The sequence below is a fragment of the Mustela nivalis genome (assembly GCF_964662115.1).
Source record: "Mustela nivalis genome assembly, chromosome: 6".
Lineage (NCBI taxonomy): Eukaryota > Metazoa > Chordata > Mammalia > Carnivora > Mustelidae > Mustela > Mustela nivalis.
The window spans coordinates 40481404-40613607 of NC_139025.1; the positions used below are offsets into that span (position 1 = coordinate 40481404).

The window sequence follows — 132204 nt, forward strand, 5'->3', positions numbered from 1 at the left end:
CGATCTGATTTTAGCTTTGCCATCTGCAAACTTAAAAGAAGAGGGTTAAGCCATCTTTGCTGATTTCTCGCCGGCCAGAGGAAAGAGGAACTGATCGTTGGCCTCAGTCTGAGCCTGGCACTGGGCCGAATTTTGGAGATGCAGAGAAAAATAAAGAATATCCCTGCCTCCAAGAGCTCACGGTTGGTTAAGAAGGAGGAAAACCACTGATTCCAGGTAAAACGTGCAAATGATAGACTAGATACAAGGAAAGTTCTAGAAGAGTACTGAGATGGGTTTGGCAGCAGAGTGGAAAGATCGATACGGACTCCACTTTAAATCCAAAATTATGCCCTGGGACCGTGGGCCGATCACTTAGTCATCCCTCCCAGTTTCCCAGTCTGGGAAAGCGGAGCTGGCAGAACCGGCCTCACAAAGCCGCTGTGAAATCACAGCTCCTCCTGGAGGACCTGGCACAGAGATGCGTTCCCAAGTGATCCTTATTATGATTCCAGGGCTCCAGACAAACGTCCAGGACCCGAACCAAGATCTGCAAACGCAAGGAGGAAAGGACGGCTGGAGAGCGGCCCCGCCCTCCGGCATCGGTTAATTACCGCGGCTGAAGTTAAAAGAACCTGGGAGGCCCCCACCCCGGGAGTCGCGCAGGGCCTCGGCGTCCCTGTCGCCCGTGGCAACCGGCCGTCCTGGCTTCAGGCCCGAGAGGCTCGGCGCAAAGCAGCAAGATGGCCCTGAGCTCCTGGTCCCCAGAGCTGGGGTTCAGCGAGAAGACGCTGCGGGCGGCGGCCGTCTCCACCGGCCCCTCCCTGGAGTTATGCACCTTCCCCTCCACCCTGGGCTCCTCGGTCGCGACGGCGGCGCTGGAGCAGCTCTTTGTCGTGGGTGAGAAGCCAGCGGGCACCTCGGAGGTGGCCCCTAGCCGGCACCTGGGGGGGGGGGGTCCTCAGCGGCGACCTCCCCGCGGGAACTCGGGGTGTCCCAGGCTAAGGCAGAGCCCTCTCAGACTCCTTGGGGGAGAGAGAGAAGCAGCGCGGTGGGACCCAGGGCTCAGCTCTCTTGTTCTAGCCACGGGAGCGACTTGGCCCAGTTCACTCTAGCAACTGGTGGCAAACTCCAGGCAAAGCCTGGTCATGGCGGCCACTGCCGTTTGCCTGCGACTGGGATGCCCACCTGCATTTAGATTATACATCTTAATTTCCGCTTCTCCCTTCTTTTCTTGGTAAGTTAACTTCCTCCAAAAGTTTGTCATGATAAAGTGGAGAGTTTAATAGGCAAACAAGAAAGGGAGTGTTTAAGAAGCTCCTGTTGTATTAGACAAGGAAAATTAAACAAGGATGTTTGGGAGATGCAAACATAGTAACTCTGCCTGGGGACAGGTTGAAATGCTTCTTTAGTTAGAAAGCCGAACCTGTAATCAAGGCACCTAAGTTTAAGGTAAGACAGGGTCCAAGAAAGGGCATTTCTTGTTGAGCTCATAAACCATTTTGGCCCAACAACAAGAGCTAGGGTCTTGAACTCTTCTTCGCACTTGATCAGCAGGTGCATTTCATCCCAGTACTTCTGTGCAAATATTTTACTGCTAATAATTTCTGAACTCTCAGAAAGTTTTTTGTAGGAGGAAACTTCATTAAGCCTCTGGTGGGAATTAGAGGATATGCAGCTCTCCAGCCAGTTTGCAAGTGGGAACAACTTGTGCTCATTCATTCCATTAGAAGTAGGGGAAGGCGAAAACAGACGAGACCTGTCTCTTCCTAACACCTGCTTGCTTGCAAACTCAGTAACTGACTTTCTCCTGGTTTGAGAGCTTAGTTCATTAAGAGGATCTGAGTTTCCTGGAACTGAGGCCAGAAGTTGTTCTTTAGGGGCGCCTGGGTGGTTCTGGCCATGATCTCAGGGTCCTGGGATCGAGCTCCACATCAGCTCTCTGCTGGCGGGGAGCCTGCTTCTTCCTCTCTCTCTGCCTGCCCTCTTTGCCTACTTGAGATCCCTCTTTCTCTGTCAAATAAATAAATAAAATCTTTAAAAAAATTTTTTTTCCTTTACTCTTCTGAGGGGAGAGTATGGCCATTAAGACTAAGGGCTTTGGAGTCAAACTTGAGTTTGCATCTAGACTCTCAGTGATGGGCTCTGTGACCTTGAACATATGATACACTCTCAAAAGTCAGATTTCTCCACTGTGAAATGGAAGTCATCATAAGATTACAGTAATCAACTTAGATAATGAATGTAAAGCATTAATCTCATCAAACTTATCCCACACATAAAGATGCAGGCCTGGAAGTCATTGGACAAAGTCTGGATAACTTCCTGGCACTAGAGCCAAGGTAAGTATAGCTCTCTCTGTTCTCTGCCTTATATTCATTTTTCCCCTTCCTCCTTTCCATTTGGTACATATCTGGTCTTCATTACCATTACTAACATTTCATAAACCTCTCTTCTTATGTGCTTCCTACCTAGAGTGTGTGAAGGAAGAGAGACACCTTTCGTATGTCTGTCTACCTCATGCCTACCAGTTTTACAAATCTTTACTCTCATCCCAGGATTTAAATATTGGCACAGAAGTAAAAATGACATAAGGGACTTTGAAACCGTTAATTAAATGAGTGGATTTTTTGCAAAATATTTATATATGTACAAGTGTATGTTCTATGAAAACATTCTCAAACCTACATTATAGGCCTGTTATATTTATTCCTTTCATAAAAATTTATTGAATTTTTTGTCCTGTTCTATATAAATTCCTTCTTTCTCTCATGAGAGAGGCAAAGATGGAATATCAAGAGGAGTTTGTCCTCAAGAAGCAATAAATGTATACCTAAGTGAGAATACTATCAATTCAGAAGAGATTCATATAAGTACTATAGGAATTCAGGTATCATTTTTAGCTGTGCGGGCATTTGTGCAGGCTGGACCAAAAAATAAGAGATCTTCATTTTCTAATCTTTTTTCTTTTTTTAGAACAATCATTGCAAAGTGACTATTTTAAATGCAACGAAGAAGCTAGGACCTTTCTTAAGGACATTGCTATCGCCGTTAAGAAATTGGTATGGTATTATCTATAAGAACTATTATTTTTTCAATCTTTCACTTATTTCTTCATCAACTTTTAATTTAGCACCAAGTCTATTCAAGATACTTGAGTAGCTGAATAGGGAAAATATCCCAAGTGAAGAAAATGTTTATCTCAATTCACAAGCATTTGCACAGGTGTTGATCAGCTGGGGAGTGCTGCCTGATTTTCCATGAAGAACCCCGAGTTAAGGACCTATGCTGTGCATGGGGGGGGGGTGTTTGCATTGCAACCTGCTTAGGAGAGCAATACTGGTGATGGCATTGCTCCATGAAGGGGCGGGCCACATGGGCAAATGCTTGACCCCAATATAGAAACCATGTATGGTCCCTACTCACTCAGTTCTCCATAAGCAATTTCTTACATAACTGCTGAGAGATGTCTTGGTACCTGTTCCACTGAGGTACAGTACTGGTCAGTGAAAACAAACCAACTCTTTGTTATGCTCACTGGGCCCCATCAAAGAAATAGTTAAAGAATTTCTTTTTGAAGCATCAGGTGTGTCTATATGGTCCTGGGTGATATTTACAATGCTTCCCCAGCGGGGTCAGGAGGGTGACGTCTCTTCATCTGATTTAAAAATATTGAAGAATCAACTGCATATCAAGTATCTAAAAATGTAGACACGTGCCTCTAAAGGAGTTTGAGTCTAAAGGCTGCTGAGAAAAGTTCATCTCCTTGATATTTTTCCTGTGATTATATGTACATGAGTATGTAGACTACAGCGTTACGCTTTATAGTCCAGGTAAAGCCTGGGAGCTGCTGTGTGTGATGCCACTGTGGCCCCGTGGAAACCTGCCTCTGCTTTGTTCTTTGAGTTTTATTTTCCTCCTGGGTTTGAAGGGGTCAAGATATTTAGTGTGGCTTACTGAAGTATCTAGTATGTCTCCATGTAATATATGAGCTGTGAAATCTCTTAGCGATAAATCCCTCCATCTTATAAAGCAATTAATTTTCACCATTCTGAAAGCACAGCATATTTACCCTGGGGGAAAAAAGTTTTTTAAATAGACAAGTCAAAGGTGGAAAGTAAAAACCACCATACTCTCAGCACCCTAAAATAATCATAATTAACTCTTTAATGAATGTCTTTTCTACTTCCAGGAAATAGGCAATGCCTGTATTGAAATCTTTTTTTTTTTTTTAAAGATTTATTTATTTACTTGACAGAGAGAGATTACAAGTAGGCAGAGAGGCAGGCAGAGAGAGAGAAGAGGAAGCAGGCTCCCCGCCAAGCAGAGAGCCCGATGCGGGACTCGATCCCAGGACCCTGAGATCATGACCTGAGCCGAAGGCAGCGCCTTAACCCACTGAGCCACCCAGGCGCCCTGTATTGAAATCTTTTTAATATAAAAGTGATCATGTTATGTATACAATGAAGTAATCTGCTTTTTATGACTCATAAAATATAATCACAACCAATTATTTAAGAGAAGATTACCTTTTTTTGTTTAAGATTTATTTAGTTATTTATTTGATAGGCAGAGATTACAAGTAGGTAGAGAGGCAGGCAGGGGGCAGGGGGGTGGGGAGCGGGGAAGAAGGCTCCCCACTGAGCAGAGAGCCTGCTGCGGGGGCTCGATCCCAGGACCCTAGGATCATGACCCGAGCTGAAGGCAGAGGCTTTAACCCACTGAGCCACCCAGGTGCCCCATGTACCTATTTTTTTTTCCACTAACAGATTTTTTGGATGGATTTCCTTTTTTAAAATAAGCCTCACCAAAAAAACAAAGCATAAAAATCCCCACCAGACTATTTGTTTGGATTTATGGTTATGTATAAAAAAAATATTGTTCTTTTTATCCCTAAACATTTTTATAGGCATTTTCCATCTTTTAATTAATCAGCTTTTTTCCTCAGCATTACCCTTGTTTTTGGAGTCTCTCCTTTTAAGTTGAAATTGCATACAAGAAACAGAAGAAAAGATAATTTCTGAGAGGAAATCAGCAGAGATTAAAAGATGTCTTATTTTAACAACTGATTATAGAAGAGTGATTTTTCACACTTTCTATTCCAAATAAAAATACGAGCAGAAGGTGTTGAACAGAAATCAAAGCTTGATCTCTAAAAATATTTATAATAGGGCATTGCTTAGGAAATCAATTTTATTAGTTTACTGCCTTAACTTTTTAAATATATAATTCAAATTTTCAGGAAGAAATGAGAAAAGCCACAATCGATCTCCTGGAAATTGAAAGCATGGAACTCAGCAGACTATACTTTCTACTGGAAACTCTTCCTACTAGCATTGGCCGAGAATTGGAAGGTACTTTTAAGGTTATCAACCATAGAAATTTAGTTTATTTTACAAGAAAATAGAGCCTACTACTTGTAGGAAGGCACATTTAATAGTTAGGTCATGTCAAAATATAGCTAGAAAGCGTGCATGCACAACACAGAGATCCATATTAATTTCCCCTTACATTTTAAGTGGAAATGATATATATAAAACTTGAATTTATGTAATTTAGTATCTAGATAGACTAACGATATATAGATCAGCCCATTCCAAATTGGTATTTATTCAATTAAATTAGGCAGCTTGACTCACCTAAACCATTATTCTACTTTCTCTTTATAAATTTCAGAACTATAAGTGCCTCATATAAGTGAGGTGTCATATGATACTTATCCCTTTGTGACTGGCTAATTCCACTTGGCAGGTCTTCAAGATTCATCCATGTTATAGCATGTGTCAGAATTTTCCTTCATTTTAAGGCTGAACCATATTCCATTGTATGTGTATATGGTTTTTGGTGTATCTCTTCATCCACTGACAGACCCCTGGGTTGTTTTCACCTTTCAACTATTGTGAACAAAGCTGTTATAAACATGGTGATGCAAATATATGCTTGAGCCCCAGCTCCCCATCCTTTTGGGCATATATACAGAAGGAAATTGCTGGATCATATGATCATATCGTACTTTTACTTTAAGTGTTGAGAAACTGCCATACTGCTTTCCCTGGTGGCTGCAGTAATTTACATTCCCACTGCAATGCCCAGGGATCCCAGTTTCTTCACATTCTTGTCAACCTTTGTTCTTTTCTGTTCCTTTTGTTTTTTTAGATACAGCCATTCCAATGGGTATGAATTGGTATCATGGTTTTGATTTGCATTTCCCTAATGACTAGTGATATTAAGCATTTTTTCATGTGCTTATTTTGAAATCGGCTTATCTTCTTTGGAGAAATACCTATTCAGGTCCTTTGTTCATCTTTTAAGTAGGTTATTTGGTTGTTATTGAGTTGTGGGGATTCTTCCTCATGGACTCTAATGTTAATCCTGTATCAGATGATTTGCAAATATTTTGACCCATTCCATGGTTTGCCTTTTCACCTGATATTGACTATCAATGTACAAAAGTTTTAAATTTTTAAAAAGATGTTGTTTATTCATTTAAGAGGAGAGGGAGAAACAGACCTCCCTGCTGAACAGAGAGCCCAAAGTGAGGCTCAATCCCAGGACCCTGAGAACATGACCTGAGCTGAAGGCAGACACTCAATCCATTGAGCCACCCCTTCACTCCCAAAAGTTTTAAATTTATGAAGTCTTTAAGTTTTAAATTTAAATTGATGTAGTCCATTTTATCTATATTTTCTTTTATTGCCTATGCTTTTGGTGTCCTATCCAAGAAATCATTGCTAAATCCAGTGTCTTTAAGATTTCCTCCTATGTTTTCTTCTAAGAGTTTTATAGTTTTAGCTCTGGCATTTAGGTTTTTGATTTGTTTCTGATTACATTTGGTATTTGGTGTAGGGTAAGAGTTCAGTTTCATTTCCCCTGCTGTCCGGAGTGTTGGCTGAGGCTCACAGCTCAGGTCCTCTACAGGAAAGCCTACAAAAGCTTGACACTGCCCTTGGTCCCTTATCTCCTCAGGTGCATCCCACGTTCAGGGAACAGTCACGGTGAAGAATAGAAAGGGTTGCCTCCCTTGCTCAATGGAGAACAACTCCCAAGTGTCCACACAGCTCCAAAGCTTACTGCCATTTAACCTCCCCCTCCCCCACCCAGGGGTCTAAATTAAAAACAAACAAAAGCAACAACAACAAATCACTTTTTAAGTCAATGTTTCACTTGTCCATTTATTGCCTTGCAGCTCCAAATCTACCTTCCTTTACTGTTAGGAGAGCTGGGCCTGTCCTTACCCCCTTTACCAGCCAGCACCATGTCGAGCTTTGTCAAGAGAGGGCACTGGAAGGGTACTGGAGGGAAAAGGGGGTCTCCTTCTGGCCCCAGAGTGCTCAGCTTGGCCAGTGCTTGCGGTGCACACAGCTGCTGCTTGTCAGGCTCCCATAAAGCCTGGCAGCTCTCCTCTACCACCACCACCCCACCCCCACCAAGGCAGGTTCCGCCATTCCCCACCCCAGGGCAGCTTCCTCCAGGACTTCCCACCTCCCCCCACACCTTAACCTGCAACTTCCTCCAGGCCCCCTGGGGCAGCTTCATGGTGGATTGCTACCTGTGAGCAGCTTTCCTAGCACTCTTCAGATGGCCTTGCAGTGAGATCTGAAGTGTGGCAACTCCCTGTGGACAGGACCCCTTGATTCCCCCAGAAGGCAGATTTCCATAAGTTTGGCTAGCTCAGCATCTCATGAATTTATTTGCCATCCTGTGAGCCACAGCCCTCTCCAATGAGGCCTGGATCTCAGGGCTGGAGGGGCTGTTTCCTCAAACTCTTCTCAGCCCTGAATCCCTTAGAGTTCTCTTCTCTCTCTTACTGTCCAATCCCTCATTACTCTAGTCGTCTCTTAGGCTTACTAATTCTCTATATTAAACTTTTCCTGTTCAATTTATAAGATTTCTATCTCCCAATTAGACATGGAATGATGGTCAGTTATAAAACAAGATGCATGGTGTTAGTGTGGTGTGCCAGGGAAAATACATAAACTCTATATACAGGAAAAAAAAAAGACTTAGAAGAATCTGTGCTGAAGGCAGAATTAAAACTCTATGTCTTAGTTTTATCATCAGGAAAAATATTTAGAAGGAAAAGCGCATACTAGCATACTAGCTAAAGCGGTTCTTGATACCTACTGAATACCTAACCACATAAATTAAACTGGTCTTGCATTAAAAAACTTTGCTACTCAAAGTGTGATTCTTGGGTCAGAAGCCTTAGCAGCACCTAAAGGCTTTTTATAAAATGCAGAGTCTCTAGATTCTACTATATCAGAACTACTATATCAGAATTTGTATTTTGTATTTTGGGGCACCTGGGTGGCTCAGTCAGTTAAGCATCTAACTCTTGGTTTCAGCTCAGGTCATGATCTTGGGGTCATGGGTTCGAGCCCCATGTCGGGCTCCATGTGGAGTCTGCTGCTCCCTACCCCTCCGCTTCTCCCCTCGCTCATGCACACTCTTGTACGCTCTCTCTAAAATAGATAAATGAATTCTTGAAAAGGATCTGTATTTCAATAATATCCCCAGGTGATATTTATGCATATTTGAGACATCAAAGTTTGGAAAGTACAGCTACAACAAGTGAACTTAACAAGTAGCCTTGGAGAAATCACTTAGCTCTGTCAGGTGGCACTACCAGCTCGTTTCTAGAGAATTTTTGGTGTAGAAATGGGTAGTCAGTACCTTCTAAACATTGGTGTGAAAAAATACATTTCTCCATCTATCGCGCACTGTGGTAGACCTTTGCAGGCTTACGTGATTACACTGATGTGTTATTTGTTGAGGAATAGTTAGTTCTTTAACATGCCAAGTTCCCCAGAAAACAGAGCGGGGGGCTTTTGCACTGTCATTTGGGAGCACAACCCAAGGGGGAGGCGGGCAGCATAAGGAGACCAAAGCAGGAGGAGGGAGAGCAGATATGGGGTGTAACCGGGTACTGAATGACGCTGAAAGCAAGTCCCTAAGCACGGGAACACGCTCCAAGACACACTGTTCCGTCTTCTCCTGTCCCTCATGGGTCCACTGTTTGCCCACCTCCCACACTTTGGGTTACACGTATACCGGTGTGTGTGTTTAAAGAAGTCCCATGGCAGAGGGGACAAGGAGGTCCTGGACAGCAGGTGAGAAGTGCGAAGAAAAAGCAGGAATGACGTGCTGCCAGGCCACACCAATGTGATGTCATTGAGAGCCCATCAAAACCTGGTCCCCACAGCAGCAGCGGGAGTAGGAGAAAGAACTGATCAGTGAGATTGAAGCGGTCCAAAGGGGTAAGAGGCCCCTGCTGCAAGGACATAGTTAAAAGAGTATTTCAAAGAAAGACCTGTCTTTTTTCATGATTTGGAAATTCAGTATCAAGTGTGCCATTTCTCAAATAATTTTCTGCTTCCTTTTAAGAATGTGTCAGAGACGCACGCAGATTAAATCTTTTTGAGATAAATCAAATAAAGACGGACATTAACAGGATGGGTGATGACATACAGTCTCTGAAGATGAGAATACTTGATCTGAAAAGAATTAATGATGCTTTAGGGTATGTTTTTTTGTTTGTTTGTTTTGCTTTGTTTTTTTAATTCAGTACTGGCGGGAGTTGGGATCTGTGGCTGGAGTCTGAACATTGTCTTAAGGGGCCTGTCCTCTGGTCTGAGCCAAGTAGGAGGTAGATATCACCTAGAGCAGATGACTCTGGCTGATGAGGGGGGCGTGATGGCCACACAGAGCTGGGAGGAGAGCATAAACTCTTCAAGCCCTGCAGTCCGAAGACCTGTAAAGTTTCAGAGGCCAACCAGCTCCTCAGCAGCTCCTACTATGTGTGAATCACATGCCCCCTCCAAAGGGAGAGGCACACAGTGGTTTCGGTTTCCACTTTACTAAAGTTAAGTTTACAAACCTCTGCCACTAAAGCAAGAGATCTGGCTGGGTGTAGTAAATACAGTATCAAACCAGACACATTGTAGCTAGTTTAGTTTCTTAAAGATATTTAGCCATAAACTGCTGGAGATCTGAGGATGGGTTTGGTTCCCAGCAGAGAATTAATTACAGACTTGATCCGTAATTGAACGAGATGATATATAACCGCTTGTAGCTCAGATTCTGAGACCTGTTAGTTTCTTTCCTTTATTCCTGAGCTGTGTCACCAGGACTTTACCCCCTGCGCCTCCTTTCCTCCATCTGTAAAATGAGGATTGCAAGCTTGAATTTATGCAGCTCCCGGAGGAAGAGACATATTTTGAAAGGAAAACCAACAAAACCTGAAGAAGGACTTGCATTGTGTGCAAATCTGTAAGGCTAACACATAGATATCAGAATGTCAGTTTGTCAGAGGAAGAAATGTTGAAAGAGCCCCCATGAAAGAAAGAAATCTTCTTGGGAAGCTGAAGTGATCAGGAGGTTGCTGGGTGCCCGTGCTATCAACGGGTCAGGTATTAGGTGGAGACCTTGAGGCCCAGGGATACCTTTCCCCAGTTAGGGCCTCAGAACCCCCATTCTGGGGGATGCTCCTTAAAAAAGAAAGTTCTTGATCACCTAAGCTTGAGAACTCTAACCCCTCATAGGGATTCACAATGTGGATTCACTAGCCACAATTGTCAGAGACAGCTGGGTGAACTAGCTTTTGATTCCTAAACTGATAAAAGGAAGATAATATGCAGGCTGGCCAGCACCAGCACCCCTGTACAGACCAGCGGTTCTCAAACTTGAGGATACATCAGAATCACTTGGAATGCTTCTTAAAACCCAAACTACTAGAGCTTTCCCTGGCACCCCAAATTTCCAATTGAGTAGGTGTAGGATGTGGGAGTAAGAATGTGCATTTCTGATGAGTGGCCAGGTGATACTAACACCGCTTGTCCTGACCACACTTGGAGAGTCCCTGTTCTAGAGAAATCTTTATGGAAAGGTGAATGCCAGGCATAAGGTGGGCTGTTTGATGAGCTACTGTCACCCAGCTACAATGTCATTGCATCCATTTTTCAAAGAAAACTTTCCGCCAAGACGCAAACACTCTCTGACAGGTTGTCCTCTCCTGGACAGTCCCCCCGAAAAGGCAAGTTCTTTGCATAGGTTTTCCTTAGGTCCTGTGTTCAATGTCTGAGTTCTCTCTTCTCCACCCATCTCAATACACCTAGTCAGGTTTTTTTGTTTTGTGGGTGTTTTTTTTTTAACTAGTTTTGCTTAGTTGCACTGAGGCTGCTCAATCCTTAGGTTGACTCATTCTTAGAAGGCTTCCTCTACTAGACCGACAAGGCACCCATTACCCAGCCTCTCTAGCCTGGACTTTTTTTTTTTTAATATTTTATTTATTTATTTGACAGAGAGAGATCACAAGTAGGCAGAGAGGCAGGCAGAGAGAGAGAGAGAGGAAAGCAGGCTCTCTGCTCAGCAGAGAGCCCTATGCGGGACTCGATCCCAGGACCCTGGGATCATGACCTGAGCCGAAGGCAGCGGCTTAACCCACTGAGCCACCCAGGCACCCCTAGCCTGGGCTTTTAACTGCATTTCCGTGGTACAGCTGACTTCTAGAAAATAAACTTAACCAACAGCCTGTTTCCATTTTCCTGAGGCTTCACACACAATCCCCCTGAACAACTGAAGTCTTTAGAGAAAGGAAAAAAGGTCTTAATGTTGTAGAAGTTTTTAAAAAAGGAAAAATCTAGAAATGGTGCCAGTTGTCTGTCCTTCCCATCTTGCATTGTTAGCCCTGGGTAGATGTTTCTCTCCATCGTAAGGTCTTAGATGGATGTGGCTAGCAACAGAGAGGTGAAGTTAATGTCTTGTCTTGAACTCAGATTTGGCTGCAGCTGGGAGAGGATAAGAGAGTTCAGGTTAGGTTTCAAGCATCTTCTGAACAGTGAAGACAGATTCTACACACTCCTCCCTTGACTCCTGTCCACCAGAGGAGGGCTAGAGCACTGGCAGGGATGGATCAATTGCATGTTTCAGGATAAGGTAGTTAGAGCAATGCAACCCATCAGTCCATTTGTTTGGTCACATTCCACTCAACTTCTTGAAACTGTTTTTGAATCCTTGCATACTTTAGACCAATACATCCCATAGTTACTATCAAGAATGGGCTGGGTGGGGTAAGGCAGGACCACATAAAACTTTTGTAGCAATGAACAGTTGCAAGAGTGACATTCATCTTGTGTTTCCTTCTCAACCGAGTTTAAGAGATCACAGAAACCTCTGAAGTAAGTATTTCTTACAGTTTCCCTCTTTATGGTGTTCATCTCCACAAACAGACTTTAAATTCCCTTTCCTAAAAACCAAACTTTACATTCCATGAGCCATCCTTTTCTCCTAGTAAAGAGCAAGTGTTGCTGGTAAAGAAGCATGAAGAGCTAGTGATGACGCTCAACCACACGATGGAAGAAAAAGCCTCTACGACTGTTTACATCAATGAGACCTACACTCAAATACACTTGAAGAGAAAAGAAATTGAATTGCAAAAACAACATCTCAAACAAATAGAGGAACAATTGGAAAAAGAGAAGGAGGAATTTTTGAAAAGAAAACAAAAATTGAATGAAGAGGTAAGTGGCATGATTCATTTAAAAAAAAAAAAAAACAGAATTGTATAGAATCTCAGGCAGGAAATTCTCAAGGCTAACAAGCGTTCCATGCAGTACTTCCTATGACCAGTGGGATGGGAATAGGTCAGAGACACAAGCACCCTGGAGCCTCTTAGAGTACACACTGGTCATGTCTTAGCATCTCAGGTCATGGGAAAGAATATGAGTGATGGGATTTGTAATATTGGGGTAGCCCTTTGCTCATAGGCAGCCTTACAGTGACAATGACCTTGTGTTTGTGGTATCTCCTTGCCTCTGACTATTCTGAGACCATGTCTCTATGGACAAGACCAGGGAGTTCTGCCCTGCCAAGCCTTCAGCTCCAACTAAATGCACTGGAACAGAGCAACCTGCAGAAGGCATAGGCAGAGCCAAGGGCTGCAACATAAAAGACTATTTCGAGACTAGCAATTTGGGGAAAGTGGATGGGAATGACTACCACATCTTGGTGTCTGCTAGGATATGTTAATCAAAATTCACCGTCAGAGTGGCTTGTGATGGTTCCTCTTTGCTGTGCTTCTGTTACCCCAGGAGAGGCAGGGCTGTCTGCATGGGAGGTGTTCCCAGCCGACTTCCTTCTTCCCCATGTGTGGCAGTCTAGCTCATGATGAGAACTGCAGCTGGGTCCCTGCTGCTGTCCACTCTGAGATGGGCATGACCATCATGCAGGAAAATTGGCTAGGGCTCACAACCTGGGTAGCGCCCACCAATGTTCCCTGAAGGCACGTGATAGGCTAGGGTAACAGCCTGTTAATTTCCTTTACTTCCTATGAGAAAGGAAAAATCTATTACAGCTATCTGAGTCTTCAAATTTGTAAGCTCTCCCCTAATACAAAATAATTTGCCAATACGATGTCTATGACCGCAAGACCTTGGGAGAAGTCTTTGGCTGAAGAATGAACACAGAATTCTGATTTTCAACAAAATGTATTAATCCCCAAATTCCATTCCTATGCAACAGTGCCCTGGTGCTGAGCTAATTGGCCATGATCATGTTCATTCTTAAGACACTTTGGGTGCAACAGCTTTGACAGCAAGCCACCCAAATGTATGCTTTCATAATTCTTGGGTACAGAGCTGAATATGCTTTCTCAGGCTTTATTACTCATTTAGTTACGTTGTTCTTGATCATTTTACCAGACAAATGCATTGATGTGTTTGATTTGGGTCTGACAAGTAATCACAATATGTTTGATCTTGGTAGAATGGTAAGAAGTTGTCCAAGACTGTGAGCTGCCCAGTCTTCAGTGATTTTTACTCTGTTTTTAGTCTGCTTTTCTTTCCCATTAAAAAAGGGGGGGGGGAGTTTAGATTTCCAGATCATTCATCATTTTTTTTCTTTGATTTTCCTGATCTTATTAGCACACTAAATCTGGTGGCCGTTGCTATGATGTTTTACTAGTAGATTGCTACCATGGCCGTTTGCTTTTAGAATTTGCTATTAAAGATCATTGTTTTATTGCTCTTATGAATTTACTATTTCAACATTTATAATTATAGTTTATTCCTTGTAGTTCACTATTTTTCCTGTGATGTTGCAAAACAAGCAAACCCTTTTTGGGGAGATGGGGTGTGTTTCTGTTGTTGTTGACGGATGAATAATGGTATACTTAGACTGAGTCTGAATTAGATTAACAAAATGAAAACATTCCCTAAACTTTGTTCTCAAGTGTTTTGAATGGTTTATCATTTTTATCACTACAGATCGAGAGATGCAGAAAATCCTGTGAATTTAAGAGAGTGGAGACTTATAAAAAGAGGAAAGAATTGGATACATTAAAACTTCAAGAGTCAAAAATGAAAGAAAGAGTTACGACCAGCACAGTGGTAAGAAATAATAAGCTATGTTTTTTTCAAGCCTGTCCAGGGCACCTAGATATACACTGTGTTAAATATAACCAATAGCAGGTACTTTTTTTAAGGGAGTTAATTTTAACTCATCTTCACGCCATTCCAAGAGGATGTTTTTGACATGTTAACATTTTCTGACATTTTCTTTAAAGTGTTGTAATGCAACTGTGCTTTCTTCTTCGGGATTATGGTCCGAGGAAGGAAGTTTGGAATGCCTTAGGTTCAAATTGCATTTGACGGACCAAAATATTTTAAAAATGAATTTTTAAAAAGATTTTATTTATTTATTTGAGAGAGAGGAGAGAGAGAGGACAAGTGGGGGTGAGGGACAAAGACAGAGGCAGAAGCAGACTCCCCACTGAGCAGGAAGCCTGATGTGGGACTCAATCCCAGGACCCTGGGATCATGACCTGAGCTGAGGGCAGACACTTAACTGACTGAGCCACCCAGGCGTCCTAAAAATGAATTTTTTAAAATGCACTCAGAACTGACCAAATACATACAGAACCATATGTCACATCTCTGTGAAATTGCTTTATTGTACATCCCCAAATGAATAACTACAGGCAAATTCCTCACTTCTGCATGTACGATAATAAAACAGTTTAGTCTCTTCATATACATTGGCCACAGAAGCATTGATATGAAAAGGAGACTATTTGAGTTAGAACATTCTTCGGTGTTTTGCTCTTCTATTTTTTCAAATTGATAGCATTCATTGAAAGCCAGCACTCCTAAATATTTCATGGCCATTATCCTTATTTTAAAGAAAATGGAAGCTTATGAAGGTGATTTAATGGGGGGAAGTAAGTGATAATATCCCTTCTGTGTTAATTAAAACAGAACCGCCTACCAATCCTCTATCACAGTGAGTTGAATTAATGAGTCTTTGGCGTATTCTGTCTGTACTGAGAGCTACTGGTAAAACTATATGGGGCCACAGCCATCACATTTCTTACCAGAAACACCATACTTCTTATCAGAATACTCAGTTAATTCCATTATACTTTTTATAGGGTGGTTCTGATTGTCTTAGTTACAGTGTGTCTATTATGATATCCAATTTATAGAACATAAATAGAATAAAAATTTCTCCCCAATATCTGCCTTTGAAAATATTTTTATTTGTTTTTTAATAGTAGATAGAGAAGCATGAGCGAGGCGAGGCTCAAAGAAAGCAGGGGTTACACCACATAGACTTCATCTGCAGGCCCAAGCTCCTGTCTCTAGTTTGGGCCTCATAAATCTTAAGGAACTCCACCCACCCAGCTTGGGAAGACACAGTATATATTCCTTAACCTGTACTCCAAAGATCTCTAGGACCATTCTGTAAGGCTGGAAGGTGACAAGGATAAACTCAGCTCCAGTGTCCTCTCCACCTCCCCCAAGCTAACCTGCCCACCCCAACCGACCTTACCAATGGAGAACAGCATTTCAAACACAAACTTGACTATCACAGAGACCTGGGGTTTAAATCTGTAATTTTACCAACCTGAAGTTTCCTCACATGTAAAATGGGGTAATAACATTGCCTACTTCAAAGGGCTGGAGCTCAAATGAGGTCCTGCCAATAAGGCTATTAGCTGAGTGTTTTATATTTGGTCAGGGTGGGTGTTCGGGTTGTTACCCACTGAGATCAGAAAACCCATTTTGGCTCTGGATTGAGACAGCAAGGAGCCTCAGGTTAACCTTCATGGGCTGCCCGTGGTTTCAACAACTCTGTAGCTCAGTCACGCTGAGGTGATGTTGCCAGAAAAGGCCAATCGTGTGTGATTCTCAAGATGGCTCCCACGTCCAGGGCAGGGAGGACAGAGGGCAAGGTGGGCCCGATGTGGGACTTCACGGGTCCTCAGCATACAGCCCCTAATCCTTTAAACATTGTGCTCATGTTGAGAGCGGTTATAGGATGACAGACCCTTGTCGACTCTGAAACTAGTTATGACCCAGTAGTGGAGGCATGTGGATACGTTAGAGGAAGAAATGATGAAGTCCCAGAACCTAAGTCAGGTTCGGTGGGGTGAGGAGGTTCGGAGCCGACGACTAAAGAAAGAATTCTTAAGACGTCGTTGGTGCAAAATGGTGGTTTATTAAAGCACGGGGACAGAACCCGTGGGCAGGAAGAGCTGCTGCCCCGGGTTGTGAGGAGTGGTTGGTTATATACACAGGAGTTGGGTAGGTGAGGACAAAGGGGTGTCCAGAAGGGCTATTGGGGCAAAGAATACTATCAGGATATTGAAGGCTTAGTTGCTATCAAGTAAAGACAATTGGAAGTCTGGTGGAAGGTTACATTCCTGCTATCAAGCATCCTTGTTAATGAGATTTAGGTTTAGAAGAAAGTTAACTTTATTTACTTTTCCTTCTACTTCCACCTCCTTCGGTTTTTTTTTATGGAGGGGAGGGTGACATTAGGCTTGAGGAACTGAGTTCTGTGTCTTTGGAAATTGGGCTATTGATAAGGTAACTTCTTTGTTGTAATCTCAAGGACATTTGCAAACCAAGGGAGACTCCTGTCTTGCAGGATTGCGATCTCAGCAAGTTAACTATTTATCATTTTATGGCAGTCAGGGGTGCCTGAGGAATGCTACACATATGGAGGGGAGTGGATGAGGGGGGGGGGTGCAAGGCGCCAGCTCTTGCTTTGTCCTCAGCCAGCCTCCTGCTCCCTCATCAGAAACAGCTGGTGGGGAGCTTTCGGCCACCTGTCTCACCTGGTAAGAATGGGAGCCCCTCTGTGCTCCCCCGCAGGTGTTTCTGAGTCCACACTGATGGTCAGGGTGAGATGGCATTACCCAATCGGCCTGTGGACACTGCACACTGGGGAGTAGGGGAACTTGTCTGATCAGCTCTCTCTCCCCTCCATTCTCCTCTACAGCTGAAATGCAGACCAAGGCTCTATAGATGTTTGCCTCCCCTTTTTCATTTTCCTTTTTTTTTTTTTTTTTTTGAGTAGGGTCCACACTGGCCTTGGAGCCCAACACAGGGCTTGAACTCCTCACCCTGAGATCAATGCTTGAGCTGAAATTAAGAGTTAGATGCTTAACTGACTGAGCTACGCATGTGCCCCTGCCTTCCCTTTTCTTTATTCCAAAACTGCATTGTAAAAATGTTTCATTATGAATTTTCTCTGTTCATACTTCATCCTTTTAAATCATGCTGACATTTTATCACAGTACCCAACTGTAGCATTTCTGAAATACTGATTAAATATTAGGAAAAATTCTCTTCAGTATAAGCATATTTCTCAAAGTAATTTGTTTTTACTTTTTTTGTAATCCTCATTCTAATATCATAGAATATTTTGACGATGATTATGAAAATGGAGATTTGTTTGGATTTTTTTAAAGGTAGTCAAAATGAATTCATTATTTTGAAAGTTGTTTTTATAATTTTCACATTCTCACTGCTGTATTGGTTGGGCTCTCTCCAAAATGTTGGTTTTTTCCTGATGACTTCAGGATTATTTCTGCCCAGGTTTGTTTTATGAAGAAACTATTTTAATAATTGTTTTTTATTTTAGCTAAAGGATACCCCCAGTGTAAAAGTTGAATGGGTGTTACATGAGTATTTAGTGAATCAAACACTGTCATGAATCATTTGGTAAAAATTGAGTGCCATCATTTTATTGAATTTTCAATAGGTTCTTAGTGATCACAATTTAGAGATAGCACGACTACAAGAATCAATAAGACATTGGGAACACGAGGTCGAAGAAATGAAGAAATCCTGTAAGATACTGGAGGATAAAATGTAAGTTTGATACTTTATTTTTTAGCGAAGCATTTCTTTCATTTTTTAAAAAAAATTCTTTTGTATTAGATGAAAACTATATTCTCTTAATTTACTGAATTTTGTGATAGCTTTATAAAACCACCTCTTCATTTGGAAATTAACCAGTCTTTCAGATGAACAAGAGGAAAAAAAAAAGTTGGGGGATGAGGCAGTCATTAGGGAAAAGGCAGGGACTCTTTGGAATGAATTATTCTCACTTCAGTTCCTGACTCCCTACAAACAAATATGCTCCCAGGGGAAGGCATTGGCGGGACCTCCTGTAAGACTCACCTACCCTGGCTATGACAGTTGTTCTTAGTCAGGGGGGACTTACAGAGCTTACTGAGAAAATACAAGGAAGTTTCAGGGCAAAAACTTTGACCCATGCTACTGGGACCATGAACTTGAGGAAATCTGTTCACCCCAATGTGCATAGTCCCTGCTTCCGTGTTTTATTCTGTCTTTACCTACATGCAGTGTCCTGTCATTGGTGAGCCTACGGCTCAGCATGGCCATTTGAAACCCTCTGAGTTTACCTGTCACAGGTCCACCTGTCTTTGGAGATGGACCTGCAGACTTCTCCCAGGAGAATGCTCAGATTTCTCCTCAGAAGGTGTTTGGCCCAGCTCTGATGAGGAAGGTGGGGTCTTATAGTATAAATGTGCCTTCCAGGCCTACCCCTGGGTTCTCCTGATGGTTTAAAAGACAGATTTTGGACTTGGGTAGATTCCCCAGAAGGCAAGTACATGGATCCCATGTGGAATCTGATTATAGTATGGCTTATTCCCACTAGGATCACATGTATTATAATTAAAATTATATCTTCTAAAACAGCAATGGCACAAAAAATGCTGTTTTAGCAACATCTAGCCATAAAATAAGCAATAATCCTTATACTCAGTACCAGATTAATAAGTATAAAAGCTCAAGTAATACTACAATTAAACTCAGAATAAAAAAAATCTCTTTCTCTGAAAGTGATTCAATCGTTTTAGTTCATACGTATTTTAAAGAAAAACTAGCAAATAATCATGGAGGAAGATACAGACTAGCTCTTATTTCTAAGAGTTATGATTAAAAACCTTGTTACACTGATGAAGTTTTATTTATAAGCAGTCTTCATGTTAGCTAATTTGTTTTAAATATATTTAAGAAAGAAATGAGGATTCGTTGATCCATGTTTTTTAAGATTTTATTTATTTGAGAGAGAGAGCATAGGCAGGGGAGCAGCAGCGGGAGAAGGAGAAGCAGACTTCCTGCTGAGCAGGGTGCCTGATGTGGCTTGATCCCAGGACTCATGACCTGGTCATGTCCTGAGCCAAAGGCAGACACTCAACTGACTGAGCTGCCCCTCAGTGATCTATTTTTAATGGCGCATCATATATTTTTTTTCAATTCCAAGAGTTTTCATTCATATGGAATCTCCCTAAAGAAAACTACACTTGATTAATTTGGTGACTGAAGTTTTAGGTTATTAATAAAACTATACTTTTCCCTCTTTACTACCAAGCAAATTAAAAGAAAATTCTTGCATTCATTTTGTTTTTCTCCTTTAGTTCATTTTCTCTGTCTATGGAGGTGGGAAAAGGCACATAAATCTTGCTTGGTAGATTCGAAGAGTCAAACCAGTATTGTTTTGTAATAGTCTATAATATTCTTTTAAGAGCAAATTATACAAGAAACTAAAATAATTTGCACAAATTCGTCTTCCTATTAATCTACAAGCTTTAATTTTTCCTCCATGAAATCTTTAATTTGCAAACTTGTTACATATTTTGAGGTCCAAATATTGAAGGAAAAACAAAAGTCACTCAGCCGTCTGTATGGGGACAGTTAAGAGTAACCCAAGTTAACCACAAGTCCACAGGAGACATCGATAGTCTAAATGTTGTTCATTATTATTGATGTCCAACATGATGTGTTGGCAGCATAAAGGCAAATCCAGTGCCTACCTTTCTAAATGGGTATGGTCTTTCTTTGCCATTCAGCTGGTTTTCAGCACTTAGGAAGTGGGGGATTGGAAGCTAAATCTTGTCTATAAGTGACACGTCATCTGTGACCCAGAGTACATACTTGCCTTTGCAGTGCAAGAGGCTGTGAAAAATAGAGATACTCTCTTTAAAGTGTTGGAATTATTTCAGATGTCGTGATTGCCAGTGACTTCCATCCTGCCAAACTGTAATGATCTAGACTCTTCCTTAAAGCTCTTGAATTCTTAATGGAATTTGACACACTTCTACCTTCTTCTTCTTCTTCTTCTTCTTCTTCTTCTTCTTCTTCTTCTTCTTCTTCTTCTTCTTCTTCTTCTTCTTCTTCTTCTTTAAGGTGTTATTTATTTATTTGAGAGACAGCAAGCGAGTACAGCGAGAGAGGGAGAAGCAGATTTCCTGCTGAGCAGGGAGCCCAATTTGGGGCTTGATCCCAGGACCCCAGGACCATAACCTGAGCCGAAGGCAGAGGCTTAACTGACTGAGCCACCCACACCCCCCACACTTCCACCTTCTTGAAATATTTCCTTCTTGTGGCCTCCCAAACATTATAGTCCTTTATGTCACTCACTACACTGCTCCTTCTCAGGATCCTTAACGGTTCTAATTCTTCTTTCTGGCTCTGAATTTTGGAGTTCTTGGCCCTTTTCTATTCTCACCCTCCATACATCCAGTCTTATGGCTTTATATACCCTCTGTATCCCAGTAACTCCCAAATTTATATATCCAGCACTGAGGAGCAAATGCATAGACTCTACAGCTTAATTGACCTCTCCAGTAGGAGGATATTTGTTAGATATCACAAACATAACATGCCCTAAACAGAACTCTTAATTTCCCACCTCACTGAAACAGCTCTTCCTTCAGCCTTCCATCCATTTACCTAGTTACTCCAGGGAAAACCTAGGAATCATCCACCATTCCTGTTTTCCTCACTACCTAACCCTAACCCAACTAACCAGCTAACCTAACCCAACTCAGATGCCAGCCAAATCCCAAGGTATGTTGTTGCCTTTAACTTCAGAATATATCCTGAATCCAACAGTTTCTTACTGCCTCCACCACTATAATGTTAGTCTGAGCTACGATTCTCCCTTGTGGACCATTGTTATAGCCTTCTGCATTGTCTGTCTTCCTGTACTGTTGTCTTTCTCCACTAAAGTAGCCATAGTCATCTTTACAAGATGGAAATCAGTTCAAGTCTCTCCTCTGCTTAAAAAAAAAATAATCCTTCCCTGGTTTTCTCTGAACTTGTACTTTGTCCTCAAGCCCCTACGTGATCTAGTCTCTGTCTACCTCTCTATCCTTCTCATAATCCTCTCCTCGTCAAATATGCAAAACTTGCTCCTGCCTCAGAATATTATCTCTGGCTGTACCTTCTACGTGAAAAACTCTCTTCAGATTTCACCAATCTGGCCCCTTCTCATCATTCAGGTCCTTCACAAGTCATCTCAAGAGGCCCTCCCTTACCACCTGTCTGAAAGCATTCTGATTCTCAGGATTTCTCTGTCCTTCACTCTACTTTGTATTCTTTAAAGCACTTAACACTATCTGAAATTTATTATTATTATTGCTTTGATAAGTTGCTTATATTCTCAATACTTCACTAGAGTGTAATTTCCATGAGGGTAACAACTTTGAACTATAATACTTATAACACCTGCAGAGTACAAGTGTCTGATAATTGTTTCTTAATAAAGACAGAACATATTACTTCATCAAAAGTAAAATATTTTGCTTATTTTAATGAACATATCAATAATTGTGTTGTATAGGAAGATGGGGGCTGTAAGTTTCTGGTATCATAAATAATTGTGGCTTTGCTGGAAAACATGCCCTAATATGAATCTGTTTGGCTTCCTTTGATCATAGACAATTTTTTGTGAATACAAAAGAAACACTGGAAGGTTCATCTGGTATTGAAAAAGAGGAATTCTTGCAGAAGATAAAACAGGTAGGAAGATGGAAATTAGGACTTTTAGGTTGTAATTCTTTTTTTTTTTTTTTTTAATGATATTGAGGTATGTACCCTCTATCCCTACACTGTGAAGAATTTTGATCAGGAAGGGATGCTATACTTTGTCAAATGCTTTTCCAGCATCTATTGAGAGTATAATATGGTTCTTGTTCTTTTATTGATGTATTGTATCACATTGATTTGTGGATGTTGAACCAACCTTGCAGCCCTGGAATAAATCCCACCTTGTCGTGGTGAATAATCCTTTTAATGTACTGTTGGATCCTATTGGCTAGTATTTTGGTGAGAATTTTCACATCTGTGTTCATCAAGGATATTGGTCTATAATTCTCTTTTTTGATGGGATCCTTGTCTGGTTTTGGGATCAAGGTGATGCTGGCCTCATAAAATGAGATTGGAAGTTTTCCTTCCATTTCTATTTTTTGGAACAGTTTCAGGAGAATAGGAATTAATTCTTCTTTAATTGTTTGGTAGAATTCCCCTGGGAAGCTGTCTGGCCCTGGGCTCTTGTTTCTTGGGAGATTTTTGATGACTGCTTCAATCTCCTTACTGGTTATGGGTCTGTTCAGGTTTTCTATTTCTTCCTGGTTCAGTTGTGGTAGTTTATATGTCTCTAGGAATGCATCCATTTTTTCCAGATTGTCAAATTTTCTGGCGTATAGTTCTTAATGTTCTTATATTTGTTTGCATTTCTTTAGTGTTGGTTGTGATCTCTCCTCTTTCATTCATGATTTTATTTATTTGGGTCCTTTCTCTTTTCTTTTTGATAAGTTTGGCCAGGGAGTAATCAACCTTATTAATTAACCAATCTTATTAATTGGTTCTTTCAAAGAACCAGCTCCTAGTTTCATTGATTTGTTCTATTTGTTTTTTTGGTTTCTATTTCATTGATTTCTGCTCTGATCTTTATTATTTCTCTTCTCCTGCTGGGTTTAGGCTTTTTTTGTTGTTCTTTCTCCAGATCCTTTAGGTGTAGAGTTAGGTTGTGTATTTGAGACCTTTCTTATTTCTTGAGAAAGGCTTGTATCACTTATATATTTTCCTCTCAGGACTGCCTTTGCTCTGTCCTACAGATTTTGAACCACTGTGTTTTCATTATCAGTTGTTTCCATGGATTTTTTTCAATTCTTCTTTAATTTCCTGGTTGACCCATTCATTCTTTAGAAGGATGCTCTTTAATCTCCATGTATTTAGTCTCCATATATTTGAGTTCTTTCCAACTTTCCTCTTGTGATTGAGTTCTGGAGAATGTTCCATGAATGTTCCAGATAGGAAGATGGAAATTAGGACTTTTAGGTTGTAATTCATTTTTGTTTAATATTTTAAACATATTTGAAAAATGTGTAATTTTCTCAAAGTAGATTTTTCATGAATTAATAATAGTCCTGGTCATTGACAGTAATTGATTTAAATATTTCTATCCCCTCCCAAAACTACTTTATCCCAAAGTATTTTAAATATATGAAAGAGCAAATGCTATCTGTGCGAAAATGAATCATTTGGTAACTTGTCATGTGGTTGTGGTTATTTTACATTAGAAATATCCAGACCAATGGATATTTTCATGTGAATTATTAAAAAAAAAAAAAAAAGGAACCTCCTTACTGTTGTGTGGTACCTATAAAGTCTAGCAACCTATACTACACTTAATAATGTCATGAAGTGTTTGAATCAGATTAGGCCCTGAGAGAAATCTCTGGACACTTTAAATCTTAGGTTAAAAGAAATATCCTAAGTACATAATCATGGGTGTAAACCAAATTTTATCCACAAGGTTCTTAGTAGAGCATTCATTGTGATAGTTGAAAAATTAGGGGGAAGATACAGTTAAAGTCCAACAAAAGGGACTTTTGGCTAATTAAGTAATATCTCATAATATGTTACTATATGACAAATAGAACATAAAACATTGTAGGCAGATCTCTTCCAGAATGATTTGAGCTAATTAAATTCTTTCCACTTTTGGTTATGAGTTAGTAGCATTAGGGATGGCTTTTCTCCAGGTTAGACCTACTCTGATTCTTTTAGTTGTGAAGATGCTGAAAGACAGAAACTAGACAAGGTTGGTTGGTTGGTTGGTTGGTTTTTAAAGTTGTCTTTCATTCTCTGGGCAAAGGATTTCTTTTTCCTTTCTATTTATTTCCTATTGGAGGAGCTACAAGGCAGGTTTCAGATAATAGCTCCATAGTTTGTAGCCCCCCAGCTGTCTGGAAACCTGGGATCCCTGTACTGGCATGGCTTACTTGCTCATAGGGGCAAATGAAGAAGGGTTTCCCCTTAATCCATAGCCTTCAGCCAAACTCCATGAGTACAAGTTAGTCACTGCTTCAAAGGAATCGGGGCTCTGACCCATTCATTATTTCCACTGGACTCTTGGTGGCAGACAGTCTTAATTCTCATGAGGTGTAATAAGCAAGCTCAGTGAAGACCTGAAATTCTATGCTAACTTTATTTTTAATTTTCTTATTATAAAATTTCACACAGATACCAAAAAGTATATATACTGTAAATGTACAGACTTTATGTACAGATCTATCTTTTGATGGATGTAATTTATTAGTTATAATGAAGTCCAGTTTATCAACCTACTCCTTTTTGTTTTTTAAGTCCTATGTCATGAAGAAATTCTTCTCCCATGATCTTCTAGAAGCTTTATTGTTTGACTTTTCACATTTAGGATTGACTACAAGGCATCTGGAGTCTGTGTGTGTGCATGTGTACACTGTGAGAGGATGGTCAAGATTTATGTTTTTCCATAAGGTTGTCCAGTTAATTAGCACCATTTAATGAAAATAAGTCTTTGCCTGTTACTATATTGTAATGGCATGTTTGTCATAAATTATATGTAGATCACAAATACATCATAAATATGTATGTAGATCTGTAGACTCTCTATTATGTTCCTTTGGACTTGTCTCTCCTCACATTAAAACCAGACTTTCTTAATTAGCAGCTTTAACATAAGCCTTTATAGTTACTAGTATAAATCCAACTTTGTTTTTCAAGATTGCATCTATTCTTGGCCCTTTGAATTTCTATCAGTCTGTCAAGTTCTGCCAAAGAACCTGTTTACATTTTGACTGGAGTTGCATTATATCTATAGATCAGGTTGGGTCATATTTGTTAATATATTTTTTTAAGATTTTATTTATTTGTCATAGAGAGAGAAGCGAGAGCGAGCACAGGCAGACAGAGTGGCAGGCAGAGGCAGAGGGAGAAGCAGGCTCCCCGCCAAGCAAGGATCCCGATGTGGGACTCGATCCCAGGATGCTGGGATCATGACCCGAGCTGAAGGCAGCCATTTAACCAACTGAGCCACCCAAGCATCCCATGTTTGTTAATATTTTAAACCAATATTAATGTAATGTGACATAACATTACATTTTTACAATATCGAGTCTTCTGACCCATGAACTTGGTGTGCCTCATTTACCTGAGGTGGTCTTTGTTTCCTTTGACATAGTTTGGTTTCACTATGAGATGTCCACGTATTCTTTTTTTATTTCTCCTGTGTGGGATTCATTGGGCTTCTTAAAGTCATGAATTACTGTATTTTATAAGTTCTGCAAAATTCTTAGTCATTATCTGTTCACATATTTCATTCTTTTTCCACTTCTTCTGAGACTCTGATCATATGTAGGTATGTACATTGTGTGTGTACAGTTATTTGTACTAATATATGTTTTTCTCTCTGTATTTTTACCCTTTCCTGTATTTTCTGCCTTTTGTCTCCCCCTGCTGTATTCTGGGCAGAATGGCCTTATTTTGGCTCTTATTTTTGGCTATTGCATTTTTTCATTGGTAATTTTCAAATCTGCTTTGTCATTCTTCACCATGTCTAATTCCTTGCTGTAACTTTCAAGTATTTCTAATATTTCTTTGATTATAGTAAGCACAGTACTTATATAGTTCAGTGTCTAATTCCATTCAGTAGCGGATGTTTTTGTAGATTTGTTTTCTGCAGTCTGTTGTTTCTGCCAATCTTTGTTCATGCCGTCTTACTTCCTTCTGTTCCTGGTGGAAAACTGTACACCAGACATTGTATTCGAATAAAAGAAATGTAGAAACAATCTGAAGTTTAGGATGATCGTATCTTCCTCAGAAACAGACTTCCATTTATTCCCATCCAGCCACTTTAATGCAACTTGACATGTCCTGGTGAACAAAATCAGGCTGGACCATGTCTTACTAGCTTCCAACTTCCCCTTCTTCAGGATGTGAAGCTTTTTGGGATCCCAGACTGAAGTGGTGGAAGGTTTCTCAGACTCAACACCTGGGGGAGCTGTACCTGTTGATTTTTGCCCCTCTTGTCAAGTAAGAAAGTGAAATTCCCCCAAGTGTCTTCTTCCATGTCAGTAAATGTCCTCAGAGTGAAAGGAGTTTTCAGTGCTAGATTGACTACTCTGGATTCTCAGTTTCTTGTAGAATTCCTCATTATCTTGTTTGTTCTCCAGCACTTCTAATATTTTTTTTTTCATGCAGCTATTTTAGTAGTCCTCAGCCAGAAGGTTATTTTGAACTACTCAGCCCAGGACTCTTACTAAACCTGACTTTCTTACCTCATTTGAAGTAATTCAATAGAAACATCTTAAGTACAAAGTTAAGTACAAAGTTCACTAATGAGCACTATTTTTGTCCTTGAATAGAAGTATTTAACAAGAGGCAGCCATAGTTTCTCATCCAAGAGGTTTTGAGGCAGAGCTAGTGTTGATGTTATATTTTCTTTTCCCAAGTGTAGGATGTACAGATCCTGCCAGATGATCTCAGTTTATTAATCCGGGTTCTTATTTCAATATGAATTATGATTCCATGGTTTTTCCATCGTGTTTACTACCTTTCTACATTTTTGTCATAATTTATAGGAGAGGCCCCAAGGTGTGTAATTGCATATTGGTTATAGAATTACATCACTCAGTAAATGTATGGCATACTTACTGTGTGCAAGGTAATTTGCCTAGTGCTGTGGAGTTGCCCGCATGACTGATGCCCCTCCAAGGAAATGTGAAGCACGTCCTCTACTTCAATTGCTTTGTTGTGTTTTTTTTTTTCCCCTAGATCGCTGAGCAACTACACAAAAATCGTTTACAGAACAAGGATCTACGGGAGAAATTTCAGACTCTTATCAGACAATATAAGATTGTCTTAAGCGAGGAGGATAAACTTTATATGCAGAAACAGAAAATTTACGAAGAGTATGTTTCTATCCATGATCCGTAAATGAATCAGCATGCCATAGTTATGGGGTGCCCTCCCTGGCCACAGAATGGTGACTCTCCACTTCAGCTTCTCCTAGTTTTCAAATCTGTTGACAACCGTGAAATATTATTTACCCCAAACACATAAGCACACTCCTAATCTGCCTCTCTATGCACTGTGTAATGCTTTCCTCCTTTGGGTCAGATCAGATCCCTAAGTACCGTGTGCATTATATTTACTTCTAAATCAGCTCCCCCCCCCCCAAAAAAAATCCTGCTGATCCTATGAGACTGTCTAGAGAAACTGTGAGATCCACCTTCATCAGAAACTGGCTCTGTACCTCTATTCCCTATCTCAGAGAAAGCTTTGGTCACTGAGACTGGGAAATTATTCAAGGAAATTCCTATCTTTTACTACCTGTTGGACTCCATTCAAGCACCAAGGTTAGTCAATGCCACCTCCCCGAAGTGTCTCAGATATACCCCATTTTCTTCTCCAACTCCATTCTCTAGTTTGTCCCTCCAAAGCTCTCCCCACTTGCAGCTTTTCCCCCTTCTCTCGTTGTCCTCCCTTCCACCAGAATGATCCTTCTGAAACCTATATCCCCTTAAACATGGCTCAGTAGATAGTGGGCATTCACCAATAGTTTCTTAATGAATACAGAACAACATCTTGCAAGCATGAATTCTTTGAGCAATAATCCATCACCACAGGTGACGTGAGATTACTGGGGAGCGTAATTACAGTGTCCGGGAGCACTGACGTGAAAACCGTGGGGTATTGGAGCTGCAGGCAGTTTTGCGATCATTATATCTCATCCAATTTGAACTGGTACTGAGAATCTGTTGTTAGGAGTTCTTTAGGCAAAAATTTCCCCCAGAGCAATACTGTTATCAGTTTTAATCATAAATTGTGCTGGTGAGAAACAATTGTTAACACTTAAACATTTACTGTCATTCCTGGTTTTTGTCTTCAACTGGGGCTGCCCTAACTGAACCCCACACTCTGGGTGGTTTCAACAACAGAAATTGATTTCTCCATTCCAGAGGCTGGGTGTCCAAGATCAGGGTGCCTGCATGGTCAGGTTCTGATAAGAGCCCTTTTTCCTGGCTTGCACATGGCTGCCTTCTCACTGCGTTTTTACACAGTAGAGAGAGGATGAGGACAAGCTCTCTGGCGTCTCTTCCTATGAGGGCCTCCACCCCATCATGACCTCATCTAATCAGGTGACCTGATCTCTTCGCAAAAGCCCCATCTTCAAATACCATCACCCTGGGTGTTAGGCCTTCACCATATGAATCTGTGGGGGACATAGTTGCATCCATAGCAGTTTTGAAGATGAGACACAGAAACAGAACAATTTCTGTTACAGGAATGCCCCTATCAATGTCTGGAAAAAACTGACATTGAACAAAACTGTATGCTTCCCATTATTCTCTCTGCAAATGGGAGACAAAATATAACCACTTTGTATAGAATGCCTCGTGGGTGCCATGCTACACACTGGCTTGCGCCCTTTTCATCGCATTTAATCCTGACACATGGTGAGCATTTGTAGGCCCTATTTTATGAAGGGGGAAACTGAGGCTCATCCACAGGCAGAGTTTCTTCCTGAGGTCACACTGCTAGAAAAAGGTAAACCCAAAATTTAAAGTTGTTATGACTGGTTCCTTCACTCTTCACAAAAGAACATGGTAGAATTGATAAATGCATTACAAGGGACATCCCCACTCAGGGATGGAGTCTATAGTATCCTTCTTGTGGTTTATTAATTAATAATTAATTAATGCTTGGGGATTTTTAGAAGTTTAGATTTAGCCACGACTAGCAAAAAGATTCTGTTTCTATTTTTACTCATTTGTTCAGTTAATAGTTTATGAGCTGAACTTCCCAGCTTACTTTCTTACATTCTTATTTGTGACTCTGTATCCTCCCTTGCTGAGGAGTGAAGATGATGATTTCACCCTTCCACATAGGATAACTCTGGGTTTTTTTTTTTCATGGTAGGAATCAGAAACAACTGGTATTCATTTCTCAGAAAGAAAACTTCCTATCACAAAGAAAAGTAGACATCAAAAATATGGAAGAAGGACTTGTCACGCTCCATGATCTTCATCGGTAGGCCTTTGAAACTTTTCGTCTTCGTCTTCTCTGCATTTATTTTTTAACATACGATAACAACAGAGCTGACAACCTCTGATATCTTATAGAAAAGGAGACTTATAATTCACTGTCTCTGTTTTACACTCTAGAAGTGTCATTATCATCGAACCTATCATTGAAAGGTTAGGCAGGTCCTAAGTTCCATAAAAGCTACATGTCCATACAAGGACATGAGAAATGGACCCATTAACACTCCAGTAACAAGAATGTGCCTGAACATTGTCACAACACTGGCCCCCCTATGGTATTCATTTCTGCCACTCTAAATACCTTTAATTTTTCTGGTTGAAAAAATAATGCTTGCACCTGATTTTAAAATTCAAATATAGAAATGTTTAGCTTAGAGGAGTAAAAGTTACCCTAATCTCCCTACCCTTCCCCCAAGATCTCACTGTTAACAGTTTGCTATATATGCTTTCCATATAGGAGTATGTTTGTACATCTAGAAATGGGATTGTCCTTTTCTGAAACTAGAATTTTTCCACTTACATTTGGGTAACTTACACAATGTTATGCTTCAGTTGTAGCCCAATAAAAATCTGAAAAAAATTTATCTGGGAGAAACGATAAATATGGTAAATGATAACGTTTGGAGAACTTGGTAAAGGGTATAGGGGAATGTTTGTATTAGTTTTTACACTTTTCTGATTTTAAAACTATTTCAGAAGAATACAAAATTCTCTATATGTGACCTCATTCCTCATTCTTTCTTCAACTATATAATCATTCTTTTACAGATTATGTTGTGTTATTTAACCAGTCCCCTCCTGATGGACTTTGTTTTTGTGTTTTCTTTGTGTATATGTGTGTGTATGTGTGTTTTCTATATTACAAGCACTATTCAAAGTTCATATCACATAAAGATATACTTTAACATGTATATCTCTGCCCACCTGTACAACTATTTCTTTATAATAAAGTCCTTTAAAGTTGAATTACTGGATCAAAGGGGTTATATATTTTTTCATTTTTATAATTTGAATACATTTTGTTATTTGAATACAGGGCAGTGGAGCAACTAGCTTATAGTACTAAGATAGCGGTGATTGAATTTGACCTGTACCAACAGAAATCTAGAACATGCAGGATGTGTGGATTGCTTGTCCTTATGCTGTTAAACAACATACTTAAACATCTGTTTCATGTGTTGGTTTCAGACGGGAAACTATGAACTCTTCACTGTGAAAGAGCAGGAAAACAGAATTAGTTTGAGTAGGGCTCCTATTTTCCACATGATTAATAGAGATTCCATAACTGGTTGTTGTGCCATCATTGCTCTGGGCACCAGGAAGCTCAGAGCCAAATTTGTGACCCAATAACTTCTTCCACTTAGGACTTTGTGTATTACTATTGTGTTATTTTAAACTAGTTCAACTTCTCAGTGAATTAAACCAAATATATAAGTAAATAAAATCACTGAGGTTGGGGTACATTGTGAAGAAACTTGCAGTTCCAGGGAGGATAATAAATTTATTGAGGTAGGAAATCAAGAGCCCAGACTATGATTCAAATGGAGAAAAAGGACGGAACACAGTTGTTTCTAGTTTCACAGCATTACCTATTCTGTTTCAGTTATGAATATTTCTATTTTTCAAAAGACAAAGTCATATTTTATTTTTCTATGTCTGAAGCACTCAATAGGAAAAAAGGGAATAAAAATAATCGAGTCTTCTAAAACTTGTGTTAGACTCTTCATTCATCTTCTATCATCTCAGATTCACAAGAAAATCTTCCATCCTCAATTGTTACTTACCCCTAGTACAAAAATCAATATAGGCTTTCTCAATTATATGTTGCATCAAATTAGGACTCAGTCTAGAATCCAAAGTTCCTCACCAGTTTGTTGACCTTCACCTGTCCCATGTCACCATTATTACTTCCCTCAATGTCCTCTGTCTGCAGCAAGTCCATGTTGGTCAGAAGAGTCCTGACTTGCTTCTCCTTTTCCGTGTCTTTGCAAAAGATGATATCCTTTCCATCATGGGATTTCACCTCCATTCTGTGAATCTGTCTTCCTCCCTCTGTTAAATATTAAACTCCAATAAGCTTTCCTCGATTGTCTCCCTAGACTCTTTCTTCCCTCCCTTGGGTGTCCACCACAATACTTGCACTTGTATGAAATCATAATTTTCTCTGAGTCTACCACTACCTTTAGTTGTTTCACTATGTTTGGTTTGTCTCCCAATTAGATGGTAATCTTCTTGTGCACAAGAATGATATGTCAAGTCTTTTATAAATTCTGCTGGCTTCCACAAATGCAAAACCCAACGTATGTTTTCTTGTTTTTAGAGCAACAAAGTCACTTTTTCGGAAACAAATAGAAATCCTGAGTGATAACCTGGGAAGAGAAAATCAGAGATGGTAAAAAAAAAAAATTCATTTGTGTTATGAGTAGTATATGTTTATCTTAATGAATAGTGCCCCAGCTTAGGGAGGAAGTCAGAGTACTTGTTGCTGCCTGGAGTCCAAGGAAATTAGTTTCCTAAATTAAATTTTGGGTTCTCTCAGGTCTAGATGTGTTTGTTATTTTGATGTTGGGACATTGAACAGAACCAGAGTTTCTCATTTCAATCAAGTGAACTCACCAAAGAGTGAAATTGCTGACACTGGTGCAGTACCTCTTGCTTACCAGGCTTTGGTGTGGACCAGTAGAGGAGCGCTGATAAATGTACGGGCTCTGAAGATGGGCTGCTTTGCTGCTCTGTCTTCTACCAGCTCTGTGCCCAAGGCCACATTATTTAGCAATCTCTCGTCTCCCGTTCCTACAAAGTGGCCAATGATGGTCGCACTCACCCTGTGAGGTCACCATGAATGGTAGATGATCTGTATCAAATATTGAGATGACTCCCTGGCACCTAGGAAGTATTTGCAAAAAATTAACTGTATTTTATTGTTGTTGTCATTGCTATTCATATCATGTACAAGACTTCAATTGCAGAGTTTTACGCTCCTCCAGTGTAGCATTTTTATGCGGCCATGGAGGGAAAAGTTTGGAGAACCCAGAAGATGAAATCCCTTATTAGCACTCTGGGTAATTTAGGGAATTTCACTACTATTCCTGCCTGGGTCTCTTCTCTTAGCCATCTGCTCCTGAACCTTTCCCATTTCTATCCTTTACCTAAAGGAGGGGAGCTGCCACATGTGGTCTGTCCACTGTCCTATTGGATGTATAATCATATTAAGATTGAATTCTTTTATCCAATTCTTTCATTCTAAGCATTGAATTCTTTCATCTTTTCAGTACACCATTATGTCAATTTAACATTGACTCTTTGTGTTCGAATTTCTAGTGTTATAACTCAGTGGAGAGTAGCTTGTTTGAGGAAAAAACACGCCCGTTGGAGAAAGCAGATAAAAATTGAAATAGGAGAAATTTTAGATAAAACTCAGAGTTTGGAGCTCAGACGCGCTGAATTATTGCAAGAGGTAAAGGAAGTCTAAGAACTTAATTGGATTACTCCGAGTTAGTACAGCCTTAGAATTACTACCTCGTTATCAGTGATTCTCCTTCAACACCTGATTCAACCTTAACTTGTTAAAAGATGTTTTCCTTTCTGGCAATGTTTAGAGTGCATTGTTTAACTTTCTTAAGGAGTGTATCTATTTGTGGTGTATTAAGTGTAGGAATTTAGCAAACAAAGCAGCACTTCTCTCTAGAAGATGCTTTTGAAACAGGCCACCAGAAACTTATTTGATGTTAACTTTTAGGGAAGCTCTCTCTAAAAAAAAAAAAAGATATTAAACATAACTTTAGCTCTAGTATTGGCCCTCTGACCGCTGTCCCCACTCCATATTTCCTCCTACTGTAGCTTATAGATTTTGTCTGGTGAATAAATTAACCTCTGTAGGGAAAATGAAGTGTTCCTCTCAGTGGTAACCGTGAAATAATATAAGCTAACACTGGAGCCACGTCTCATGCAAAGAGATATTCACTCTTGGCTGTTTGAAAATGTGAGGCTGAGGGCTACACAGGCAAATGGCAAATCTTAAGGTTTAGGTTATTTTTTTTTCCCCCTTGTTAGACCACTGTACGTGAAAAAGAGATCACTGAATTTTTGGCAGAGATCGAAAAAGTTACATTAGAATTAAAACAAGCAGAGAAGAAATTTATTGTCAAAGAAAAAAAGTTAATTCAAGAGTTGAGCAAGTATGAGGTAAGTTTTGTTTTACATCTAAGAATGATTTTAGATGGCTCTGGGGGGAGGTGTATATTTCATGCTATTCTAATGAGGTCGACATAAAATCTTCCAGTGTGAGCAAGGCTACAATTTCAGTATGATCCTTTTTTTTTTTTTTCCAGAAAAAAAGAGCAAAAAAGCATTTTTTTTTCTTTTTTTTTTTCAGTTAGAACAGAAAATTAGACACTTCAGGTTGGGTAGAAGTGCTGGCAAAGTCCATGGGGACAGGTGGAGGACACCAAGGAGCCACGGTGATCCGGCCCGGGGTTGGCTAGGGAAAGCAGCAAAGGGCTGGGGAGGCCAGTCAGGCCAAAGGCAGAAATCCTCATTAAAGAGAGGGCATCCCACTGAGTTGGGGCTGCGAGGAGCCAGTCTGGGGTGAGCATGGATGCTCAGCAAGGTAGAGAAAAAAGGCACGGAGTGTACCCAGGGGGCCCAGAGATGGCAGATCTCTGGAAAGACCATGGAAGACACAGCTTTTCAAGGTGATAGGGTTACCTTGAAAAGTGAGGAGGTGTTTCTGAGAGACCTACCTTGGTACACTGGAAGGAGGAGAAAAGAGATGGTGGGAGAAACCCTTCTGAACTTGATTCGTTTTGAAGAGGAACAGAGGTCTGGCTGCATGAAAGAAGGGCTTTCTTTGAAGACCACTGTCCCTTGCCAGAGCGGGGGAGCAGGGGGTCCTGACATTTCAAAGTATAGTTCTTGCCAAGCCTACACCTCCCTGCACAACCCCCACCAAATCCTGCAGAAATTGTCTGCAGATAACCGGTGCAAGAAAAGCCAGCTCCTTCTAACAGGAATGACAGAGAAGGAGCAGCTATGTCCTCCACACAAAAATAGGAAAAAAACAAGTGAAAGAGGGAACAATAGTTTCCAACAGGAGAAGAACACTCAGAAAGATGGGGTTGGAATGCATAACATCTGTGATCAAATGCTCCTACATAAATTAAAAAAAAAAAAACACTGTAATTTCATAGAAGTGCCAAGGAAAGTCAGCAACGTAGAAGCCTAGGAACTCAGGGAAGAGGGATCTGAAGGGGATGGTTGGAAATAAGACGAGTGAGATGGAAACTGGCACAACTTAGGGAACAAAGAAAGGAGAGAAAGCATTGCACGCATTCAGATAAATTAGAAAAAATGGAAGGGAATCAGGGTGGGAAGTATTTCTCCATCAGTTGCCATCTGTCTGGGTGCCTAGTATTCTCGATGCACAAAACTCTACACTTATGGTGCTCACATCCCAGTGGAGGGAGATTGAAAATAAACAAGATAAACAAGTGGAACATTTAGTATATTCAGTGGTGAGAAATGCTATAGAGGAAAATAAAGCAGGAAGCGGGGGTAGGGTGAGCGTGTGATGCAGCCCATGTGCGGAGGGAAGAAGGACCATCAGAGAAGGAAGGGGAAGTCCTGGAGGCCGTGAGGACGTGGGCTGTGTAGCTACGTGCAGAAGCGGGCTCCAGGCAGAGGGCATGCCCAACACAAAAGATTGAGGCAGGACTGTCTGCTCTGGGGAATAGCATGGAGGTGGTGTGGCTGGAGCAGATAGGAAGGAGAGGGAGCCATCTTCCAGAAGGAGATGTTGAGCTGGAACGAGGAGTGCAGAGGTTTATTAGGGAGGAACACCTGTGAAAGGACTGGGCAGGGGAAGCCATCGGACATTATGGAACCCGCAAACTCTCTGTGGGGTGCTCCTGAGCAAGGAGCACCTTGTCCGTTAGCAGAGCCCTGCCTGGGGCAGGAATGACCCCACCCATGCACCACCTCCTTGCTCAATTGGTCGATTGGGGGCCACCCCTCAAAGAGCATGATCTTCACTAGATGACCACGGAGACTCTGAAGGAGCCGACCACTGGAGGCTGGCAGTTGACCACACTCCTTGCCACAAGGCAGTGAGTCCTTCCTTGAGGGGCAATCCAAGAGGGAGGGTCATTCCCAGGTCTGCCACTTTATAGGCCATTGTGAGGACTTTGTCTTTTCTCTGCGTGGGCTGGAAAGCCAGTAGAGGGTTCCGAGGGAAGGGCTGAAACAATCTGATTTTCATTTAAATAGGAGCTCTCTAGCTGCTATGTTGGGTAAAATTTAGGAAGGTAGTGGTGGAGGCAGGAAGACCAGTGAGGAAGCCAGAACAATATTCCAAATGGTTCAAGTAGCTCGAACCAGAATGGTGACTAAGGAAGTGATTAAAAGTAGGCAGTCAGCATGTCGGGTATTTCCTGAGACAGAGCTGGCAGAGTTTACCATCATGCTTAATGGTGAACCAGTGGAGGCAGTCCCCATCAAGCCAGCAGTGAGGTAAGGACACTAGGTAACATGGCATTGAGGCTTAAACAGTGCGATTAGATGAGGTCAGTAGGCCGTCTTCCAGCGTCCATCTCACTTGCCGGGCTGTGCGCCTGCCGCAGGGCTGTGTCCACCTGTGTCTAATTCACACAAAGGCAGCTCACATGCCACTATTAAAAAGCAACAACCTTGGGGCGCCTGGGTGGCTCAGGGGGTTGGGCCGCTGCCTTCGGCTCAGGTCATGATCTCAGGGTCCTGGGATCGAGTCCCGCATCGGGCTCTCTGCTCAGCAGGGAGCCTGCTTCCTCCCCTCTCTCTCTCTCTCTGCCTGCCTCTCTGCCTACTTGTGATCTCTCTCCGTCAAATAAATAAATAAAATCTTAAAAAAAAAAAAAAAAGCAACAACCTTGATAGATAATCCTCGTTAGTAACCCAGAGCAAACTGGAAATTGGAGTCTTATTTCTGCCTTTGGTTCGGGACGTGAGGAGCCACAGGTTTCTACACTATTCTGATCTAGTGCTGACACATTGATCATGAGTGGGATCGCTGGATCCTACAGCCTTGTGTCTGGCAGGGTTCGGTCAGAAAAGCAGAGTCCCCAGGACAAGGGTCTGTTAGAGGATGTGTCCTTCTGCCGTGGTGGGAGCTGCTTACACAGTCCAGTGAGGCTGTCAGCGTCCCGTCTGGAGCGGGGGCCTGAAGGCTGCAGGGCAGGCAGGTGGCAAGGGAAGGTGGACAGGAAGTCACAGGACAAGCTGGAACGCATCCCGATGAGCAGGGACTGGGACCCGCATCAGTCTCTCTCTTTCCAAGGCTCCAATTCCAAGGGGGTTGCCGCAAAGTCCAGAGCCCACCATCACTGAAGTAACCGTGCACGTGGCTCAGGAATCAGGGAACCTTGAAGGAACTGAAGAAGCTGCGGGTCTGACTGAGTCAGGAGACAAATGCTAGCTTGCCTGAGAGGCAGCAGCATGTGGTACCAAAACCCTCCCCGAGAGCATGAAACAAGAGTGTGGTTTCTTGTCAGGGAAGTGCTGGCAGCTAAGTCGGTATAGATAATGGGGATGAAGTCATGCATTCACATACCTCCTGAGACCCCCAAGCTCTCCTTAGAGAACAGAGTCTAGATAAGACACAATCGAGTTTCATAACACTGCAGTGGGGAAAAATGCACTCCTGATTCTTCATTGTAATAGATTTAAATTGTGGTGGTGTGCTTTTTTGTAAAGATTTAATTTATTTGACACAGAGAAATCTCACACAGGCAGAGAGGCAGGCAAAGAGTCCCTGCCGAGCAGAGAGCCTGATGCAGGGCTCGAGCCCAGAAGCCTGGGATCATGACCTGAGCTGAAGGCAGACACTTAACCAACTGAACCACCCAGGCGCCCCTAAGGTGGTGTTTTGTTTAAAGATCTTACTCATTTATTTTAGAGAGAGAACATGCAAGCAGGAAGAAGGACAGAAGGGGGAAAGAGAGGGACAAGCAGACGCCACACTGTGTGGAGCCTGGCAAGGGGCTCAGTCCCACAACCCTGAGATCATGACCTGAGCCGAAACCAAGTCAGCCCCCTAACTGATTGAGCCACCCAGGGAGCCCATTAAATTACAGTGCTTTTTTTTTTTTTTTTAATTTATTTGACAGAAATCGTAAGTAGGCAGAGGGGTAGGCAGAGAGAGAGGAGGAAGCAGGATCCCTGCTGAGCAGAGAGCCCGACGCAGGGCTTGATCCCAGGACCCTGGGACCATGACCTGAGCCAAAAGCAGAGGCCTTAACCCACTGAGCCACCCAGGCGCCCAAATTACAGTGTTTTTATCTATGTTTTTGTCTTTCTATATTTATTCCTAAGGATCTAATGGCAGTTCAGGAGGGGACGTAAGGCTGGCATGTCACTGTATTAATTAGGGCACAGATAAGCTGCTTTATCAAAGAGTTGCCAAATACAGTGAACATAAACAAGACATGTGTAGTTAAGTGTTAGCAACCCTCTCTCCTTTATTGGGAAATTGATCTTGGCTTAACTTTCTGGGTCATTCCTGTAGAGCCTGGTAAAGTTAGACAACCAAAGTTGTATTATCGAGCAACATTGCTTGTATGGAATGACCCGTGATTGGTATGCTGCATCTAGATGGGAAGAGTAACTGGTGAGAAACTAGAACATTGGATTTCCTTGGGCTTTTGGTGCCTCTTCTGAGTGGACGTGTCCCTTTCTGGGACCTAGAAGTTATACCCAAACTATGCTGACTCCTATTGGAGCATGAGACTTCAAAACCAGAGGGGCTATCACATCCGCTCATGTGGTGTCTTCCTCTTCCATCTGAGTTATCACTTTGGTGGGGTCAAAGGACACTACTAGCCTCTGGTCAGCTGTGTTGTGAGGGTACCTCCTTGGGGAAGCATGCCAAGCATTGCCCTGTGGCACCCAGGGGTTCCCTTGGATTATGTGTGTGTGCAACTTGGATAAAAATAAAAAGTAAAAGAAAAAAAATTTTTTTAATAAACTGGGTCAAGTATGGCCTATTCAAATCTTAAGAATCTGAGTATCTAGTTGAGAAGATCCCCTGATGTGATCATTCCAGAAGAGGAATGTTTATGTCTCTTTCCCATAACAGGCCAAAGGGAAGGGGTCCAAGCTTGGTAGGGAAGCTCTGCCACCCTCAGCATGAGGCTGACATAGGCAGATCCAAGTGGCAGCTTCCCTTCTCATTCTTTTCCAGCCAGGCGAAGGAGGGAAGGACCAAGGGGGTATATGCTGCTCTCTGTGGAGGGGCGTGTGGGGACCCAGAAGTGGCACATATCACTTCTGCTCACAGACTCATTAATCACACCTACTTGCAAGGAAAGCTGAGAAATCATTGTAGTTGGCAGCCGTGCACTGAGCTAGAACGCAGAAGTCCTGATATTGAAGGACAGATTGGTTAGTAAATGTCAGCTGGCTGTCTCCACTCTAGTCCCCATGACAAACCCACTCTGACTTTCCAAGGTCCCATCTGGACCTTTCTAAGGTCCAACTATTATTTCCTTTGAAACTAAATAAGACCTGAACAATTAAGCAGGCATTTTCATATTTTGTTTGGGACACTTTTTGCCCATGTAGTGTAGAAATATATATAATTATTTCTGCCTTTTCCCCATTTCTTACTTATACCCACACTTCTTAGGACTTTTGTGTATTCTGTTTTATTCCCTATTCTCCCACACACACAAAATATGATCAACTAAGGGAGATTTTCTTAAATAGATGTTTAGGGTAACATTAATAGGATCTTAGCAGTAGAGCCAGAGAAACCAATGGATCTTTAGAAAGCCCATTGAACCTAATCTCCTTACTTTGTAGATTGTCAGAGAGTGAGTCAATCAGCCAAAATATATTGTTTAAATACCTAGTATGTGCCAAATGCCTTTCTGTGTATCTCAGGATAAGAGGACACTAAGAGAAAACTCTCCCTCTTGAAGAACTTACATTCTGCTTTGGAGTGTAAATTGTGTAAATTCTGCTCACAATTAGCTTTATTTTCTTTAAAGAAAAAATATGTTAAGGCAACACAAAGTAATAAAGAAAAGGCAGAGGAACTAGTCGAGTGTCTTCCACAACTTCAAGTGGCAGAAGAAGAGTACAAAAGCAAAAGTGGAAAATTTGAAGAGCTCAGTAATATTATTACAGGTAGGTATGAAGCTCTTAGTAATTGACCTTAAGCCCAGGTAAGGATTTCACTGTTCTCTTTTAACACAGGGAGGGTCATCAGTCACAAGCCAGTGGTGAAATTGTCTAAACTTTTGCTATCACCTTTAATTCCCTCTTCTCTAATTTTTGCCTCATCTACTAATTTCTTCTCCTTTACATCACAGTCTTATTGTTGCTCTTGTTAAAATTTTCCTTTTCTCTTTTAAAGACTTTAAAATTAAGAATTAGTAGCAACTGTATTATGTGGTTTCTCTCTGTACTTTGTAAAGGTAGAAAGAACTCCTTTAACCTTTACCATATGGAGTGGGTTTTTTTTTTTTAAGATTTATTTATTTTAGAAAGAACACAAGGAGGGAGAAGGGCATAGGGAGAGAGAGAGAATCTTAAATAGACTACCCGCTGAATGTGGAGATAGAAATCAAAACAGTCTATGTCAAAAAGATACAATCATATGGAAACACAGTATGTTGAAATGTAAAACAAATATTTTGAAGTGAATAGTGGTAATTGCCAAGCAAAGTGAATTTAAGAATGTAAAATGATAAGCCCCAAATCGCCAAAGTAATATTGAAAAAGAAAACCAAGGTTGGAGGCATCACAATTCTGGACATCAAGCTGTATTACAAATCTATAATCACCACAACATAATGGTATTGGCACAAAAACAGACACATAGATCAATGGAACAGAATAGAAAACCCAGAAATGTACCCACAACTCTAGGGTCAATTAACTAGGGTCAAAGCAGGAAAGAATATCCAATGGAAAAAGACAGTCTCTTCAACAAATGGTATTAGGAAAAGTGGACAGCCACAAGCAGGAGAATAAAAGTGGACCACTTTCTTACACCATATAAAAAAACAGACTCAGAATGCATTAAAGACCTAAATGTGAGACAGGAATCCTTCAAAATCCTAGAGAACAACACAGGTGGCAAACTCTGTGACCTCAGCCACAGCACCTTCTTGCTAGACATGTCTTCAAAGGCAAGAAGCAAAAGCAAAAATGAACTATTGGGACTTTATCAAGATAAAAAGCTTCTGCACAGCAAAGGAAACAGTCAAAAAAACTAAAAGGCAACTTATGGAATGGGACAAGATATTTGCGAATGTCTTATCAGATAAAGGGCTAGTATCCAAAATCTATAATGTATCAAACTCAACAGTCCAAAAAAACAAAAAATCCAGTCAGGAAATGGGCAGAAGACATGAACAGACATTTCTCCAAAGAAGACATACAGATCGCCAAGAGACTCATGAAAAAAATGTTCACTATCACTCAGCATCAGGGAATTAAAACCACAATGAGAGACCACCTCACACCAGTCAGAATGGCTAAAATTAACAACTAAGGAGACAATGGATGGTGGTGAGGATGCAGAAGAAGAGGAACTCTTACACTGTTGGTGGGAAAGCCTCTATGGAAAACAGTATGGAGGTTCCTCAAAAAGTTAAAAATAGAACTACCCTATGACCTAGCAATTGCACTATTAGATATCTATCCAAAGAATACAAACTTAGTGATCTGAAGGGGCACCTGCACCCCAATATTTATAGCAGCAATATTCACAATAGTCAAATTATGGAAAGAGCATAGATGTCCATCAACAGATGAATGAATAAAGAAGATGTGATATGATGTGTGTGTGTGTGTGTGTGTGTGTGTGTGTGTGTGTGTATCAGACACACAATGGAATATTCAGTCATCAAAAGAGATGAAATCTTGCCATTTGCAGTGATGTGGATGGAACTAGAGGCTATTGTGCTAAGTGAAAGTAAGTCAGAGAAAGACATATACCGTATGTTTTCACTCATATTTGGAATTTAAGAAATAAAACAGTTGAACATAGGACAAGGGAAGGAAAAATAAAATAAGACAAAGCAGTGAGGGAGACAAGCCGTAAGAGATTCTTAATTATAGGAAACAAACTGAGAGTTACAGGAGAGGAGGTGGAAGGGGTAACTGGGTGATGGGCATTAAGGAGGGCACTTGAAGTAATGAGTACTGGCTGTGGTCTGCAACTGATGAATCACTAAATTCTATCTCTGAAATGAATGATATGGTATATGTTAATTAAATTGAATTTAAATAAAATTTTATTAAAAAGAATAAGATTATAAGAATAAGTACTTTGGATAATTGGTCTGGTTGCCATTCCTCCATTGATTTTCCACTTCTTGCCAGATTTTCATTTAGTTAACTCAGGTAGGTTTTGGGGGGATTTTGCTACTTCTACCAAGAGTCATGATACACATGTACTCCATCCCCAACTTTCTGTTCTCCCAACCTTTCCTCCCATCCCTTCTTGTGCTAAGATGGAGGATGTAAGAAACAGGATGAGTATGAAAATAAGCAATGTTTTATCATGTAATACAAGTTCTGATTCTCTTGAGGCAAAGAAAAGAGAGAACTACTAAAGAAAGTAGAGGAAATATAGGAAGGCAAGAGACAGGTAGAAAAGGGAACATAAGAGCAATGTGTTCCAGAGAGTAGAAAAATATGCTTTACCTGTAAGCGGTAAGACTTACAGAGGATAGAATAGGCTCAGTACATATAGAAAACAATGTAATGACTTTTGGCTAAATCTGATGGGTAAAACATGCATCTATCTTTGCTCCCTAATGAAACTTCATAACAAATATGTGTAAAAGATTTTTTTTTAGGGAAAAATGTTATAAACTCATAGAGACTGGCGGAGAAGATATCCACAGGTAATAAACATCAACACATTTTTGGAAGGTGTGATTGAATAGAGGTATTAACAGGAAGGGGAATATGAAAAGCAAGTGCCTGCAAAAAAGCACACCATGAAAGCAAGACGTTTTATCCACAAGACCCGGCAAGTCTTGGGCATTGGAGGACCCTGATACCGTGAAGCTGAGATGAGTCATGGAGCTGAAGATTGGTTGAATATCTTTATAAAAAGCAGTGAGACTGGCAGGTCAGATGCTGTCTTCTGTGCAGCTGAGTGATATTCCTCCGAATGCTAGCAGAGAAGTTGTTGCCCCAACAGATTCTAAACTGCAGGATATCAAATATGACTGAGAGTAGAAGACAGATGCTGTAGAGAGACCCCCCCTGCCATGGGTCGGCTTGATGAAGGCTGCCAGCTGTGTGTAACTATTCTCTAATCCCTCCCCCACCCCACTCTGAAGAAGGAGGTGGTTGGATTCTTCTTGAAGGAAACCAAACCATCTCAGAGAAAAGCCCGACATAATCTAGCATTTCAGAATCCCCCAACAAAATGGCTGGTCCCTTCCTTATCACTGTACGATGAAGCCCACCCAGGAAACTGAAATTTTAGTGCCTCATGCTTAAATAGGAGTGGACAATCAAAGATCACCAGACACCTCAGGAAAAATTTCAAAATGAAATGTAGAAACTAAAGCAGACAGAATAACAGAAGTTGATGGAAACATAGATGACCCAAAGAATGTAAGAATACTTTTAAAGATAGATTCTTGGAGAATATATAGTCTCTCTGTATTATATATAATGTGTATTCATAGTCTCTACATATTATAGAAAATATACATTCTATATATTACAGAAGATATATCTTTAACTTATATTTGTACAAAAATACTGCATTTATGAAAAAAGATGCTTAAAGAAAGAATAGAAAACAAGAAAGAGCTCTGAGAAATGAAAAAAATAACAACCAAAATTTTAAAATTCAGTAGGAGGATTCTATGAAAAGTTGAGGAAGACTCTCCAAAAACAGAAGAAGAAGGAAAAAAAAAAAAAGCTGAGGAACAGGATAAAATTTGAGTAAGAAAATTAGAAGACTATTCTGAGAGGTTGGATATCTAATTAACAAGAAGGTCAGAGAAGAGAAAATGGGAAAAATGCAAAGATCAAGTTATCCAAGAAATAATACAAAAATATTTCTTAGAATTGGAGAATATGAGTTTCCTACTTGAAAAAGCCCATCAATCTCCAGTGCAATTTCTGAAAGAAAAGATACTAAGTAACATCACTTTGGGATTGCAGGAGAAAAAAAATATCCCAAAGGCTTCTAGAGAGAAAAAGCAGACCTTACACAAAAGATTAGTAATCCGAATGGTTTTAGACTTCTTAACTGTAGTATTCTACTAAACGTTAGAAGACATTGCCTTCAAAAATCTAAGAGAAAATAGTTTCCAACATTAGCTGCCCGTTGAAACTATTAGTCAACTACAAATATAAAATAGAGATTCATTCAGATATGAAAGATGTCAAAATATCTCATTTACTCTCTCAGGAAGTTAGTACGAAACTTGCTTCAACAAAGAAGGAACAAATCAAGAAAAAGAGGAGGATGTGAACTGCAGGAAACAGGAGTCCAACCCAAGGGGGCTGCAAAAGTCCCAGGTGTTCAGCTCTCCAGGAGACCTAAAGAAAAATGGAAACAGAAGGCAGTGGGGGAGGGAAGACGAAGGGAGCTGGTAGATCACCTAAGGTGTTTGACCATGCTGGGAAGTAATATTTGGAAGATTTTAATTCTATTTTAGATTTTGATGAATTAATGTGTACATGGAAAACTAAGCAAGTAAAAAAAAGTGAGGCTATTTTTATCTCCTAGAAAAACAAAAAATTATACAGGTGAGGAGGTATAATTTTACCACACTCCTCTGTGTCTCCTCTGTGAATAGTATTTACGTCGTCATAATCGAATGAGATTCATAAAAATATGAATATACTTTGATATATAAACAATTATATAAAAAAATATGGCTTTAGGGGCACCTGGGTGGCTCAGTGGGTTAAGCCACTGCCTTCAGCTCAGGTCATGATCTCAGGGTCCTGGGATTGAGTCCCACATCGGGCTCTCTGCTCTGCAGAAAGCCTGCTTCCTCCTCTCTCTCTCTCTGACTGCCTCTCTGCCTACTTGTGATCTTTCTCTGTCAAATAATTAAAAAAAATATATATGGCTTTATGGCGATGTTGGAAGGGGGGAAACAAAGAGGTTGTAAGTGGGGGGGGGGGGACATGGGGTTGGGAGTAAGCATTTCTATGTTGGGAAGAAAGTAGAAAATGTCTTAAAATAGCAAATCAAGAAATAGCCATAGAAGCATTTATTAAGAAAATAGAAGTAAAAGTCTAAATGAGTTTAAAAATAGTTAATTCTGTGGAGTTAAACATAAGGGTGGGTACTGTGTTGGAAAGGAACTGATTTGTTTTTTGTTATGAGCCTTATAATAGTATATGACTTTTAAAATTAAGCACATGCCTTATTTTCGTTTTTAAAAACCAAATGTGGGTATTTATTTTTTCTCTTATAGCACAAAAGCAGGAGCAGAATTTACTAAATGATTACATTTCTCAAATGTCAAAAGATTTTTCAAGATATTTTAACAACACGGTAAAGAGTCAATGCATTCATTCTTTCTTTTATTAGAATACTGATATATACAAACTGTAGTTGTGTGGGTATACATATGTATACACAGAGACTCTGATGCAACTAACATGTAATCACAGGAAACTCACTGGGCGGCCCCCGTTTTCTTATTTAAAGTAGAAATTGGAAGATACGTTCTAATGTTCTTTTCAGATATATTATTCTATCAATGTCCTGTGAAGATTAGGATAAGTGCACAGAGGTTGCAGAGGTGGGAGGGAGTGGATAAAATGAGAGCAGGTGAAGAGACATTTACTACCTTCTTAAAATGTATAATCAGTTGTCAGTGATAAATGTGTGTATAGAGTTGGCCAATTTAAAATAGAAACATTCTATTTTTTGAGATGCACTGATATCAAAAGTAACTTTTATCACGTGGGTATAGAAAAAGATAAAAGGGAAGAGTACTATAGTAAGTATATTATATAAGCAATTGTATTTTCTTAGTACAATTCTGCTAAGCGGTGATCATACAATGACTAAAGACTATGTGATTTATAACAGTATAATGACTGCGAACCAAATACAACATTCAGTAGAAAATTCTGAAAAATCCATAAAGTATTATTCTTTTCTCAAGAAATATTAAATCCTCCCTTAAAAAAGCCTCAATAGGGACGCCTGGGTGGCTCAGTTGGTTGAGCAGCTGCCTTCAGCTCAGGTCAGGATCCCAGCGTCCTGGGATCGAGTCCCGCATCGGGCTCCTTGCTCCGTGGGGAGCCTGCTTCTCCCTCTGACTCTGCCTTCCACTCTGTCTGCCTGTGCTCGCTCTCGCTTGCTCTCTGACAAAAAAAAAAAAAAAAAAATCTAAAAAAGCCTCAATAAATTCTACTTCCTTCTCCCCTATTTTTGTCATATAATTGTTTATATATCAAAGTATATTCATATTTTTATGAAGTTGTTTCATCAACTTGTTTTAACTTGCTTCTCAAAGTTTATGAAAAATTTCTACAAATCAGCTTTGGAGTTTTATTTATTGTTTATTCAATATATATTAATTGTATAATTAATATGTAGTGTTATATTAGTTTCAGGTGTTGAATCATTCAACAGTACTATACATTACTCAGTGCTCATCACGATAAGTGTGTATTTTAATTCTCTTCATTACCCATCCTGGCACCCACCTATCCTCTGGCAACCACAACTTTGTTCTCTGTATTTAAGAGTCTTTTTGTCTGTTTGTTTGTGTCCTTTTTTCTGTTTGTTTTGTTTCTTAAATGCCATGTCAGAGTGAAATCAGTATGGTTGTTGTCCTTTCTTGGCTGACTTATTTTACTCAGCATTATATATTCTAGGTCCGCCCATGTTATTCCAAATGGCAAAATCTCATTTTATTTTTATGGCAGAGGAATATTCCATTGTATATATGTACCGTATGTGCTTTTTCTATTCATTTATCCATGGACCCTTAGGTTGCTTCCCATTTTTAATTTTTTGAGGAAGCTCTGTAGTGTTTTCCGCAATGGCTATACCAATTTGCATTCTCACCAAAAGAGCCCGAGGGTTCCTTTTTCTCCACATTCTGTTGTTTTTTTAGTTTTTCATTTTAGCCATTCTGGCAGTGTGATTTTGCTTTGCATTTTCCTGCTGATGGGTGATGCTGAGCATATTTTCATGTGTCTATGGGCCATCTATCTGAATGTCTTCTTTAGATAAATGTCTGTTCATGTATTTTGCCCATCCTTAAATTGGATTAGTTGGTTTTTTAGTGTTGAGTTGTGTACATTTTTTGTATTTTTGGATACTAATATGTGTATGTCAGATATGTAATTTACAAATATCTTCTCCCCATCATCTACCCAAGATCTACTCATCTTCTACCCATCATCTTCTTTGATCTTCTACCCACCAAAAGACACCTATGGTTGTCTTTTAGTTTTGTTGATTGTTTCCTTTGCTGTGCAGAAGTTTTTGTTTTGACATAGTCCAAATGGTTTATTTTGCTTTTGTTTCCCTTCTTTCAGGAGATGTATCTAGAAAACGTTTGCTGTGGCTGATGTTGGAGAAATTATTGTCTGTGATCTCTTCTAGAATTTTTATAGTATCAGGTCTTCCATTTAGGTCTTGAGTCCATTTTGAATTTATTTCTGTGTATGTTGTAAGAAGATGGTTTAGTTTCATTCTTTTGCATGTAGATGTCTGGTTTCCCCACCACTGTCTGTTGAAGAGACTGTCTTTACTGCATATTCTTGCCTCCCTTGTTGAAGATTAATTGACCATATATTTGTGGGGGTTTTTTTCTAGGCTCTCTATTCTGTTCCATTGGTCTATATGTCTATTTTTGTGCCAGTACCATACTGCTTTCATTACTACTGCTTTGTAGAACATCTTGAAATCTGGGGGTTTAATACCTCCAGTTTTGTTCCTTTTAAGCTTGCTTTGGCTATTCAGGGTCTTTTGATGTTCCATACAAATTTTAGTATTATTTTTTCTAGTTCTATGAGAAATACTGTTGGTATTTTGATAAGGATCACATTAAATCTATAGATTACTTTGGGTAGTACAAATATTTTAACAATAATTATTCTCCCATTCTATGAGTATGGTCTATCTTTCCATTTGTTTGTGTCATATTCTATTTCTTTAATCAGTGTTTTATAGTCATAGTACAAGTCTTTCACCTCCTTGATTAAGTTTATTCCTAGGTATTTTATTATTTTTGGTGTAATTGTAAATGGGACTGTTTCCTTAATTTCTCTTTCTGCTACCTCATTATTGGTGTATAGATATGTGATAGGTTTCTATATATTGATTTTGTCTCCTGCTAACCTAATGATTCCATTTATAAGTTTTAGTAGTTTTCTGGTAGAGTCTCCAGGGTTTTTTATATAGAGTATCATGTCATCTGCAAACAGTGAAATTTTTACTTACCAATTTGGATACCTTTTATTTCTTTTGCTTGTCTAATTGCAGTGGCTCCAACTTCCAGTACTATGTTGGACAAAAAAAAAAAAAAAAAAAAAAAAAAAAAAAAAAAAACTTGTGAGAGTGGAGATCCTTGTCTTTTTTCTGATCTTAGGGAGAAAGCTATCAGATTTCAACACTGAGTATGATGTTTGCTGTGGAATTTTCATTATGTTGAAGTATGTTTCCTCTAAAACTACTTTGTTGAGGGCTTTTTTTTGATGTCATATTTTGTCAAATGGTTTTTCTGCATCTATTGAAATAATCATATGGTTTGTCTCTATTCTTTTGTTGACATGATGTATTATGCTGATTGATTTGCAAATATTTAACCACACTTGTATCCTAGGAATAAATTCCACTTGAATCCTGGTGAATAATTTTTTAATGTATTGTTGAATTGCTAATATTTTGGTGAGAATTTTTGCATCTATGTTTATCAGAGATATTGACCTAAATTCCCTTTTTTTGTAGTGTCTTTACATGGTTACAGGGTAATGCTGAATTCAAAGAATGAATTGGGAAGCTTTCCTTCATCTTCTGTTTTTTGGAATAGTTTGAAAAGGATAGGTATTAACTCTTCTTTAAATGTTTGGTAGAACTTACCTGTAAATTTACCTGGACTTTTGTTTGTTAAGACTTTTTTGGTTGCTTATTCAATTTCTTTGCTGGTAATCAGTCTGTTTAAATTTTCTATTTCTTGATATAGTTTTTGCTGGTAATCAGTCTGTTTAAATTTTCTATTTCTTGATATAGTTTTGAGGGCTTCTATGTTTCTAAGAATATTTCCGTTTCTTCTATGTTGTCTAATTTGTTGGCATATAATTTTTCATGATATTCTCTATCCTTTATATTTCTGTGGTGTTGGGTGTGATTTCTACTCTTTCATTTCTGATTTTCAGTTCTCTCTATTTTATGATGAGTCTGGCTAACAATTGATCAGTTTTGTTAAACTTTTCAAAGAACAGTTCCCAACTTCATCCATCTGTTCTATTGTTTTTTGGTTTGTTTTTAGTTTCTATTTCATTTATTTTTGCTCTAATCTTTATTATTTCCTTCATTCTACTGACTTTGGGCTTTGCTCTTCTTTTTCTATCTCCTTTAGGTAGAAAGTTAGGTTGTTTGTTTGAGATTTTTCTATCTTCTTAGGGTAGGCCTGTATTGTTATAAACTTCCCTTTCAGAACAGCTTTTGTTGTACCCCAAAGATTTTTTTATTTATTTATTTTTTTATTTGTCAGAGAGAGAGCGAGCGAGAGCGAGCACAGGCAGACAGAGTGGAAGGCAGAGTCAGAGGGAGAAGCAGGCTCCCCACGGAGCAAGGAGCCCGATGCGGGACTCGATCCCAGGACGCTGGGATCCTGACCTGAGCCGAAGGCAGCTGCTCAACCAACTGAGCCACCCAGGCGTCCCGTACCCCAAAGATTTTAGACTATTATGTTTTCATTTTTATTTATCTCTGTGTATTTTTTTAATTTCCTCTTTGATTTTTTTATATGACCCTTCATTGTTTAGTAGTATATTACTTAAGTTCCATGAATGTGCTCTTTCCAGATTTTCCTTGTGGCTGATTTCTAGATTTACAGCATTGTGGTTGGAAAGGATGCATGGTAAAATTTCAGGGTTTTGCATTTTCTGAAATTTGTTTTGTGGCCTAATATGTGATATGTTCTGGAGAAGGTTCATGTGCACTTGAAAAGAATATGTATCCAGTGTTTCAGGATGGAATATTCTGAATATATTTGTTAAATCTGTTGGTCCAATGTGTCCTTCAAAAATCACTGTTTCCTTGTTGATTTTATGTTTGGATGATCTGTCCATCGATGTAAGTGGCATGTTAAAGTCTCCTACTACTATTGTATTACTATTGTTTACTTTCGTTTTTGTCATTGTTTGCTGTGTATTTGGGTGCTCCATGTTGGGGGCATAAATACTTACACATATCTTCATGGTGGATTGTTATGATTATGATTCCCTTTATGATTCTATGTCTTTTGTTACAGTGTTTGTTTTAAAGTGTATTTTGTCTGATATAAATAATACTACCCTTTCTTTTCACTTCCCTTTGCATGATAAATGTTTTTCCATCCCTTCGACTGAAAAGAGTATCTTGTAGGTAGCAAGATGGGTCTTGTTTTCTTGTCCATTCCATTACCATGTCTTTTGTTTGGAGTGTTTAGTCCATTATTAGTAGGTGTATGTACTTCGTGCCATTTTTAACTTGTTTTATGGTTGTTTTTGTAGTACTTCTCTCTTTTTTTGTTTTTTGTTTTTTTCTCTTGCTTGCTTCTCTCACAGTTTGCTGGAATTTTTAGTGACATACTCAGATTCGTTTCTCTTTATTTTTTGCATATCTATTAATGTTTTTTATTTGTAGTTTCCATTAGATTTACCTAACTTCTTATATACACAGCAGATTATATTAGGTTGATAGTCACTTAAGTTTGAACCTATGATAAAAGCACTAAAATTTTATTCTTCCTCTCACCCCCAACATTTTAGGTATGTGATATCATACTTCATACCTTTTTATTTTGTGAACCCATGAATGATTTTTTAAAAAGATTTTTATTTATTATTTGACAGAGATTACAAGTCAGCAGAGAGGCAGGCAGAGAGAGGGAGGAGGAAGCAGGCTCCCCACTGAGCAGAGAGCCCGATGCGGGGCTCGATCCCAGGACCCTGGGATCATGACCTGAGCCGAAGGCAGCAGCTTAACCCACTGAGCCACCCAGGCGCCCCTCATTGAATGATTTTTATAGATATACTTTTGTGCTTCCTACTTTCTTAGTCCTGATTATGGTCTTTCCTGTCCACTCAAAGAATCCCCCTTAACATCTCTTGTAAGGCTGGCTGAATGGTCATACCTTTAACTTTTGGTTGTCTGGGAAACTCTTTTTCTCCTTCTATTCTGAATTGTAGACTTGCTGAGTAAAGTATTGTTGGATGCAGGAATTTTCCTTTTAGACTTTGAGTATATCATGCCACTCCTGTCTCTCTGTGATATTTCTGCTGAAAAAAATCAGCTGATAGGCTAATGGGGTTTTCCTAGTATGTAAATTTCTTTTCTCTTGCTGCTTTAAACATTCTCTTTTTTGCTACACTTTGCCATTTTAATTACCACATGTCTTGGTGTGGATCTCTGTGGGTTGTTTTGTTGGGGGTTCTCTGTGCATCTTGGATTAGGGATGTTTTCAGCTTCCCCAGATTAGGGATGTTTTCAGCTATTTTATCTTCAAATAAATTTTCTTCTCCCTTATCTCTCCCTTCTCCTGGGATCCCTATAATGTGAATGTTATAACACTTGATGGTATTATTGAGTTCTCTTAATCTGTTTTCATTTTTATTAGTCATTTTTCCTACTCAGCTTGATTGCTTTCTATTACTTTATCCTCTGGGTCACTGATACATTTTCCTGCTTCCTCCAGTTTACTATTTATTCCCTCTAGTGTATTTTTAATTTCAGTTATTGACTCCTTCATGTCTGATTGATTCTCTTTATGTTTCTATCTCTTTGTTGAGGTCCTCTACTCTTAACTCCAGTGAGTATCTTTATGATTATTACTTTAAATTATATTACCGGGGGCACCTGAGTGGCTCAGTGGGTTAAAGCCTCTGCCTTCGGCTCAGGTCATGATCCCGTGGTCCTGGAATCAAGCCCTGCATCAGGCTCTCTGCTCAGTGGGGAGCCTGCTTTCTCCTCTCTCTCTGCCTGCCTCTCTGCCTACTTGTGATCTGTCTGTCAAATAAATAAATAAAAATCTTTTTAATAAATAAATAAATAAATAATATTGCCCAGCCTATTACTTATTTCCATTTCATTTAGATCTCTTGCTGTGATTTTGTCCTGTACTTTCATTTGGGACATATTCTTCTGTCTCCTCATTTTGACTAGCTCTGTGTCTGTTCCCATGTGGCAGGAATATCAGTTGGGTCTCCTGCTCTTGAAAGCAATGGACTTAGGAAGAAGGGATCCTGTAATGCTCTGCAGTGCAGTGTCTCTTGTGCACCAGAAATTGGTGCCTCAGGAGGATCTCGTGTGTATTGCGTGCTCCCTATTTCTGTGGTAGAGCCATGTTTGCCTTCAGTCCAGCTGTCTGCAGTGGCTCTCTCTGAATATCTCAGGACTTCATCCCTGTGCTGTTAGCTATGTTTGGGGTCATGTTGGGCTTGAGCTGAGTCAGGCTAAGCATTTGCCGGAGCTGTGGTAGCACTGAACTGTAAGGTGCTCTCACTGTGTTTGTCCTCTAAGAAGCTTTCATTGGTGAGTGGGGCCTGCAGTCAGACCAGATGTCTGCCCCCAGCCCACTGCAGGGGTCTGAATCAGACAAATGTGTATGGTTATCTTCCCCTCTCCCTGGGACAGGCGTCACTTTGGAATGGTGCTGGCCTCGATCAGGGATGATTGCACAGTGTGAGGCTAGTGGCACTGCGTTGGAGGGACTCCTGCTAAGGGTGGGTCTACAAGAGAATGTGGGTGGGTAAACATTGTTATAAAATTGTGTGCTGGTCTGCTGCAAGAGGGCACCTATGGCCTGGAGAACTGCCAAGGGTAGGTCTGTGGAAGAATACAGGGGTGGGGCATGAGGTGCCAGCAAGGTCATGGCTGCTCTGCTGTGGGAGGGGAGCTGGAGCCACTTTAGAAAACTGCCTCACCAGAATGGAGGGGGGAGGTTTGAGGAACAGTGTAAGGGCAGGGTGTGCTGTTAGTAAGCTAGGCAGGAGTGTCCAGGCTGCACTGGTTCCTGAAGGTGTCTATGTATTTAGTCTGGGGGTCTGGGAAGAGAAATGGTGCCTGCCAGCTCTTTTGTTCTGGAAGTCACCCAAAGATCCCTGCCCCTACAGTACATGCTCTGAGATTGGTAAATAAAACCTCCTTCCTGTGTACACCAGCCATTTCGCAAACTGCTGCTTCCATACTGTATATTGGTGGGGCTCTTCATTGTGATTTATCTTTAAGGGTGGGAACTATGTTTTCTGTTGCTCTCCATCCATTGCAAAGTCCAAACCACTATTCCAGGTGTTGAGCCCCATTTAACTGCAAGAACTCAAAGTTAGGCCCATCTGGTTTTCAAAGCCAGTGTTGTGGGGATTCATCTTCCCAGTGCGGCTCCCCCTTGCCTGGGATGGCTGATGAGGGGTCTTTTCTTTTCCCTCTCTGTGCCTGTGGTGTCTCTCTCTCCTACGGATCAGTTTGGCTCCTGGCCATGTCTCTGCACCTCCTATCCTTTTCAATGTGGCCTCTTCTCAACAGTTAGCTGTGGAGAGTCCATTCTGCCAGTTTTCAGATTGCTTACTGGGTTATTTGCCCTGATGTGGGTGATTTCTGTGGGACAAAGTGTGCTTAGGAGTCTCCTATTCTGCCATCTCTCATTGTGGTTTTGATTTGCATTCCCTGATCATTAGTGATGTTGAGGATTTTTTCGTATGTGTGTTGGCCATCTGTATGTTGTCTTTGGAAAAATGTCTTTTCATGTCCTCTGTGCATTTTTTAACTGGATTGTTTGGGCTTTTGGTGTTGAGTTGTATAAGTTCTTTATATATATTTTTGATATTAAGCACTTATCAAATATATCATTTGCAAATATCTTCTCCCATTCAGTAGGTTGCCTTTTGTTTTGTTAATGATTTCCACCACTGTGCAAAACTATTTATTTTGATGTAGTCCCAATAGTTTATTCTTGCTTTTTTCCTCTTTGTTTAAGGAAACATATCTAGGAAAATGTTTTTATGGCTGGTATCAAAGAAATTACTGCCTATGTTTTCATCTAAGAATTTTATGGTTTCCAGTCTCACATTTAGGTCTTTAGCCCATTTTGAGTTTATCTCTGTGTATAGGGTCATAAAATTGTCCAGTTTCATTCTTTTGCATGTAGATGTGCAGTTTTCCAAGCACTATTTTTATTTTTTAAGGGAGGTGCAGGGACAGAAGAAGAGGGAGAGAGAGAATCTCAAGCAGACTCCATGTCCAACATGGAGCCCAACTTCGGGCTTGATCCTGCAGCCCTGAGATCATGACCTGAGCTCTGAAATCAAGAGTCAGATGTTTAATTGACAGAGCCACCCAGACACCCCTAAAAGCACTAAGTTTTTACCAACCCCCCACATTTATGTATATTATGTCATACTTTACATTTTTAAAAAAATGTATCCTTTGGCTTATTTTTATAGATATAATTGATTTTATTCCTTTTGTGCTTTACCTCTATATTGGTTTTATAAGTGATTAATCTACTTTTACTAAATGTTTGCATTTATGTGTGAAATTTTTTTCCTTTTATAATTTTCTTACTCCTGATTATGGCAGTTTTTTTTTTCCCCCACTTAAAGGATGCCCATTAACATTTCTTACTAAGTCTGATTTGCTGAATAGAATATTCTCAGTTGTAGGTTCTTTTTTCTTTCAGCACTTTGAATATGTTATGCCACTTTCTTCTGGCCCATAAAGTTTCTGCTGAAAAATCAGCTAATAGGTTTATAGGGTTTTCCTTGTATATATTATTTTCTTTTGTTGTTTTTAAAATTCTCTATCACTACGTTTTGTCATTTTAATTATTATGTGTGGACTGCCTTGCATAAATTTTGTTGGGTGCTCTCTCTGCTTCCTGGGCCGGGACGTCTCTTTCTTTTCTCAAATTAGGACAGTTTTCAGCTATTATTTTTTCAAATAAATTTTCTGCCTCCTCTGTCTCTTCTGAGATCCTTATAATGCTTATGTTACTACACTTGGTGACATCACTGAGTACCCTTAACCTATTCTCATTTTTTTTTAAAGATTTTATTTATTTATTTGAAAGAGATCACAAGTAGGCAGAGAGGCAGGCAGAGAGAGAGAGAGAGAGAGAGAGAGAGAGAAGGAAGCAGGCTTCCTGCGGAGCAGGGAGCCCGATGCGGGGCTCGATCCCAGGACCCTGAGATCATGACCCGAGCCGAAGGCAGCAGCCCAAACCACTGAGCCACCCAGGCGCCCCCTATTCTCATTTTCTATTATATTTTTTTTCTCTTTGCTTTTCAGCTTGGTTGCTTTCCATTACATCTGTCTTCCAGATCACTGATCTGTTCTTCTGCCTCCTCTAATCTGCTATGGATTTCCTTTAATGTATTTTTCACTGCAATTATTGAGTTCATCTCTGCCTCGGTTTTATGTTCTGTATCTCTCTATGGAATGTCTAACTGAGATCTTCCACTCATTTCTCAAGTCCAGTAAGTATCCTTATGACCATAAATTTGAGTTGCCTAACAAGCATATTGCTTATTTCTATTTCATGTAGCTCTTTTGCTGTGGTTTTATCATGTTTTTTCCTTTGGCACTTACTCCTCTGTCTCCTCATTTTGTCTAACTCTGCTTTTCCCCCCTATGTATTATAGAAGTTAGTTACAAATCTTGATCTTGAAAGTAAGTAGTGGCCTTTTGAAGAGGAGGTCTGGTAGTACCCAATTATGCAATGCTCCCTGTTCATCAGAGTCAAGCATTTCAATTGGCATCTCTTTTCTGGGTTGTGTGAACCCCACTATTGTGGCTGAAACATGTTTCCCTATAGTCAGATCCACTGCAATGGTCCCCTTTGCCTGTGTTATGTGCACCAGACAGTGTTTGGTCCCTGTGCTGTTAAAGGGACAGTCTGCTGAGGGCTTGTAGTTAGGTGATGTCAGCATTCAAACCAGAAGCTTCCATCAGCCCATCTGCTGGGGTTGTAGTTGCACAGAGCCATAGGGCATTCTCCTTTCTTTGTCCCTGAGAGGCTTTGTTGGTTGGTGGAGCTTGCACTTAGATCAGATGCCTGCCCCCAGTCTGCTGGGGCTGCCATCTCACTGATCAGCAGGGCACTCTCACTGTGCTGCCAGCCATAAGGTTCAGCTGTTGGGACTGTGGGCACACTGGCATGTGTGGATGTCTTCTTCTTTCTCCAGGGCAGGAGTCACTTTGGAGGGATGCCTTTGGAGTATGGCCAGTTGGATTGGGCATCTCTGCAGGGGAATGCAGGGGCAGGGTACTAGTTAACAAGATAGGTGGAGAGCATTCATCCTGCTTCCTGCAAGTGTCTGGCCAGCAAGGTTGATGGGAAGCAGGGAGGAAGAGAAATGGCACCCATCACCACATTTGTTCTATAATGATCTCCTTAAGATCATTGCCCCTCCAACATACAATCTGAGATTAGTAAATAAATTTTCCTAACTACCACAGGCAATTTCAAACAGCTGCTTCTATGCTGTGTCTCGGCAGGATTATTTGTTTTGTTGGCTCCTTAAAGGTGAAGACTCAGTTTCTTATTGTCCTCCAGTTCTCCAGCTTTCCCAGAGCAAAACCTATTGATTTTTGAAGTACCAGAGTTAAGCCTTGCTGATTGTAAAGACTCATGAATTTAAGTCCCACTAGTTTTCGAAGTTAAAATATTACAGAGACTTCTCTTTCCAGTGTGGGTCCTTCATGCCTGGGGTACCTGGCATGAGGCCTGATCTTCTGGCTTCCTGTAGTATCTTTCCTGTTTGTGGTTAGTTTTCTGGGATTTGGGTTCCTAAACTTGTCTCTGCCACTCCTACACATTTCAACGTGGCCCTCTCTCTATGCAAGTCCATTCTGCTAGTCTTTGGATCACTTTCAAAGATAGTTGCACAGATATAGCTGTTATCTCAGTGTGTCCATGGTTGAGATGAGCTCAGGACCCTCTTACTCCACCATCTTCCCAGAATTGAATCAACTCTGGAGTTTTAAATATCAAGTTTTTCTAAGGGAAGGTATACATAGCCTCTGCTGATGATTCAGGAATTAATTATAACCCCTCTCTGAATGTGGTTCAGGCAATCTAAAACACCGGTGCCCTGCTTATTTAACTCTGAGATAATTGTGGGTTTTATGTTTGAGCAGGAAAAAGTGAAGCAAGAACTCAAATACTTACGAGATCAAGAAAGCCATAAGATTAAAAATCATTTTGAAACTCTAAAGAACTTAGAGAATGAAATCTATGTGCATGACTTAAAAGTAGATGCTTTGCTCCTGGAAAATGAAAAATTGAGAAAAGTAAGTTCAAGAACACTTCACTTTGCATGATGGTTTTGGTTAGTTGCCTAGACCTATAATACAGTTACATGAGAAAGGGAGACTTAAAACATTTGAAATAAAGACTAAGTACATATAAAATAGTGCACAAATCATAAGTGAAACACTAAGTGAATACACACAGGTAACCAGCATCCAGATCTAGAAACAAAGCATTAACAGTATCCAGATATCATCTATGTTCTTTCCTGCCACTAACCTCCCCACAAAGTAAAGTAACAGTATACTGGCTTCTAACACCAAAGACTAGTTTTGTCTGTTTCTGAACATCATATGTATGGAATATTACAGTATGTACTCTTGCTCAATACTGTGTTTGCAAAGTACATCTTTATTATATTGAATGCAGTTATAGTTTGTTCAGCCTTGGTTCCATACATAGTATTCAAGTGTATAACTATACTACAATTTACATACTCTTGGAGGGGGGTTACAGAATTTCTAGCTGGGGCTATTATGAATAGAGTTGTCATGAACATTCTAGTACATGTGTTTTCAGGAACATATGTACATAATTCTGTGGGGTATACCCCTCAAGTGGAATCACAGAGCCATAGAAATGTGGACAATCCACTCTTGTGCACAGTGCCATCTCCCAGAGAAATTTCAGATCACTCCTAGCAGGGTATGTGAGAACACCACTGGTTCCACATTATTGCCAAACTTTGGTTATTTTTTTTTTTTTTTCCTACTTGACCATCTGGAGAGTTTGTAGTGGTATCCCATTGTGGTTTTAGTTTGCATTTTCCTGATGATCAAATGAAGCATCTATTCATGTGTTGGTGGCCATTTGTATACATCTTTGTTTAGTACCTGTTCAAGTATTTTGCCCATTTAAAAATTTAAGTTGTATGTCGGTTTTGCATTGATTGTATCATTCTTTCTTTCTTTCTTTTTTTTTTTTTTTAAGTAAACCACAGTGACCTCAAAGTATCAGTGTATCCCAAGTGTTTTGCATAATGGCTCACATGGAAAAGGGACTCAGGCCCATGTTACCCTCACAGTAACCTTTAATGTGGATAATATATATTATGTCCCTTTTATAGATGAGGAAATCAAGGCTCTACATTTTTAATAACTTTTAACAGCTAGAAAAAGAAGAAGTCCCTTGGCAATAAGACTCTAAGGGAAAAATCCTTTTACCTGTCTGGGTACTCTTTTTCATCAGGTCAATTGCAACAGTTATACACCAATATCATGTGTTTCTGGTAGAATTAAAATGGCATAAGTGGTACTAATGTACTTTGAAAAAGTAAATGTGCTCCAGAGTCTGGAGCATCACTAACCTGCACATGTGTAATACATCTTCTTTCTTCTAGCCCTTGCAGCAGTCTTATAAGGCATTTCGTCTACCCATGGAAATATTCCACAAGATTATCTTCCTGTCAAGATGACATAGATAATTTATTAAAATACTTGGAATTTTTATTGCTACTTTGGTAATGGATAAGCAAATGGATGACTTTGTGAAAGACTGATTCTATAAGTTCTGTTTTCTAGTTTATTGTCCATCTGCTAGGTCCTGAATAATGCTGTTTATCTTATTCACTCCCCACTCTGTTCTACTGGTTACATCCCTTCTCTCAGCAGACATTTTAAGCACCCACCGAGTCTCTAGCCTTGGGGAAGTCTCAGTGAATACAGAGATGGGTAAGATACCACCCCAAGTCCTTAGGAAGCTCATCATCTAGCTAAGGAAATGAGCAAATAAATGGATAAATTAAAATTCAGTATGTTTACACATTTGAGAGTTATGGGAAACCAGACAAGTCTACAAACTGTAATTCACATTCAAAGAGAGGGCAAGAATGTCATCTTCGATGTGGCCTGCAGCGGTTTTCATGCTGGTTTACTACAAAACTAGCCAACAAGTCACACAGACTGACACAAGATCAAGGGCCCATAAGTAGACCCTATAACATGCTTATAAACAATTCTATGTCTTCTGTGGTAGTAGATGCAATTTCTTTTTTTAAAAAAAAAAACATTTTACAGCATTTCAAAAAATGAATTTATTTATTTGACAGAGAGAGAGAGAGAGAGAAGGAGGGAGAGATATCACAAGTAGGCAGAGAGGCAGGCAGAGAGAAAGGGGGAACCAGGCTCGGCACTGAGCAGAGAGCCCGATGAGGGGCTCGATCCCAGGACCCTGGGACCATGACCTGAGCTGAAGGCAGAGGCTTAACCCACTGAGCCACCCAGGCGCTCCCTAGGTACAATTTCTAAGATTTTTTTTTTAATCAGTAATTTCTAGTATTTGACTATTTCCCTCTTGAAACAGAATCAATGCCATTTTTATATCCAAAGCCCATGCTTTCAAAGTTCCCAGAGACTTTAGCGTTTAGTATTCCTGAGCACTGGGTGGTCAGAACAGAAAATGATGAATTTAATACCCAAACCACTACTACCACCATCACTCAACCCAGTGAAACATCCAAATGGAGTGAGCAATTCTGTGGGGTCTCCAGACTTGATAACTCCTCTCTCTGAGGTCTTATGCTGAACCCCTCTAGTCTAGAAGCATGGCTGCCTTGGTACTTTTCCTGCACACACATTTCACAACACAGAACACTTTTTTGTTTGTGGGCACATTGCATTTAGGCAGAATACCTTTTAATATCTTTTTGTGGCAAATTATGTTCAGAATGCCATGTTTTGTCAGGTGCTTAAATGCTTATTGAGAAGCCAGATCCTTTCTCTCCTTCACCAGAATATAGCCTGGACAAGGGCTCTTCTCGCCACTGTTACCTTTGTACTGAGAGCAGTCAGTGGCATGAAGAATCAATAGATGTGTGCCAAATGACTGCATGGATAATTTACGGTAACTAAACTGCTTAAAGCAATCATATGTCTTTCATTTCCAGTATATTGCATATATGAAGAACAAGATAGAACAGTACAGAAAAGGAGAAGATGATCTCAAGTCCACATCAAGTGAACTGTCTTGTCAATTGACAGCTCATCAGAGTAAGTAATATATCATGGGTGATCTGAACATATAAAAAATAAGATTTTTGTTTTATTTAAATAAATTTTACTGACTTGCATACAATAAATAAGTCCATCTACAGTTCATGAGTTTTAATGAGTTTTAATAAATGTACATGCCACTGTAACCACTGCTACTTCAAGCAAGATGGAGAACATATTATCCCTGCAAAACTTCTCACATCCCTTTGTTGTTGGTTTCCCACTCTGCAGTGCCTGGAAACCATCTTCCCTTCCCTCATTCCCTCCCTCTCCCATTTCCTCTCCCCTTCCCTTTCCTTTTCTCTCCCCTTCCTTCCTTTCCTCCCTCCCTCTTTCTCTTTCCTTCATTTTTTTCTTTCCTTCTTCCTTCCCTTCCCTTTCCTTCCTCCTTATTCTTTCTGTCCCCTTTTCTCCTCTTTCCCTCTCTCTCTCCTTCCTTCCTCCCTCCCTTCCTTCTTTCATCTTCTTCCCTTTCTTTCTTTCCTATTTTATTTTTATTTTGAGGGATAAAAAGTGAAAGATAGCATGAGAATAGGGGGAGGAGCAGAGGGGAAGGGGGGGGGGGAAGAACCTCAAGCAGACTCCACGTTGAGAATGGAGCCTGATGTGGGGCTCAATCTCACACCCTGAGATCATGACCTTAGCCAAAACCAAGAGTTGAAGCTTAACCATCTAATCTACCCAGGTGCCCTGATCTGCTTTTTTATTTCTTTTTTTTTTTCAATTTATTTATTTTCAGAAAAACAGTATTCATTATTTTTTCACCACACCCAGTGCCCGATCTGCTTTTTGCCAATAAGGATTAGAAACAAATGGAATGATGAAATACACTTATGTACCTGGATTCTTGCACTCAGCAAATTTTTAAAAATAATTTTTAAAAATTATTTTTTATTATGTTGTTAGTCACCATACAGTATATCATTAGTTTTTGATGTCATCTTCTAAGATTTATTGTTTACATATAAAACCCAGTGCTCCATGCAAGAAGTACCCTCCTTAATACCCATCACCCAGCCAACCCATCCCCCTAAGCCCCTCCCCTCTAAAACCCTCAGTTTGTTTCTTGAGTCCACAGTCTCTCATGGTTTGTCTCCCCCTCCAATTTCCCCCTTTCATTTTTCCCTTCATCCTCCTAATGTCCTCCATGCTAGTCCTTATGTTCCACAAATGAAACCATGATAATTGACTTTCTCTGCTTGACTTATTTCACTCAGCATATTCTCCTCCAGTTCTGTCCATGTTGATAGAAAAGTTGGGTATTCATCCTTTCTGATGGTTGGGTAATATTCCACTGTGTATATGGACCACATCTTTATCTATTTGTCTCAGCAAACTTTTTTTTTTAGATCCATTCATCTATCATTGCCTTGCTCCTTTTTATAGCTCTGTAGTTGTATTCCATTATGTAGATGTACTATATTTTGTTTATTCATTCACCATTTGAAGGACATTTGGATTGTTTCCAGTACTTGGTTACTACTTGGTTACATGTATTTTTGTGAATATTTGTTTTCATTTCTCTTGGGTAAATACTGAGGTGTGGAATTGCTAGAGTCTCATCCCACTAGCAACAGGGATACTCCACTCCTCACCAACATTTAAAATTGTCAAAACACTTAACATTTAAGCCATTTTAGTAGGTATATAATGGTATTTTGTTGTGATTTTTATTTGCATTTCTCTGATGGCCGATGCTATTGAGTATTTTTTCATGTGCTATTTGACCACTCGTATATCATCCTTTATGAAATGTCTTGAATCAATTATCTATTGCAGCATAACAAATTATTACAAATCACTTACTTTGCTCCTCAATTGGTCATTTGGTGGTAGAAATCACTCATGTCTTCTCTACATGACATGAGCTGGGGCAACTTGATGGCTGGGTGTAATTCAGCAGCTGGGTCTGGAGTCATCTTCAGATACATCTACTCACTCAGTGTGACTGGTGTTGCTGCTGACTCACAGCCAGAATTTCCATGTAGTGGCTTGGCCTGCTGCGTTTCAAAAGATCAGATCCCAGGTACAAGGGAAGGGGACACAGATGCCACCACTAATGGGAGAGGTGTCAATGTGATGTTGTGGGAAGAGCATGTGGGAGAGAATATATTGTGGGGCCATCTCTGGAAAAGTCTGCCCCATATTTGTCCGTATCTTTTGCTCATTACCTTGTGTTGTGTTGTTGAGTTAAAAATCTTTGTGTATTCTAGAAATGAGTCCTTTTTCAGTATGAGGCTTCTCATTTTCTTTATATTGTCCTGAAAGAGCAAAAGTTCTTCCTGTGAGTAAAGTCTAGTTTATTTATTTCATCTTTTAAGGGTAGTACGTTTTGTGTTCTAAGATATTTTCACCTAAGCCAGGTTCTCCAAGATTTTCTCCTATGTTTTCTTTTGTAAGTTTTTAGTTTCAGCTCTTATGTCTAGATCTCCAATTCGAGTTCAAATTTTTGTACAGTGTAAGAGTTGAATTTCATGTTTCCTCTCATGTATATCCAATTGTTCTAGCACCATTTTGAAAAGCTTATCTTCTTAGCATTGTACTACTCCAATGACGTTTTCAAAAATCAATGTTATAAGTCTGTTTCTTATTCTGACTTTATACCAATACCACACTGTCCTGATTACTTTCATGCTCAATCTGGACGTCAGGTAGTGTAAGTTCTCCGTGTTTCTGGTTCTCTTTTACAATGATTTTGGCTATTATAGGTCCTTTGATTTTCTTGTAAGCTTTCAAAGACAGCTTATTTGTCTATAAGTACACGCCTGCTGGGATCTTAATTGGGTTTCTATTGAATCCATAAATCAATTTGAGGAGAACTGACATCTTAACAAAATAAAATCTTCCAATCCAAGAACATAGTATATATCTCCATTTACTTGGAACTTATTTTTCACAGCAAGATTTTATAGCTTTTAGGTGTTATATTAGTGGTCCTCAAGACCGTCCTTAGGCTCAATGATCAGCTAGGATTCACCAGGCTCAAGTTGTTACACTTCTTGTCCATTATAGTGAAGGATATGGAGTAAAACTAGCAAAGGGCAAAGGCATATGAGGCAAGTGTGGAGGAAACTAGATGCAAAATTGCAAATTGCCACCTGGTGTAGTTGCACAGATGCATTTAATTTCCCCAGTAATGGTACGTGACAGCACCTGCAAAGTGGTGCCACGAAGGGGCCCCTGGACTTGGGCATCCAAGGTACTTATTAGAGGCCGTTGGTCATGAAGATGTGCAGTGCCTGTGAAAACTCAGCTACTCAAGGTGTTCATGTGTTTCTTTTATGCTATTAGGATGGTAAATTGCACCAACTCATTTTTGAATGTTAAACCAATCTCCTGAGATAAAACCTGCTTGTTCAAAAGCTATTATTGTGGGGGCGCCTGAGTGGCTCAGTGGGTTAAAGCCTCTGCTTTCGGCTCAGGTCCTGAACCCAGGTTTCTGGGATGGAGCCCCTGCATCGGGCTCTCTGCTCAGCAGGGAGCCTGCTTTCCTTCCTCTCTCTCTGCCTGCCTCTCTGCCTACTTGTGATCTCTGTCAAATAAATTTAAAAAAAAAAAAGAAAGAAAGAAAGAAAAAAGCTATTATTGTATTTATATATTGCTGGGTCCAATTTGCTAATCTTTGTACAGATTTTTGTGTCTGTGTGCAAACCTGCTTTGTTCTGCGTGCACTTAGGTCTGGAAAGTACCCTCCAGCAGAAAGCCAGGTGATCGTTAAGGCTTGCCTCATTTGTCACCCCTCCTTCAAGTGTCCCATTTCTGTGCTGCCCATTCTCCAGTACCTGAAAACTGGATATTAAAACAGATATATTCAGGGTACCTCTTTGGCTTAGTCAATAGAGCATGTGACTCTTGATCTCAAGAATGTGAGTTCAAGTCCCATACCAGGCATGAAGCCTACTAAATTTAACATATTTCCTCCTTGTTTACAGTGAGTGGGCAAGTCTAATTCAGTTATTCTGTCATTTTGGGAGTGGAAATTTTTAGATAAGCAATTTTTGAAAAACAAATAGCACTACTTTCATAAAAATTTTCACATTTCTGTAACCCTTGTATTTCAAAAATCTTTTATTTTAGCGGAGTATTTGGATTTGTGGGATGACTTTCATGCTACAGTTAAGGTGAGCTTTTTTTTGCCTCCATAAATATAATATTCCTAATAATAATCACCTACCTAATGTTTGTGTGTATGTGTGTACCTGTGTGCCTCCATAAGGTAGGGGGCCAGGATTGGGGGGGTCGACAGTGTTAGTACACTCATCATATCTTAACATGAGTGCTCTGTATTGTTTAAAAAAAAAACAAACAAATTCACTGAGTAAATTTTAAACATCTTATTGGCTCTGTTCAATGATTCATGAATCAGGCAACATCCCAGCTAGCAGATTAAAAGGTGCTCTGAGGAGCTATACAAGAGGCTGAAGGGAGCTGGAACCTGGTAGTTATACTAAGCACAAAAAGCAGGTTGATTATTGCAAGATTAGTTTCCTTTAGGGAGTGGCAGGGATTATTAGGCAGATGACCTAACTGGTGCTGATGAGGTGGTTCCTGATAGACTGGTGTAAGATTCCATTTCTGAGAGAGCCAAAACTGTAATTAAATCGATTCTGTTTGGTGACGTGAGGCTTTGCCTAGGTGACTCCATTCGGAGCTGTTGTCTTTTTAGCGGGGCCAAATGTCACTAAAATCTTAATCTTTTGGGACACTGTCTTCCTCCTCTACCAATCTGGAGGATTGGTAGAGGAATCTACACCCCACCTCCACCTGCAAACACAAATCGCACACACACTATTTTAGGACAGATTTGTCAGGTCTGAAGTCCATCTGTCCTCCATGTTTTACCTGCCCTGCTCCTCTCACCGCCCCCCCACCCCCAAAGGCTGCTAGGTGGAGTTTAAATCCTGGCTTTGCCACTCTCTTGAGTATTTAAAGTTTACATATGATTCTGGCTCAGACTTTAACCTTTTCCAGATGAGGCTACTGAGGTTCACAGTTTAAATAACTTTGCCCAAGACCAAACAGTTAATGAACCTATGGGGATTTAAAGCTCAGATCTAGCCTGGTTCCAAAGTTTTTTCTCTTCAGCTGTAAGCCATGCCGATTATGCCCTGAAGTTCCATGCAGCTCTGAAGGTGAGCAGGCTTCTTATTCAGCCCCCATCCCTGCCAAGGTTAGAGGTAGTGAGCATTCCATTCAATTGTCTCATTTGCTAATCTGTTTTCTTCTGAGATCTTCTACAGAACTTTGTAAATGCGATATGGACATTTATTTTGCATGAATAATACCAATTTTACATACATATTTTTGTCTTAGATATGATTCACTCAATGTTTTTATTTATTTGGTTGGAATTTATATTCACACATCCCAAAATATTATTTTTTTAAAGGAACTGGTAAGCAGTGGTGATGAGATTTTGCAAGAAATAAAAAACCTAACAACGAAGCTGAAGGAAAGAGATGAAAACATTGAACATATCAGCATTTGGCTAGAAGGGAATCTTGACGAGTTGCGTGATCTTATGGAACAGGAATCGGAAACAGACCTCCATAGTAAGTAACTTCTCAAAGCTTTGGGTAACAAAGAACCTCTTGTTATTTTACTGTAGCCAGTACTATCAAAAAGGCATTTAAAAAACTAACCAAATAACATCATTATCCCTAACAATCCTTCCCCCATTTATGTCACATTCACCTAAACATTTCTCATTTGTGGGGTCAAATGTGGCAATGCAGCAGTGTTGGAGAAATGTCCAAAAGAACTATGAGAGAACCTAACTGGGGAAGAGACTTGACCCTAGTTAAGGAATGGGGAGAGGGCTCTGAAGGACCAGAAATTGAGCTAAAAGCACAAGGAAGTTTTCTGGCTTCCTTAACTCCTCTTATTTCTGTTCCTGGAGCACTGGCACTGTGTGGGCTTTGAAGGTAGGTGGGCCTAGGCTCAGATATTGGCTCTGCTTATTACGTGTTATTTAATCTCTACTCCCCAGTTTCCCTGGTTGTAAAATATGGATAGTTAACTGCAAGTTATAGAGCATCAGACCCAAATTAGGCACTCATCAGATCTCTTGAAATCTAGCACCCTCTTGTGGGAGATGATAGTCAACCACAGCTCCTTGGATTACCTGACCATCTCTGAGCCACCTGTAATCTAGCTTTTGGATTTTCCCTGTTGAATGGCTGTGCTCAAGGATGGAACTTCTAGGGGCGCCTGAGTGGCTCGGTGGGTTAAAGCCTCTGCCTTTGGCTCAGGTCATGATTCCAGGGTCCTGGGATCGAGTCCTGTATCGGGCTCTCTGCTCCTCAAGGAGGAGAGCCTGCTTCCTCCTCTCCCTCTGCCTGCCTCTCTGCCTACTTGTGATCTTTGTCAAATAAATAAATAAAAATCTTTTAAAGGATGGAACTTCTAGAGAAGGCCTGATCTCTTCCAGCTCAACAGCTCTTGCTTGTCCTCTTCTGGACACCATCTGTCACTGCAGCTGTGCAGATCCTGGCCCTCTCCTTCCGGAATGCTGCACCAAGCTCCAGAAGCAGATGGAGCACCTTTGAGCCTGGCAAGAGAGCAAATGCTGCAGTCACTAAGCTGAATAAGACCCGGTCCCTGAACCTCGATGTGCATACACTGAGAGAACAAACAAGGAAAGAGCATATATAAGGGATTCCTTCTAGTGAGTGGCTGTGAGAGGATAAAGAGAGGAACCTCCAAGCTTTTTTTTAGGTGTTGGGAATACATAGGGATGTCTTCCTGAGAGGGCAATAGATGTGCTCTGGCCGAGGACTGCGATAGCATGGCTGAGTGGGTATGTGCTGGGGATTCCGACTGGCACATGTGGAGGACAGGCTTATCAGAACTTAAAATGCCAGATTTATCTTGAAAATGAAGATCGTTAACTTTTTGCCTTAACATTCCTTCTTGCAAATAAAAGGTAAACAAGCTAACTCTCAGTGTGTATTCCTAAATCAAATAGTAACTGAGTATAGATTATTTTTTAAGAAGTATTAAAAATAAGTGTTTTAAAATTCTAGAAGTCCCCAAGTCTTATATAACAAGTTACAGATAAATAACTTGTGTATTAACCAAATATTTTCACTTGATATGTGCAGTACAGAAAACTTTTTTTAAGGTCAAGGGATATTTTAAAAGAAATACCAAATTTGTCTACATTGTCATCACCTTTTTACTATGGTGATGAGGACCTGAGAGTTGTATTTTGATCATTTAATTCTGGAAAAGAAACATTAAGGCAGAATCAAAATTTCAGTAAGGTAATTTTAAAAGTTTGCTGAAAAATTGTCAAAAGGTCTCTTGGAAAAATTAAGCATCTGAACTAAGAAGAGTTTTCTCTAGAACTAAGAAGAGTTTTCTCTAAACTCTAAGAAGAGTTTACCATACTCTCAAGCATTAGAATCACCTGTAAGAGGTTTAAAAAAATCCTTCTGCTCAGCCTGTACCCTAGGCCAATTCTAAATCTCTCGGAGTGGGACCCAGGCATGTTTTAGACCTCTCTCCAGTGGGCTCCAATGGGTCGCCAAATCTTGCAAACGAACAGTTTTAGACAAATAAATAACCATGTAATTGTTAAATTTATCAGTTGACCCAAATCAAAATATTTTGACCTTTAAATTACCTATCCAGCACTGGTTAGCAAAATAATTACCATGCACTATAGCAGTGAGAGTTGTAATGCCCTATAAAGACATAAGTTAAAACTGAACAAAGCTGAGCCAGGACAAAGGTGATTTGTTTATATGTTTAATAACCACGTTTTAACAGATCATTTAGTAACATTAGCAACCACAGTTGCTATGATTTGTTCTGGTCTTGTTCTTAAAGCAAATGAAAAATGTACATACCTATTTAAGTATTCCTGAGAATCTTTGCATTTGAAGAATTATAATTACTTGCATGGTTTTTCCTCTTGCACACACATTTTTCTGCTAGAATAGGAAATCAGAAAAGAGAATTGTTAAAATGGCTCCATTTTAACAATTGTCCCTCCATGTGGAGGGACAGATATGGTCCTGGTAATCAGATACATGGCTCCCTACACCTCCCTCCCCTGCCACACCACGTCCCAGATTACACAATTGTCCAGTTGAGGATTCTTTGGGAAATTTAGAATTTTAATGCACACTAATAACCACCCAAACTTGTGTGACATACACAGAATTTTTGCATTTTATTTTTACTCTTACAGAAAAGAAGAAACAAATCCGTATCAAAAAAGTCCATCCCCCGGTGGTTGAATGTACTATGAAAAACATTAACAAAGAAAAGCTAACAAAATAACTTGAAGGTTACAATTGCTGTGAATTTAAAAGGCACAAACAAAACTATAAAACAAGTGAGTGCACTTTCTTTCATATTTTGCAATGGTCAATGGATGTCCTAAGTTTAACAAACCTGCATAATCCCCACTAAATAGAATCTGTAAATAACCTTCTCAACAATACAAATGGAGAAAATGGCCAGATTATTAGGTTAAGTGCCCAAAAAAACCTTATTTTGCTCCCACATGGATCTCTTAAAGCGTTCCGAGCATAAAATCCACAGCACACCCATTAATAACTGACCACAGAAAAACTGTATCTTGTATATATTCTGTATTTAGTTTTAGAAGGTATCAATTTTAAGATGCATCCTAATTCAGAGATGTCACAATGTGAAAAAAGTTTCAGGATCAACATGGCATTGTCTATATATCCTTCAAAAATGAGATCAAAGAGGAAGGGACTATGTGAATACATGTATTTATTCATTTGGACTACTTAAGTCTGAATTACTTCCACAAGTAGTGTGGCAAAATACAATTAAATGTCAACATCTGAGATTTTTTGTAGTTAAGCATTTTATTGTTTTTCTTAACAGAAACAATCATCAGAAGATGTCTTCAACCAAACTACCCATAAAAAGAAAACTTGTTATATAAATTATCCTCTATTTTTATAATCAAAATACTGTATTGGTAAAAATAAATAACAATAAACAACATACATCATTTTCATATTTGCTATCAGACCACAAGGTATGTTTGTCCTTATAATTCATTATATTTGAAAAACAAATTGAAATACAACAGACATGCACAATTAGGCCAATGCTTAGGATTTCAGATTATACTTGCCAAGATATAGAGAAACATGATTTTGCTCTAAAGAATAAATTGTTGAGGAGGCAAGGGCTTCCTAACATGCTCCTAGTGTCATAGAATGCTAAAGTATATATTTAATGTAACAGGCTACTACAGCATTTTGTATTTTCCAACTCTAACCATAAAGTCTGTTAAGTCAAAAACAGAAAAAAAAAGTCCAAAAACCCCTAATCTTTCTTCCAGGTACAACAGAAGAGTATTAATGCATTTTATATATATATATATTTTTTTTTTACTAAGAACACTTTTTAGGTTTTTTTGGTATTTTACATTCAGTGTCCGTTGGCTCCTTCGGAGAGTATCCGTGAAGGCTCAGTAAATTTTGCCGTGAACAAGTAAAAAAGAGCTGGTGTGGGTACCAAAGCCAAAAGGGGTAAATCCTGCTCGAGTTTATCCACTCTGGAAATGGATATTATTCCATAGGCGTGAAGTAACCAGTGGCTGAAGAGAACAATAAGTCTTTTCTTTCTCACCAGAAGATCATAGCAGTTCTATATAATTTTGTAAAAGAAAAGACAAATACAAGTTATTGGACTGAATAAGCTAGATAATTTATTACGTTATAATTTAACATGTATTACTTATTGGGAAGATGGCAGAATAGGAAGATTCTAAGCTCTCCTCATCCCACGGATACAAGGAGATAACACACATCAATGCAACTCACTCTGAAAATGACCCAAAGACTGGCAGCAGAAGACCTTTCACAGTTAGTTGTAGAGAGGAAGCCACATCAAAAAGGGTAAGAGGGGTGGAGTGACGGTTAGGAACCATGTGCTGAGAGAGACTAACCACAAGAAGCCCAAGGATCAGACCCTACACCAGCAGCCCTAGGCATGGGGGTCCAGCACTGCGAGGAGTCCCCCAGTGGGCCTTATTAAGAGGTTTTTGTTTTTGTTGTTTTACAATCAGGGGCCTTTAGCTCCAGGAGATCCAGAAAATAACAGAGAAACTGAGTACTCCCAGCCATTAAAGAGCCATCATAATAGGTAAGTGATAAATCACTAAATTCTACTCCTGAAACCAGTATTACACTAGAGGTTAACTAACTAGAATTAAAAAAAAAAAAAAAAAAAAGAGCCAGCATAACAACCTAACAGAAATACAGCTAGAAGCAGCAGTTTGAAAAGCACCAGGGGTGTATGAGAAGGAGATTTACTAATTTCAGAACGTTCACTGTAGGGGCAGGGATCTTTAGGAAACTTATCCAAGAACAAAAGAGCTAGCACATTCCCCGACCTCAATACCCAGACATTTGCAGGAACCAGCAGAACACTCTTCACCTAGCTTGCTACCACCACACCCAGCCCATGTTCTCTTGCAGATTCACTCAGCAGGTGTCCCTCCTGCCCCCACACACTCTGCACGCAACCCCAGGAGAGATGGCAGCATTCCAAAGTGGCTCCTGCCCTTATAACCAAAAGTGCAGAGGAAGTACCCTGCTGATCAGTGCCATGGTAGCTGCAAGAGACAGATGGGAACAAGCATCTGGTGTGATTGCTAGGCCCACCGACCTACGAAAATCTCTCGGGGACAGGGAAGGGAGAGGTTAACCCTGGAGAGTGATTTAGCTGCAGCCCCAACACACAGAAGGGGGACAGGCATCTGGTCTGACTGCCAATCCTGCCCAACTACAGGCCCTCGGGGGCCCCAGACTGACACTTTAACAGCTCAGGCCCCAAACCCTGCCTGGTATGCCCTGAGCAGATGAAGGAAGCCACTGCAGCTGACTGGACTGACACAGCCCCAACAGCAAGGCCCATATACCCCACAGAGGAGGTACCCTTGCAGTGCCTGGTTCTGGTGAATGGCAGCGCTGTGCCACAGGACCCCTTCTTCATAAGGCCACTACTTTCCAGATCAGGAGATGTAGCTGACTTTTCTAATACAAAGGAAAAAAACAGAGTTAGACAAAATGAGGAGACCAAGGAATAATCCCCAAAGGAAAGATAAGCAACATGCCTGATAAAGTAATGGTCATAATTGAGCAGAGGATCTCAGTGAGACCTTCAATAAAGACATACAAAATATAAAACACAACTAGTTGGAAATGAAGAACTAATAACTGAAATGAAAATTACACTCGAGGAAATCAATAGAGAAGGGAGAAGAACAGATCAGTATCTGGAAGACTGGTGTAATGGAAAGCAGCCAACCTGAACAGCAAACAAAAAAAAAATGTACTAAAAAAGGAGAACAGGTTAAGTGACACCATCAAGCATAACAATAGTCACATAATAGGGATCCCAGAAGGAAAAGAAAGAAAAGGTGCAGAAAATTTATTTGAAGAAATAAAAGCTGAAACTTCCCTAATCTGGGGAAGAAAACAGACATCCAGATGCAGGGAGCACAGACAGCACCTAACAAAACCCAAGACACAATAATTAAAATGGCAAAAGTAGTGATAGAGATTGTATAAGCAGCAAGAGAAGAGAAAGCAATTACACATAAAAGAAACTCCTTAAGACCGTATCAGGTGATTTTTCAGCAAAAATTCTGCAGGCCTGAAGGGAATGGCACAATATTTTCAAAATGGTTAAAGAAAAAAACCTGTAACCAAGAATACTCTATTCAGCAAGACTGTTATTGCAGCGCTAAAGGAGACAGGAGTTTTCCCAACCACTAAACCAGCCTTACAGGAGATGTTAAAGGGAATTCTGAGTGAAACAAACAAACAAACAAACAAAAAAACCCATAATAAGGAGTAAGAAAGCTATAAAAGGAAAAAATGTCACTGGTAAATGCAAACATGTAATAAAAGATTAACCACATATAAAACCATTATGGAGAGTAAAATGTAAAAACAGTAAAATCAATTATATCTATAAAAAGCAGTCAAGGGTCTGACAAAAGGATGTAGAGTATGACGACATATATGTAAAACATGGCAGGAATGGAGGGTAAAAATTTAGTGCTTTTAGAATGGGTTCAAACGAAAGTGACCCACAACTTAATTTAGACTGCTATACATGTAAGAAGTTATAAATGAATGTAATGGTAACCATAAATCAAAAACCTATAAAATGCACACAAAAAGGAATCCAAGCATAACACTGAAGGCATCAAACCACAGGAAAGAGAAAAAAGAGGAGCAGAGAACTACAAAAATAACAGTGAAACAAGTAACAATGGCAATAAGTACATACCTATCAATAATTACTTTGAGTATAAATGGACTGAATGCTACAATCCAAAGACATAGGGTACAGAATGGATAAAAAAACAAAAGCAAAATCCATCTAAGTGCTGCCTTTAACAGACTTTTCTTCAGACCTAAACACACATGTAAGATTGAAAGTGAAGGGACAGAAAAACACATCACGCAAACAGAAGTTAGAAGATAGTTGGGTTAGCAATACTTATATGGGACAAAATAGAATTTAAAACAAGGAGTGTACCGAGAGATAACTATATAATTATAAAGGGAACGATTCAACAAGAGGATAGAACAATTATAAATATCTATGCACCCAAAAAGGGAGCACCTAATACATAAAGCAACTATTAACAGATAGGAAGAAACTAACAGTAATAGAATAATTGTTGGGGACTTCAATATTCCACTTTCATCAATGGATACATTATTCAGACAAATCAAAAAGGACACAATGGCTATGAATGACATGAGACCAGATGGACCTAAATGATATATTCAAACATTCCATCCAAAAACAGTGGATTACACATTCTTTTCAAGTGTGCATGGGATCTTTTCCAAAATAAATCACGTGTTAGGCCACAAAAAAAGTCTCAACAAACTTAAAAAGATCAAAATCATATCATGCATCTTTTCCAATCACAAAGGGATGAAACTAGGAATCATAAGAAAAAGTCTAGAAAGAACACAAATACATGGAGGCTAAATAACATGTTACTAAACGATTAATGGGTCAACCAAGATACCAAAGAGGAAATAAATAAGTACATGAGACAAATGAAAACTACAATGGTTCAGTATCTTTCAGATGCAGAAAAAACTGTTCTAAGAGGAAAGATTATAGCAACAGAGGCCTACCTCAAGAAATAAACATCTCAAACAAAGTAACCTTACCGCTAAAGGACCTAGAGAAAGAACAAATCCCAAAGCGAGAAGGAAGAAAATAATAAAGATTAGAGCAGACGTAAATGAAATAGAGGCAAAAGGAAGGAAGGAAGGAAGGAAAAGAAAAGGAAAGAAAGAGAAAATTGAACAGATCAGTGAAACACGAGCTGGCTCTTTGATGATCAACAAAATTGATAAACCTTTAGCCAGACTCAGCAAGAAAAAAGGTCTCAAATAAAACCAGAAAAGGAGAAGAAATGACTGACACCACAGAAATAAAAAGGATGTTAAAGGAATATTATTATGAAAAATTACATGCCAATAAATTGGACAACTTTAAAGAAATGGATACATTCCTAGAAGCATATAATCTCTCAAAAGTGAATCAGGAGGAAATAGAAAACTTGAACAGACCAATTATTATTAATGGAATGGAATCAGTAATCGAAACGCTCCCAAGAAAATAAAGTCCAAGACCAGATGGCATGACAGGTGAATTTTATCAGACATTTAAAAAAGAATTAATACCCATTCTTCTCAATCTATTCCAAAAAATAGAAAAGGAAGGAAAGCTTCCAAATTTATTCTACAAGGCCAGCATTACCCTGGTAACAAAATCAGATAAGGACACCACAAAAAAAGGGGGAAACTACAGGCCAGTACCTCTGATGAACATAGATGCAAAAAGCCTAAACAAAATATTGGTAAACCAAATGGAACAATACACTAAAAAAATTATTCTCTACAATCAAGTGGGTTTTATTCCAGGTTGCAAGGGTGGTTCAGTATTGGCAAAATCAATATGATAATCACGTTAATGAGAGAAAGGATAAAAATCATAGCATCATTTAAACAGATGCAGAAAAAGCTTCTGACAAAGCACAACCATCTGTTTGTGATAAAAAACCTCTCAACAAAGTAGGTCTAGAGGAAAGGAACCTCAACATAGTAAAGGCTGTATATAAAAACCTCACAGCTAATATCTTACTAAATGGTGAAAAACCAAGGGCTCTTCCTCTAAGATCAGGAACAAGGAAAGGACGTTCACTCTCACCACTTCAACAGAATACTAGAAGTTTTAGCCACAGAAACAAGAAAAAACAACAAAACAAAAGACATTCAAATTAGTAAAGAAGAAGTAAAACTTCCACAATTTGCAGATTACATGATACTATATATAGAAAACTCTAAAGACTCCACCAAAAAACTACCAGAACTGATAAATGAATTCAATGAAGTCACAGGATACAAAATTAATGAACAAAAATCTGTTGAATTTCTATACACTAATAACAAAGTAGCAGAATGAGAAATTAAACAATCTTATTTACATTGTATGAGAATAATAAAACATCTAGGAATAAACTATACCAAGGAAGCGAGAGGCACCTGGGTAGTTCAGTCTTTAAGTGTCTGCCCTTGGCTCAGGTCATGATCCCAGGGTACCAGGACCAAACCCTGCATTGGGCTCTCTGCTCGGCGGGGAGCCTGCTTCTCCCTCTCTCACTCCCCCTACTTAAGTTCCCTCTCACTGTCTCTCTATCAAATAAATGAATAAAATCTTTAAAAAACAACAACAACAAAACAAACAAAAATACACCAAGGAAACGGAAGACCTGTACTCTGAAAATTATAAAACACTGATGAGAGAAACGGAAGGTGACACAAACAAATGGAAACTCCATGCTCATGAACTGGAAGACCCACGTTAAAATGTTTATACCACCCAAAGAAATCTACAGATGTAATGCAATCCCTATCGAAATAGCAACAACATTTTCTACAGAAGTAGAATAATTGTAAAATTTGTTTGGAACCACAAAAAAATCCTAAATGGCCAAAGCAATCTTAAGAAAGAAAAAGCTGGAGTTATGACAATCCCAGATTTCAAGACACACTACAAAGCTGCAGTAATCAAAGCAGGAAGGTACTGGCACAGAAAGAGACACATAGATCAATGGAACAGAATAGAAAGCCCTGAGATAAACCCATGCATATAGTAATAATCTAGGACAAGGGAGGCAAGAGTATACAAAGGGAAAAAGACAGTCTCTTCAATAAATGGCGCTATGAAAACTGTGCACCTACATGCAAAGGAATGAAGCCGGACCACTTTCTTACCCATACACAAAAATAAACTCAAAATAGATTAAAGGCCTAAATATAAGAACTGAAACCACAAAATTCCTAGAACAAAATAGGCAGTAATTTGACAATGGCTACCTAGGTCTCCTCAGGCAAGGGAAAAAGAAGCAAAAGCAAAGCATTGGGACTACACCAAAATAAAAAGCTGTTACATAGTGAAAGAAACCATCAACAAAACAAAAAGGCAATCTAATGAAGGGGAGAAGGTATTTGCAAGTTATATATTTGATAAGGGGTTAATATGGATGTATATTTTATATATATGTGTGTGTATGTGTATATATATATATATATATATATATATAAATTAATACAGATATGCATATATCTGTATATCCTATAACTTCTACAACTCAACACCCAACACTCAACATCTGTATATCCTGTAACTTCTACAACTCAACTTAATTTGATATGATTTAAAAAAATGGGCAGAGGACTTGGACAGTTTTCCCAAGAAAGACTTAGAGATGGCCAAAGACATAGGAAAAGATGGTCAACATCACTAATCACCAGGGAAATTCAAAATCAAAACTACAATGAGATATCACCTTAGACTTGTCAGAGTAGCTAAAATCAAGAACACAAGATACACACGTTGGCCAAGATGTGGAGAAAAAGGACCCTTGTGCACCGGGAATGCCAATTGGTGCAGTCATTGTGGAAAATAGTATGGAGGGTCCTCAAAAAATTAAAAATAGATTACCCAAATCCACTCCTGGGTATTTACCCAAAGAAAATGAAAACACTAATCTGAAAAGATATGTGCACTTCATTATTTACATAGCCAAGATGATGGAAGCAACCCAAGTGTCCATAGACAGATGAATGGATAAAGGTGTGGTACACATAAACAATGGGATATTACTTAGCCATAAGAAAGGATGAGATCTTGCCATTTGCAACAATATGGAGAGACCTAGAAGGTATATTGCTAAGTCAAGTCTTTCAATCAGAGAAAGACAAATACCATATGATTTTACTCATAATGTGGAATTTAAGAAACAAAGGATAAAAAGGGGAAAAAAACAAAATTAAATAAGAAAGACTCAAATACAGAGAACAAACTGGTGATTACGAGAGGGGAGGTAGGTGAAAAAAGGGGGTTGAGTACACAAATCATGAGCATAGAGTAATGTACAGACTTGCTGATTATACTGTACACTTGAAACTAACATAACACTGATGTTAATACTTCAATAAAAATAAAATGTACTGTTTCCACACAATAATCTCAGAATCACACAATGTTTGACCTAAAAAGGACCCAAGAAATTATTCAGTCTAATCACTACACTTTACAGATGAGGAAACTGAGGCTTCCAACAGTCATAATAAACAATCAGGGACAGCACCAAAACAGGAGCCCATGTCTCTCAATTCTAGTCCACACCACCATTTAACCCTGGAAACACTACAGTTTCTTCTGAGAGATATGAACCAGAAGGGAACTCCACATGATGTGCCTTTTTCCTGCCCTGATCCACTGTAACTGAGTCTTATAGGCAGGAAGGAGGAGGTATATACACCCAGCTTCCTCACTCTTAGTATTCTTGGAGTCTGCTGCCTGGATAATTAAAAAGGAGCACAAATGACAGCCTGATTTCCTTTAATCTTTGAACAGCTTTCTAATATGTAGAAATTAGAGGGAATAAATGATTATAAAAGTAATATCTAAAGGAGCTAATAAACACACTAAAATGTAATTTGCGGAAGGTTACCAACTCTCTCTCTTATTAAATGACTCATTAACTCACCTAGAACTAGACTTTTCTTTTCCCTATTTCTGATTCATTACAAAGTGCTACTTGAAGTACATGAACATTTTATATAGGAGAGATTCCTAGAGCAGAGAGATCAGTTTCAAGCTAGTTTAGCTATCCATAGTAGTTATAGATAACAAACAAAAATTCGAAAACTTCATTTTATTGAAATATCCAATCATGTCTCCCTCAAAAATGAATCTGCTTATCTTCTTTAAAAATGTTGTGTTGTTGATTAAGGATTACAAAGCAGAAATGGAGACAGAATACAAAAGAAAAGATGTAAATCACCATAAAAATATTCTGTCTAGTCTACTATTATTCTGGCTGAAAGTCATTCCCTCTCATTCTTTCACTAATGTAAAAGAAAAAAGAGTAACAGCAATGACTCCAAAGTAGATAACAACTTACTTCCCCTGGGCTGAACTTATTTACAAAAGAATTTTGAGAAATCACACACCTTACCAACAGTAGTACAGCACCTGAAGATTGTGCCAAGGCACTAGATTAGCAAGCAACACTTTTATTCCTTTCAAGTTAAAGGAATAAATCAAAGAGTTCTAACAGTGGCCTTCCACTGAAATACTAAAAAGAGGCAGAAGACGGAGATCACAAAACAGGAACAGGGTCAAAACTAATGTGACTATGACATTATTTCCAAATCACCAAAATATTAGAGTACAAAAGTAAAAAACATCCATAATCAATAAAGTTAGGAAGAAAATTGAGTACAAAATGTATATAATTACTGATGACTGTCAGTGTTGCCAATGTAAAATAAAGTGTAAAATTAGTTCTACACACAATAAAGCATTTCATGTTTCCTTCAAAACAGTATTAATAACTTTCAACATTTCAATAATTAAACATTTTCTATGTGTGTAAGTTATGTGATATGATTGTTTTTTCTCCAATATGCTGGATAGTTGAGTCTACCACTTGCATGAATTTCCCAAGCAAATACAGTCCAATATACAACCTTGCATAAACTTAAAATGCTAACAGCTACTGAGTGCCATCAAATAGCCATTCCTAAATCAATCAGCTGTACCATATCATATGTACTATTCTATTCAGTTGTTAAATTAAAAAACAATCAATCAAAAAAACCTTTAACAAAGGAAAAAAAGATTTCCTACCTCTATTTCAGAAGCTGACATGTACACAGCCAGAGTAACCAAAGATAATACTAATATAATGTATGGGAAGGCATAATCTGAAAAAAACAAACATTGGTATTATATTGAAAATTAAACAAATTTTCTGAATAAACCATCAAAAAAATTCAAACAGCATAATTCTCCTCATAGTGAAAACTTTCTCAACCAGTCCTATGAGAGACTTAAGTCCTAATGCCCTAAGGCAGGGGTCAGCAATCTTTCTGTAAAAGGCCAGATAGTAAATATTTTTGGCCTTGTGGGCCACACAGTGACTGTCTCCATCACCCAAATCCCTGCTGCAGTGGGTACAGCCAGACAATCCAGAAATGAATGGGTGTGGCAATGTTCCAACAAAACTTTAGGGGTAATAAAATCCAAATTTCACATAATTTTCACGTTAAGAATTATTTTTCTTTTAATTTTAAAATTGTAAATTGTATTTTAAGTTGTAAATTGTAATTTTAAAAATGTAAAACTCCTTGGTCCAGCTTTGAAGACCCTACCTTGAGGCATCACTGAATGTAAAGAATTAACTTCTGTCTGTGCTTCTAGAACACTAGTATGTACCGAACTTGGGAGGACTGAGAAAGTAATTACTCAAATAATTTTGTTTTGTGGTCCAGATGGGGGACACTGGTTGAGAAGAGCTACACAGTTTTAATAACTCTTTAGAAAAGTTCAGTGTCAATAAAGCTCAAAGGACAAACGGATCATTCAGTGTTCTTTATGTCAAAATTCTAGATATTTCTACTTCAAGCAAAACTTTTCCTTATAAAACACTATTTTTCTCTTAAAATGTTTTCAATTTATAGCACACTAAAACAAATGAACAAATTGAGAATAAAATCATGAATTATTTTTCATATAATTATTTTAAAACAAGTTCAATTTATGAAACCACTGATCATTCTACATCGCAGTGGAACCCATTTGGAAAAATTTCAAATGTTAATTCAGAAAGCAGAAGCCAGAAATTCTGACTTATCTATACAGGCCCAATTCCAACTTACTAAATAACTGAATGCCTTATTTGACATTTACCATCTTTTACTTCACAGACAGCGATTAGGTCCTCAACCAACCATTCAAAAACACCTCATTTAATTTATAAACAATATTGCTAATGCTACAAATTTAAGACTGAGTAGTAAAAAGCCATCTATGTTTAAAAAGAGGGAAAGGGAGTTTCTAACAAGGCCTAAACTTCGGGTAGTGGAGGGTGGTCTTGGGCTCAGGCATGGTTCTTACTCTAGGGTGTAAAATAATTTGAGATTTTGAGCAACTAGGCCCAAGGGTAAGGCCTGAGAATCTGCATTTTAGTTCCCCTTGTGGTTCTGATGCAGATCACACTTAAAAATTGGCTTCAATAATAATTCCAAGGAGGTAAAATTTGTCACAGACCTCTTCCTAATACCTCCAGGGTCCCTCTCCCTAGACCCAGGTATCTTAAGCTACCAGAAGCTGCTTGCTGCTCTTCTTTGCTCAGACATCTCTATTTCCTTGTTATGAACAGAATGTTTGTGTGCCCCAAAATTCTCCTGCTGAAATCCTAAACTTGCGATGTGTTGGGATTTGGAGGTGGAGCCTTTGGGAAGTGATCAGGACATGAGGGCAGAGCCCTTGTGAATGAAAATAGTGTGTTTACATAAGAGAGCCCTCCACCCCCGACTTCTGCCACATGAGGACACTGTGGGGGCTCTTATCCAGACACCAAATCTGCTGGTGCCTTGCTCTTGGACTTCCCATTCTCCAGGACTGTGAGAAAAAAATTTCTGTTGTTTGCAAGCCACCTCGTCTATGGTACTTTTATAGCAGTCTGAAGTGACTAAGATACCCCAACAAACCAAAATTATCTACTTTTTTTTCCAATATCATAAAATTACAAGTTGGTATGACATCCTCTGACTACTCTCAGCAGACTGCATACATTTAGATTTAGTGCAAATGAACACTAACTCCTTGATCCTCACAATGAATGTGTTTTGAGCAGAGGCTTGTTAACAAAATGATCTGACGTTCTATGTGGGACAAAGCATTCTGCAATATCGGCAGCCACAGTAAATGAAGCAGTGGGGTCTGGCAGTCTCCTGGGTTAACTTCCCAAATCCTGACCCACTTTCCACAGCTTTTCCCCTCAAGAGGTTCTGCACAACAGCACCAGTTGTAGTCTAGGACCCAGGGTGGAGGCTGACAATTCCTAAATCCTTCCCCCCTAGACAGCTCTCCTAAGTGCCAGACTGGTATAAATAATTACCTGTACTTTAGTGAATATTTCATGAACAGCTAAAACCAGATTCACTTCTCATCAACCTATTTTATTTGCTTCTTCTAATAACTGCTTCTATTGCTCTATTCACCAGTTACTAAGTCAGAAAAAGTCAGAAAGCTACTCTATCATATTCCCCTATTCCCTCACCTGTGTATTTAATCAGTTACCTAGTTTAGTTAACTCTATCTTCAAAATACTCTCCATTTCCAGTGTTTCTCTACTTTAGGCCAGTCCGGCCTGGCTAGTTGCAATAGCGTCTTACCTGATCCTCCAGGTCCTCCTCCCCCGCCAATCCATACTCCACACTGCTACCAAGTTCTCTATCCAAAATGCAAACCTACATATGTCACTCTGCTGTCTAAAATCCTTAAAGAGTAGGTCTCTATTCCCAAGAGCAAGAACAGCAACCTCAAACACCTCCAGAGGCCAGCCAAGCAGGTGAATAAGGGAAGTGGGCCAAATCTAAGAAAATAGGGAATGGTAGGAGCTAGAAGGAACCTATACATTTTCAAATATTATGTAGGTCAACTGAAACAATGTATCAGTAAACTAGAATATGAGGGATAACAGACCTCTGACTAGTCTCCAGTTTCCTCTTCCCTTGGCCTCACCTTCACAGTGCCATCCTCCTCCAGAACCAAATTCATTACCATGCTACATTATGATGCCAATCTTGCCTATTCCTTTAGGCCAGAAGCCTTGTCCTCTGTAACCAGTAGGGTTCATATAAAAGATGGCATCTAACAGCCCTGCAATATTCAATGTCACATATTCAAGTAAGTACTATACTACATTCTCTCCGCTACTTATAGCTTTCCTACTAGTATGTCAGTCCTTTAACACCAACTTTTTCTTATTCTTCTTTTGAGTCACAATTCAGCCTACATAGTTACTGAATAAATGAATAGCTATATTAAAATAAAGAATACACTGAGGATTCTTTTATTGTACCTAAAAAGCTTTGATAAAGGAACTCAAAAACTGAAGACATAAAACAAACAACAAACCTGAAGACATAACTTAAGGATAATATATGTTAGTATACAGTATCAAATAGTAGTTTCTATATATTATATGTAAAAACAAGTTCTTATTTTTTAATTTATACTCAGGTTTTAAAAATATTCCTACTTAGGTTCAAAGCTTCAGATTCAAAGTATTCTTTAAATAAAAATCAGCTTTGATTAGTCTGAGAACATTCCATTCCAAGAAGCCCATTTTTTTACGTTTTTTATAAGACTGATTATGTTTTAGCAAAAATATGTATTTTCAAGGATTAAAAAAACTATTTTGAAGAAAAAGATCCAAAATTATACTTAGGGAAAATAGTTTATCACACATAAAAATAAAATATATTTCATTGACTTTCATCAAACTTACATAAAAGGCCTCCGCCAACTGCCTGAAGCACAGTTAAAATTGGGAAGAAGTACAGTGCAGCATAAATACTTTTAAATCGATCAGACTTTCCTAACCCACAGGCAATCTTCTTTACCAGAAGTGGTCGGAGCAGCATCATCAATACCAAGCAGAATGCATAATAGATAAATACAATGGTGTATCTGTAAAATAGAACAAGGAATCATAACACAGAGAATAAGTTTTAAAATACCTACTGATCAATTTAAAATCAAAGATGCTAAAAAAGATTTTAAAAGTATATTAAGTCAACCTATTAATTCATAAGGTTTCAGTATTGTAAACATTTTTATAGTAAGTTTCTAATAATAGCAATTTACATGCTTTTCCATGTTTCATCTAATCAAGTTCCCCTCAAAACTACAATTAGGGTAAAGTATCCTGGCATTTCTCAATTTGTAAGGAACTAGGCTATATATATGCCAATGGAGAAAATAACCTCCATTAGTCAATGTAATAGTGTTCCAATGATAATTTTATGCCATCACTTTTTGTTGACTCACGAAAGAAAAAAATTTCTATAACTTTTGGTAGTCCTATAGCCTTTTTTTTTAAGTTTTTTTTTTTTTTTTTTTTTTTTTTTTTAATAATCTCTATGCCCTGGGACTTGAACTCACAACCCTGTAATCAAGAGTTGCATGCTCTTCTGACTGAGCCAGCCAGGTACCCTGGGTAGTTCTGCTGCTTTTTGAAAAGTGTAGCCCCAGTAAACAATATGTAAAGTAAATATGAATAAACCCAGTGTTGATACCATAAAATCTTCTCTTAATTTTCAAAAACCACTGTTGTGTATAATTAATAAAAAAAGGCAGACAGGCCACTGCACTGTGACTACTGGAAAAGTTGCTGAGAAAAAAAAAAACCTACTTAATTCAAAGATGGTGAAACATATCCTGATCAATGAAGTTGTGTAAGGATGTGGTCGCAGAATGAGGACGGAGAGCACCTATTTGCCATCTCTGTTCTAAGTATTTGTTGACTTCCCTACTATATGCTTTATAGATAGTATAAAAAATATTTATATATGTGACCAGCAAGTGAGTCTGATTTTTTTTTTTTTAATAAAATGGTTATACACGATATCTGATTCCCTTTTTAAGCTCTCTAAATAGGACCAGGTTAAGTCCTGCAGTCCCCTGGATAGTATATGAGAAGAGAATAATCAAAGCTGAGAGTTATAGCTCTGACACCAACCAAGAACACATTATCAGTCATTTATATATAGTCTTACATGTAAATTATATGTATATACAGGGACAGATGGCATATATACAGGAAATAAATAATTTACAGGGCTTAATGGTAGGCAGGTGGAAAGATGTTCATACCTCTGTATCTGGAACTTTTTTTTTTTTTTTAAGATTTTATTTATTTATTTGTCAGAGAGAGAGAGAGGAGCGAGAGTGAGCACAAGCAGACAGAGTGGTAGGCAGAGGGAGAAGCAGGCTCCTGGCTGAGCAAGGAGCCCGATGCGGGACTCGATCCCAGGACGCTGGGATCATGACCTGAGCCGAAGGCAGCCGCTTAACCAGCTGAGCCACCCAGGCGTCCCTGGAACTTTTTTTAAAAATTACCCTTTTACATATGTGAATGTGTTTTTCACACTTAGTATGCTTAAGAAACTGCACAAAGAGGACTATTTTCTTGAGCATATTATGTAATGGTAACTTGCTATATAAAATGTCAATACCAGACTCTTTATTACAAGAAAAACACATCAAAATGAACATGAGGAGAAATTCTAAAAATGAAGTAGTCTAGGACAGTATTATACAGAATCTTATGAATTTGGTATTTTTTTTTAAAGATTTATTTATTTGGCAGATAGATAGCACAAGTAGGCAGAGCGGCAGGCAGAGGGATTTGGAGAAGCAGACCCCCTGCTGAGCAGGGAGTCCCGATGCAGAGCTTGATTCCAGGACCCTGAGCTGAAGGCAGCTGCTTGATTGACAAAGCCACCCGGTGCCCCAAATTTGGTATTTTTAAGACAAAACATTCTCATGGAAATTATAAACATTAGTTGTGGAAAAAAACAGAAACAAAACCAAAAAAACCACTAACCTAAGCACCCTAATTACAATGCCAGCTACTACTTTATTAAGTGCTTCCTGTATGTAAGCACTGCACATAGTATCTGATATGTGCAGACTTAATACTCACAATCATGTTATAAGGTACCATTATTCCCATTTTTACCAATGGGAAAAATGGAGGTTATGAGAGGCTCTTAACACAATTATGTTACCACAGCAGCTCAGGATTCAAACTCAAGCTTATTTTTAGTCCTAAAACCCATACTCTTTCCTCTGTGTCAGATATTGCCTTATAAACCCCTTTTAAAGAAACAAATGCCGCTTATTTTAGAATGTTTATATACCCTTCAATACCAACATAAAAACATGTTCATAAAAACATGCATTATACCAAAATGTATTTCTATTCCCATCAATTAGACTGTGTATCCTTCAAGAGCAGAAAATCATCTCTGCATATCTCCCAGTTCCTGGAAGCCATTCTTCAATACTCAACCTATTGAAATGAATAAAATCTATAGTTGTCATTTTCTAAGTGATCTTCGGTCTGTGAAAATACTTACAGTGGGTAAACGGCTTCATGTGTGCAGTGCACCGTGGTGATGTAGTCGGGACTCGGGTTGTAAAGCATAGTGTACCAATCGGAGAGCATCAAGACTCGGCAGGAGCGGATGTAAAGGACACCGACCGGGTCGCTCACAAGTAAGGTGGTAAGAGCTGCCATGGTGCATTCGAATAGCGCAGTGACATGCTGGAAAAGTGCGCTGGAACTAGGAAAGCAAAAGCAGCACAATTATAGGAATTTTTCAGGATTTCAATTGATTTTAAGAAAACCTGTATGTTTCAAAATACAGGTTCTAAAAGGATCTTTTAACTGATAAATCCTGAAGCTAAAATATCTTCTAAATAGGTTAAGAAACGCCAAACATAAAAACCACTTGAGAAGAGTTTAACCGTCTATATTAAAAAGGGATACGCATCCCAGATAACACGGTGCCAGTACTATCTAAATGTACAGAAGAGCATAAAGTATCTTTAGTGCCCTGCCAAACTGTTAAGAATGTTTTAGTATCTATGCATTTTAAATGATCTTAAATATCAAAAGCACATAAAAGATTAAATGTAATATATATTAGTTATAAAGTGTAGTAATATAGTAAACACTATAAGCTCATCATCTAACCTAGTAACTAGAACATTAACCTACATTTACCTCTGTTCTTTCCTCATTCTCCACTCCTGGCTCTCCCCAAAGAGGTAACCATTATACTAAATTGTCTTTATCACTTTTTCTGAAGTTTTTATTCCAATTAGATTATGTTTCATAATCTGTCTAGTTTTGCTTATTTTTTTAAAGATTAATTTATTTGAAAGAGAGGGTGGGGGAGGCAAAAAGAATCTCAAGCAGACTCCCTGCTAAGCACGGACACAGGTCGAGCCTGACACAGGGCTCAACCTCATGACCCTGAGATCATAGCCTGAGCCGAAACCAAGAATTGGACGCTTAACAAACTGAGCTCCCCAGGCACCCCAGTTTCGGCTATTTTTAAGCACTATTAAAGTGATATTTGTCTTGAGATTTTTTTTTTCATTCGAAATTACATTTCCAAGATTCATCCATGGCATTGCTTTAGCTAAAGTTCATTTTCACTGCTATATAATATTCTACTGCATGCCCATTCCATCATTTATCCACATTTACTTTTTTAAGTATGTTGTCAATGCCTTCCTCTCAGTTTATAAGTTGAATTTTCACTCTCTTGTGATATTTATAAACAGATGTTCTCAATTTTAATAGAATTTATTTTATCAATTTTTAAATTTCTGGTTAGCATTTTAATATTCTGAAAAATCCTTATTCCAAGAAAAATATTAACCTACATTTTCTTCTAGGTTTAAAGGTTTGCTTTTCACATTTAAGTCTTTCACTCACCTATAATAGATTTCTTTGTATAATCTAAGGTAGGGTGTGACTAGATTTTCCCACTTGGGTATCCCAACTGTCCCAGCAGCAGCACATTACCGAGGAGTTTACTGTCCCTCCTAACCCCCCACGCCCCCAAACCACCATGCCACTTCTACCATACAAGTTTCAGAGATTACTGGTCTGTTTTTAGGTTCCTTATTTTGTTCCTGGGGTCCAATTTTATCCCTCAGACAAAAGAATATGACAATCATTCTTGATATTACATACATTCTTCTACTTCTTCAGTGGTCTTGGCCATTCTTGGGCCTTTGGACTTCCATATAGATTTTAGAGTTAGCTTGTCATGTTCCACAATATGAATCCAATGTAGCTTAGCTACCTCAGTCTTAGCTTTCTCATAATACCGTGGTACTATAAATGAAATATAGGAAGATAAAAGATCCTGTATATTTATCTTACAGCCAGCCTCTTTACTAAGCTTTCTTACCATTTCTATTATCTAGTCTACAGATGTTTCTGAGTTTTCTATCTGAACAATGTTTATCTATCACTGCATAGCAAACCAAAATTTAGTGGTTTGAGAACCACCATTCATTATTTCTCACTAATCTGTGATCTGACTGGGCTCACCTGGGCAGTCCTATCTGTTCCACATGATACCAATCCGGGATGTACTCATCTAAAGGCTTGACTTGGCTGGAGTGTTCAAAACAGGCTGTATGGCTGGAGTAGATGCCAGCTGTCAACTGTCAGCACAAAGAGGGCTGCTGACCAGAGCACCATGTGGTGTCTCGTTTTTGGTGGTCTGCAGGGTAATTACGTGAACAGGTATGAGTTTCTTATTTCTTCTGCTTAGAATGTATTTTGCTTCCCCAGGAGCAATTTTGTGAATCTGTTTTTCACTATGTCTGTAAAATCCGAAGCTAATATGTCTTTAAATATTGACTCTCCTTCGTTTTCTCTATTTTTTCTGAAGACTCTGATTAAAAGCTATGTACAAAGAGTTAATAAAACTTTTCCTCTGCACAGGAGACTCTGACTTTCAGTTAACTAGCTCAGTTCCTCTGGAAGCCTGATAAGGGTAACATGTCAACGTTATTGCCAGGTAACACTGTTTAGGAGACGAACAACTCCTTGATTGATAGACTGTACCGGGACTGGGGAGAACTATAAATAAGCAATAAATATCTGATGGGACACCATGATCTGGCCTTCTTGAGTTCAGCAATTCTTATAAATTGGCATGTTCCCTGCAGGGCTCTGGAAGCTATACTTATGGAGAGGTTTCAGAAAGAATGGCTCCTTTAGGGCATAAGAACTTAAACCTGGACTCCCACACCCACTCAGTGTGGACTTTATCTTCCTCCAGCTGAACTCAACTGCTTCAAAAGCTGACGCTGCCCTGTAGGCAAGCTGTGTTCGTTCTGGGCAAGACTGGTTCTTGGTATGACCTAGGGTTGTCTACCTCTGGTAGACTGAATGTTTAACTGAACCTAGGTGGATTCCCACAGGGATTATAGACACACACTACAGCTTCTCATTCTATGCTCCATTTCCCTTAATATATTTCAAATTTTCTATCTCCTTTTCTCTCAGCATTGCATTATTTTTTAAATTTTGTTTTTTTCCAGTGTTCCAAAATTCATTGTGCACCACACCCAGTGCTCCATGCAATACGTACCCTCCACAATACCCACCACCAGGCTCACCCAACTCCTACCCCACCAAAACCCTCAGTTTGTCTCAGGCCACAGTCTCTCATGGTTCGTCCCCCTCTCCGATTTCCCCCAACTCACTTCTCCTCTCCATCTCCCAATGTCCACAGATACATGTATTTCCTAATTCACTAATTCTATCTTCAACTGTTCAATCTGCTGATTGACCTACCATTTTAAAAATTTTATTTCTAGAAGTTCCTTTTGTTTTTTAAACCAACCTGTCTGTTCATTCCCAATAACCTCTTGTTGACTCTTGGAGGTCTTTGGGTCTATTTCTTTAAGCACTACAAGGTAGCCTACAGTCCATTATCTGCAGTCCTTTAGAAGCACACCTATACTGTCTGTTAAGTTTACCCACTCTCAGTCACAGTGCTGATTTTATTTGGTTATCACGGAGTATGAGGTCATTCACAGATATTAATGAGTAAGAGTCTTAGGGCCTAAACTAAGGATACGGGACGCCTTCCAGCAAAGAGGATCTGTGCTTTCGCTGGCAGTCGTGCCCACCACTAGCTTGGGCTCCAGCCTCTTAAGAGTGTAGGCTTCACAACGGCTGCCTCAGATTCAGGACCTGCTGTGGTCAGCAATAAACCACAGGCAATGCTCCCATTCCTACTGTCTGCTTTGTCACTCTGGCCCCAGCTTAAGGTTGGCTTGTGTTCTCTTTTTTTTTTTTTTTTTAATTATTTTATTTACTTTTTTGACAGACAGAGATCACAAGCAGGCAGAGAGGCGGGGGTAAGGCGGGGGGGAGAGGCAGAGAGAGACGGGGCAAGCAGGATCCCCACAGAGCAGAGAGCCCAATGTGGGGCTCAATCCCAGGACCCTGGCATCACGACCCGAGCCGAAGGCAGAGGCTTAACCCACTGAACCGCCCAGGGGTCCTTGGCTTGTGTTTTCTAAAAATGGATTCTTGGAGATCTCCCCTGCCTCCAGTGAAACCAGCAAGGTCTTTAAATAGTGTGTCTTTTCCAAACTTCAGTTATTTCCCACAGGAGGGTCTCTTGGAGCTCCTAATGAGCCCATATCGCAGGAAGAACTCCTGCATGATTTTACACAGATGGAAAGAGTGCATACATAAACAAACATAATTTCACATAATATAATCTAGTATTTTGCTTCATTGTAGAATTCATATTTTTAGAAGCAACATCCCAACCTCATCATTTCTTGCTACTACTTTAGTAACCTTACTTGTCTCTCATTGTGCCCCTTTCAAACTGTCTGCAGTCAACCACACGATCTTTACAGAACAAAATTGGGCTTCTAAAACTCTCCTTAGTAGGCTACTCGTTGAGTTCCATCTGTCTTTCAGGAAAAATACCCCTTACCAGCATTGTTTTCCACCCCTCCCAGCCACGCTACTTTCCTTTTCTCCTCACACGTCCACACACATGGGCATCCTTCACTCACCCATCTGGCAAGCTGTGCATCCTTCAAGATCAGCTCTGGAAGTTATCCCCAGGTCTTAGGAATACTTCCTAAGATTCCTGTAGCCTTAACTCTCTACCCTGGTCTCATTTAGTCCCCATCTCTCATAAGACCCTCAGCTCTCACCTCTTCATTATACTGTGCTTTTTTGCCTCCATACTTTGGCACATCTTCTTCTTACTGATAGACTTTTTCCTCAATTTCTATCAAAATCTACTCACTTTGCAAAGTCCAGCTTAAAGTCAGTTTTTTTCTGTGACACTGCTCTACTCTGAGAAGGAAAAATTAACTTCTTTCTTCTTCATGCCAGCCTTAAAACTCTCCATAAACCTCTATTACAGAACCTCACAAACACTATGATGGCTTGTCTTTCTCATCCACCGGACTGGGAGCAGCCACATTTCAGTCCTCTCTGAATCTTGCAATGCAGCACAGCATTTGGCACACTGCAAATATCCCTAGTGACCGCTCAATACATTCTAAAAGTTATAAATTATATAAAAACAAGTCACATAAGCAGCACAGCTTCTGACCATACTGCATAAAGATATGTAATTCTGCTAATCTTTGCCCTGGTCCTAAAGAAAAACAAATTTAATACTACATTCTGGGGAAAGCAAGAGTACCAGAAAGGAAAGTTTTGATGAGAGTCTGGCCAATGCATTCCCAAGGGGTGACTTCACTCCTAAGAGGGCAAAAATTGGTTCTTGGGGATAAAATAATCTTACATTTGTTATATATAGCACATAGGTGCATACATGACATAGACAGTGATGATATTAAAATTTCATAGGCGTAGGTGAAATTAGGAAAAAAGTATCTGAAAGGGCTCCTTATTTAAGGAAGTGACAATGAATAAAAGGTTGAGAAACACTGGGCTAGTCTCAGACAGCTAGGCCTCTACTTCCTTGATCGTAAGGGCAACATCTCTGGAAAATGCAAGAGATGGCTCTGGTGTCCTTTGCTGTCAATTTCCTAGGCAAAGCATACCTAAGTTATGCAAACTCCTTCTTTTTAAACATACCTGCTTTCCTGCCTGAGAACTAATCACTCCTCTGTTCTACCCTCAAACCCAACCCCACACTCTGCTCCAAGACTCTCCCTCAAACATAACTGATGTTTTAATTCAAATGCATTTGGTGAGGTGCATCTCTCTAACCCCATCTCTTCCCTGCTTATGGCTGAGACGTTCCAACCAACTAGCTGAGCAATTACTCCACTTCAGCTTTCAGTTTATCACGTCTCCTTCCTTGCCCTCGTCTCTCATCATTCTAGAACAAAAATTAAAAGCAAGATGAGAGGTACTTTTTTAAAAACCTTTTTTAGGGGCGCCTGGGTGGCTCAGTGGTTTGGGCTGCTGCCTTCGGCTCGGGTCATGATCTCAGGGTCCTGGGATCGAGCCCCGCATCGGGCTCCCTGCTCCGCAGGAAGCCTGCTTCTCTCTCTCTCTCTCTCTCTGCCTGCCTCTCTGCCTACTTGTGATCTCTGTCTGTCAAATAAATAAATAAAATCTTTAAAATAAATAAATAAATAAATAAAAACCTTTTTTACGGATCCGTCTGAAAAAGAACCAATACTTTTCCAATATAAATGATCAGCGTGGATTTATTAGGTGGGATCCAGAAAACTACTAATTCTAATTCTGCTGCCCATCCTTCCCATTCACACTACTGGAGTCTGGTCATCCCTACTTCTTGCAAACAGCCTTCTAATATACCTTGCCTCTCATCTACTCTCTATAGAAGTTACCTTCCTAAAATATACAGCCAGTGATGTGTAAACCAAAATCTTCACCAATAAATCATCCACGCAGCAGATACTAAATGAGCATCTGTTACGTGCCAGCAGCTGTGCTGGTCTCTGGAAATTCCATGGAGAACAGAGATGGCCACTGCCCTCATGGACTTCCAGTTGGGAGACAGGAGGAAACAAACATAATTATACATTGTGTTGACTACTAAATACAAAACAAAAACAATAAAATGAAGAATACTATTAAAAAAAGAAATAAGGGGGGCAGACCTACTTTAAATTGGTCTGGGAGGGTCTCTACAACTAGGAGTAATTTAAACTGAAATCTGAAAGAAAAGGCAGCTAGGTAAAAAGCTGCAGTCAAGAGGGACAAGAGAGCATCTGAGGCAGAGAAGAGCTGGCGAAAGGGAAAGATGCTGAGAAGCTGGAGGAACTAAAGGCCGGTAGGGCTTGAATGTACTAATTTGGCTGCTCATTCCCAATATAAACTTCACATCCTCACCAAAGAACCTTCCCATTCTGGGGGTGCCTGGGAGGCTCAGTCGGTTAGGCGACTGACTCAGTGTCAGCTCAGGTCATGCTCAGGGTCCTGGAACAGAGCCCCACACGAAGCTCTATGCTCAGTGCAGAGTCCGCTTGTCCCTATCCCTCTGCTCCTCCCCCTGCTTGCACGAGTACACAGTCTTTCTCACAGACAGACAAACATACCTTTACATTCTGGCCTCAACCTGTTTTTCCCACTCTCCTAGTTATTACCTTTGATGTGCAATCCACACTCTGATCACCCCACTACTTCCAGTCCCACCTGTAGCACAGCACACATTTCACACCACCATGCCACTGTCCGTGCTATTTCCTCTGCCTAAAATGTTTTTTTAAAGTCTTTCAGATCACACCAGGCACAATTCATCTCTTCCATTCTTTGTGATTCCAGAGCATTTTGGTCATAATGCTTTTTTTTTTTAAAGATGTATCTATTTACGTAAGAGAGAGAAAGGGAGGCTGAGTGCATGCAAGCTGAGGGGGTGCTAAGGGAGAGAATCTCAAGCAGACCCCCCCCCCCACCCCGAGCACAGAGCCTACACAGGGCTGGATCCCATGACCTGAGATCATGACCTGAGCCAAAACCAAGAGGTGGACATCTAACCCACTGAGCCACCCAGGCATCCCTCATAACACGTTTATACTTTTTTTTGTTCATACACTTTTAAAACTGATTTATAATTAGTTGCATATGCATTTGTCTTCTCTACAAAATTAGAGAAGTTTATTATTATAAACTTTTTCTGTACCTCCTCCCCAATCATCTAACCGTAAAACATAGGGCTCAATAAATGCTTGTTGATTTTAATGTTTTAGTATCAGTATTCATAATTAGGTTGCAGCTATATTATCTTAATATTATACTAGATTACTAGTATTAAATTAAATCACAAAGCATTTGTTCTCCAACAATACAGTTTTGTAATCATAACCAATTCTTTATAGAGAACCCATAGAGATTGTAATTGAGAAATGAAAAAAAAATTCCTTCCTTATCATTTAGAGTAAAACAAAGGATATTTCCCTTTATAATTACTAAGACATGCCCTATCCTTAAGTTTTCTTGCCACAGTCAAACGTCATCAGAATATAAAGCAAAAACAGGTTCACCACAATTATTTAATAAGGTCTTCTAAATGATCATTATTCCAACATCAGTCCGTCCGTCCAGATACATTCATAGAAAGTGCTAACCTCTTTTTCCCTGAGTACCATTCGATGAAGAACCAATGTAAAACAAGGGGAAGCATAGCCATAAATCCAAGATACAGCCAATCATAAAGTTCTGGAGACTCTGTGCATGGCTGACAGTATTTCTGTGCATTTGTTCTCTGTCCTCTTGGACACACCTATAACATAAGAACAATATTTTTTGTACAGATACTATTTTAGGGATTTATCTTAATATCCCAAAGTCATTCTATAAAGACATCCCATTTCAGTTTAAACATGTATACATGTGCATCTTTTAGAAATAAAAAAGAAAGCGCATTGTAAAATATATCTACCTTGTATTTGATATATCTGTATAACACTCTTTTAAAAGATTCCTTTTACTAAGTTACTAAAACAGTTGACTAACATTAAATGACAAATTAATAACAAAGTTAATAACGCTACATAAAAATAATTACAGAGAAAAATTCTGGAGTTTTAATGTTAACTTACTGCCCAAGTCACTGCACTATAGCATTAATAAGTATTAGAAATTACTATAAAATTATAAAATGTTTTAAAAAAATGTTAATTGAGACTGTCAAGAAAGATGTATTACAATTAATATGACAACACAAATAAGAATTTTATTAATGTGTCATAGTTTTATAAATTGAGTATAATGAAGAAAAAAGATATTCTACAAGTGAAAATATTTCAAAAGCAAGAAGATTTTAGCAACAAAACAACATCGAAATGTTAAGTAAGACTTACCCCACATTCTCCATATATTTCAGTTGAACCATTTTTAAATAATAGGGTCTTCCCACAGTAAAGTCCAAGGCATGCTGGTTGAATATCGACAGCTTTTTAAAAACAAATGCCAGTAAAGTAACATCTTTTGTGATTATAAAATAATGTAATAACAGTTGAAGCACCTGGCAGAAATATCTCAACACAGTTGTTAAAAATGATACAGATTAACAAAAGTCTTGATGCACTTACTTTTTAAATCTAAAATTCCCCTTTTACACCTTGTCACTGCAGAAAGTTATACTGAAACCCTGTTGTTAATACTATTGCTTCTGGTTAAGAGCCATCGACCAGCAGAGTGGGATCTATCCCCAGAATTCAAAGCTTAACCTGGTATGTCTCCAGTGGCTCCAGCAGCTAGTCCCCCTTGATTAGATGGACTAGACTTTTGCAGTTCCACTTTTCAATTAGAAAGCTAACAGAGAATCACCACCCCTTATTTTTGCCCAGTCAGAACATGCACACATACACACATACACAAAGACACACACAATATCACCTTCGTTCTTAATAGAACACATTTTAATACCAGAAAAGCAGAAAAGACATAATTTCAAAATAAAGGTCAGGCCATTAAAGTAAATAAATTCACCTTAAGAAAAAGCTTACAACATTGTCCTAATGTTTGTTGAGGACAGGTGAAAATTTCATCAAGGTTGTCACTGGGCCTCTGATCAGTATCAGGGATACTGATATCTACCTGAGAATCAACCCCCTGCTTTCAAGGCTTGGACAAAATAAAAAGCAGCTTTTCTTCACAAAAAAAATACCTCAGGGCCTACAGATTGTATTTGGCCTCACCAACAAAAAGCTATTAAGTGTGTTTTGTTTTTTCTTCATCAGAGACATCTGATTTCCTTCGTTCACTGATTCATTGATTCAATAAACGTGCATTAAGTATCAGACTCCCTGGCTATGAACTTCTTAAAGAGCCACCGAGCAACATAACAAGAGTCCCTGCCCTCAAAGAACCTACAGCTTAGAGAAGAATAAATCTGAAACAACTGTGGTCAATCCGGAAAATTGTGCATTTTATGACTACTGTAGGAACCAAGGGCAGGCTCCCAAAATGAGCCACTCTGGAATACTGATTATTTTAAATAAAAGTTACTTAAGAAACAACAAGGGCAAGGACATTCACACCTCTTTCTCCCTGAAAGCAGTATAAAGATATCCTTATTAACACTGATAATGACTTTAAGGTCAAAAAAGCTGCAGAAATAAACCTTGTTACTTTTTTGCCAGTCTACTACCTTAGCCCAAACACCTGTTTTCCTTTTCCGGTAAATTCCTCACAAATTTATTGCCTCTTTGTTGATAATGTATAAAGAACTGCCTGCCTTGGTCATTTCTTTAGGTCTCAAGTTTCATAACTAGGCCTCCATGAACACATAAAACTTTTTTTTTTCTGTTCATCTATCTCATGTAAACTTAATTTTTAGTCCAGCTGGAAGATCCTGAAGGTAGAGAAGACTTTTTCCTTCCTTTCACTATTGAATAATTTCCCAAATTTTTCATGAATTCACAATAGAGACTGCTTGGTCCACAAAGCCCTTTCTCCTTTCAAATTCAAGTGGACTTTTGATTTCTTTTTCCCTGTACTGCTGAGAAACAATAGAAAGAGCACAAACTAAAATGTTTCAAGTTTAATATTTTTACTTTTTACTTTTTTACTTTTGCCAAATTCCTGATTTTTTTAAATCCCTGGGCTTCTTTACCTTATTTGGCATGTAATTCTTAATCAATTGTAATCACTCTGCCCTAAACTACTAAGACAAAAATGAACGGTTTCAGAGTTTTTGAGAAGACAGAAGTTAAAGAACTAGAGGCTTCTTCCACATGTGTTTTGCATCCAGTAGGTGTTTAGTAAATACGTCTGAATGTGAATAATCTGAAATTCTCAAAACCCAAGGCCCGAAAACAACCATGATAAACTGAAATCAGCTCATCATGGACCAACCAAAACTACGGCTCCCGGTGTCCGTTTGATATCCCCTTCCGCTTCACTGGAAGGTGGCTAAAATATTATGACTTTTTTTTTTCTTTTTTCCAACGGTCTTGTCCCTTTATGAAGCGCCCTATAACTTAACGCCTGATGCTCAAGCGGGCGACTTCAGCAGCGAAGAGCTTCCTCTACCCTCATTGGCTGTCGGCCTTACTAACGCCCGCGCTTTGAATTCTGAAGTCGACCCTCACGAATGCTAAACAAAGGGACTAAAAGGGACCGAAGCGACCTCTCGCACTCGACCAAGGCCTGGCCTTTTGCCCTGGCACACACAGCCCGTTCCCCTCTACGGCGTGCCTCCTCCGCAGCCCGAGAGGGGCCGAGGCGACCCGGACCCCCAGGACGAGTCCAGAGACCGGGCGAGGCTGTGCGAGCAAGGGGCAAGGATGCGCCGCTATCCGCAGGCCGCCCGCCGGGGCAGAGCCCAAAGCCGCCGGCGTGGGGAAGAGACGGGGACTAAGACAAACGCTTCCCGACCCTTCCGGGACCACTCACCCATTGGCCGCTTGCAGGTCTCCCCGAAGGAGCTCCGGGATCAGCCGCCACGGTAGCAGCGCCCGGACATCCGGCCCACAGCAGCCTCGGCGGCTCCGCCTCCTGGTAACCCGGGCGACCACCCCGAAGCCCCGCCCCCTCGCCCTTCCGGTCTCGGCTCCGACGCCCCGCCCCGGAGGGAAGCTCTCCAGCGGAGTAGGCAGTTGGGCCGTGGGCTCCAGGTTCGCACTGCGGGAAAGTCGCCGCGTCCCGAGACTCCGGCGATGGAGAAGGCGCTGGCGGTGCCGCGGCTGCCCCCGCACGACCCGGGGACTCCGGCGCTGTCGGTGGTGGACATGCACACGGGCGGCGAGCCCCTGCGCATCGTGCTGGCGGGGTGTCCGGAAGTGGCTGGCCCCACTCTGCTGGCCAAGCGGCGCTACATGCGCCAGCACCTTGACCATCTGCGACGACGGCTCATGTTCGAGCCCCGGGGTCACCGGGACATGTACGGAGCTGTGCTGGTGCCTAGCGAGTTGCCGGAGGCGCACCTGGGCGTCCTGTTCCTGCACAACGAAGGCTACAGCTCCATGTGCGGCCACGCAGTGCTGGCGCTGGGCCGCTTCGCCCTCGACTTCGGGCTGGTACCCGCACCCCCGGCCGGCGTCCGCGAGGCCCGAGTCAACATCCACTGCCCGTGCGGGCTGGTGGCCGCCTTCGTGGAATGCGAGGGCGGCCGTAGCTGTGGCCGGGTGCGCTTCCACAGCGTCCCGGCTTTCGCGCTGGCCACAGGTAAAGGACGAGACCCTCCCAGCCCTGGGGCGCAACTAACTACACTGTCTCTCTGGCCTGAAACTCACGCAGTGCAATTAACCCACCCACAAGCCTTTGCAGTTAATAAAAAGATAACTCAATGCAAATGTGTGTCAGCATGTTAGCCTTGCAGATTTGTTCCGTGTATGCCGCAGATTATTTCGTCTGGGTCTTGAGAGGGGCCTGAGGATTACAGAATTCCGTGTCTCCCTTACTCAGCGCCTCATGCCTCACGGTCAGGCATTCCTAGAGATTGCACAGTTGGGTAAGTCAGATAGGGTCAAGGCAAGAGCAAAGAACAGCCAAAGTGCCAGGGTTCACTGGCTGGTTCAGAAGACACTTACTAGACATTACCCCCTGACAAGTTACTAAACCCTGTCTTGTTTTCCTCACCTGTGAAAGTGCCTTCCCCATTTCTTTGGGAAACAATTAAATAAGAATGAATGAACTAAGCAGTTTATAAACCGGGAAGATAATGTTGCTGATTTTATTCTTGGAAGAACAAAAATAGCTGTTGTCTGAGTCCAAATCCTGATAACCCCTTAAAGCTATGCAACCTTAATCAAATTACTAACTTCTCTGTGCCTGTATTTTTTCACTTGTTATCTCATTGAGTTTTTGGTGAGGATTTACTGAGAGTATGCAAAGTACTTAAAAATTTTTAAAAATACATTTCGAGAGACAGGAGGACTGTAGTTTAACACCCAGTGCTCATCATAACAAAGTGCCTCAATACCCATCACCCATTTAGTCTAGGCCCCCACCTCCCCTCCAGCAACCCTCAGTTTGTTCTCGATCATTAAGAGCCTCTTATGGTTTGCCCCCCCCTCTTTTTTTTCCTTCTCCCTAGGTTCATCTGTTTCGTTCTTAAATTCCAAATGAATGAAATCATACGATATTTTCCTCTAATTTCGCTTAGCATAATAAAGCCATCCACATTGTTGCAAATAGCAAGGTTTCATTCTTTCGATGGCTGAGTAATATTCCACTAAATACAGGTAGGTACATACATATATACATGCCACATCTGCATACATTCATCAGTTAATGGGCATTTGGGTTCTTTCCATAATTTGGCTATTGTTGATAATGCTTCTATAAACATCAGGGGCATGCTATTAGATCTTGATCTTTCTTGAGGATTTGGATCTAGATTAGCCTAATTATGAATGAGGCAGTAATAGCCCAGGCATTTGCTAGTCTTAGAGCAACCTCAGACAGCTGAAACACACAGGTTGATGAAGAATTCCCCTGGGGAAACTTTGACCTCTAGGAGAGAATGATGTCACATCTGGATAGGGAGGGCACTTGATATAGACAGGAGTTTGGTTAGGACTGCATCTCAAAAATCTCAGCAGTTTAAATAGTTTTGCTACCCAATTTCTCCTTAGGGAACCCCAGCAGCAGACTGGAAGCACTCTAGGTTCGAGGGAAATGACAGCTGGCAGCAGGGTCACCAATGACATCATAGTTCAGGGCTGGCTGGGGCAGGGCAGCCAATCTGTAAGCACATAGTTCCTGAGAGCAACACTGTGTGACTGTTCGATAATTGGTAGGCCATAATGGTCACTTTGAGTCATTAAAAAAGATCCTAAATTCTCTACTTTGAATAATGCTAAAAGGGTGGACTGACAAGTGTTCAAGGTTACTGCTCTACCCCCTCTCCATCTTGAGGACCCTGCAAAAGGGATTCCATGCTTCAAGGTCATCATCTGCAAAATGAAGATGACAACAATACCCACCTCAAAGGATTGCTGAGTTGTTTTCCCTTCCACACTGCTAAAATGAAAACTTCGTTGTGTTACTGTGTTCGAGTGCTAGAACAGTAGGTAGTCAATATTTGTTGAATGGGTAACTAAGTAAATGAAATTGGGAGAAGAATATGGTGATTAACAAGTGTAAATATCCTCTTAAGAAACCCTATTCCCCTTGGAAATTAAATTTTTGGCCTTACCATTAACATTAACGTATTGCTCGTTTGTGCCAAGCACTCCCCACACATTATCACATGGAATTCACACAACGGTCCTTTCAGACGGGAATAATAGTTCCATTTTTTTTTCTTTTTTGTTTAGCTCTTTCATTTTTTTGTAGTTGAAAAAAACAAATATAACGAGATCTACCCTGTTAACAAATTTTTAGGTATGCAGTATAGCGCTAATTATAAGCACAATGCGGAACAGCATGTCTCTATAACTTCCTCCAACTGCATGACTAAATCTCTGTATCTATCAGGCAGTAACACCCTGTTCCCCCTCCCAACCTTGTGCCTTGCAACTATTATTCTGCTGTTTCTAAGAGCTGAAAAATTTATACACCAAATTTATGGGAGATTTTGCAGTGTTATTTCTATGACTGCCTTAATTTACTTAGCATAATAGCCTCAAGGTTTGTCTATGTTGTAGCACAGGACAGAACAGTCTTCATTTTTATGGCTGGATAATATTCCATTGTATATATCACATTTTTTTTTTATCTCTTCATCCCTTTAGCAGTTCCACTTTATACATGAGGACACCAAAGCCACACTTAGCTTTCCAGCTTCCAGCAGCCTCTCTTTTTTCCATCTACTTCCTCATTCTCCTTTCGTTAAGGCTGATTTTTATGTTACACTAGCATCAAGATAGAGACATGTTTCAATCACAGTTGCTCTTAAGTTCCACAGGCATATTTCACTTTTTTCACTATAAACTTGCTCTGTTTTTGACACATCATGTGTTAGAAGGGCTCTGGGGGCTAGCCTGGGACTGAGAGCATACTGACTGGTATCTTTGTATGACTCAGTGTGCAAACTCAGGCATGCAAGCTGTATTTTATTTTTCAGAGTTTCTGAATTTGAGACCCCATCCTACCTTGTTGATTTGCCTAGTCTCATCGGTCTACATGCTGTCCCCTTTCCTGATACATGTGTAGCAAATCTTTCTTAAAAGAGCCAAGGTCTTGGGGCCCCTGGGTGGCTCAGTGGGTTAAAGCCTCTGCCTTTGGCTCAGGTCACGATCCTAGGTTCTTGGGATTGAGCCCTGCATCGGGCTCTCTGCTCAGCAGGGAGCCTGCTTCCCTTCTCCTCTCTCTGCCTACTTGTGATCTCTGTCAAATAAATAAATAAAATCTTAAAAAAAAAGAGTCAAGGTCTTGAAGAAGAGAAACTTTTGGTCACCAGCCTACATGGTCAACCAGTGAAGCATCATCTTCCCCTGGCCATGTGGCTCCTGTCCCTGCCTCCCCTCCTCTTTGCTACCTCTTTCACACCCTGTAGCCTCCCCTAGTGCTGGGAGAAGTCAGCATAGGTCCTCTGCACTCCAGACCCGCCACTTCTTTCCTCGGTCCAGAAGAAATTTCTCTACTGACCAAGAGAAATACGGTGACCCTTCAGGACACTGAAGTTCTATGGAAACTTGGACACTTGGGTTTCATGGAAATCCAAGATCTTTCCCCCCAGATCTTGGGTTTCCACAAAACCTTCTTTCTCCCCCACAATACACTCTCCCAGAGGTAGTGATCACCAAGACAGCTGGAATTGGGGAGGAGAAAGAGGAAAATGCAAGAAGGGGTAAAACAGTTTGAATATCCCAAAATATTATCCAGCCCCATTCTTTTGGAAATAAAAATTTAGGACTTCAAACAACTGACATTCTGGTGAAACTCTGGGAAAGCTGGGGACTTAGAATAATCTCAAACCCTAACACAAAAAATACGGTAAACATCAGTGATTCTATAATGGCTTTATTCTGAGTATTTGCCTGCTTCATGAGATGAAAATACATAGATGAATTAGTATATATGACTTACATAGAAAAATCTTTTTTTCATTTTGTTTTGACATGATAGCTGAAGAAAGCCAATTTGTGAATAGGATCCAAAATCCTATATTAAATTATTCCTATTAGGGACAACTGGGTGGCTCAGTAGGTTGAGCATCTGGCTTCAGCTCAGGTCATGATCCCAGATCCCTGAAATCGAGTCCTCCATCAGGCTCCTTGCTCAGCAGGTAGCCTGCTTCTTCCTCTGCCTTCTGCCCCTGTGCTTGTGTTCTCGCTCTCTCTCCCTCCACCAAAATACACATATTAAAAATGCTCTGAATTGTACTGCCAAAATACTATAACAGACTTATTTTCAAACACATCTTTTTTAGATCTCTTAGTGGATGTTCCTGGTCATGGAAAGATGGCGGTAGATATTGCATATGGTGGGGCATTTTATGCATTTGTTAGCGCTGAAAGGTTGGGACTTGACATTTGTTCTGCAAAGACAAGGGACCTTGTGGATGCAGCGAGTGCAGTGACGGAAGCAGTCAAAGCTCAGGTCAGTACAAACACTGCTTTCATCACAAGGTGCCCGCCCCTGTGGCATGGAGGGAATGTAAATTACACATCTATGCAGTTAAATATCTACATATTTAAATTATTAATAGGACTAAAAATAAGGCATTGTTTAGGATCTTGGGCTCTATAGCAAGACTATCTAGGAGTCCCAGTGTTGCCACTTTAAAGTTTTTCACAACCTTGAATGAGTTCCAAAACCTTCCTGTCGTGAGATGAGAATTGCAAAATACTTGCTTCATAGGGTGTTATAAGAATGAAGTCAGACAATAGGTACAACGGACTTAGAATAGTGCCTACCTACAATAAATGTTCAATAAGTAACTTGTTAATTTTAATTATATACATACTAGTATAATTTGTGGTTATTTACACATACAGAAAATGTATCAAATAGTATTTCACTAATTTGAAATGCATATGCTTTGTGGTCATTCTCCAAGACTTGCAGATAATGAATGTCAATTATAGCTCCCAACTAGATTTCATTAAATCTGTTCAGACCTTGTCTTATTTCACAAAGAACAGGGGGTATAGCTCAGGGGTAGAGCATTTGACTGCACAAAGAACATTAATTCCTAATTAGTAAATTTTTCCAATATTGCTAAGAAGTTACCTAAATGACCACTCGAATTAAGTTGTTTTGGTTTGGGAAAACTACTCTGATAAAATCAGTTTAGATAATAAATATGTCTAGAATATTCTTTCATTTCTAGCACAAGTCTGCCATTTTACACTTAAAGTTGGGATATGTAAATAAAACTATGTACAGTATTTGCATGTTTTAGCATATAAGAATTTCATCACTATTCTAAGTAAAAAATAACTTGTGAAAGAGTGCCTATATACTTGTATTAATAACTATTATAGGCCTATTTAACATACTTGCAACTTTAACATAATTTTTAATTTAAACAAGATGAAAATAGGGGCACCTGGGTGGCTCAGTGGGTTAAGGCCTCTGCCTTCAGTTCAGGTCATGATCCCAGCCAGAGTCCTGGGATGGAGCATCGGGCTCTCTGCCCAGCAGGGAGCCTGCTTCCTCCTCTCTGTCTGCCTCGATGCCTACTTGTGATCTCTGTCAAATAAATAAATAAAATCTTGAAAAAATATTAAAAATAAAATATTTTTAAAAAGATGAAAATATATACTTTATTTCTGTTCTAAATTGTCATTTATCTAGGACTGTAACTACCAATAGCTAGAGTTAGTTTATCATAGCAATTTCTGAGGTTCTGAATTTATATCAGTTTTCTGTTCACTAAGCAGACAGCTAATAGTTTGAGTTAAAATTTGGTATGAAATAACTTCACTTTATTTATTTTTTTTTAAAGATTTTATCCATCCATTTGACAGACACATACAGAAAATGTATCAAATAGTATTTCACTAATTTGAAATGCATATGCTTTGTGGTCATTCTCCAAGACTTGCAGATAATGAATGTCAGGCAGAGGCTGAAGGCAGAGGCTTTAACCCACTGAGCTGAAGGCAGAGGCTTTAACCCACTGAGCCACCCATGTGCCCCACTTCACTTTATTTTTAATGAGATTAAGAGAAAAAGGCATAGTTTTCTTAATAAAAGGAACAATTTTGGACTTGTCATTAAAGTGTGAACTTCTTACCAAGGTAGGAAGGGGTAGACGTTGAGGGAGGAGGCATTCTGAGAAAACAGGAGAAAATCTTGTATGAGAGGAACATATATAATATTTTCTATTGGTGCTGAATCAGGCAGCAGAACGACTTTGTGAACTGCTGACCATTCACACCACTGAGGCAGAGTTAGGGAAAGGCCATTTTGGTAGGGACTGAAGTTAGTACACATTCATCTTTATTCATTTATTCTTTTTAAAAAAGTGTTTATTTAAATTCCAGTTTGTTCACAAATGGTATAATGTGAGTTTCAGGTGTAGCCCTTCTTTTAGCAAACATTTACCTAGAATTTAGTGAGACGCACACGATGCTATGTTAGATGCTAGAGACTCCAGGAGAAAACCAACCTGCCGTCCAGAAGCTCAGTCTGGTGGGGGAAGCAGACGTGAAGAGTGAGAGGTAATGGTTCTGTGGTGCAGGTGGGGCATGGGGGCTTGAGGAGGATGGAGAACAAAGATCAGCAGGGAGACCTCTTAAACTTGGCTTTGGATGGATTTTAAGAACCCAAATCTATCTACTTATTCCCGATGACAGGTAAGTAGTAGCAGAATGTACTAATTGTAAGGATGCATGTGGAGTGAGATAATAGTTTGAGAGCTAACAGATGTCACAGAAGCTGAGGAAAAGTTAAGCTAGACCTCCCGAGAAGCGCAGGAAGCACTGTGCACTTGGGCCTGACCTTGCTTTACCACGGAAAGGACTTAGCATCCAGTGCGTGCTTCTCTCTGAGTTTACCTGTTGCTTTTTATAACACCAGCTGACTTCATCCTTTACAGATTTTTTTTTTCCCTTCCAACCATTCTCTTACCTACTAGCTTCTGCATTCTTATAACTTCGGCTTGCTCAAAATTCTCTTCTGAGAGCTGAGTGAAGAAGCTTACCTAACACCCAATTCCGGCCTCTTCGGTTTCTAAAGTAACACACAAAGAAGAAGCTAAGGGTGTCACTCACCCTCCCAGTCTCCTCCCAGCCTCTTCCAAGTCCTCATCTCTGCCATGGAATTCACCTCAGCTCTAGATGTTCACTGTCCGGTTCTTCTGCCTTATCCCCTTCAAGCTCATGAGAGGAAGCACAGGACCATCTTAGCCTGTCCTGTTTGAGCAGCCGTGGCCAGTCTGTGGAGTAACCATCCTGGGCTCAATGCTTCAAAGAGTGGGAGTGTTTGGAGAGTCTGTGTGTATATAAAATAGGACTGTTCCTTTAGCAGAGGCTATATGCAGGACAAATTCCTTAGACAGGACTCAAGGTATGACAGGAATCCTAACTAATCCAGTGAAACTATGTTTATTCATCTAGACAAAGACATCATTTCCTGCCTTGACCCAAAAGTATTTTAAAAATGACAGAGTGAAAAGTTATGCCTCAGAGGACCCCATCTATATCATTTACAAGGATAAATTTGAATCAAAATATATATTTTGTAGTAATCTACATGACAATTTATATTACATGATGATTTTCTTTGTCATTTGCAGTTTCAAATCAGTCATCCTGAGAGTGAAGACCTTTCCTTTCTGTATGGAACCATAGTGACAGATGGAAAAGACACTTATAGTGAGGAACCAACGACCAACATCTGTGTGTTTGCAGATGAACAGGTATTAAAACTGTAACGTTTGGCTCAAAAGCTGGACAGCATAGAACTGGAACACTGTGCACGCTCTCACCTTCATTTACTCTGAAACAGGTTGACCGAAGTCCTACTGGCTCAGGAGTGACAGCCCGAATTGCCTTACAGTACCACAAAGGGCTTCTAGAACTGAACCAGACCAGAGCCTTTAAAAGCAGTACCACCGGCTCAGTATTCACGGGCAAGGCTGTGAGGGTGAGTGACTCCTGTAGCTGCTTCTGTGCGAGTGTGCTACTTTGGACACTGAAGAGGCCTGAGCTGGGTGTTGGGTCCCAGCTCTCAAAAGAGAATTTTAAAGCAGGCCTGTAAAAACTTCTGTTCAGCTAGGATATTGGTTCTCAAAATGTGGCTTGGAAGCCCTGGCGGTCACCAAGTTCCTTTCCATGGGTCCCACAAGGTCAAAACTTAGTATGCATTAACATTAAGACATTATTTGCTTTTCACTTTTATTGTCTCACGAGTGTATGGTAGACTCTGCAGAGTCTTCACCACAGGTGATAAGCCAACTGACTGAATGCAGAAGCAGGTACAAGAATCTAGCGGTCTTCTATAAAACCATACGTTAAGGAGGTTTGCAAAAATGTAAAACACAAGCCATTTTCCTCACTAAAATTTTTTTGCTTTCGCAAATACAGTTATTTTCCCAAAAATATGTTGTTTGCAATAATATGCAATGGATTTATTATTTCTTAATGAATTAATGAATAAATACCTTTAATTCTCTCAATATAGTTAATATTAATAGATATAACCTACCTGGAGCACCTGGGTGGCTCAGTGGGTTAAAGCCTCTGCCTTTGGCTCAGGTCATGATCCCAGGGTCCTGGGATCGAGCCCCGCATCGGGCTCTATGCTCAGCAGGGAGCCTGCTTCCCTCTCTCTCTCTCCCTCTGCCTGCCTCTCTGCCTATTTGTGATCTGTCTGTCAAATAAATAAAATCTTTAAAAAAATAGATATAATCTATGTAAACAAAAATTCTTAGAAAATCTTATTTTATTCTATTTATTTGTCAGAGAGAGAGACAGTACACGCACATAAGTAAGAGAAGCCGCAGGCAGAGGGAGAAGCAGTCTCCATGCTAAGAAAGGAGCCTGATGGAGATCTTGATCCCAGGACCCTGGGATCATGACCTGAGCAGAAAGCAGATGCTTAACCAACTGAGCAACCAAGGGGCCCCTAGATGCTCAAATCTTAAGGCATTAAGGAGTCCTGGAACCAAAAAGTTTGAGAACCACTAACTTAGGGTTTGGATTTTTTTTTAATCCTTTTTGTTTTTATTCTATAGGAGTGTTTCATTTTTTATAATAGGTTGTGAAAATCCCGAAAAGTTGTGAAAAATAAAACTTTTGTAATAGAATCAAATTTCAAATGTGCTAACAGAAATAAATTCTGTTCACTAATAAATAGTAGTAAATGAAATCTAAACTAAGTAAATTTAGGAAAGAATTTAGTAGATACATTTAGTAAATGAATCTATTCATAAAAAGTCCTTTAACAAAACAAAATATTGTAATACAGACTTGTATATCCTAATTTGGTGTTTTTGAAGTTTGATTTTTCTGAATATTGAGTTTTCTTTTAGGTTAGGGATTCTTATTAAATATAGTGATTTTATGTAACAATTTGGAATTGTCTTCAAGTCTGAGATTGAAGATAAAATAATCTACAACATTTATTGGGTGCTTCACTGTAAAGTTCCAAGCTAAGTACTTTATGCATACCTTTTCAAGGCACCTGAGTGGCTCAGTCACTTAAGTGTTCAATTCTTGATTTCAGCTCAGGTCATGATCTCAGGGTTGTGAGATTGAGCCCCACATTGGACTCTGAGTTGGGCATGGAGCCTGCTTAAGATTCTCTCTCTCACTCTCCCTCTGTGAGTGTCTCTAAAATAAATAAAGTAAAAAAAAAATATATATATATATATATATTCCATCTTAATTCTCACAAGAAACTTGGCAAGTCAGTACTGTTATTATCCTTTTTAAACAGGTGATAAAATGGAGAATTAGAGAGTTTAGGTAATTTGCCAGAGGTCAAACAGTTAGTGAATATAGGACCCAAACTCTGAACGTGGACCCCTCTGTGTAGACCCTACACTGTTAACACTACTATATTGTTATTGGACAAAGCAAGTTTTCAATGAGGCTTTTATTACAGCAGATTTATAAAAAGATAATGAAATTACTGTATCCTAATCTAATAATTGGTATTTTATCACAAGATTTAGTTATTCTCATGTTTAAAAATCAAGAAATAAGAGACAGTTGGGTGGGTTGGTTGGTTGAGTGTCCAACTCTTGGTTTTGGCTCAGGTCAGAATCTTGGGGTTCTGAGATCAAGCCCCCCCCATGCTCTGCAGGGAGTCTGCTTCTCTCCCTCTCCTTCTGCCCCTTCCCCTGTTGATGCTTGCATGCGTGCACGCACTCTCCCTAACAAATCAATACATCTTTAAAAAATTAAATAAAAAGGATACTCTGTAGTTAAGATTTGGAGTTATTTCTTTTGTAGCTAATAGTAATACTTGACAGGACAGCTTCACTCTCACCATATGCCTTCCCTTTCTGTCCTGACGGTTCCAAGCTCTCCCATGGCAATGGCGCCATCCTGGTCTCTCTCTCTGCCCCAGCTTCCTCTCTCTGTCCTTCCACCTATGGGTCCCCAGCATTCCATCCTTAGTTTCCTTCTCATCTCTTCTGCATCTTGATGCCACTGGGCAATTTTACCCTCTTTTGAGACTTCAGCTCCCAATCACACACTGGTGATGACTCCTGAACCGTCCCCCCTCCCATGCCTACTAGGTGCTTCTTTCCTGAGTCTAACACTCGTAATCCCAGCTGTCCACCAAACTCACCTTGAAATGACGGTCTCGGAGACATGTCATCTTGTCAAAAAGCTCTTCCTTCCTTCCTAAATGTGCTCCTCCTATCTCATTTGCTATCTTGATTAATGGGAGTCCCTGTTTCACTCCCCAGCCAGGAACTATGCTCACACTGAACTTATTCCTACTCCTCACCTCCCACATGCGTCCGTCCCCAGGCCTGCCAATTCTACCTGCAAAGTATCTCTGTTTTGTTCTTCTCCCTCCTCCCTAAAAACTGCCCTAGTGACTCGAGAGCCCATCAATGAATGAAGGTTACCTCTGAAGAAGTTTCTAGGTTTCTAATTGCTTTCCTCTCTGATTTGTCCTCATTTTGCAGCGAAACTTATCTAAAACACAAATTTGATCGTGTCACTCTCCTTAAAAACCTTCCATTACCTACAAGATTAACCCTTGGGTTTTCTTTAAAATGGTAAAAACCAAGAATATGGCTCTAGGCCAGACACAATGTAAGTGCAGTCTTTTGATATTATATTCCTTTCCTCTTTTCTCAGGAAGCAAAATGTGGGGATTTTAAAGCTGTTATAGTGGAAGTGTCTGGACAAGCCCATTACACAGGTACAGCAAGTTTTATAGTGGAAGATGACGACCCACTGAAGGACGGATTCCTTCTCAAGTGACTTCAGTACTCCTCAGGGCTTTCTCTGAATTATGTGGAAAATGATACCCAATTGTATGACTTCCAATCTTTCTGAAGTGTTATGCTGTAACTAAATATAATCATTATACCTCATTTTTGCACATGTAATTGGTATAAATGTCACCTATGTCTAACCTACAAAATGCTGAAAATTCCAAATATTTGTCTAGTTATTAACATACCAGGTAAAATTAATACCTCAGTGTTGTTAACTTTTAAAATGTTATTCTATGCTACTTACTGTAATATCTTGTTGTAGATGCTCTTTGAATTATAACTTGATTTGTAGCCCTCACGACGACTCTTACAAGTTCAGTATTTTAGTCTTCCAGGTTTTGAGTAAGATAATGTCCTCTCTTTGAGCAGGATGTAAGGGAGATGGGTTTCTGTGAGGTACTAAACTCTTAGCCTACACAGCCTGGGAAGGACTGGGGTGGGCCAGCTTCTGGGGACAGATGTTGTGGCTCCTACCAGGATGTTCTCTGTGCTGCAAAGCCCAGCTCCTCCTCCAAGGTAACTGAGGTGCCATTAGCTGATGTGACGAGACCAATGAATAATCAGATTTCTGCTACATCTTTATGGCCCTTATAAAAGGGATTGTTTCTGCATTATAAACACGGGAAATTGATGAATTACTAGAGTAGGGTGAGTCTCCTACACAACCAAACACATGCCCCATAGATTTAGGCCTGAAAGAAATGTTAACTATTAATTCTTGCTAGTTAATTGTCTGTGAATCTGTTAAGAATAATATTTGATCAGGGCGCCTGGGTGGCTCAGTTGGTTAAGTGTCTGACTTTTGGTTTTGGCTCAGGTTATGATCTCAGGGTCATGAGATCGAGCCCTGAGTCAGGCTCAGTGTGGAGTCTGCTTGAGATTCTTTCTCCTGCTCTGCTCTTCACTGCCCCTCTGCTCTCTCTTGCGCTCTCGCTCCCTAAAAGAAATAAGTGAAATCTTTGAAAATAAATAAAGTAAAACTTGATCATTTTTCAGTCACTAAAAATGAGGTATTAAAAATTTATTCAATACGTGCTGCTCTCAATAGACAGCAGATTCCTGTGAAATATTTGTTTTTCTGAGCATATGGAAACTGAAGTAATTAATATTAACTGATTTTGTCATCCAGTTATTAAGTGTGTGATTAAATTACCAGATCAAAATGAAAGATTTTTAGCTTTATAATTTTATAGTTAATGTTCTTGATTTCCCTATTATATAAAAATTAATGTTTTCCATTCATTCTCTATAAAATTCTATGGTGAAGAAATCACTTATCTTAAAAAAGAAATGACACTATCACTAGCTTAATATCACAAGAGATTTTCTACATGTCAGTGAGATTTGTTGTACTTTCCTTTTAAAATGAAAATAGACGGGAGCCTGGATGTCTCAGTTAAGTGTCAGCCTTTGCCTCAGGTCATGATCCGAGGGTCCTAGGATTGAACCCCTGCATGGAGCCCCCTGCTCATGGTGGGGGGGTGGTGTCTGATTCTCCTTCTCGCACTCCTCCTGCTCGTGTACTCTCTCTCTCTAATAAATAAATAAAATATTTTAAAATAAATAAAATGAAAATTGAACTATTATTTGTTCTCCAAATTTCACAAGTCATATTAACTTATCTACATTAAAAAGTAGGCATTGCCTGTATCTTTCTAAATTCTAATCCATACCAGAGTCAAACCCTTGTGGTAATATTCATCCCTTCTATACTTCACCGCTTCTTCTGGAGTCAACACTAGGGAAATTAATCCCCCCACACCCCCCCAAAAACACACCCCTCCATGTGTCTAACCAGTCACGAAGCCCTGCTGAGTAGATGTTCTAAATATTGCTCACAACTATCCCTTCCCATCATTGGTAAGGGTCTTGCCTCATTAATTAAGCTCCTTCAAGCCAACCACCTTTCCCTCACTGATCTCTTAGCTCTAGGTTCTCAAACGTGTTCATCATAAACAAAACGACACAAACATCCTTTGTCTGCCTTCCCTCTCTAGCTTGCTGTCACCCCTGTTTTCTTCCCTCTGGAGTCAAACTTCTACATTCCTGACTCTGCTCATTGGGTACATTTTCTCATCTTCCATTTGTTATTTGACTATTGTTGTTTGGTTTCTACCTCATTATTCATTGGAAATCATGCTTGACCTACCTGCCAGATCTAACAGCCCCCGAGGGCTTATGCAATCTGTGGGGGTTCTACTGCAGACTCCTGGCAGGCAACCGTGGTCCATGTTAGAGCAAGTACATTCGTGCCCTTGGTGCTGGGTGAGCCACAGAGACACTCACGGGAGCTCTCAAGGTCTCGAGGTTGGTACCCAGTCCCCATGAGTACCCATCAGGGCTGCAATTATGTGGGCCCAGGGCCATCTCTTCACCACGAAGCTGCAATGAGTTTTGCTCCAAGTCCTCTACACTCTGTAAGACTTGGGGCACCCTTCTCTTCAATTCCTAAAACCCACAAATTCCATACCATCCCTCTTTAGGATAATGCTTCTCATACATGTGGGTATGAATTACCTGGAGCTCTTAAATTACACATTCTCATTTATTAGGTATGGGGTGGGGGCAGTTCCAGCAAGCTCCTGAGTGACGCCGATGCTATGCCTACGATTGCATTTAGGAGCAAAACTTGATAACTGATCAATTTTAGTTACCCATTTGGGACCAGGCTTTACAGTTGAGTCTTCTCCTTTTTGTTCTAAAACATGTAAGGAAGCTGTGAGCTCTCCACCGAGAGGCAACCTAATGGTCACAGCAACTTTCCTGAGAAGAGGCTGAGAAAATTACCTTACTTTGAAAACCAAAACAGAATAAAAACCAAAAACCCAAGACGCTGACTCCTCAATTGGCCAAGGTGCCTCATTAAATATGTCGCTCACCTGCCTGGCTTTTCTCTTTTGAAATGCTACTTAGTTTTTTCTACTCCCTTGCATTCCACCCATGGTTCTTCTCTTTCTGCACTCAACATCCTGTCCCTACTCATCACATCCATGCCCATGCTTTTCTTTCTCGGAGAGAGAGGCTGACAACTTCCAAATCCCTAAATCCTGAAGGTCAGAGCCGTACTGCAGGCCCAGTACTTGGTGGGCAAGTCAAACTCTAACGCCCCTAGAACGTGCCCTTCCTCCTGTATTCTCTAACCTGATGAATGGTGCCCCCTTCCCATGAGCCGTGAACTTGCGATTTATCCTTCTTGTTCATGCCCTTTTGTCCTGTCTGTTGAAGCTTTAGACGAAGATGTCTGTGGATTTGGCTGGCGTCATTCCTTACTCCTTCCTTTATCAACAACACTCACCTTTCCTTGTGGAAAACTCTCTCCATCCTCTGCACGCAGACTTGCTGGAACTGCCAGACTCTCTCCCTGGACCTGGGATCTTGAGAGAAATGATATAAGGTCTGAAAATGGCTGACATGGACTTACTCCAATAGTGCTTTAAAGAGATTGCCCTCCATTCATTTCTGCATCTCTACCTGCTATTTCTGCCCTGATTTCTCTTGTTCTTGGGGCTAGCTGTTAGGTTATTCTTTTGTAATCTGAATTCCCCCTATCCCTCCAATGAATCCTTTTTTTTTTTTTTTTTTTAAGTGAGACCGTGCCTGTGTATATTGTTTATATCAGGAGACCCTAATTCGTATACTACTTCCTGAAAATCTCTTCTCCTTCTTCATTATGTCTTCATTCAGACTCTTCTCATTTCTTATCTGGGCTAACTGGTCTTCTGGTTGCCAGGTTCTCCTTCTACAGTCACTCAAAAATAGGCTTTGTGTATCTAGCAGTTTTCCAAAATGCTAAGTGTTCAGGATCTAATAACATGCCAGGCAAAGTTCTAGTCTTCACAAAGCCTACAGTCTACAGTGGGAGACAAGTAATGATTCATCACAAAAATATAATTCTAGACAGTGCTGATGTGCTACGAGCCAAGAAAGGCTACCTCTGGGAGACTAACATTCATGTGGAGACAAGGATGCAAGGGAATGGGTAAGGTGAAGGAATGGAGCTCTCTAGGCAGAGGGGATAGTGAATGCAAATGCCCTATGCCCTATGCCCTATGATGGGAGGTTTAAAAAACTCACAAAAGGCCAGTGTGACTAGAGTGGAGCAGAAAGAAGGAACCGTGGCCCCAGATGAGACCAGAAAGGAAGCAGTCAGGTCATGCAGTGCCTTGCAGGAAATACTAAGAATTGGGGACCTTATCCTAAATTAAAAAGAGAAAGTCGTTAGAGGGTTTTAAATCAGTGAGTGGCATGATCAAATATATTTTGCTTAGAAAGGCGTGCTGCCTACAGGGTAGAGTAGGGACTGGATGTGGGATACCAGTTCTGAGTGGCAGCAGTAGTTCAAAGAAGAGAGAATGAACGCTGAAATTTAGGTGGGGGATGAAGTGATGAAAGAAATGAATGGGGCCGCCTGGGTGGCTCAGTGGGTTAAAGCCTCTGCCTTCAGCTCAGCTCATGATCTCAGGGTCCTGGGTCCTCGGGCTCTCTGCTCAGCAGGGAGCCTGCTTCCTCCTCTCTCTCTGCCTGCCTCTCTGCCTACTTGTGATCTCTCTGTCAAATAGATAAATACAATCTTTTTTTTAAAAAAAGGAATGAATGGATACAAAGACATTTAACAAGTCAAATCCCTAAATCTTGGTGATAAATTGGACATTGGCTGGTTTGGTGTTGAGGAAAAGGAATTAATCTAGAAAGAAGCCTAAGTTTTCTGGATGGAAGATAGTGCCATCTTCTGAGATACAAAAGGTTGAGGACCAAGGATTTTTAGGAAAAGTGGATCACGAGTTCCATTTTAGTCATGTTGAGTTTGAGGTGTTTTTGCACCTTCAGGGGAGATACCAAGTAACAAGCAATAGGGCTTGAGGCTAGAGATGTAGTATGGAGTTAGGGATATATGGTTTTCAAAGCTCTGGGTGCGGGTGAGATGAGGGAGGAAGTTCAGAGCTGCCAGGGACTCTAGTAGAGGGCTCTAGTATTTAGAAGCAGATGATGGGGGTGAACAGGCTGGGGACACTGAGGCAAACATGGCAGGCAGAAAACTGGGAGAGCGGGAGGTCACTCTTTTCTTTCTGAACCATACCTGATTACGGCCTTCCCATGCTTCAACTCCTTCAGCGACTGGTGCCTTTACCACATCTGTCCCCAATGTAGCTCAACCTCTGTGAACATAGCCTGTGAGGCCTTCATAAGAGTGTCCCAGTCAAGTTTTATTATTCATCATTTATTTCTCTCTTCACTCCCTAACCTCACTCACCAGTACCCAAGAGTCAAGGACTTAGGCACTGACCTGCAGACTTTGCACAAGAATCCAATGTCCTTCCCTGTCTTCTCTGTTTGGAGAATCCAATGTCACCACTGATGTGAAGTCTTCATCAGCTACCCTAGGAAGAGCCAGTCACCTCTATAGAATTTCATTATATTTTTAAACAGCACTTATGATAGTATAAACCTAAAATTGTAAGCTTCCTTGGGCTGAGATCTTTATTTGTTATTTCTGAAAACCTAGCAGAGATTTGCTAAATAAACTCATCTATTATATATGTTTGTCTTAATTCAGTGGTTCTCAGTGGAGGTCATCCTGCCTTCCTCCAGGGTCGTTTTTAGTTGTCACTACTGACATGTCGTGGGTAGAGGCTAGAGATAACTGCCAAACATCCTAGCACGCACTCCTATAATGCATTAATGTACCACCTTCAATATACTGCAAATTTCCAGCAAGGTATTTTTCTTGACCGAAATAAGCATTCAAAGCACTACTATCAGTGATTCTAAGATGGGCAAGTGTGCCGGTCATTCTTTAGAGTCCTGTTTCTCAAACTGTGTGTGCCTCAGAAGCACTTGCAGGACGTCTGGCTGGACCCCACTCCCAGAATTCAGATTTGATAGATTTGGGGCAGGGCCTGAGAATCTGCATTCTACCAAGGCCCCACGTAATGCTAATGCTGTTGGTGTAGGGTCCACACTTGGCAAACCATGGTTTTAGAGAAACATAGGGGTTTATCACATGTTCCCCTATTAGCGGCTGTGCTCCGAAGCTTGAGATGCAGCTTCCCTGGGCAGGCGGGAGCTACCTGTCCCTGAATCTCCCAGCCAGCTACCTGTAGTGGCATCAGTGGTGACTCCCTGGCTGGTACCACTTTAGACTTAAAGCACACCCCCCTTCCATGGGGTGCCTGTGTGGCTCAGTGGGTTAAGTCTCTGCCTTAGGCTCATGTCATGATCTCAGGGTCCTGGGATGAGCCCCACATCCAGCCCTCTGCCCAGCAGGGAGCCTGCTTCCCATTCCACCTCTCTCCTCCTGCCTCTCTGCCTACTTGTGCTCTCTGTCAAATAAATAAATAAAATCTTTAAAACACACACACACACACACACACACACACACACACACACACACACACTCCATTCCAGAGAACTGAGGAAGGATGCCAGGATGGCAAGAAACCAATTGCTCTCTATCCCCCATCCCCATCATGTGTGAACCTGTTATGGTCCTGAGGTCTAGGCCCTTGAAAACAAGACGATATGTAGCCTCCAAAATCCATATCCTAAATCCTCAGAGCCCCTATATCAGAATTACCTTCGGGGTTTAGATTCATGGGCCCATCCTAAACCTGGGAGTCAGCCAGTGAATGTGCATTTTAAAAAGCTCATACTTTTGTGGTTCTCAGAGTGAGGTCCTCTGAGCAGCAATATCATCACTACCTACGAACTTGTTAGAAATGCAAATTCTGGGAGAGGACCCCAGACCTACCCAAACTGAAACTCCAGTGAGGCCCCGTCACTTGTGTTTTAAGAAGCCCTCTACCTGATTCTGCTGCGTGCTCAAGTATGAGAACACCTGCTTCATATTATTCTGCCCCGAAAGTTGAACTCTCCGGATTTGGACTGCTTTTCACTTCAGCGGCGGGATCCCTTTCCTATCTGCCAGTGCCAGACACGTCAACAGGAAGCACAATAAAGGCCTCCCCGTAGGACTTTTGCGTCCAACAAGAGGGCTTGAGAGTTGAACCCTTGTTGGTTTCCGCCATTTCTCTGACGGCCGGTCCCGCTTTTCCTGGAGGGCCCCGAGGGGGTCGACCCGGCCCCCTCCAAAGCCCAGACCCCCAGGCCGGATAACCTCGGGGAGAGGTGGTGCGGGCCGGGTTTTCCGAGGGGGCCGGGTGGGCGGCGTCCCGCCCCGCGCTCCTGCGTAAACACGGTTCCCTCGGCAACGCGTGGAACCCACGTCAAAGGCTCCGCCGGGTCCGGGGCGACCGCCACCCCTCCCGCCGAGCCCGACTGCCGGCACAGGCCTCTGGCCCGCGCCCCAGCCACCCCCCCTCGGGCTTGCGGCCGCCTCCCCCGGTGCGGGATGAACACAGCCGCGGCCGCCGCGGGGCCCCATGGAGGAGCAGCCGCCGCCGCCGGTCCGCCCGCCAGCGAGAATGGCCTTGTGGGGCAGCCCGCCCCCCGGAGGCCCCTCCGCGGCCGCCGCCCCTGGCGGGACTTCCTCCGCCGGGACGGCGGCGGCCGTGCTCTCCTTCGGCACCGTGGCGAGCGCGGCGGCCGCGGCGCTGGGGAACCAGAGCGACGGGAGCGGGGGCGACGGCACTGGCGCTTCGGCTGGCGGCGGCCTGGGCGGGCCCCGGGCGGCGGGGGCGGCGGGGAGGCCGCTGCTGTCGCACGGGGCCGCGGTGGCGGCCCAGGCGCTCGTGCTGCTGCTCATCTTCCTGCTGTCTAGCTTGGGCAACTGCGCCGTGATGGGGGTGATCGTGAAGCACCGGCAGCTCCGCACCGTCACCAACGCCTTCATCCTGTCCCTGTCCCTGTCGGATCTGCTCACGGCGCTGCTCTGCCTGCCCGCCGCCTTCCTGGACCTCTTTACGCCGCCGGGGGGCTCGGCCCCCGCCGCCCCCGCCGCGCCCACCGCCCCCGCCGCGGGGCCCTGGCGCGGCTTCTGCGCCGCCAGCCGCTTCTTCAGCTCGTGCTTCGGCATCGTGTCCACGCTCAGCGTGGCCCTCATCTCGCTGGACCGCTACTGCGCCATCGTGCGGCCGCCGCGGGAGAAGATCGGCCGCCGCCGCGCGCTGCAGCTGCTGGCGGGCGCCTGGCTGGCGGCGCTGGGCTTCTCCCTGCCCTGGGAGTTGCTCCGCGCGCCCCGGGAGCCCCCCGCGGCGCAGAGCTTCCACGGCTGCCTGTACCGGACGTCCCCGGACCCCGCGCAGCTGGGCGCGGCCTACAGCGTGGGGCTGGTGGTGGCCTGCTACCTGCTGCCCTTCCTGCTCATGTGCTTCTGCCACTACCACATCTGCAAGACCGTGCGCCTGTCCGACGTGCGCGTGCGGCCCCTGACCACGTACGCGCGCGTGCTGCGCTTCTTCAGCGAGGTGCGCACGGCCACCACCGTGCTGATCATGATCGTCTCCGTCATCTGCTGCTGGGGCCCCTACTGCTTCCTGGTGCTGCTGGCCGCGACCCGGCACGCCCAGGCCGCGCAGGCCCCCTCGCTCCTCAACGTGGTGGCGGTCTGGCTGACCTGGGCCAACGGGGCCATCAACCCTGTCATCTATGCCATTCGCAACCCCAACATTTCGATGCTCCTGGGACGCAGCCGGGAAGAGGGCTACCGGACTAGGAATGTGGACGCTTTCCTGCCCAGCCAGGGCCCGGGTCTGCAGGCCAGAAGCCGCAATCGCCTTCGAAACCGCTGCACCAACCGCCTGGGAGCGTGCGGCAGGATGTCCTCTTCCAGCCAGGCCAGCAGGATGGGAGGGGATTTGGCCATGTGGGCCCGAAAAAATCCAGTTGTGCTTTTTTGCAAGGAGGGGCCCCCAGGGCCCGTGACAGCAGGGGTCAAGCAACCTAAATCTGAAGCCGGGGACACCAGCCTCTAAGAAGGGTTAGAATGCACAGCTTGTGAAGGCGAAATTTCACCTGCTCCGTTTAATGATACAGGATTCCGGGGAGAATCGTGTTATTTCACAAACCCAAACATTTAAAAAAGAGACAGAGGGGGAGGCTTACCACTTTCCCCAAACGACGTACAAGACAATGTGCCCTTCTTCAAAAGTGCCAAATGTAAAATGCAAAAATTAAAACAATATCAAACCACACAACCAAGCATTGTGAACTGTTAAGTGCCAAAAAATGACAAAAATAGAATTCACAATTACTGATAAGCTCATGTTACAGGAATCACACTGTGAAACGAACAAACAAAAATCATTGAATGGAACCAGGATTTGTTCAAATAGAGTTTTAGGAAAGAATAGGAGACCTTCAGAATTACTTGAAACCCCTCCAAATCACCAGCATCCAACAAAAGTGGAGATTGTTAGAACTCACACCTTTGACGCAGGGTTTGGGTGCTCCTATTAGAAACGAAAAATCCTTATCTTTACACACTTTGGTGCACTTTCTCTCACCCCATGTCCCTATAATCTTTGTGGGAAACTATATTCATATCCCATTTTAAACCATTCAAGGATTTTTAAATTGTGTCTTATTACCAGAAAATCAACCATCTGAAGGGCCAAGAGAAGTATAAACATAGGGAAATGTGGCTGTTTGAAAACATAGTCCAAGATTATACTTTAAAAATTAATGTCCCTCAATCTACCCACCAAATTATCTGCCTTGGGAAGCTTTAAAGCTTTATCTTTACCCTCACCTGCTACTTTTCTTTCTATTCATTTTGGGGATGCTGTTTTCAGAGTACTTTCATATTAAAAAAAATAACTTTCATAGTAGAACATCTAGTCTTTTGAGGTAAATTTGATTTTTAAATGCAGCCAAAAATGTAATTTGAAGTCAAGTTGATTGAGTCAGGTGAGTAATGCCACTTTTTTTTTAATGTATACAAAAATTAGAACTCTATAAAGTAACAAGATTGGCTTTCCTATGTGGCTCACGAACCCAAGATGATTACAAAGAAGAATTCTAAAATCATTTTGAGAAGTGGCTGTATTCTTGGAATAAACATAGAGCTTTTCACGGGAATTATACTCTCCTGTATTTGGAAGTTTGGGTATATTTATGAAAAGAAATGATTTCTTGCTTTTATAGACATGATTTGTCTAAAAAATGTAGTTATTAGACAGGGAGAATAGATGTGGTATTACTAGATGGAATAGGGTGTTAATAATTTGGGCATAAAGTCAAAAACTTCCACCAAGCTGGGGATATTTTCAGAAATGTACAAAAGAAAGATGCTTTTAAAATTCAAAAGCAAAATTTAGGATTTGTGTGTGTGAAATTTCTCACCTTAAATGCCACTGTTCACAGAATCATCTACTCAGAATTTTTAAAGATATTTTTATGTTTTCTCCCTCTTTCCTTTTCTCCACCTTACCCCCTTTGTCTTCAACATTTCACAGACTTACTTGAATAAGTACTTTAAACTAGATATGGTATGATATCAGTTATCATATAAAGATTTCAATGTGAAATAGCCATTTTTTCTTTGTATTTAAAGATATTAATGAGTATTTGAACTTCTGTGTGATGGGGGGTATATGTCACTATTTTGCCAAAGATGGAAATACATGATTCATGTCAGAGCTAAAGATACTTAATTTTTTCCCATGCTCATGGCATCATTATGATCATAAGTTTTTATAAATTATCTGTATATATCTTGCTACACTCGATGTAACACAAAATTGATGAGATAATCTCTCCTCTTTAGCACTCATTATATGTATGGATGTGTATACACATACACACAGACTTAATGCAGCTGAACTAACATTTAACAAATATCTACAGTATTTGTCTGTTAAAGGCAAAACAATTGTGTGTTTTTTGGCATTCTGAGAAAATGGAAGTCATGTCTGGCATTTAGGAGGAAATGATAAGTCTTCCAGTTAGCCAAATTATCAGAGAATAGGAATTCAGCAACTGTGAATAGAGGCAGGAGGACAGTGAGGGATCTTAGGGGAAGGGGGCAAATGTGGTACAAAATGGGGTATTGCCTGAAGAGAAAAATCAAAGGAAGGTATTTAAAAATAACTATGGCATGGAATAAACTTTCCTGGTGAGTGAAGGGAAAATCAGAGACATTGGAAGTGACAAGGTGGTGACACAAAGGATCTCAAGGCAGGAAAGGAAGCCCATCCTAACTCTTGGTATGTAGTGGTAGGAAGTTTTAAGAAAGGGTTAGCGTGGGGAAGAGATCATTCTTCCAGGAGCAAAAATGAGAGGGTAAAGAGAGAACAGTGCTAATAAGTTACTATAAAAATTAAGGTATTGCTTTCTAGTTTAGTTGAAGCTATACAACTAGTTAGTGATAGAACCAGGATTTGAACCATAGTCTATCTGGCTTTGAAGACTTACATTCTCTTCTTTACCCTCTGTTGCCCCCTCAAAGGTCAGTGGGTAGTACCCCAAGTTCTATCATTATCTTCATCACCAACAGCGTCATCACCTCTACCACCATAACCATCATCACCAACATCACCGTCACCACCATCATCTACAATCTTTATTTCCTACTTTACACTGGGCAACTTCCTGGGTGCTTAAAGGTAGAAATCACAGCATCTGCTTTAAGAGGGCTCGCCGTCTAACTGAGGATCTCGTGCTTTATAAAAACTGGCCCTAATCCGGACTCTCCCGGCGGGGAAGAAAAGGTGTAGCGTTTTCAGAAATGGTTATCAAAGGAGATGGATTTAGAAGCAAAAGATATGTGAAGGCCAGCAACTGATCTGGTCCAGTTGTAGATATTTTGAGACAGAAATTAATGCCTTGAATAAAAGATGGGAGGACAAATGACTCTCAAACTTAAGACTTAGACTTTTCCTCCTGCTGACTGAGTGTACATAAGTGATTTTGTTTAAAGAGGAGAAAGAGAAGCTACGAAACATTGGGATAAATTAAATATTGCATAATGCATAAAGGACAGAATGTCATCCTTCGTGTCTCATTCTGCTGTTTGAGCGTTTCATTGGAATGACAATAATAGCAATAAGTCACACTCAGCATAGTACATACACGACTCTATCTGATCCTCAAAACAACTCTCTAGGGAGGTACTATATTATCATTCCCCCCATTTTACAGATGAGAAAACTGAGGTATAGGGGTGCTATGTGATTTGCTTAAGGTTACACAGGAAGTGTGTGCTATACATACCTATACAAATCTAGAAGATTGGTGCCAAAAGTCCTGTCTTAAGCACCGCTCCGTGCTGCGCCTCTAATTTGTAAAAGAAAATGGGAAACCTGGAAAAGGGTCAGAGAAGATAAATTATCAAAGGGATGTGGAAATATTGTAAAATGTGAAAAAAAGGATTTTTTTAAATATAGAGAACAGTGACACAGATAGGAGATCTTAAAGTATATGAAAATATTCTGAACAGTTATTTTCAGGTATAATCCTATCCCTTGATGACCCCAGTCACCTGTCTTCTCCATTTCTGCTCCAGAGTCACTGAGCACGACTGGAGAAAAGTCATAGATCAGATCAGTTAGTGCCCCAGAACTTAGAGTCCATGGCCTCTCCAGCCCCTCTCCCCTCCCCAGCAATCTGAAACTTTTTGCTCATCATCCCACTCTTTTCTGTTCACTTTAGTGAACCTTCAGACTCTCTCCTTGAACTTGTAACTGACTTTCCCCTCTTGAAAGATGACCTTTGCTCCTACTTCCCCAAGAAAAGCAGAAGCCATCAGATGTACAGATCTTCATATTTTAGCCATCAAATGCTACCAACTGAACTGGATTTACACCAGTCCTCAGCTCTGTCTTTCCATTTGTAAGGAAACTGGTGCCCTCTCCAGCCTTAGGAATCTCATGATCTTTCCATGGTAGTCTTAGTCTTTCCCCCTGAACCAAATCCCTCCCGTGAGCGCATAAGCTCTCACTTAAAAGGAAAAACTCCAAAGCCTCTTCTATTCCTCCTTTTCTCTTCTCTCCCTCAGCTCCCTGCTAAACTCCCTAAACTCCCTGCAAAAAAAAAAAAAAAAAAAAATTGCCTATACTTTTACAGCTGATCTAAACCCTAGTCTACAATTTTAATGGTGCAAGAAAGTTGTCGCTTTAATGCAGTTCAGTTTCTTCCCAATTCTCTTTCCTATAAAAGAGCAGAAAATGAAGATGATAGTATCTAGGTCCTAGGGGCTAATGTAGCACCAAGCATTGGTAAAGATCAATCTTCAGTGGTCACCTATCCCTACTGACATCCACCGATCAGTCTCCAGTCGCATCCGAAGTCTGCGCGTGATTATTCAAGGGGACCCAGTTCTCACTGTAGACCACTTTAGAGCTCCTCTTTGAACGTGAAAGATTATTATTCCATCTCAGCATCATGAGGGCTGGGCCACACCCATAATGCTGTCTCCAGCTGCTTTTTAAAAATTATTTTTATTTTTATTTATTTATTTTTTTAAGATTTCATTTATTTATTTGTCAGAGAGAGAGAGAGAGAAAGAGAGCACACAAGCAGGCAGAGTACAGGCAGAGGCAGAGGGAGAAGCAGGCTCCCTGCCAAGCAAGGAGCCTGATGTGGGACTCCACCCCAGAACACTGGGATCATGAACTGAGCCATAGGCAGCCACTTGACTAAGTCACCCGGATGCCCCTAAAGATTATTTTTTTTTTAATTTTTCGATTATTTGATGACTTTGATATAGGTCAATAAATCAAAATGATATATCAAGTATACATGGTGAGTTCCATTTGTGGAATGGCAGCGAAGATCTCTGTGGACCCACGACCCAGAAAACCAAGTATAATTGATCAAAAGTATTTAAAAAGCCACCATATGAAATTCCCAGAAATTGTCATAAAGCAGATAGCAAATGAGGAAAGGTCTACTCAAGAAAATCTACTGTAATTCATTAAGAAGAGCAAGAGTCAGTGGCATTTGAATTATACCCGCCCCACACAGCTCAGTGTGACAGAAATTCCACTTTAGGTGAGGACAGCCAAGTACACACGGCTCCCTCTTTCCCAGCTTCCAGCTGAGGACTGTGGTGTCTCCCTGGGATAAACCAGCCATGAGAATGTCTCGTTTTGTCAGCTGCATGTGGCAGAGGCTAAATTCCAGGTGAGTGTAGCCCACCGAGCCCCCATCCATAGGGCAGATGCTTGACCTCAGGGATGGCATGCTGGGAATACTGGCGGTGTGATTGTCCTTAACCCAGCTGGATGTAAGATGGAGACTCCATCTTGGGAGACATAAGCTGAGAAGACCAGAGGCTACTGCCCACACGCAGTGCCCTGCTCGTAAAGCACGGTGTCACCCCAAAAGAAGCAGGCCACTCTCCTGCCCCCAGCCTCAGAAATTTTGGCCAGGGGTATAGACAGGACTTTAAACAGAGAGTGCTGAAGCTCTCCCCAAAACAACTAACTTTATTTGAAACAGAGAGTGAAGAAGTTTATGTCTAAGGACATTCTCAAAACAATGGAGTTTGGGTGGTAAAAAATTCGGAGCAGACTAATAGCTTCATGAGAGATACAAGCTAAAACATTTGCCAGCTGGTTAACCAGAGAGAATCAGGGAAAGAAATAGCTAAGAAAAGCTTTGCATTACAGTTGAGTTTTCAAAGTCCTTTGTCTGTTTTGGATAACAGTCCTCTATCTTTTTTTTTTTTGTTTAAGTCCTTTATCTTTTGCAAATATTTTCCCCAGTCTATGACTTGTCTTCTCATTACTTGACCTTTTCAACATAAACAAAACAAAACATGAATCTGACAGTGAAGACCATACTGAAAAGACAGAGTTGTTCTTATCAATGAGTCTTACTCCTCCCTAAGGGCCATTTTGGAAATTTGTGGGAGCATTTTTCATGTCACAATGTCACTGGCACATAGTGAGTGCTATCTGGGAATGTCAGATGTCCTGCAAAGCATAACAGAATACTGTCCCATAAAGAGCTGTCCTGCATTCCAGACCATTTGGCGACTTCCCCCCAGAGGCCGAAACAGCTGATAATCTACGGATCATTACATAATTCTACACCTTCAATCCATGCTGCATAGAAACACAGCATTTTAAACATGGTTCTAAAGTGTACCGAAAAGTTTCTTGAAGTGCAACTGTTTTTGTCTGTTTTTGGAAACAGAGAATTTATTATATTTGCTCTATTTAGGTTTTGAGGAAGCAATAGCCATCGTTTGAGAAGCTACAGCTCAACTCGCCATACTTCTTGAGGTGACAGATTGTGAAGAGCACACTAGTACGGGTCTGCATTTGTTAACTCTTGCTATCACTGTGATTCAGCATTTCGGCAGAAGCATCCAGCTCCCTCGCTTGTGGGGTCTGCAAGAACGAAGTACTAGTCCCTATAACATGGATGGATGCCAGACATTTGGCCAAGAGAAAAGTCTGCCTCATATTTTCTCAAAGGGCCCAGTACATGGGCCAGCTTAAAGGAGACAACGTCCTCTTGCTCTCTCTCAAGGAACCTAACAATCAGTGACACTGAACACATTTTTAGCCCTGCTTTACCTGTGGCTGCAGGAACGAGAGACAAACTAAAGGAGAGATGGCAGAGTTCACCCCTCCCTGGGGTCGTTAAGCTTCTACCCATTTCTGGATGTCAGGGGTCCAAGCCAAGTACCTAGTTTGTTTGTTTGTTTCTTTCTTTCTTTCTTTTTTAATTTTTAAGAGCATTTATATATTTACTTGTCAGAGAGAGAGAGATCACAAGCAGGGGAACAGCAGCCAGAGGGAGAAGTAGGCTCCCTGCTGAACAAGGACCCCCATGGGGGGCTCGATACCAAGACTCTGGGATCATGACCTGAGCTGAAGAAAGATGTCTAACCGGCTGAGGCCCCCAGGAATCACACAAATATCTAATTTCTTGACAGCACAAGGACACACACTTCCATTGTGAAGCGGGGAAGGGATGGTAAACAGCACTTCAGCTGTGATTAGGAAGCCTGAAATACTCTTAATTGCCCACAAGGAGGCTCCATTATCAAGTACAAGTTTTCAAAACAGGGAAAAGTACACCCATTTCAAAAGCAGCCCATCATGGTGCATTAAACTCTCATAATCTCTACATGCATTAACATTCTTATTGATTACAGTTCGGTTCTCATTCTCGTATAAAAAAATCATGTCATCGTAATGCTATGCAAAGCTAATATCACGTGTTAAGTCCATAATTTAAATTAAGCTGAGTAAACAGCGTAAGACAGGAGGAGAAGGTGAAGATTGGTAATTATAATAAAAAGAAATTTAAGGGGTGCGTGGGTGGCTCAGTCAGTTAAGCACCTGCCTTCGGTTTAGGTCATGATCCCAGGGTCCTGGGATTGAGCCCCAGGTCAGGCTCCCTGCTCAGCAGGGAGCCTGCATCTCCCTCTGCCCCACACCCCCATTCTCTCTCTTTCTCTCTCAAATAAATAAATAAATAAATAGATCTTTAAAAAAAAATTTCCTTAAGCTTCAGTTAGTTCTTTGATCCAACAGTTGTCACATAGGTTCTAACTTTGGCTTTCCAAGTCAAATAAGAAAAGCTGGCTAAGATTATTTCCTCTGGAAGATGAACCATTCATTGTTACCAGTTTAGTAGCTCTTTTCTTAATAACACATATGGCCATGGCATTGTTTTACTATCACTCTTCAAAATTAAAGTAGTGAATACTTCTTATTGGATGTTGTAATATCTTAAAATATTGGTAGCAACATTTCTAAATGAGCATAAGTTTATTTGACTAAATGACAAATAATTTATACAATTAAGATTTTTCTTAATGTACAGCATTAAAAAGATGTAAAATTGTATGATAGTAAAACCTTTTCTTTTGCCTCCTTAATTCTCTGAAAAAAAAAAAAAACCTGAGAATATGATTAGTGCTATACATGTTCAATTAGTTTTGTGTTTAAATCATTTATAACATATGAACTATATAAACTAAATCATTTATAACATATAAACTATGTCAGGGCAACCGAGAAATAAGGCAAATTTCCTTACATGGAAAATGGAAGTAGGCTTGTAACTTAGGAGTTGTAGTCTTCTAAGATTTTACTCTTCTCTTCTTTAGAGAGTGGGATTTCGGACATAGCTAGCATTTGAGTGCCTTGTTAGATCACCGACGTATGGTATTTCACTAATTTCTAGCTGAATCACTTGGAAACCTGGTATGGAAGCCAGAGCCAAGCGAGGCAAATAGGGGTGAAAGTTCGGGAGTCTGGGAGGAAGCAAGAAGTGAGAGGAAGTGTGGGTACCTGAGGGTGGTACCTGAGAGTCACACAACGAGTGATTTATGTACATCAGCCTGTCTTCCTTGTCCTCTGCAGCCCCTCTGCGGCCAGGTGGGTCTGTTTTTCCAGTCAGTTGAATTTAAGCATCAATATCATCTTTGAAACGTAACAGTGAAATTGGCTTCCTGTGATAAGTTTTCAGTGACTACTGGGTGCCCACGCAACCAGCTTCTGAATGTCTGGTTGCTCTTCCTAAAGGTCATGGCCACACCTAGCTGGCTCTACTGATAGAGGAGACCTAGAGGTCAGCCTGAGCCAAGTGGTCAGGAACTCACTGAGACTCACTGATGTCCCCTGTGCGCATGGAGGAAACTGGTTTCCTTGGGGATGCTCAGGTTGCCCTAGCAACTCCACCCCCTTCTTGCGGCCACCCTCCGTGCCCGCTTGGTGGGGAAAACCTACAACCTCTATTCCCTTGCTGGGCTGGTTGCGCCTCTCCTATCTTTCCCAGAGAAAAGACAGGAGACTCTGTCAAAGTCGCTGTGATTGCTCTTAACTTGTATACAGACCCACTTCTTTAGAGAAAAGAGAAGATTCTCCCAGTTTTGATTTTGGAAATGAGATGGTAGTCTTAGAGTCCTGCATTAAGGCTAACACAGACTGTCCCACAAAGACTGTCTCTGGGAGACGGGAGCAGTCGGGTCCTTTCAGAAATCAGGCACAACGAGGCAAGGGCTGGATGGGAGTGTTTTTCAGTTGTGGATTTCTTGTCTGAACACCTCTTTTAAACACTAAATAAAATTATGTAAATTCAGGGGCTCCTGGGTGGCTCAGTGGGTTAAAGCCTCTGCCTTCGGCTCAGGTCATGATCCCAGAGCTTTCTGCTTAGCGGGGAGCTTGCTTCCTCTTCTCTCTCTGTCTGCTTCTCTGCCTACTTGTGATCTCTATCTGTCAAATAAATAAACAAAATCTTCAAAAACATTATGTAAATTCAGCTTCTCTGAATTTGGTAAAAATGCAAAAACAGTGGAGGAGGAGTTTATGCGATCACGTGTAAACTTTCTGTTCTCTACTGAACATTCCCTCCTGACTGTCTCCTAGATTTCTTACTGTGACCTACTTTGACGGGGACTGACGGGGAGGCAGAGGAGAGAGAGAGAGCCTTTATAAAAGATAAAAAAAGGGGAGGAGAGGAGTTGGCCGCAATTACGGGACATCTGACAAGTGATAAAAACTTGATGCATTTCTTAGTTTAACATCTATATATCGAGCCTCTGCCATGTGCCAGGCTCTCAGACCCTAATGGAAAGCAGAGAAACAGTTGTTTTGTCTTGTGGAGCATGTAGACTGAGGGAAGCCTGTTTATTAACTAAAGTAAGATTGCTGAGAAATTCTTAGTTCCTTCTATTTCTAAACTATTTCTCTCATCATAAGTTTATCCATTAAACCCAAGTAAATGGAAGTGAACTACTCTGGACTATTAAAATATAACATGGGTTCAAAAAAACATGTTCCAATTTAACTTTATTTTTCCTTTTGCTTTCTTAATTGGGGCAATGTTTTTGTATGACTGCATGTCTACGTATTTTAAAGGAGCTGATAAAATACGTTTGTTCATTTCCATGTAGTCTACTTTCTCAGCAAATTTGCAAAATTTTCCTGAGAAATGTATAGAGGAAACAAGTCAGTCAAGAGTGGCTTTTCAAAAAATCAGTATGGGGATAGACACAGGACAAATATAATTTGAAATTAAACACAGAATGGTGGACTTAGCATGAAATAGGTAACCTGACAGCCTATCAAAAAAAAAAAAAAAAGTCAAATACTCTTGTGTACCAAAGCATTTAAGTTGATAACAGAGGTGAACTTGAGGTCACTGCTGTCAAATAAGTTCTAAATAGATTCCAGACTGACTCTTTGTCTTTGCTGCCAAAAAGATTAATCAACTTTATGTATCTACATTTTACCTTTGAATGATCAAACTGCAGTTGTGATAGACAAAATATTTAAAAACCAGTATAGCATGGGCACAGATGATGTCTGTATAGCTGTCCTTTTTGGATACATCTTGCCTAAATAAATATTCATCTTAATTGTGAGAAACCTAGTAGATTGTTAGCATGAAATGAAATCCCCCCCCCCATTAAAAATTAGGCCACTCCTTTGGAAGAAAGAGTTAATATGACCTAATTCATCCTCAAATGAGATAGCTAACATGGGAAAAAGGGAGAGTCCATTCCTTCTGAGTAGGTTCTCCACTTTTTTCAAAGGTTTATTTGTTTATTTGAGAGAGAGACAGAAACAGAGACAGAGAGCATGCATGAGTGAGGCGGGGAGGGGCGAAGGATGAGGGAGGCAGAGAATCTCAGGCGGACTCCCCGCAGAGCATGGAGCCTAATGCATGGCTCCATCCACGACCCCGAGATCATGACCTGAGCAGAGCCAAGAGCGGGATGCTTAATCGACTGAGCTCCCCCGGTGCCCCAGATTCTCTACTTCTCAACGTTTCTAAAATAAAGTGCTGGCGTTCTGGTTGTTGACACTATGTTGAAAAGATACAGAGGGTTCGAGTGGAAAATAGATGTTCGTTTAGTACACATTGAAATACCAGTCACCTTACACAGAGAGAAAGAGGTCAAAGGCTGGAGACTTTAAGTGTCCCAGATGGGAGAAGAAAGCTGTGTCTTCAGACTGCCTTGCAAATAACCTCTGTGAGAGGCAACACTGCGTTCCACAATGGGAAAGGAAAGAATAGGTTCAGTTCCAGGTGATCGCCGGGGTCTTTTGTAGTATTCTCCTGCCTGCCTGACAGTAAAGGGACAAGTGCACAACTTGACCTTGGTGAGGGCATAGTGAGAAGGAGTTTGGATCATACAGTAATGAGGGTCTGGGTCACTGAAGCAGGTAAGCCAATGAGGCTAGGAGAAGTTCCAGCCAAGGATGAGGAGAGTTTAGGCTGGGTGAAAGGGAAGGGAGGAGCTGATGATTAGTTGCAGCCCTGAGATCAACTACCATGGTGAGGACCCTACTCCATCCCACTAACTTTTCCTTTGTAAGTTTCCTGAGGCAAAGAAACCAATCAGAATCCTGAAGAAACTGTACTCAGATGGAATCAATGGCTTAGACAAAACAAGTGAATCCAAGCAATGCAAAGGGGGAAGTGTGGTGTTTTGTCTGGATACCCCCTTCTGGAGCCTGGTAATCACCTCCCCAGCTAGCAGAAGTATTACCTGTTGATAGCTCATAGCTAATCCCTCCCCAGAAATTGCCCTCAGGGGAAAGGAATGGATCTACCTCAAGTTATGCCTACTATCCAGAGGCAGCCCAGAGTCAGTGCCTGGTCAATGTGGGACTACAAAAATCCAGTCCTCTTACCTTAATTTGGGACAGCTCTGAAGGTCTACCCCAGCTCCTGAGTTTCTGTGGGATTTGCTGAAGACTTTCTTGCAATTTCCCCGTAGTTCAACTTCTCCTTCCCAATCCTGCTTCCTTAACTCCTCACAATTATTATCCCTGAGACCACTTTACAATAAACTTACCATATGCAAATTTCTGTGCTGTATCTTTTTCCTGGGAAATACAATGTAAGAGAGCTATTTTAAACATATGTAGAAAAGTATACGTTCGTGACACATTTTATTGGAAGTATGCTGGAAATATGCTGTGTTTGAGTTTATGGTAACTAATTTAGCTAACCTCAGTAAAACAAAAATAAAGATTTAGCAACAGAATAATATTTGGTAATTCTAAATCACTGGACAGGCATTCTAAACATATTACTTTAAAGGCTATGTTTTATTTTTAAGTAATTAATGTATGTTCAGCCAACTCAAACAAACTGCTTTAGTGCTTTTCATAACATCTGAGGTTAATTAAATAAACACCAATGATGATACACTTTTATTTTTTCACATTTTTAATATATCAAAAAAATGTTTCAACTGTACTTTATAGTCATGACACAAATTTTTAAGCCTTAAGTTTATTATTGTTCAACCTCATGCTTTCAATAGTTTGGTATAATTCATCTAATATGACAAATTTCAGAATTTATTAAAAATTATTTTGTTGAAATTTTATTTCCCTAAATGGGAGAGTCTACATTTGACGTCTTGAAAAGTTCATCTCACAGCTATATTGATGTCAGTGAGGCCTGAGACCTAGTTAACGATAAAGCAAAATTGTAAAAGCTGTTGAGAATCTGTGGTTTTTATCTCAGCTTAATTGAGATATCATTCACAGGCATATGACTCCCCCTTCAAAGTATGTAATTCAGCGGGTTCTAGTGTCTTCACAGACTTGTTAGCCATTATCACATCTGACTTTAGAATGTTTTCATCACCCAAAAAAGAATCCCCACGTGCTTCTGCGGTTGCTTCCCCTTTCCCTCGCCTCCCAGCCCCCGGCAACCAGGAATCTACTTTCTGTCTTTACTGGTTGGCCTCTTGTGGACATTCTGTATTAATAGAATCACACAATACAGGGTTTTTGTGATTGGCTTCTTTCATGCGTATTAATGAACATTGTTTTCAAAGTTCATCCATGTTGTAGGATGTATCTGCGTTTCATTCTTTTTATTGTTTTATTCTCTTTGTTGATATGATATTCCACTGTATGGATATACTATATTTCGTTTATTCATTCATCAGTTAATGAATGTGTTGGGTTTGGGGTGTTTTATTTATTTATTTTTTTGTTTGTTTGTTTGTTGTTTTTTGTTTTTTAGCTACTATGAACAATGAATGCCACTATGAACATTATGCATAAGTCTTGTGTGGACGTATGTTTTCTTTTCTCATGGGTATATACATACCTTGTAGTGAAATGTCAGGTTAAAGAGTAGGTCTATGGGGCACCTGGGTGGCTCAGTCATTAAGCATCTGCCTTCGGCTCAGGTCATAACCTGTGGTCCTGGGTTTGAGGCCCACATCAGGCTCTCTGCTCAGCAGTAACCCTGCTTCTCCTTCTCCCACTCCCTCTGTTTGTGTTCCCTCCCTTGCTCTCTCTGTGTCAAATAAATACATAAAACCTTTAAAAAAAAATGGTAAGACAATGTTTAATGTTTTGAGGAACTGCCTCCTGAGTTGGCTATAATTTTACATTCCTACCAGCAATGCATGAGGACTCTCCACATTCTTACCAATGCTTGTTACCGATTATTGGCTTGGTTGTTTTTAATATTAGCCTCTCTAATAAGTATGAAGTGGTATCTCGTGGTAGTTTTGATTTACATCTCCCTAATGACTGGTAATTGTCCAGTGAATACTGTATAATGGAAAAAAAACCAAACCCCAAACCCCAAACCCAAACCCAGATATTTAACTTGGAAAAAAGGAAGATTGAGGCAGGAGGAGCTGATAGCTATCTTTAAGTCTTAGAATAGAGAGAACCTTATTTGTTATTTACAGATGAACAAAGAGTCGATGTTAAACAGAGGCAGAATTTAGCTCTATGTAAATGAAATGTCTAATGGATAGGTTGAAGAGAGAGAGAGAGGGTCCCATTTCCTGGGAATGTTTCAGTAGATGCTCTAGAAGGATTCTGTAGGGCTATCCTTGCTATGCTGAAGTTTGTAAACCAGTGTGGCAAATTTACAAGTATATTGTTTTAATTTTTAAGTCATACATATATAAACTTGGCAAGGGCATTTTTTTTTTTTTTCTAAGCAAGGGATTCACATATTACTAAGTACTCTGTGGGAAACTGAGTCTTATACCAGTTGGAGCCTGTGGGGTGTGGAGTATATTGGGACAACAGCACTTTTTGGAAGCTCCTACGTTAGGCGAATGCCTACTCCATCTGGATTAGTCATGCTAGAAGCCACCAGAAAAACATTTTGCTGACTCCTGGATTATAGTCTTTTCTAAATGTTCCCAAACCACTATTTAGTAATGTCCTAAAGAGGGGTGCTTGGGAGGCTCAGATGGTTAAGCATCTTCCTTTGGCTCAGGTAGTGATCCCGGGGTCCTGGGATCAATGGAGTCCTACATTGGGATCCCTGCTCGGCGAGGAGTCTGCTTCTCCCTCTGCCTGCTGCTTGCCCTGCTTCCCCTGCTTGCACTCCCTCTCTCTCTGACAAATAAATAAATAAAATCTTAAAGGAAAAAAAAGTAATGTTCTAAAGGATCTTTCTAGGGCATGAGATCGTGTTCTAAGAGTCAAACAATCTTCACTGTTTTAACATATCTACTGTAAATAAAGGGAATAATTTAATTCTCTCTATATATGAATGATACGTATGTATACTTATATATGTGTATGTGTATATATGTATATGTGTGTGTGTGTGTATTATGTCAGTAATTACCCAGTGAATGAATAAAGGAATGATGGTGATTTAATGGTAAAAGGAGTGATGCTAAAGAACATAAAGTTGCCTCTAAAATATAAAACAGGGTAAGAACAGAGAAATGCATGGGCAGTCTTAAATAATTTTACTATAACTTACATGACTTCTGGTTTTCCAAAATGGACACAAAAAAAGGGAGAATATTGAGCTCAGCTCTTACTGAGGCTAAGACAAGTGATAGAAATGCTAAACACAATTTTTAAGATAATTCCTAATATGGGCTTGTTTACTAGCAGAGTTCAAAAAAGTTTATTGTTAGTGATGATCCAATGTCTTGCTGTGGGAATTAACTGATGTTTTGTTTGGTAAATTTTCAAGTATACAGTCTTTGTGTAATTTATATTAAGTGAATCTTGCCTACAGATTAATATTTCAATAAAATTAAATGGAGAAGATGATAAACTCTTGATTTTTCTATTTTCTCCTCTCTCCCTCTTCTTTAAAGATTTATTATTTTTATTTATTTATTTGAGAGAGAGAGCACACAAAAAGGGGGAGCAGCAGAGGAATATAGAGAAGCAGGCTCCCTGCTGAGCAGGGAGCCCAATGCGTGACTCAATCCTAGGACCCTGAGACCACAACCTGAGCTGAAGGCAGCTGCTTAACTAACTGAACCACTCAGGTGCCCCCAAGATTTCTTATTTTTAAATAATCTCTCTACCCAACATGGGGCTCGAACTCACAACCTTGAGATCAAGAATTGCATGCTCTGCTGACTGGGCCAGCAGGTACCCCTATTTTCTCCTCTCTAACAGCTTTATGGTATATGTACTAATTTCCTTTTGCTGTTTAACGAACCACTACACATTTAGTGGCTCAATACAACACATGTTAATACTTTTCTTAGAGTTTGGAAGTCAGAAGTCTAAAGGTGGGTCTTAGAGGGCTAAAACCAAGGTGTCCACAGGCTGCTTCCTTCTGGAAGCTTCAGAAAAGAATCCACCCCTTGCCTTTTTGAGCATTTCGAAGCTCTTAGCATTCCTTGGGTTAGGGCCACATGATTCCAGTCTCTGCTTCCAAAATCACACTGCCTTCTCTTTGACCTTCCTCCCTTC

The 132204-nt window shown here is 40.4% G+C and overlaps 4 protein-coding genes and 1 long non-coding RNA gene across 9 annotated transcripts; 3 read left to right on the plus strand and 2 right to left on the minus strand.

Moving 5' to 3' along the window:
• The first annotated feature begins 662 nt into the window (after nucleotides 1–662).
• Nucleotides 663–69223, plus strand: CCDC175 (coiled-coil domain containing 175). 4 transcript variants are annotated; one of them, XR_014312865.1, is made up of 21 exons: nucleotides 663–879; nucleotides 2956–3041; nucleotides 5222–5333; nucleotides 9364–9499; nucleotides 12269–12497; nucleotides 14241–14363; nucleotides 18025–18134; nucleotides 22016–22097; nucleotides 27177–27313; nucleotides 29325–29435; nucleotides 31770–31841; nucleotides 32771–32906; nucleotides 33503–33634; nucleotides 39469–39607; nucleotides 44893–44972; nucleotides 56784–56936; nucleotides 59840–59942; nucleotides 64023–64066; nucleotides 65335–65497; nucleotides 68143–68289; nucleotides 68814–69223. XR_014312865.1 is itself a non-coding variant. In XM_082734967.1 (20 exons), the coding sequence occupies exons 1-20, from the start codon at nucleotides 723–725 to the stop codon at nucleotides 68232–68234; spliced, it is 2397 nt and encodes a 798-aa protein (XP_082591093.1). In that variant the 5' UTR covers nucleotides 663–722; the 3' UTR covers nucleotides 68235–69223. The 4 variants fall into 4 exon arrangements, 3 of the variants coding, with proteins under 3 accessions (XP_082591093.1, XP_082591094.1, XP_082591095.1); XM_082734967.1 differs by having other exon boundaries at nucleotides 68143–69223; XM_082734968.1 differs by lacking the exon at nucleotides 9364–9499 and having other exon boundaries at nucleotides 12274–12497; nucleotides 68143–69223.
• Nucleotides 43868–58414, minus strand: LOC309866916. Its single transcript, XR_014312883.1, has 3 exons — nucleotides 58262–58414; nucleotides 47886–47945; nucleotides 43868–44002 (listed from the first exon to the last, which is right to left on the minus strand). It is a non-coding gene; the product is annotated as an uncharacterized lncRNA (long non-coding RNA).
• On the minus strand, nucleotides 68776–95933 carry JKAMP (JNK1/MAPK8 associated membrane protein). 2 transcript variants are annotated; one of them, XM_082734984.1, is made up of 7 exons: nucleotides 95767–95933; nucleotides 93228–93301; nucleotides 92493–92647; nucleotides 84491–84697; nucleotides 81856–82037; nucleotides 78186–78262; nucleotides 68776–69587 (listed from the first exon to the last, which is right to left on the minus strand). In XM_082734984.1, exons 1-7 carry the CDS (start codon nucleotides 95768–95770, stop codon nucleotides 69369–69371), a joined length of 918 nt encoding a protein of 305 aa, XP_082591110.1. In that variant the 5' UTR covers nucleotides 95771–95933; the 3' UTR covers nucleotides 68776–69368. The 2 variants fall into 2 exon arrangements, with proteins under 2 accessions (XP_082591110.1, XP_082591109.1); XM_082734983.1 differs by having other exon boundaries at nucleotides 93228–93319; nucleotides 95767–95882.
• Nucleotides 95934–96029: 96 nt separating this feature from the next.
• L3HYPDH (trans-L-3-hydroxyproline dehydratase) lies at nucleotides 96030–109243 on the plus strand (the record flags this gene model as incomplete). Its single annotated transcript, XM_082734980.1, has 5 exons — nucleotides 96030–96537; nucleotides 100691–100860; nucleotides 104006–104128; nucleotides 104218–104355; nucleotides 107532–109243. 5 exons carry the CDS (start codon nucleotides 96030–96032, stop codon nucleotides 107655–107657), a joined length of 1065 nt encoding a protein of 354 aa, XP_082591106.1. The 3' UTR covers nucleotides 107658–109243.
• A 5671-nt stretch (nucleotides 109244–114914) lies between these two features.
• On the plus strand, nucleotides 114915–116763 carry GPR135 (G protein-coupled receptor 135). Its single transcript, XM_082734979.1, has one exon. The coding sequence runs from the start codon at nucleotides 115054–115056 to the stop codon at nucleotides 116542–116544; it is 1491 nt and encodes a 496-aa protein (XP_082591105.1). The 5' UTR covers nucleotides 114915–115053; the 3' UTR covers nucleotides 116545–116763.
• Nucleotides 116764–132204: the final 15441 nt, after the last annotated feature.

Coding starts and splice junctions, on each gene's coding strand:
- CCDC175 (XM_082734967.1), top strand. CDS start 723: ATGGCCCTGAGCTCCTGGTCCCCAGAGCTGGGGTTCAGCGAGAAGACG. Junction 9,500..12,268: donor AGAATTAATGATGCTTTAGG/GTATGTTTTTTT, acceptor CTTTTCTCCTAG/TAAAGAGCAAGTGTTGCTGG. Junction 56,937..59,839: donor AAAATGAAAAATTGAGAAAA/GTAAGTTCAAGA, acceptor TTTCATTTCCAG/TATATTGCATATATGAAGAA.
- JKAMP (XM_082734983.1), bottom strand. Junction 82,038..84,490: donor CATGAAGCCGTTTACCCACT/GTAAGTATTTTC, acceptor TCTATTTTACAG/ATACACCATTGTATTTATCT. Junction 69,588..78,185: donor TGTCAGCTTCTGAAATAGAG/GTAGGAAATCTT, acceptor AAAATTATATAG/AACTGCTATGATCTTCTGGT.
- GPR135 (XM_082734979.1), top strand. CDS start 115,054: ATGGAGGAGCAGCCGCCGCCGCCGGTCCGCCCGCCAGCGAGAATGGCC.